Here is a 137,147-nt window from a genome sequence, read left to right on the forward strand (position 1 = left end):
CCATCCCGTTCCCAGGGGAGGTGGAATTGCCCACCATCACAGAGCCAGTGCTGCCATCGCTGTACCCTGCTAGCTGGAGCTGCCGGTTCACAGACTGCCCGATCATCAGGCAACGGACTCTGAAGGATCCAGCGAAGTTGTGGTGTGAAGTAGCCATGGCCACGTAGATGATATTGCAGAAGTTGGTGTAGATTCCGTAGATGGGATCCTAGCTGGCTAGCAGGGAGTACGAGACGGACTGAGGGATGGCAACTATCCTGGCCTCCAGGAGGCCAGATACGACATCCCCAAGTAACTGCGTCCTGACATCGTACCGGGGCAGCCAGTTCAGCACTGGGAACAGCCGACAGAAGAAGGTGAGGATGGTTTGATGATTGCATTTGCAGACCTCTCTGGCTTTCTTCAGGATGAAATCCTTGGTGCTGAAGTCTGTGGGCTCATTCTCCTCCAACCTGACGCGTATAAAATTGACAGGAGGCTCTTCTGGGGTTAGGGAGCTCAGTACATCTTTGCTCTGTCCTGACATCTGGCTCAGCATGCCTTCCATTGCACCAGGATAGCTATGGCAGGAGAGCAGGCGTGCCGTGAGGAGTTGCATTCATGTGCATAAAGTGCTTTACTTAGCTCCAGGGCTTGTGCAGATTGCATGGATAAACAAATAAAGGAAAATAACCTCAGACAAATCAAACAGAAAAGCACCTTCCTGTGGTGCCAGTTGATTTGTTTGCTATCAGTTACGGACCTAATTAAGCACAGCCCCGAGACCACAGTTCACATGGCATTCCCACTGGCACAGATGGCCACATCAGACAAAGCTACGGCAAGTGCTGTGCTCTATGCTAACAGGACAGCAGAGTGGCTTAAGATCAGACAATGTTATTTCACTGAACTAAAACTTCTTCAGCAACCCTGCCTTTCCTGACGACGCTTCCACTTAAACAAAACCTATTTTGAAAATGTTAAGGCATTCCAAGTGATGTTTTAGGAATGCAACATGTGGGTAAGGGAAGTTATTTGCAAAATATTTTTTCCTTTTAACATTTTGACATTTTATATTACATTGCTGGCTTGCATCAAATAAGCCCATTACAGAGGCTGATATCTGCGGAATGAAAGCATTCAACTTCTTCCATATTTTTAAATAAGATATTTGCCAGAGCTACTCCAAGTTTTTCAGTCAAAATACAGTTGCAATAAAACACACCTTTTTGTCGAAACTGATCAACACACAAAGAGAAAAATTCACCTGAGTGTGGACCTAGGCTCTGGAAATTGAACTGGGATAACGAATTGAGGCCATGCCCATTCCCCTACCCTAAGGGTTCATTTCACATCCCTGGGCCTGACTGGAGTCTCTTACCTCTGGCTGCAGGAGCCAAGGGACTGGGGGTGTTTTCCTCGGGTCCCCCCTGCTGGCAGACCTCTCTCCTCACCTCACAGCACCCACCGAGCAGGGAAAGCACAAGCCAAACAACAGCAAACCTGCTTCCTTTGCCTTCCTTCTGGACCATGTGTTGCTTCTCTTGAGAAAACGGAATTATTCAGCCAAGCAGCTGGCCCTTCTATCTTGCTGCAGCTGATGAAGGCAGTGCAGCCGGCCAAACAGAGCTGTGTTTTGAAAACAAAGATCGTTCCGGGGGGGGGTTATTTTTGATGAAAACTTGTCCTGCCCATCAAGAACAATTGAAGGGGTTTTGGAGAAGTGCTCCTGCCAGATAACAGCATTGCTGGTATCTGGGGATGTGTTGGCTAAACAAGGGCAACACTACACAGAAATCTTCCTCTGTGTGCTGTGACACTGCCCCTCCCTGGGGCTCAAGTCCTGCTGGGCTTCTCTACGCAGATCTTCATCTATTCTGGGCATCCTTTTGCTCCGTAAAAACAATCACACAACAACATTGTTCTTTGCTGGTAGCTTTTCTACCAACGTGCTCCACCACCGCATTCTCACCCCAGGCTCTGCCCACGCACGCTGCAGCCACGTGCCGGGCTGCTCCCTGAGTGCTCCCACCGCTGCTCTGCCACGCTGCACACACAGTTTGTGCATGCCTTCACAAAGGCTTCCTGCACTGCAAGCAGGGGTGTGATAGCATCATTATTTCTGGGCAGAGAGAGAACGTGGCATGTGGCAAATCTGTGTAGCCCGCATTCTGCATGTGCCTTTTAAAGAGCGTGGCAAAGGAACAAGGGATTTTGTGGCAAAGGAACAAGGGATTTTGCTTTGCAGAAGTGCAGGGCTGCACTGCCTTCAGAGGTAAAGGTGGGCAATTGCGTTAGTGGCCAGGAAAAAGGCAATGTCTCATCACCCTGAACTAAACCAGCAGCCTTATAAACACAGTTCTTCCCTTGCGATTCGTGCCAACAACCTACATGAGAGCTCTCAGCACATATTTCTGCTTGCCAGTCTCATCTCAGTCTCCGCTGACTCTTTTCCATCTTGTTTCCATCGACCTAGCCTCAGACCTTGCTGGATGTGCCGCTGCCCCTGGAGCAGGACAGCAGCGCTGCCTGGCAGGGAGCAGCCTGGTCCCCACCTCTGCTCCCGGCACTGGCTTTGTTCTGGGCTTGGGGGGGGGACTGGGGCCCACGGGCTTTGGAGAGATGGTGGGGGGCATGGAGAGATGGCACTTTCACAGGTCTGTGATTAGATGTTAGGGAGACACCCTGAGGGAAGAGGAGGGGAAGATCAGCATCCTGAGTTACGTTTATCTCATTAGTGCAAGGCTGTATCTCAGTAATTAGGAGTAAATAAATGAGAAACATCAGTGCTCTCTGGCAGCAGGAAAAAAATGAGAGCATATGGCAGGGGAGACAGCTGCTCAATGTATTTAGCTACTTATACTAATTCTTTTTCTCTGCTATTGCTCCACAGCTCATTTCCCTCTCCCTTCTTTCAGGAGTGGACTATTTCTTTCCTTGGCCTCTTCATTCCCCTTGTCCTTAGAAGATGATCCCTTCATATGCTTTATAATCCTTCCTAGTTACAGCTCATTTCGTATCTTGGCCACTCTGATATCATCTCCATTTCTTTTTTTTTTCGATCTCCTTCCTTAGCAAAGGACCCAGATCTCCACCTTTTGTATGATTCCTTCATCTTCAAATCCAGTCACTGAGGAACTGGCCAGTCTTTTAAGATGGCTTATTTGCTGGGATGAAACACATCTGAGCACAATCTATCCTTTGAATTTCGATCTTATTTAGGAAGCGTTCCTTTCTAATTCTGGATCTCTGATCTTGTCTGTGTCTTCAGCATTACCGTCCTCCAAAGAAATGGGACAAAGCACATTTTCCAACTGTGACAGTATCTAGGCTACCTTTAACATCAACCCTGCCCTCACTGCATGGCAATTCTTCTCGAAGTTCCATCTTGTTCCATGTATTGGATCTCTTTGGTGTGTTATCATTTCCTTTACCACTTGGCATAAGTTGGTAAGCCTCGATTTACCCATTCTCTTTTGCTTCTCACAGGTATAACTCTCGGTGTGCAGTTCTTTTTCCATCCTTCTGTCTCTGTGCTTCCTCTGCCATCTTTTGTGAATGTGATTTTTTAATTGTCTGAAGCCTACCCTACATTTTTTCTCTTCCTTGTGTGCAAATTCTCAGTTGATTTTTCATACTCGATTTTAAAATATTCCATACTTTCCCTGCTATTACATTCTTGAGCTCCTCGTCCCAGCTGGCTTCCCTGTGGGCTTCGGTTCTCTGCACTGATCTCTTTGAAGTGGAAGCTCTTTGTGCGAGGGCAGCTTCTGCTTGGCCCCTCCAGCTGGGGGCACTGAGGAGAGGCCGTTCTCTGTCCTCCCTCCTGGCAGAGAGGATGCAGGAGCATCCTTGCTCACACTGAACACTGCATACACCTCTGAAATCACTTTTGCTGCATGAGGTAAGGGTAGGAGCTGGAAATATTTCACATTTACTCTAGAAAATATGTAACAGACAAGCTTAAAAAAGAAACCCACAGCACTTCATGTGACCTTGAGCTGACTGAGGCTGCAAAGTCTTCCAAATGCAAGGTCACTATAGCTAAACTTCTGAAATAGTTTGTTTTTAAATGCATATTCCAGGGTTGATCTTTATTGCCACCATAAACTCACCTAACTGTTTAACTCCATTATGGGAAAGGTTGGGTTGAACGGACGGTGAGTATTAACTTGAACCATGCAAGTGTAGGCAGGACTTTGCCTGCCAGCAACACGGTACGCTGTTTTTAAGACAAGCAGGAAGGACGAAATTCAGAATTGTCATTCATAGCATGGCATGTGAGCAATGTGACATCCATCTACGCAACTCCACTGCAAGCAGCTAGAACCAGAGCAGTGGAAACCCACGCTCCAGGTACAGTAGAGACCGACTTCATTCTTACAGGGGGTGGTGATGTGTTTCTGTCCTGCAGTGAAAAAAATAACATAAAATTGTCCGGGTCCGTGATTGTTACCCAGATATCTAGCAATGGGCAAATGTAGCGAGTTCACTTATCTGCTGCTACATCAGTGCAACCTTTATGGTTAGCAGGACGAGCTGACATCTTGGTCAATACAGCAGTTTTCTTTGGAGCAGAGCTAACAGCACTGCACAAGGATTTATTTGCTTTAAGGCTCGTGAATGCACTTAGGACTGTTTGGCTCCTGGAAGCCCTTCAAGCAGCGTCCACAGAGTCTTGGCCCCAGAACTGGACCAGCCTGCCTTAGCACGGGGAGGCACCCCCCTGCTCTGCAGGGCCTGGGACCACAGCCCACTTCAGCAAAACACAGCAAGGGCCAAGAAATGGTGCCAGGTAGCTAAGAGAGGTGCTTTTCTTTCCCTTCAGGTTTGGGACCTAACTGTCTTTTCAAATGGCTGCTGGTTCAGTTCCACATGGAAATGAATTTTCCAGATGTAGTCATTTGCAAAAACATCTTTTTTTTTTAAAGGAAAAAGGAGACAAACCCTGAACTGGTCGCACTGCTGAGACATGGCGAGTTGCGACAAAAGCAGGGGACAAAAAAGATGAACAGAACCTCTCCTATGGTTTCCTAGAAATAAATTACTCACTTTTTTTTTTTGCAAGAGATAACGCCAGAGAATGTGGAAGCAGTACACTAGGTCATCCCAGAAAATAAAACACTTTTTGTAGCCTCCTGTTGTTTTGCAGGGCAGTTTATAATAACGTGCATGGGTCACAGCAGAGCATGCAAGACAAAGAGAAAAGTTCTCTTCAGACAATGTGAGGCCAGGAGTGTCACTGACCCGCTGACTGCATTTCTTAATGCAGTCACTCTGCTCTAAAGCTTGAGAAGGTCCAAGGAGCCTACAAATAAACAATGATAAAGAGGACTGCTAACGATAATTTGGACTACTGCTCTCTCCCAGCAATGAGCTGTGAAGACAGACAGGCAAGGAATGCTTTTTTCAGTGTATTTTGGAAGATGCAAGATGGAGCATACGTCCTTGGAAAGGGATTCGGTGTAGGGATAGCAGAGCTAAATGGATGCAGAAGAGCATCTTTGGCCACAGAGGTCAAACACCGCCCGGCAGCCTATCAAGGACCCCACAGATTGGGTCCCCCCTGACATGCCCTGCCCCAGGTCCTTTCCCCAACACGGATGCCCACTCGTAGGACACAGAAAGAAACCAGCACTTCACAGTACATCAGCTAGATTTGGGGAGCGATCCCAGCCTACGTAAGGAGGATGAAAACAATGCCTTGCTAACTTCACAGCAGGTTGTTGCTGTTTTCCTGCTTTTTCCTGCGTGATAAATGCCCAGTGCTTATGACCCTTTTCCAAATTATCCAGCTAATAATTGAAAATTCTATAATGGCTCTGTAAGCTGATTAAATTGATTAGAGATGTATGCAATGAAATAAAAGCAGGGAGACACATTACTATTTCATACCGCATTGGCACTTGGCCCAGGTTGCTTGGCATCATTTCAGGCTGGGCCCGTTCGTTTTACCTGCGAGCCCTCCGCGCTCCCGAGGCCGTGCTGGCTGCCACCGGCCCCTTTAGCTGCCGGCTGGCCTGCGGGGTCACCCTATTTGAGATGAACCCAACTTTCCCAGCACCGCAGCTGTGCCCCACAGCTCCACAGCAGCCCCAGCGCGGTTCCCGAGCTCCCTGCACCACGGCTGCGGGGAGGGACCCTGCAGAGGTCACATCTCAGTGCCCCAGGAATCAAAGATGCCCCAGCAGGGGTTAAGAAGCATGGAAACTGGAGCACATCTCTAACCACCCACCGTACGATGAGACTGGATCTGCTAGCAGATTTTTAACGGAAGGAGATGTGGCTGGGGAGTCTCCTCTGGCACGGGAGCACGTATGGAGACAATTACGGTTGTCTGCAGGGAAGGCAGAGCCTCACGTGGCACCAGCAAAGGGTGCTCCTGATGGAAGCCCATCGTCTGGGCTCTGCATCAGCAGGCATCAGCAGTGCTCTGCTAAAGGCAACGGCTGTCCTGTGCTTTTCAGGAGAGCACAGAGCTCCTGCCGGCATTACCTGAAACTGAACGCTCCTACCACTCTTGGCACCGACGCAGGAACTACAGCAGTGCTCTGAGGTTTCCTAAGGTAAAAGGTGCCCTCAGGTAAAAGCTGGATCAAGAAAATCCTTTGTGTAACACAAGGGCACGCATGCTTACAGTAACTGCCCAGAACTGCTCCCAGAGCTGGTCTATTTTTGCTCTGACTCTTACTGGCCATGACCTGACCAGGGCACATAACTGCTATGTCAAATAACCCCGAAACACATTGCAGCGATTTATTACAGCCACAAAGGTGGATACCATGCGCTGCAAGCACACATATCTTACAGCACAGCACCGAACCTGAGCAAAGCTGTTGTTTCCTGCAGTTTAGGAATTTGCACCTGGCCCACAGGAGGGTGCTGCTCACCCTGACACAGCACGGGGTTGGCATCGCTTTTCTTCCTGCTGGCCATGTCCCTTCAGGACACAAACAGCAGCCCACCTGCTCAGAGCACCAAAAATAGGACAGGGATTAGGAGTTCACTGTTCAGATGTGTGGTTTTTCCTCTTAAAATTCATAGCTGTGACATCTTCTAAGGCATCAAGCATGTGTCTGACAGCAGGAAAAAAAAAATATATCTTTTAATGATGGTAAAGAAATCACAAAGATTTTATCACATTTGATAGAAAACTGCTGTGCTAACATCTTCTACAATGACAATAAGGCACATTAGCATTTTAAAATGACAATTGATAAAGAACTAGCAGATGGAGACAGTGTAAAGGAAAGGCAACAATAAGCAGAGGATATAACCCATCGTTACGTTTTGTTGGTACGACATAACAACTGACAAAATACAACTCTCGTGGCAAATTTTGGTCAGCAAGTACAGCCCTCAACGAGGAGCTGATGGCATCGCATCTCTTCTCAGGCTGTGCCCAAGGCGAAGTGAAGTCTGTGTTGGCAAATACACACCCAGCACGGAGCAAAGCCACGCAGCAGACAGCTTCCCCAGCACCACGGATCCCAGCCCCAGACTGGGGGAAATGTTATACCTCATTTGTACCGCACAGATAAATCAGTAAAAAGGCAATCTCTTATACGTGCTATGCAACTTCTGCAAACTATTTTGAAATAAACTACTTCTGTAAACTGCTCAGGTCAGCCAACCAACATGGCCTGTTCCATTCATGAAGTCACGTTTGTTTAAATGGATTCCCAAATGTGAAAAAGCTGCTCCAGGCAGTTTTTGCCATATTATTTATTGTGCACAACATTATGTCACGAATAATATCTAAAATCACTCTGAATTTAAAATAATTCAGAAATCATATCCCAGAGCATACCATGGTACCAGAAATGATTGTCAGCAACCAGAGGTGATGAAATCAAATCACCATGTGCTTACCAGAAAAAGGGGAGCTTCACCCCTCTAAGCATGTTTCAGCTGCACTTCAAATATACACAAAATTTTATTCCTAAAGACAAAGATTAGACATTAAAAACTTGGACCCAAGTCCAGCAAAATGTTTGGTTGCCTATTGTCCTGTGGAGTCTTGAGATCACTTGGGAGCTCGACTAAGAACAAAGTGCTTTCAGAGCTGCAGAGATCGGCAATCCAAATATTTTAGGCAATACATTTCCACAATAGGGATTTGATTCTCCATCAAATGTTGTAATATTCTGTGTATTTGCACATTAGAGAAATAGCAATGTGCCTATTTATCAGATACAATAGAAAGGTACTAATTATATTATGCACTAAATACATATGTATATGTATTAAATATTCATCATTTTACTTAGCCAGAGGCCTCACTTTTAGCATTGCGGTCATCTCAAAAGAGAAAGCAAGACCCAAAATGATTTCCACCTCAGGTGGAATTTGATTGAAATAATAAAGATAGGTAGCTTCTCACATGTGCAGCTGCTCCGCCAAAGGCTTATAAACATGACAACCAAGTGCAAGTAATTCTTGGGACGTAAAAAAATCATTCAAAGTGCAAAGGCACAGTGCCTCATCTGCACTGAAGAGATCGACCCTTCTAGCTATGCCAGCATAGCAGACGTGTAAAACCCTCTAGTGCGGACACGTACATCAATATTGGCATCCTAGACTGCGACTCAGCAAAGCACAACAAGCTCTACAGATACAAAGCACCTTGTATGGCATTAGCAGTAGATGACTGCTATCTCCATGGCAGCTTCATTAGCTCAGCTAATGCTATTAAAATAAAGTTTAAATCACCTCAATCACTTAATCACCTTTCCAAAGCATGTGAAAGAAAACCCAGAAGATAATGCCCTGAAACAAACTATCTGCCTGAAGAGTTTCACCCTCAACTAACAGGGTTTCCTCTTGTTCCAGTTTCTGTTCTATGATCTTGTAGACCAGCAGTCTCCGACAGTCCAGTCGTGTGGGTGATGACTTTGACCTCCTTAAAAACTCCTAGCATCAACACCAGGGCGCTGGCAGCAGGCGGCTAGGCACAGTGAGGTTGCACAGCCCTTGGGTGGAAGACTCAAAGAACCGGATCCAGGGAGATGTGCAGCATTGCTGGTCTTCTCAAGTAAGGTTTGAGATGTAGATTTAGGATCCAGCACAGAGTGGCAGCCAGGATGCTCTTCTGCCTGCAGAACCTCCCCTCTGCATGCCAGGCCTCTCGGTACAAGCCAGCAGAAGTGAGCAGAGATGAAGGAACTGCTGTGTTTTTTTCTCAAGAGAGAGGATCCCTCCGTTCGTCACTGCAGCCCGATGGGGAGGGAGTGCGGAAGTCATGGCAGCTCAGCTGCCCTGGCTGGGGGAGCCCAGTACAGAATTAGATTAAAATTACACAAAAATAAATAAGCACAAAACCAGAAATCCCTAATAACACCCAGTACAGGACACTGACTCATGCAGCAGCACTGAGCAGGAACTCGGTCCCTGCATTATTATTACACTCATTATGGAAAAAGGCACACCGGCTGCCCGCAGCTCCCCTCCTCCCAGGCTCAGAGCCCAGAGGACTGGGAGATTTTGGGACTGTTTTACAGTTTTTTGCTTTAGCCTTGGTGCAAAAACTAGGTAGCAGTTCACAGACAATAGCAAAATATACAACGATTCTTCTACTTGCAGTCAAACACATACAATGCCTTAAAGCAAATCACAGAAAGAGGCGTGGAAGAGGGTGATGAGGTGGATCTGGGAACGAATTAGGGAGCAGCAGCTGGAGCTGCAATGACTTACTAGGAAATCAGGATCATTAAATTGTGCAAGACTGAGGTTGACCATGTCATCATAAGTCCAAAAATAAGCACCATGTGCATCGTGGCAGCACCTTTCCACTTTACGAAGTAGACTGAAAACTGTTTCTGCGTCAAAACATTTACACAAGTTAAATGTTTATTACTGCAATTGGCACATTAGGAGGAGTTGAATCTGCTACATATGGCAGCAATAAATGCAGAAAGTCTGACATTTTGCAGGAGAGTACTAAAGACATTTCCAAGAGCATTTAGCATGGCTGAGACTGTGAGTATTCATTTCCATAATACTGTGTTGTTATCATTAATGAATATGCTAATGATCTCTTAATTCCTCATTTAGACTGGTAATTGCTGGATTAATGCCTTTGGGAGCAGAGTCGCTGGAGATCAGTGGTTTACACAACCTTCCAGGCTGGCCCAGGGCTCTGAAGGCTGCGGCTGGGACAAACGTCACTGCTCTGGGCACAGGAGTGTTCCCAAAACCAATCGTTCTGGGATTCCTTCTTCCCATAGACTACACATTAAGCTGTGAGGCAGGGATGAGAGAAGGGCTAGATGGCAGTGGGTATGGCAGACTTTCCCTTTTAAAATCCAGTATGTGCATTCCACCGTTTATTTTAGACAGCAGACGGCAGAAGAGCCCCTTCCAGGACAGAAAACAGACACATCACAAAAACACAACTGGTGAAATACAGCTGCTGCATTCATCAAACAGCTGCAAAAGGCATGTATACATGCCTGAAATTCCTTTATAAATCACATTCTTTAGGGAAACACTTTTCAGTTATGGTCCCTGATTCCTAAATATGAAGTTGGATTACTTCTAAAGGGTCCATAAACACACTGAAGCATACTCCTCTTATGAAGGAAGGTTGATTTTGCTTAGACTCACGCCTCTGTTAAAAAGAAAATATTGGCCTAAAAGGAAAATGGCTGAAATCGCAGTTTAAAGAAATCCCTGCTGTGATAAGCTCTAATCTTCAGTTAACGTCCAATGACTCTCTATTACACTAAACTCTCTGACAACTGGTATTTATTTCTGTTCCCTTTTAACCAGGGCTGTGTGAGTCTATACAGAGGATAAACTGCGGCCTCCGGCTATTATCTTAAATAAGAACATCAAAAATTGTTCTTTTGTTTGGCTGGCTGCTTTTACCATTGCATTTTAATATGCTTTTTTAATGTTTTGTTTGAAATGGAATTTGGAGGCTACACTGCCAGTTGTGGCTGCACAAACAGCACTGCGGCCAAGCATGATGTGCTCTAGCTGAACATAAATCACTTTAGCGTATCTTTTAGCTGTAATCTAAATTAATTCTTTGAAAATCAATTTATGGCTGTTTTATTGTGCTTTAATGCAAGCAAATACCCAGGTGCTACAAATATGCATCCTGACAGCTGTGGAACTACTGCTTCTTGGAAGTAACACTTATTCCTCCCTTCCTGGCACAAGTGGAAATGAATTTGAAAGAAATGTTGTTTAATATTTGTTGTTTTCCTCTTCTGTTACCCTGCTGCATAGTTACAGGTCAAAAAACTCTTCACCTGGGCAGCACGGAATGGGTAGAAGTCATCATGAGAGTGCAGAGAGGAAAGACTCACCCAAAACAACTTCTACTTTACTTTATCCCTGCTCCAGAGGATGTCTCCTGGTGGGCCAGAGCAGCTTCTCGGTCCTCCTCTCCCTCTCAGCTACATGCCCGAGGGGCAAGGGAGTGAGAAAGAGTGGCTGGGGGTAAGCATGAAAATTTGCCTCAACAGGGTACACCGTTTATTGTTTGTTGTGATTTAATTTTTCATCACAACTTTGAGGAGTGGGCGCTGCTTCTAGCACTATTCTGCTGTCTTGAAAAGTAGTAGCTAAAATCAGTGTTTAAAAATGGCATGGAGGATTTTGCTTAAAGTGAAAAGCCCTCCTGAAGCAGGAGCCCGGCTGCTGGAGCTGCTGAGGACATGGCTGCTCCCTCCTGACGCTGGCCCCCACTTTGGTAACATAAGCTTGCTAATTATAATTATCCAAACTGCAGGAAAAAAATGAAAAAAAAAAAAAACAGCAGTAGCTGTTTGGGATTCATCTCCTTGTATAAACACGCCCTAAGGCTATGAAAGAAAAATATTTGTGCTTTTTGAACACTGCAGAAGCATTAGAATTTTATCTCTGGTATTTGAAGACCTGCTTTTGCCTTAATAATGCCAGTTCTAGAACACATAATTCAAGGATCTCAGTTATATGCTACAGTGTGTCCCTCTGCCCATCTCCTAAATATTTCTACATGCTTCTACAATGTCCTAAAAATGTAGGACATAACATATAAATGTTGCCAGGTCCTGGGACTCATCTGCTATCTATTCCTTCTCTTGAGGTCTCAGCTCCTAGAGTGAAGTGACATGTGACATTTCAGCTTTCACTGAAAGAAGTTACTAGTTACTAGTTGCTCAGAAAAAAAAGAAGAAAATAATCCTAAAAAGAAAATAGATTTCTATTTAGAAGATGTTTCATGACTTACATTGCATTTTATTACCTTTTTGATTCTTGATTCATTATTTTTGAATGATTAAGACTAAGCATATTGTCTGTATAAAAGATCTTTTCCCTTGTAAAAGCTGCCAAGAAACTACAGCTCAGACTATAAACTCCCCTGGGAGAAAACACCCTCTTCCAAGTGTGTATGGTGTGCTAGGTATAGCTGGCACTCAGTTAAAAAAAAAAAAAAAAGTTAATCTTTCAATTATGCTTTCATAACTGTATTCTATTGCTGTAAGAACAGAGAACAGCCTTCCTACTCAGTGCTTCTATTTTAGGATGAACAATAGACACTCTTCACGGTTCTGAATAATTTAAAAGCAAAGTACAAAGTTTTATTTACACTAACATGGTGAACAGCTTCCAGCAGACCTCTCTGGCTCTTTTTCTAGTGACTGTACTTCCTGGCCTACCATCCCCATTCCAAAATGTCCATGACTGAACACGTGTAAAGGATTTATGGTCAATAAAACCTGTATTCACACACAAAGTCTGTGTGACACTGACAGATGCTGGCTAGTCTATGAGGCCCTTTTCATTTTGGCTCCTGTGACTCTGCCTGGCTTGTAAAACTGGCCATGAAGAGCTGCAGTGTGTTGAGACCCATGAATTACAGATCTTCATATCTAATGTTCACAATACTGAAGTGCTCCTAGACATTAGGAAAATGAACAATTGACCATAAGCATGAATCAGACTTCTAAACAATCTCCTCCAAATAAAAACCCTTCCAGATTATCCAAAGAGAACCAAGCTAAAGAGACAATCTTTCCTGGCATGTAAAGACCTGTGTAGAAATTAGAAAATCATGTCCCTGTTGATCTGGCTGCATTAGCCTGTCAGAAGATGACGACAAAGCATTTAAAGGTGATAGGTAGTTAAAAGCTACTCGTTAAGACTCTTTTCCTGCATGTCTAGATTTTACTTACCTAGCTGTCTCAAAATCACCAGCTAAGGACTACATGTTATAGACCAGAGCAAACAGTCCCCGTCAGTCATTCCTTAAAAATATAAAGGTGTGATGATATGAAAAAGCAATACCTCAACTAGGGACAAACAACAAGTTGCCTTGTAGCATTTCATTAGACAGGATGCCCATACTCCTTCAGGATCTTGTCCCATCCAGAAAGACTTCAATGCTGATAATCAAAACTCAGGGGGGGGGAACAGAAATGGAAAGTTAATGACAGAAGAGAAATGAGATGAAAATCCACATGAAAACTCTTTGGTTCACAGACTGGTCACAATCAAGTTAAGAATTGCCTTCACTCAGTACCACCTATTGAATCATTATACCTGGCAAAGTAAAGCATTAAAACACACTGCACAGTAACCAATGTGTTACCAACAACCCTGCCTCTTTCCATCTGAGTGCACATATGTTTCATACGCAAACACACAGACCCACACGCATTTTTTTTCCAGGCTTTGTTCCAATTTGCTGCCTTCCTCCAGCTAGTTTTTAGAAGCACAGGTCCCATTGTGCTCCTGCGCACCCAATGCGAAGTCCACAGCCTGGTGCACACTGTGGAACAGAAGGTGGTCCTCGCCCTCTTTGAAGAATTCTCCACGGATCAGGGAACTCCTCACCGAAGGATTGCACTGGGCCAGTAGCACCTGGACATCTATCTCCTTGTAGTCCTTGCAGACCTCTTTGAGCGTGCGTATTCCTGCCGTGTCCAGGAACTGCACTGCACAGCAGTCGATCACTATTGTGTGAAACCCCAAGGGTTCAGAGACAAGCTCCAAGGAGATGCTGGTTTGGTTGCCACCAGAACCCGCCTCTTTGTGTCTAAGCATTCTTTTTGCTGCCTTTTTCTTTGCTGCCTTCACCTGGGCTGGGTTGACTCCAGTTTGCTTGTACAGCGTGGATCTGAAGCACTCTTTGTTGATATAGTAGAGGGGTGCTTCAAAACGGAACACCATGACTCCTGGCTTAGTTTGCAAGTTCTTGTAAGCAGACAGGGATTCGTATGTTTCAGACTCTGCCACCCAGCCAAGCAAGGGTGCCTCTGGTTTCTGAGTTCGGAAAATGACACAGAGCATAGAGAAGCAAACGCCAACCAGAAGACCAATCTCAGTACTGATGAGTGCTGAGGATGCCATAGTAACTATCCAGATTACTGTGTCCACCCTGCTCAAATGCCACATTTTTGGCAGGTCTTTGAACTTTCGCAGGGCTCCTCTGAGGTTTACAATAGTTATGACAGCAAGGACACATTTCTGAAGGGAATAAAACAATGGCGCAATCACAAGGAGGACTATTAGGATTAACAAACTAGTCACTATGCCAGAAATCTGGGTCCTACAGCCTGTTGACTCTTTGACAAGAGTCTTGGCAAGAGCTGCACTTGTTGTGAAGCAATGGAAGAAAGAGGGAATGATGTTGCAGAAGCCAATGGCATACATTTCCTGGTTGGCCTTCACGGTGTAACCATGCTTCTTGGCAAACATCTCAGAGAGGGAGACTGTGATGGCAAAGCCAATGATGGCTATGGAGATTGCATCCAAAGCCACATTCGGAATCAGGTTCCATTCTGGAGGTCTGGGTGGCAGAAACCCAGTTGGGATCTCCCCAGCAATGCTCGAGCCGTATGTTTCTCTCAGCTTCCCTAAGTGAGATGCCAGAGTAGCTGCCACAACCACAGCTAATTCAATTGGTATTGGAGCCTTAAGCCTAGATTTAAAGTGTTCGTTAAGCTCTTTGGTTGGGATAAGAACAAGAAAGCACAAGAAGCTGGTGATGAGATCACAGATGTTGGTCTTGTGTATGTTTCTGAAGATGTTTGTCCATGTGGTTATGACGGAGCCGACGCCACTGCTCCGTGGAATGTCCAGACCCAGGAGATACTTAGCTTGTGAAGTCAGGATGGTAAAGGAGGCACCCGTGACAAATCCGCTGAGCAACGAATCGGAGAGGTACACTGAGACAAAGCCCACTTGAAAGAAACCCATGGCCACCTGCAAGGAATCAACCACACAAAAGAGATTAGGATCCAAACCTTGCAGATGTCATCCCTGTGGGGCTCTGGAGGAAAGCGGGATAAAGAAGCACCATATGTGGCCTTGGAGAACAAGGCATGGTGTCAACATGGAGCAGACAGTCTCCATTATTCAGCTGCTCCTTGTGCACTGCACTTAAACGAAATGCATTTCTAACACAGAGCAGGCTTTTTTAGAGGTCACGGAGGTCTCCATACTCTGAACATGTGCCTACTGTTTGCCCATTGGCTCAACGCACCTCTACTTGCCTTAGTGGGCAAATAAGGAACACAAGGGAAAAAGCATTTGAAATACTAGCTACTTTTGCCATTTCTGTCACAAGTTCTTTTGATTTCTATGAACTTTTCAGGGATCCAAAACCAACGCTTTTGTCCGTCTCCCACTCGAGCTCACAACCTGCAACAGAAATACAGCTTATGGCATAACAGCTGCCCCTTGCACTGCATAAAGCTTGGCCCATTTGGCTCAGAAAGTATATGAGCTGCACACCCTTGTGATGCAGATTATATATGAATAGAGATAAATTTTTGAAGTGCCTTGTCATTCATTTTTTATTAATGTTAGTTGAACGGAAAAATCCTTGGTGCTCTTCCACAGGAATGAGTGGTTTTATGGATACCTACCCTATGTGTCTTCACAGCCGGTAAACTTCCCTTCCTTCCCACCACCCTTCATGCAAAACAGAGCACAGACTTTCTCACGGCAGCAACAGAAACTTTTTGAAATCTCAACAGGTTTTGCTAGAAACCTTTTAACTTCCCAAGATGGTCAACAGGGCTGCCTACACTGTTATCTGAAGGCAGCAGGCCAGAACTTACACGTATTAAACATTAAGCAGTGTCATCTTGATATATTTCATTAGGTAGTTAAGGCTAATCATGGCTGGAAACTTCCTAAGAATCTCAAAACATTACTGAAGAGAAGGCAAGTTTGGGGCCTGGACTGAATAGACATGGGTTCAGCTCCAGACTACACAGTAGGCTTCTCCACAGTCTAGGTAATTCATTTAATTCAAGGTTTTCCTAGCTATAAAACTGAAGTAGTGATAATCATCTTACCTAGCTGTGCTGTAGGCAACTGGTGTGACCAGGTTTGCTTTTTGCAATTTGATTGTAAAGTTATGGATACAAAGAGAATGTGAGTTTGTTTGGAGCTTCCCATTAAAATTAAACTAATAAAAATTGAGTGTGTGAAGATCTATTGGTTGGCAGGCTGAGAGACAGCAAGTAAAATATGCCTAACATTCAGAGTGACTGAAGATAAAATAATCTGACTTTTCAAATAAAGAAACTTAAATGTACCTTCAAAGTTCAGTGCAAATCACAGCTCCAAAACTGCTTACATCCTACAGTGATAAATCCACTGTGCACCAGGCAACACAGAACATTTTTGAAATTATTCAACACTATCTTGCAGTACAAGAAAAAGTCCTAGGTAATGCCTGAAAGCAATGGTTTAGAGTATCAAAGGTATGTCTCCTTTTCGTCTCCTCTACAATTTGATTAGCTACCACCAGGGATGTCATTGCAGGAAGAAATGAATGTGAACTCACGAACTGAAATATCACAGCTCTGCAGTACTGTTAAAACTAAATCCATCCTAGTTAATGCCTGACAGTCTAAAACCAAAGATATCTGCTTTAATTTCAGCAAGCATGCAATTCTATGAAGTAAGCAGAGACAAAATAGTAAAATATTGTCAAATAATGTATTTTGATATGGTAATAACTAAAAGTTTTGTTTCAATACAACACTATTTTATCTCAGTAGCATCCCTTTTATAAAATGCCATCGATTTGGCTTTGAAAGGGCAGACAGCAAAGTTTTATAAGCACATTGACAAATAAAAAGAAACTGGAAATAGCTTTTCTGTTCAGATTATTTTTCGATAAAAGAAAAACCAAATGACCCAAGTCTGGAATTAAAAGCTGACACGCCACATTTTGGCCCAACAAAATGGAGGCCTAAGATATAAGCCAGTTCCAGGGCAAGGCAAGGAAGGTGGTGAGAAGAAAGCTACGGGAAGAGCAGGCGTTGTCTGGCAATGCTCCAATGCAGGTCCTTACAGTCCCCACTAAGGTAACAAAGCAAGCACAAAATGCTGTTTAGAAAAGGCGAGGAAGCACAAAATGCTGTTTAGAAAAGGCAAGGACAAAGACGAGTTTCTTGCACCACAGTAACTGGAGACCTCCAGTCCTCCCTTTGTTCACTCGCCTGAGATGCAGGGAACATGCACAACCCCAGCAGACAGCCCATAGGAACAATCACTTAGAGAATTAAAACTATTTCCACAGAATACCTGTTTGTCCTCCTTCTCTTACCTGATAAACTCCAGCTATGAAGGTCACGGTGGCTCCCACTCTTATTGCATAGCAGGTTTTATCACAGAGCAGGATCTGCGACGTCTGGTTCAGAGGCACAACGGTGGTGTTTACATGCGTGACTGTATCTGTGTGGGCATGAACAGTGGCTGCCTCCAAGTCGTAGCCAGCTCTCTGCACTTCACGATCCACCACTTGGCCCACCATCAGGCAAAGTGCACCAAAGATACCAACGGAGATGTGGCGAGACGTACCAAATATGGAATAAATAATGCCTGCGAAAAAGGACGTATAAAGGCCGTAGATAGGCTCCTGTCCAGCCAAGAGAGAATAGGCAATTGACTGTGGGACTAGTAAGACTCCCACAATCACACCAGACATTAGGTCTCCCAGTAGGCACTCTTTTAGTTTGTATTTAGGAAGCCATTGCAAGATGGGAAAGAAACTGAAAACACAGTCTTTAACTTTGGCTGGAGTGCAGCTGCAAGTTTCCTTTGCTCGCTTAACCATCAGAGCCTTCAAGTTCCTCTTCTCCTCCTGAGGTTCCAAGAACATTCTGTGATGGAAAACATGCTTAGCATCATCTCCCTCTGGCACTTCTGCCACTGACCGGACACTGTTGAATTCTGCCGTGGCCGCCATCTCGAGGACTGCCTAGGAACACAAAGAAGGAACATTTTGACTAAACGAATGCGTTACGTCAGACTTTTTAATGGAGTCAGACCAGTAGATATGAAAAGCAAGGGCTAATAGTCTTGGTTAAGCACAGAGAAAGCAAGTTCCAATCAAACTTGGAAAGAGCCTCCTCGTTACAACCCCTTAAACAAGGAATCATCTTCTCTAGGAAGGAAGCTGATATCCTGTAGAATAAACCTGCTGCTGGTGAAGCTGTGAAATGGAAAAGAATGCATAAGCACTGTCTCTTAGAGAGGCTTCCTTGATAAAAATGCTCTTTGCAGTCTGTTCCACGGTGCAAAGACAGACAAGGAGTTTTATTGTGGTACAACAGTCACTTCAATTCAGTTGCTGAAAATTAACTACAATTAGTGTATTTTTTGTATTGCATAACTTGGTCTAAACCTCATCTATTTATGCATTTATTTATGTATTTAAACAGTGATTACACTTGCCAAATATTGTAAAGATTTGCCACCTGAAAAGATTTAATCCTTACACAATGACTTTATTTCAGCCAATCACATTTTTTAAATGCTAGTTTTCAAGTAAATTACATCTAACCAAAACAATACAAACAAGTGGAAGGCATATTAAGGGGGATAGTGTACGGCAGGCAGCACATTTCTGCCAGAACACGTGCTCTAATACAGACTGTTTATGTACCATAAAACAAGGTGATTATATCAAAGCACATTTAGGAACAGAAACAAATTGCCTGAATGTGAGAGACCAAATTCTTGATGAGACAAGCGCTAATGAAACTTGACGATCCCAACTGCGATTGCCTGCACTGCTGTGTTGTCTTACAGCACTGTCAGTTTCTGGAAAACATCCAGAATGGTCCAGAAAACTCTCTTTCCATCACAATACCTGTTACCACCGATATGCTGAAGTTGTCAAGTTTCAGCCAGAAACACACTCGCCTGGTGCTGCAAGTCAAGGTCAGGCACTGCAGCAGAACTCTGAAAGTCTTTTTGAACGCTGCCTTTGTAGTCACTGAGTGCTAATAACAACGGGCCACTTACGTATTAATTACACCTTCTCTATGCAGTGCAAACATCAACCAAACTAATATTTGACGCAATGTTTACAACTGAATTATCACATCTATCAGAGCTAGCCACACTGAGCATTTTGAGAATACATCTCCAAATTTGTTCACTTAATCAACATCTCACAAGTAGCTATAAAACATTCACTGCTACTATCACTTCAGAATGAACCTCTGAAAAATGTGTGTGGAGAGAAGTGAGAGAATTTAAGTGTGGTGCTTAAACTGCCAGCTTCTCCTACAGCCTGAAACTGATCTTCAGAGCTATGCAGAGAGGAAATTACTTCTCTTAGACTTTGTTCTAATCAACTGAGTGTTCAATTTTTCTTCTTCCGTTCTAGGTTTGCACGCTGTCACACGGAGGTATCCAGATGTGGACCACACATATAATGGTTTACAAACAGCCACACCTCTGACAGTCTGTTTGCTCAGACAGAGATGAACAGCTTTTGGTTCTTCTGGCTAGAAATAGCAACGCAAGTAGTTACTATCTTAAAACACCCAAAGCATACGATACTAACCTTATCAAAGGACCCACAAGACAGTAGGAGCAGCTACAGTACTTAACATTTAGACCCACTTCTCTTTCCAGACAAAAGCATTCAGGGATTTCTACAGTAGCCTCCCAATTAGAAAGCAACTCAACCTGACTGATCCAATTCTTCCACATTACACCACAGCATACTTCTCCTTAGAGTCTCTGTTTTGCAGACTATGCCCCAGTTTCCTGGAAGTTCGAGCCTGAGGTACCTGTTTGGTTGCAACGAAAGCCTGTCAAAACAAAGCTTTACAATTATATTGAACCAGGTCAATCCTCCCCACTGTTCTGAACAGTTATTAGCAGCCCAAATTCCCAAGACTGTGCTACCAGGCTACAGCTTGCAGAGGGCTATCTAAAATCAATACACACTACATAATGCGGATAGATAGCCAACAGGAAATACCAGGGGCTGGTATTTTAACCCCAAAAGGTGCTTTCATTCACTACAAACCCAGAGACAGCGAGCATCTCTCTGGCAGGTAAGCTCCTATATCCTTTCACACAACCAAACCCGCTCCCTTTTTGCTAGCAGCCACTGGACCGCTACTGAAAGTCAGCTGTGTTTTGAACAGAGACCTCCCCGGCCCCAGAACTGTAAGTAACACTGTTGTATCAGGAGGGGTGGATTTGCTGCACAAGGTGGGGACTGTACGCTTTCCTGTTATCATGACCTATGCAACCCATACTCTGTTATATTCTGGGGCAGACAGAACAGCATTGCCTGGTCTCATGCTCTGAGACACTTCACTAACACCTGGCTCCTGCTTTCCCCACCCAGCAGATACTTACAGCAAGGTGTCAATGCTTTTCTCCTGCTCCTGCCCTTTTCTGTACTCCCACACCTTCAACTCTATGCCTACACCATCTGAAAGCCACATGGGGTCTGCAGGGCAGGATCTTCAAACTAGAAAGACTTAGCACAACAACCAAGGAGAACGTGCCTCTTTACGGTTGCAGTTCTGAGAGCAGGCTGACCAGCAGCTTTGGAAAATTCACATTTAAAAAAAAAAAGGATGAAGCCTAATGTACTCCTGTGTTAGGTGAGACCTAAGTGGAAAATTCCACAATCTGAACTCAAGTCCTATTTCTGGCATCTATGTCCTTCTATTGGTCCTGACCCTTATAAGTTAAAGAACTGTGAGTTCTGCATCCGAAGATTAGTCCACCCAGACCTGTAATATATTTACATTTCTAGGGGTAAATTTCCAAATGCACTTATTAGCCTTCTCATCTGCTCTTCTTGGACAAGTGAATCACCTAGTATAATACACAGAAAGAGAAGAAAGCATTAGTTTTGCCTATCTGTGTTCTTAATTATTCCAAAATTCCATCTTAGAGCCGCCTAGCCACGTGGAATTGCTGTACCACATACCTAAATACACCTTATAATGACAAACGTCCTTTGATTAACATCTTACAGTCCACTATCTATAACATGCTTTAGAATAATTATATGGTCAGAACAGCTGTATGAAGGACTCGGATCTTTACAATGAGAACTTTATGGTGCAAGAAGTGACTTACTCAAGCTCACGCAAGGATCACTTCAAGGACAATGCAAACTCCCAGCATACATCCTCACAATCCAGATATCTAATCTGACTCACCCAATAGTTATTGCAAAGTCCACTTAGGAATTTTTTATAGCACATACAAGAAAAGAGAAAAAAGTGAATACAGCATGCAAAAGCAAGTGTCTGCAGCACTCAGCACAAGCACATTCCGTATTTGTATTTGCTCAAGCAGTTTTATTCATTTCACAAGCACAGAGTTACAAATCAAAAAGCCTTCATCCGATTCTCAGCAAATCAATACTGCAAAGCTAGGGGGGAAACTCACCTCCAGGCTACTTTTTATGTGTAGCAAATTAGTTAGATTATTTCATCTTCTGACATTTTAGTAAAAAATTTAGCAACGAAAAGCCTTCTGATTCCTCTTCCCTTACCCAGGACCTCCAGACAGCTTACTGAAATCTGAGAATTTTTCTTAATCCACCAGGAAACTCAAACATGAAACCCAGCTAGTTCAATTTAGCTCTGTGTAGTGTCATAAAATGTCTGCACAGTAGATGGTACCTGGTTTTTTTGGTTGTCTCAACGGTACAAAAATGCTCTAAGTGAAAATCTTCTTGGCTACTAAACTGCGGGCATATACTGGATCTTTGTGTTCACCTGCATAACAGCTTTCTGTACGTGGCATGAAAAGGGCCTTTCATCACACAGTCACAGCCTCTCAGGATGTCAGGACACTAGGAAATGACACAATTTTCAACACTGTTTCACTCGATTCTGTTTGAAAGCATTACTCTGTATTACTTCTGAAACCATTTAGCCCAACCGTGCTGAATAAAAATGGATTTTGTTCTTAAAAAAAGTTCTGTATACTGAATGATATTCTGTATATTTAACCTGGAAAAGAAACTACTGTGTTTTTTTGTTTTGAAAACTGCTATTTTCATACAGGTCATTTGTATGCCTAGAATTCACTTTTATCGGCTCCTTTTGGCCTCAGTAAGATCTTCAGGGGTTGTCTGATTGCCATTAAAGCTTTAAATAAGCAAAGGATATGACACAGAACTGTGGAAATTTCCAGTATCTCCATCGTGTTATCAAGTGACTGCCATAAAATCAAGATATGGGGAGGTACTGTACTCCTGAGATCCAATGACTTTTACAGACTATTTCTGGATCCCATGTGGGCCTCTCTTACTGATCCCTTTATATGTCAGCGGTGAGCTAACGTCTGCCTAATGCCTGTCTTACTGGAAACACTACCTGCAGCACAGGGCTTGGCTGCCTTGGACTTCTGTCTGTGTCCCAGAACACAGTCACCCTGACAGTAAGAGACTAATGGACTGTGAAGCTCACTCGAGGGCTGGAATAACATACTACAAGCTTAAATGTAAGACCTGAGTAATTAAAAGTAGAAAATAAATGAAAATAAAAGTGTCGGTTCTATAACACCGATATTAGTTTTCCGGATTATTTCTCTAAATTTCATTTGCATGTATTGCCACTGTATGCTCTCACTACCCAGCCTCACCCACCTGCTAGACATGAGAAGTTTCAGGCATGCACTTGAAAATTAATGCATAAACACATCATTTGAAGAGGCATGATCGTTTCTGAAGAGATGTAGAAGAGAAATGAGTAAATTAGAAATTCAAGTTCAATATGAACTGAACAGGAGCAGGGATACTACCTCAAGGTCCCTGCAAAATTTCACCCTAAGAATATATAAGAGGAAAGTGTATCACTACGTTTTGATAATGAAGTCTTCACACTTACTCTTTTTGGACAATAGACTCAGCTGTTACCAAATAATCTCCTTATTGTTGTGGAGCAACAAGGAAATTCAATACTGCCACGATAATGCCAAGATAGGCACCGGAACAGCACTGCATAATCCTTAACACTTTCAAACACCTCGTTCAAGATACAAACATTCATTTCAATCGTACTACTGAGATCTTTCTGAGGAGCATAAAAAGACATACTGCCTTTACCATGCTTAACCCACACATCTGGGGACTGAGCTACCTTACTATCCGCAGGATAGTCACCAAACTTGAGCTCACGCACAAGAAAACGCGCTGCCACACATGCAGACGGATAATAAAACACTGCATGCGCGAAATAGGGGATCTCTTCCTACTTCAGCACCAGTTCAGCCGGGTGATGGTGCCCCTAGATGCTGGGCCCGCTCTGTGGAGAGGACAGCCGCCCATCTCTGCCAGGCAGCTGCGTGTCCCGGGCGAAACGCGCGCTGCCTGCCCTGCCCTCGTGCCGCAGATCCCCTCTGTGATAGCAAACGGCTGTCTCCCACATAACCCCAGCAGTCTTCTAGTTTGGCACGGAGCATTTCCAGCAACTCGCTTCTGCCTCGGGACCCTCCGTCTGCCCTTACCGTTAGCCGGCAAGGTTAGAGCACCCAAGGGCTGCGCTCAGGGCCAGGCGTTGCGCTGGGCATGCGGAGGAAGCACTGCCCCGAAGGAATTTCCTCAGCAGCTAACGCCAGCTCATGAGGAACCCGCTCCCTGCGTGGCTCAGCCTGCAGCCCTGCCACCCCAGCACGGCTCGGGGGGTTCACTGGGCCGGGGCGGACGGTGCAAGTAGCAGAGCGTTAAACTGAAAAGCTGTAAGAAAAACTCACTGGGGAAAAAAAAAAAAAAAAAAAAAAAAAGGAAAATCCACGGGCTTGTCACACTCCTGAAATTGCAATTTCTGCTGAGAACGCGTGTACCGGTGTGGAAGCCAAGGAAGGTCTGAGCTTCCAGGATAACGAAGGGGAATTCCGCTGTCGTTTGGGCAGGGTTCAGTGCCACCCCCTCGACCTGAGCGGCGTTTCGCCGTCGTCTGGCCGCCGCTCCCTGCCCACCTCCCGCCGCGCTGCGCCCTCCTCGCAGCTCCGCGGCTTTCGTTTTCGCTTTCCTGCCGCCTCGCATTATTTGAAACCCCGCTCCGAGAGATGCTTCGGGAAGCGAGATTGCGAACACCGAGCCCCCTGGAAGAGCCGGGGCGAGCTCACACCGCCAGTCCCTTGTCCTCAACCCCTTGCCCTCAGCCCCTCCGCCGCGCCGCACTCACCACGGGGCCGCCGGCGGCCGCGGGCAGGACGGGCTCGGCTCGGCTCCCGGCAGCTGCCGGAGGCTCGGCAGCGCCGGCCCGGCCCCACGCCTCGCCCCCAAGCCGCCTCCCCGCCGAGGGGCCGGGGCCGGGAGCCGCCAGCCGGGCAGGGCCGCCCCCGCCGCGCCCCTCAGCGCGCCGCCCGGCCTCCCGGAGCCGCCGGGGGAGCAGCTGCGGAGACCCGAGGGGGCGGCCGGGAGGTTCGGGGCCGGCCCGGGGCCGGGGCCGGGGGAGCGAAGTGCCCCGCTTGGCAGGACGGGGCTCGGTGTGGGACCAGGGCCGCCAAGGCCGAGGAGACCGGACAAAATGGCAGCTGCGGGCCGCGGCCCAGCCCCGCCGGGTGTTACCAGGGCCCAGGCTGGAGCCCCCCCGACCCCGGCTCCCTCCTGTCGCCCTTCGGTCCCACCATGAGGGCCCTGCCCTGGTGGTCCTGCCCGGGCTGTAGGGATAGTGTGTAGAGACACTGTGTAGGGACATTGGTTGATCCGTGTGGGGATTTGTGGGGACTCCTGTGGTAATCAATACCAGGTGCTGTAGCTGCCCCTCACATGCACAAGCGGTGTGGGAAAGCAGAAATCTTGCTCTTGGAGACAACCAGGGCAATGCAGGCTGCAAGGAGATCAGACCAGTCCTGTGGGTTGTCAGCAGTTACATTCTGGGGCCACGCTGTGGGGCTGTGTGGTTCCCAGTCTCCTGGTGGGATGGCCAGAGGGCCTGAGGTGTGGGGAGAGGGCCGGAGGACATGAAGGGGAGAAATTCTGAAGCTGCAAAGGAGCACGCATAGCGCTAATACAAGACTGGAAGTGGGTGAAAACATCATCTTCCAGTGCATTCCACCTGTGGCACAGAGGTAACGGCATTTCATGTGCCGGGTTACGCTTTGAGAGCCAAGTACCTGCCTGCTCTGCCTGTGCCTTCACCATGAGTATAAGGAGTTAAAAATGTGCGCTTTTATTTAATTGGCTTTTTCCATGGCAAAGGCACTAGTAATGCTTCAGTTTTTACTTTCTAATTCTTTCCAAGTATGTTCTGAATTATGAGAGGCCTGAAAAAGTCTAGTGCAGAGAGTGACTCATGGTAATCCTTACCACAAAAAGGAAAAAAACAACCCAGAAACAAAGAAACAAACAAAAACACAAAGAAATTCCAGTGAAGAATCCATGCTTTAGCTAATTAAGTCACACCAACTTTAAAATTGAAAGATTAATAATCTGTTGGTAACTTCAGGTAAACTGACCTAAAACTCGTCATGGCTATAATTGTTAGGGATACCATAACAATTTCTTAAGGAGAAAATGACCTCACTGTGCTTTGGGGTACCACTAATATTCATAAAAAAATAGCCAGTCTTTTGAAGACCTTCATATTACTTACTTCAGTATCCAGATCTATCTGGGAAGTATGTTCAGCTGTGAAGAACACAGGATCTCTGACCATTTCTGTATTTAAAAATACTAGTTTTCCAGTCAAATGTTCCATACTCTTTTTTCCTTCTGAACTAAAGGGTCATGGTCAGACGAGCTGTACCCAGCCCCGCTTACCTTTCCTTCACTGTTTGCACAGAAAATCATACATTATCTGAAATCGAACATTGCCTAATATTTGCATTTCATGTGGAACCTTGAGCCACCAAATAGCGCATCAATGTATGACTGGAGAAAGCGACACTAACGTCAGACCTGTAGATTCCATGTTTTTTGGTGTTACGCAAATGCTAAAAATCTTGTTTTTAAGGGCTGTCGTTCTGTAGAAAACATCATACTTCACATGGTAAACATCTAGTTAAAACAAGGTTTTAACTAGAAACGATGGTAAGTGGAAGATGCAAGTTGAAAAGGAAAAAAAAGAGTTACCTTCCTCTCCACTATCTATCTGCTGTCAAAATCATCAGCAGCTCTAACTTCCCAATCTTTTTAGGGATTAACACAGGAGCTTTAATGGAGTTTGAAGTATATGGTGACTCCAATACCATCAGAGCGAACCATTGTGAGGACTGACATCTATTATAAAAGCATTAAGAGACTGCCTTTGTGTAGGAGCTCTGCAGAAACCTAATACCACAAAACAAAGATATAAGGCTTTATAGCCTTTTCATTGTCTTTAGAGGCGTTGGCTGTGGAACAATTTGGATCATCAAATATATCATGTCATCTTGAGAAAAACAGGGCAATAGTATCTTCGTGGAACACAAAGAAAATGATATTAAAGAAAAAATCCAAAGTACTTTTTTTTCAGGATCATCACTATTGTTATTTTTGTCCTTTTAACTGTATATGGACTATTGTTGGATTGTGTTTTTTCTTTTTTTCTTTTTATTTTACACTGATTTTCTAAAAAGTGGGTAAAAATCCAACTAAATATTTAAGATGAGTAAATCATTTAACTTACAACTGCTTTTCTTTTCCTAAGGTATATTGAGTTTTGTGGTTAATTCATTTCTGTGCTTAGGGAACTTTTGGCCTTGGAGAAATCTGTCTGGGGATTTCTCATGCTCCAGAATCTTGCCAAGAATCTTGACCTGAGGCTTGCTGATGCACAAACGCCAATATGTGCCACCTCCCCATCCGGCCTAGTCTACATGTCCAACCTGCTGTCTCTGTTTCTTCAGCTTGTCCCACCATTTTTGCGATAGCAAATCTCCAGAGAGCAGTTTGTTGGCCTGCTAAATAACCTGAAAAACCTCGGTGGACCACTCCATCTTGTTCCACCATGCACGTAATCCTGCACAGCCCCGCACACAGCACTGGAGCACGGCCCCAGCACTCCTGCTCCCCTTTTGCCCAGCAGCTCTCGTATAGTCCTGCTGCACCCTGGTCTCCTCAGCACACCGCTAGACAGGCTACATGCAAAGGCTTCATCTTCCCTCTCTGCCCTGTCAAAACCAATGCTGTGCAGCAACTCTCCCGATTCTTTTCAGTCCTTGCTCAGCTTCTAGCTCAGCTCTATCCTCCTGCTACCTCCTCACTCCCTGCCCTGTCCCCAGCAAGCTTGCCACGCCTGCAGCTCCAGTGTGGGATAGATAGGCTATGGTGAAAGCTGCTAAAAATGTCTTCTTTTCTCTCTTTATCCTTGCTTCCTTGTCATTCACTGGGGTTCAGGCCTGCTTTTGCAAAATGTTGATGAAATTTGGAGATGAAGAAGATGGGCAGTGCCAAACTTGCTTCCCAGAGACTTAGGTCTGTATCTGCTTATCGCAGCTTGTGCAGACCTGCCTCCCCACATGGGCAGCCTGTCTGGTCTCCCACAAGAGAAAGAGGACAAGTATTGCTTGTGAGAGACCAGCCAGGGAAAAAAGACACAGTTAGCACCCACCCGTGCACCCTCTGCTGTTCTCTTTCAGCGAGGTCTCACTTCCCCTTCACCAGCTTGCTGGTGCAGCAGAGGGTGGGGGATCACAGCGGCAGGGCTCAGCCTCTCCTGCCTCTTTGCTGCTGGGTTGCATAGGCACAAACATCAGCCCTGGAGGTGCTTCCCGGCCTGCAGAGAGGGGAGGAGTTCCTGCAGCAAATGTGCCACATTGCTCTCTGCTCCTCCCAGCAGGATGGGATAGCAGGAGAAGGAGCCGAGGCAGCCAGCTAGGAGCTAGGAGCCAATCTAACTGGGGACGAGGAGCGTGGCCAAGCTACCTGGTTGAGCATCAGGAGCTGAACAGAGGAGGCTAGGCACAGGGGTGCCAGCAGCTGCTCATGGGTCTCCAGGCTCGCCAGCAAGGAAGCCCTGTTCAGCAGGCACCTGCTTTAATTCCTTATTAACTGAACACAACCACGCTGGTGCTACTATAGTAAACGTCAATAGGCAATGGAAAGGGAAATAGGGACAAAACAACAAAAGTAATGTTAAGCTACCCTGAGCTTCTTGAACGTGAGCCTTTTGGGGGAGCAACCAAGGGACTAATAACAATGTTCTGCAGGACAACCTGAATTCTGTGTGCAAAACCCAAGTGGCACCCATGGGGTCTGGTGTCCAACCTGCTGGTCAGAGCAGGCCATAGTGCCAGACATGTGAAGATGTCGATGTGGCACATCTGACTTGTTTAGAAAACCTGTCAGACTAAGTAACAGAAAAATGTGTGTTCTAGCTTTTGAAATGCACTTTATTTATGTATTTGATTATAAGTTCAGCCACATCACACAATGCTTGGCAAAACCAAAAAAAGAGCCATAAAATCAGGTACTTCACTCTCCTCTAAAGATTTCCATCAAAAATGTGACAATGCCAAGTAAACTGATGTGGGTGGGGTGAAGACAGCATAATAAATAATAGAAGTTGTAATTAATCAGAGTCCGTAGATAATCTAAATACTTGAGCCATAAAGATATTGGAAAGAAATTAGCTCTGTCCGTATCTCAGGACTACATATCTCACAGCTGTGTTGCTATCAAGAAAGAGTGTTCTGTACAAATAGCTGTGCAGAACTGCTGCACTCTCAATGTATGCCATAGTCCAATAAGGTCTCCTAGAACCAACAATTAATTAGGTATTAATTTTTTTGCATTGTTGTGGGATAGAAGGCCTAGTTAAATAATTACTGGACTCCATTGTATTTTCTTACACGGCTTTCATCAAGCCTTTCACTTCTCTTTGCTTCCTCAAGGCTAATCCGAGGAATATTAAGAGTATGACTAGTCTGAAATTCAGAGGAGTCCATTTTTGCTAATCCTATAGTAGGTCAAACATATGGGGAAATAAACTGCAGCATCAGCCTTTTATCTAACTCAGAAAAACTGCATCCCTAAATATTAATTTTCATCCCCAAGCTTTGTGAGCGTGTGGCAGTATTGAAAAATGTATTTTTTTCCAAGCTACTTGAAACGAAATCCTTTGCTTTTGCCATATAGCAGCTGTTATAAAGTCCTTATCTCCTGCATCACGTTAATTTAGCCTACAATAGAGCCACCTCCTTCTGTGCCATTTTGGCAAGCATTTACATCAGCCACAGATTCAAGTCCAGCAAGCCCAGCAATGAAGAGCTCCATGGACTTTTCCCTTCAAATTAGATGATAGGCAAGTTCCAGAAAACTGTTGTCTTTGTTTTGGCCAATAAATCCCGTTTTAGTTAATCCAAGTATTTTAATCCTAGTGTGGTACTGTATTATCTGTGATCAGTGCTTCAAAGGCAGCATTAGGACTGCCTAGTGAGGGCTGCAGAGCTCTTCATTGAAGCACAAACAGCTTTTTCCCAGCCCGATTCGGAAGTACTCTTCTTGGCTTCTGCTCCTAGCTGTTCTGAACACCTCTTGTGAATGTGAGTCCGTTTGTGAGAACTGGACAGCTGTGTATGGTAAAGGTTTCTAGGAGAACCCTTCTCTAAACAGGTCACAGAAGTTTCTACCAGGGGCTTGGAGTTTCCGGAAGACAATTGCTGGCATTAGAGGAAAGGCAGAGTCAGTACCTCATCCTTCCTGAGGACAGTAGCATCATTTTTCCTCCAAGACTGTCAGAAATTATGTTAAAAAAAATGAGAGCAGCTTGCGAGCGAGGAGGCAGCTATCTATCCAGAACATGCCGGGAGAGCAGGAGTTTCTCAGCATCCTGCAGCTAGTTGCCTTTCACTCTGCTAGAGAGGGGAAAAGCAGTACCCTGGCTCTCCCGCAGCATCCTGTGGTTGGAGGCATGGGAATATATGTTTGTAACATGGGTTTATGCTGGGGAAATGCTGAAGTGGTATTGCAGATTGGGATACAGAGGTGCTGACATTTCCTAAGTGTAGCCTATGTAAGAGATGCAGAGAGACAAGGATGGGAGGAGTTACTTCAAATACGGTGCCGAGTAAGCCTCTCACTCCGCGCTGATTTGCAGCAGCAGAGCTGGGCTGCGTTGGCTGGTCACGGTTCTTTCACCCAGAGTGAAAGCAATAAGTACCTGGCAGTCAGGGAGAAGCCTAGGTAATGAAAGAGACGAGGAACAGGCTCATTTCTTCTGCTTCATTTGAGTGGTTGAGAGCAGCTGTCCTTCGTGTCCCACTGGCTTGGAGCAGTAGGGAATATTTGCAAAGTCACCTTGAGCTGCTGCTGAGCTCCCAGAATGTGGCTTTGTGCTTACTGTTATGCTGACAGCTGAAGTGTGCGGCAGAGCAAGGGCTGCAGATCCACCACAGTTCGGCAACCCCTTTAAACATTGAACAGATACGTCGCTCTAAATCTGAAGTGGGTTTTGCTGCTTTTATTGTTTTTACTACCTACAATTAGGTATATATTGGCTATTGCAAGTAGTAAGTTGTACCCATCCCTCCAGTGCAGGATGCTTCAAAAATGCAGTGGTGATAAAGCATCTGTCATGCAGGAAGAGCACCAGAATCCGAGCCCATTGGGAACTGTGCCGGGAGCAGCACTGTGTGTGGGATGTTTGCTGCCAGGCGTGCACTGCCCCACACACGGCCCCACTGTGGATGCAGCCCTGTGCCTCCCCGGCCGAGTTCCCCACCTTCCAGTCCTTGGAAGAGGCAAAGGAAAGCAAGGCCATGGAAATAATGAAGGGAGTGGCTCTTTACACAGGCATTATTACTGTTTCTACAACAACTCCTTGAGAAGACCAGGTGCATCTGCTGAGTCCCTTTCCCAAGGCCATTTGTGATGTTAAATGAGTTTCATTCCTTACATGCCGAATTTTATTTTCTTTATCCTAAGTGTTCTTATTTTCAGTGATTTATCTTGTGTGAACTCACCAGGCAAACTGTTCTCATTTTGCTGGGAGTGTTGAGGGCGCCGCATATCATTTGTAAATCCTCTAAGTGGAGACCAGCAGCAATGTGGATCATGGTCTGGAAGCCAGCAGCTGTCGGAGATTTTCTTATATTTGTGTTAATCCTTCCTTACAAAATGTGCATGTGCTATGGAATTGCTTTAGTAGGTATGCAGGGGAAGCCAAGGCACTTGGCAGGTACCCGGAATTAGAGGACATTTTAAACAATGTTTAACTTTTCCTTTCCCCCTCAGTTCTGACTTTTTTTGGCTTTTTTTTTTCCCTGTGGACCATTACGTATATGAACCATTCATTTTGTTCATGCTTGCCATTTCATCCTTTCAGTTGGTTTTATACTGTAGAAGTACATGAGATGGAAAAGATTTACTTAGTGAAACAATAAAGCAATATTTTTTTGCTATGCTAATAACGTATTTGACAAGTTGCCTCCAATTACAGTTTTGCGTTCCCTTAGGAAAAAAAAATTCTTCTCCCTCACCTGTTTTGAGCCTAGTTCTGAATACAACGTAGACATTAATCTGTCAGTAAAAGACTAAGCTCACAAGACAAACAAATGGTGATGTACCATGACTTGAAGATACATCTCTAGATGTGAGGCTGGCTCTCTTAAAGTCAAAGCAACTACCCAAAGTTAAGCTGCACTGTGTAATTCAAACTCCATTTAATAGCTTTTTTTCTTTGCTTTTTTTTTTTGTGGTCTCTTACATGTGTGTGGTAAAACAAATATGTTCGCAGTTAGGGCAAGACGACATTGTCCTCAATTCCCCATTATATAGCTGTTCTCAAACATATCCCTTCCAAAGTAAAAGTAAAGATTTACCATCAATCATACCATAAGAAATATTTGTCAGAATGGACTTTTTTCCTCTCCAAAAATTAAAAAGTGGAGAAGAAAGCACCACATCTTTTCTGAATTTAAAAAAAAAAAAAAGTGAACTGAATTTTAGTTGCAGAAAAACAGCAATTAAATCTTTCAAATAACTTCTAAATAGGTTTTCTTCAGAAAAGCTTACAGAAAAAAAATGTACCACATCCTACCCAGCAGAAATCTGTTTGAGTATTACTGATATCTGAAAAGTAATAGTGCTCACAGATTTAATATCTCCTATAGCATGTGGATTTGTCTGGGAATCCTTTCAGGCACTAGGCTTGCTCAGTGGGAACCCCTCTTTGGTCTTTCCCAGACTCAGGCTTTTACCAAGTACTGAAGCAAAACCAGCCTCTCCCTCAAACTGAAGATAAATGATTTCTCTGGTGAGTTCCCACAGATTTCTGCGGATTTTGTGAACTGTGCCCTGTGCCCAGAGGCTGCACTCCCACTGGTCTCACCTCTGTTGAGGAGAGGAGAAGCATGCAACAAAATGTTGCTGGCATTTTTAGGTGAGAGATTTTCTCTGCAAGATTCACAGTCCCAGTGCCAGAGTCCTGAGGAATAGCTAGTATTTTTGAACACTTCCAGTTTGAAGAGATACCAGCAGCTGAAACCCCACTGTAAACAAACAGCAGTGGATGTTAGTGCCTTGTAAAACATGAATCACATCTTGGGAATAACAAAATAAGAGACATCAATGGATCTGACTCCCCTCTTTTGAGATAAAAGACAACCTTCTAGGATCTGCCTGGCCCTTCCTGAGACCAAAGCACAGGAAGCAGAGCATGTACAGTCCTTAAATGAACAACTGCTGGACAAATATTTCATAAATAAAGAAAAGTTTTAACCTGTCCCACTGAATCTGGTTAGTGAGTTGGCCCAGATAGGATTGAGAAGAACGTTTTACAAAGCTGGCAATGCATTCATGTGTGGGACTTGGTACTGTGCACCTGGGTCTTGTGGGCAGGGATAAATTCGATGGGGAGGGTGGTGGGCAAACAAAGAGGATGTTTCTCAAAACCAGGATTGGGTATCCAGTGCCTGGCAGGCAGGTGGGAGCAGGGAGCTAGGGCAGAGGGAGGAGAAGCTGACCTTGCAAAGGTTTGGAACCCTAGAAATGGTCTTGCTACCCCTTCCCTCTCCCCTCTCCATCACCTCACACTGCACTCAAAAAACCCCCAAATCCCACTTGAACTTTCACTCCAAACCCTTGAGGGAAGGAGCCAGCAGTGGGTGCTGAGGGAAGGGTCTGTGCCAGTGCTCAGCCGCGTGCTGCCATTGGGTCAGGGCAGGGCACTTGCTGTGCCCAGCTTGCAGCGAGTCTAGGCGGGACGTGTAGTCCCACATCAGCAGCTGGTAGCTGTTGATCTTGGCCTGATCCAGCTGCCTCACTGACGTGTCTGTCCTGCGGGTGCTGAAACTCAGACTCAATCCTAGGATGCAAACAGGTATTGCACCATGGAAAGCCATATAGCATTGGAAAGTTAACAAACTCCTTCATTAAGGACTCTGCAAAGAGGAGGGTGCTTTGGCAACATGCAGCATGGCCTCTGTTTAGGTCAAGTGAGTCACAATTGCTGTAGGTAGCAATTTATTTGGCATTACCCATCACTTACTTACCGGACTTGCAAAGGAACTTTGAAATGCTGAAAATGAGAAAGGGGGAGCCATTTAGCCAACATTCTTGTGCGAACAGTGCTTTGACCTATTGCAGGTAGGCTGTTACTGTTCTAGCACAATGACCGTCATGATAGAAAGAAAATGCCAGACATATTAAGAGGTCTCCAGGCTTCTGGAAAATGACTTTGATCCCACAGGCTAGATTTTGACTTGTGGCACAGCTATGAGTAATGGACTGCACTGCTGCCAGCACAGCCCCTAGGTACACGGTGATTCAAAGTTATCCTTACAATCCAAGTTCAAATGCAGCTTTAATTTGTGCAAGGTACAGATGACATCTTAAAATCCAACTAGCTGTTACAGCCAGCCCTTTATAAGACTGAGGAGTTTATTGCTGCAGCAAAATCCCTCATCAACCTGTAACTTATTGTCAGTGTGATTTTGCACCGTCAAACTACAGCTGACACACACACATCAATTAGGAAGTGATAAGCTATAAATTAAATGAATCACTTGCAAGAGAAGACATAATAAATCTGTCAAGCTATTAAGCTTGTCCACAAACAGCACCAAAACTGAGACAGTTTTCTCTGTAGCCAAGGGCTCTTCACTGCAACTTAAGTATGGGAGTGTCACAAATACACAGCTGCTTGTAAACTGAACTCTATGGTCTTCAACTCTGAGAAAACAAGTGAACAAACGTTTTCAGGAGGAAGATACCTGTTCAGTGCCAGTTTAAATTCCTACAAATAGGATTGCCAAAAAAAAAAAAAACACCTTCAGTGTGATTTCCAGAAAGGGCAGCTGGCTGAGAAATAGGCATATGCATGAAGAACAGCTGCTTACTTTGAGGAAGAGGAAAGTGTCTGATTGCTGTCTGATCTTCTGCAAGGACTGAGGATGCTGCACAGTGTCTGTAGTGGGTTTACGTGGCAAGGTTTTGGTAGCAGGGGGCCATAGGGGTGGCTTCTGTGAGAAGGATCTAGAAGCTGCCCCATGTTTGGTAAGGGCCCCACTGCTGACCAGAGTTGAGCCAATAAGTGATGTTGTTTTGCGCCTCTGTGAGAGCATATTTAAGTCAGGGAAAAAAAATGCTGCACTACACAGCAGCTGGGAGAGTGAGAGGAGTGAGGAACAGCCTTGCAGGTGCCAAGGTCAGTGAAGAAGGAGGGGGAGAGGTGCTCCAGGCACCAGAGCAGAAGTCCCCTGCGGCCTGTGGTGAGGACCATGGTGAAGCAGGCTGTCCCCCTGCAGCCCATGGAGTACCGCGGTGGAGCAGGGTTCCACACTGCAGCCCGTGGAGGAGACCACGGTGGAGCAGGTGGACCTGCACTGACGGAGACTGCAACCTGTGGAAGACCCCTGCCAGAGCAGATTCCGGGCCGGACCTGTAGCCTGTGGAGAGGAGACCATGCAGGAGCAGGTGACCTGGCAGGAGCTGCTGCCCGTGGGGGATGCAGGTTGGAGCAGTTTGCTCCTGAGGGATGGACCCCGTGGTACAGACCCATATCTGGAGCAGTTCTTGAAGAGCTGCTGCCTGTGGGCAGCCCACACCAGATCAGTTCAGCAAGGACTGCATCCCATGGGAGGGACCCCACAGCACAGAGGACGAGAGTGACCAAGAAGGAGCGGCGGCAAAGAAGCGCTATAGACTGACCATAACCCCCATTCCCCCGTTCCCCTGCGCCACTCAGGGGGAGAAGGTGGAAGAGGGTGGATGGGGGGGAAGGGAGAAGGTGCTTTTGATTTCTTTCCTTTGTTTCTCGCTTCTCTAGCTTGTTAGTAATAGGCAATAAATCCTACTGTCTCCCTACACTGAGTCTGTTTTGCCCGTCACGATAATTACTGTGCGATCTCCTCATCCTTATCTCAATCCTTGAACACTTTTCATTGTATTTTCTCCCCGTTCCTCTTTGAGGAGGGGGAGTGAGAGAGCAGTTATGGTGGAGCTCGGCCTCCCAACCGAGTAAAACCACCACAGCCTCACCTCTCTTCTGTTCCATTTCCTTCTTCAGTTTGACAATATCTGCCAGTTGTGATTCCTCAATGGATTGAATGTCACTGAGGATCTTCTCTTTCTCATTTATCTGTGTCTTCATCTCTTTGAACAGCTTTTGCAGCTGAGAATTCCCTCTTTTTGTATTGGTCTAAATGAACAGATAACAAAATGGTGCAGTGGCTCAGGAGCTCAACACTTCAGTGCTGAGTCTCTATTAATTAGGCTTGTATCTGACCTTTACACTGGCTTTAGAAAGAAGCATATAATAAGTGTTTGTTTAGACTATTGGATTAAACAGAGAGGTATGAAAATTATCCTGCTATAGTAACAATATCAGACAAAATTCAGCTAGCAATGTGAGAACCATATTGGTAAGCACTGAAAAGCCCACTTTATTTATTTTTGTATACTTTTATTTAAAGGATAGAAAACTGTAAAATATATATAATATTATGTACAAACTGTAAAGTGCAAATGACTGAAGTCAACCACAAAAAATGGTGGTTTCCCAGCTGGTTCTTTCTATGGAGCTATTGGGAAGTCATGAGAAACTTGACTTCTGGTAGTTTATTACATCAGTGTTTTCCCTACTTTGGATGGTACCTCTTCCTATTTATCTGTTTCTCTAATTGTAGTTATAGTCCAAGAAGCTAGGCATCAAGATGACACTTGAATTTTCCTCCTGATTTGATTGCTGTTCTAGCTAGAAATTTCTATGTTCCTTGCTTAACATATTTATTCTACAGGTCTAATAATAATAATAGCCGGTATTTTTCATAAGGAGCATTCCTCCTAATGAATTAATTATTGTGAGTGAGCCATGCTAGATCCTGAGACCTTAATACATGTAAGTGAAAATGCAGTAGAGTTGTGGGCTATTGATTTGACTGTTCTCCAGGGGGTTGAGATGGGATGAGGAAGGCAGCCCACAGCAGTGCAGTCAGTGGAGGTCACCTGCTGCCAGTCAGCCTTGCACAGGCAGTCTTTGTCCCCTCCTAACACAGCCACAGCATCCTTCTACAGCCCTGGCTTGAAACTGCTGTCACAGAGCAGTCCCAAGACCACCATCAGCTGCACAGACCTATACTGGGCTGTGCCTGATAATTTTATCAATTATTGGAGTATCTTTGCAGGTGCAACTCCCAGAACAACTTGCTGAAGGTGACATCCACTGGTTTCTTAGACCATCACTTATCTCTTAGAAAACACGGAGGGAAGATGCTCTGAATTAGCTGTGACCTGGGCTCAAACCTTGAGCTGATTCTCATTTCGCTGAAGCTTCCCAACGGCGATAGCTAGAGCATTTTTATGTTCCCACAGCTGATTCATAGTGCAGGACAGGACATCCTCATAGGAGGAAAAAGGAACACTGAACTTTGTAACATGGAAGCAGCATGAATAGTTTTAAAACAAACTGGCCATTCATGGAGGTGGCAAAATGGCAAGCGTACCTTTTACCTGCCTGCTGTCCTCAGCACCAGTGTCTTTACAGTGAGCCCTACTATAAACTGTGTTTACTTGCCTCCTCATAAAGATAGGACATAAATGCAAAACCAATGTAATTCTTGAAGTCTTTCAAGCCAATGTTTAATTTTTATGTGTGACTTTGTATGTGGTAGGTTAATAGATAAATAACTTTCCCTTTGAATAAGTAAATTTCACTTTAAATGAATAAATCACACTTTATCCATTTAAATTCTGTTCCTGCCAATCTTCGTGTGTGCCTAATGTGATCCAAATCCTTGGTTTTCATATCTGTCAGCATTTGTGGCATCTGAGGGTAAGGTAATAAGCAACCATCTTTTCAGGAGATCAGCAGAATACTGGTACTTACTCACCCAGCTGTTTATTTTAGAAGATATTACAGTAAGTGAGTGCTATTATAACATATGATAGCATAATATCATACTTTGGCCACTTTGGATCAGCTGTCCTGGGTCTGTCCCCTCCCAGCTCCTGCTGCACCCCTAAGCCTGCCCGCTGGCAGGACGGAGCGAGAAGCTGAAAATCCTTGGCTTAGTGTAAGCACTGCTCTACAACAATTAAAACATCAGCATGTTATCAGCACTCTTCTCATCCTAATCCAAAACATAGCACCCTACCAGCTACTAGGAGGAAAATTAACTCTATCCCAACTGAAACCAGGACATATATCCACCCCTTATTCCATATCATTTACGTCATGCTCAGGTTACACTCTTTCCAATACATTCTAATTAATCACCATTTTCATCTATAGTATATAACAATCATGGTAGTGATGACATACAGTATTATATAATAATTAACATAATACAGTTCAACTCATGGGCTATTCTCAGCCAGTATTAAATCCCCTTGAGGTACACACCGGACCTCCCCATTCTTTTGCATTACCCACCAAGTGCATCCAGGTCCCTGAGGAAAAGCAATCCCACGAATGGGTTTGCCTTTTCCTGAGGCAGGAGTAGCCCAGACTGTTTTACCCAGTGTGTTTCTTACGTGCACTATAGGAACGTTATCCCCTTCTACAGTACGTAGTAGGTTTGATTGGGCAGGTCCAGCTCAGTTGGCAGATCCCCTAGTATTGACTAACCAGGTGGCCTTTGCCAAATGTGTGTCCCAATTTTTGAATGTCCCAGCACCCATTGCTGTCAGGGGTGACGTTAGAGCTCTTTCGTCAGGGATGAGACAGTCTGGATATTGCTGCCTAGCTCTGGTGCCTTGGATGCTGGTTACTCCTCACCTGCCTCTAGCAGTGTTTTCACACCTCCAGCACCCATTAATGGCCTCAACAGGCACACATACCAGATTCTTATGCCTCTTGAATAAAAATGGTACCAGAAGGTTCAGGTTTTCCACAAAATATTTGTCATAGCTGGAAAGTTTTAGCTTTTGAAAAATTCAAAGCCAAATAATCAAATCTAACTAAATAATCAAATCTAACTAAATCTAACTCCTTACACCAAAAACCTTTTGCAAACCTCGCCCCGTTTCCCTTTGGTGGCCAGAAACGCCTCCACGCTGCTGCACAGCTGGAAGTCCTCGTGCAGCTCCAGGATGGGCCCAGCTGGACCTTGCGCAGAGGGCAGGGGTACGGGGCCTGGGACTGCTGCTGGGCACTGAGCGCCTCCTGGATGCACTGCTCGCAGAAGCTGTGACCACAGCTGAGTGACACAGGGCTCCTGTGCAGGCAGATGGGACAGCAGAGTTCCTCCTCCAGGCTGCAACACTTTCTACGTTCTTCCTTAGCTTTTGCCGTGGCCACATCAACGTGTTTGTCAGCCCGCCAGAAACGAAACCGAAAGGCCGCCCGTGGCTCGGCGCCAGGTGGAGGCCTAGCCCGGAGGCTGCTGGCCCTGCCTCCTGCTCCGTGAGGGAAGGCCGGCAGCCGCCCTGCTCCCATGCTCCTCCTGGGCCAGGGAAGCTTCTGCAGACGTGGCCTGGGACCGACATTTCACCTGCCACCCTCTGCCCGGGTGAACCTGGGATGGGCCGAGTCTGGGCCTGGCTGGCGTAGGCCTGGAGTTTCCCATTTTGTCATGTTCATAGCAGCTGAAAGCACTCCCCTGGAGGTAAAAAAGGGAGAACCCAGGGTAAAGTTTTATCCTGGGAGTCGTTGAGGCTGCTCTCCTACCTCCATCTGGCTGGCAGAGGTTCTGAAAGGCACCCCAGGGTAGGAACATCCCTGTGCTGTGCTGCCAGCCTTGTTCTCCTTGTAAGGAATGGTCCAGCAATTCGTGCCACTAAGGGGTTTGAAGGGTTAACATTGAGGCCTGGGTTTAGGCGAGAAGAGAACAAAGGGATTTCTTCAGAGAAAAACTGCTGACTTTGCACGGACGTGCAGTAACTTCTGACAGCCGGCCAAGAGACCACTAGATAAGGAGGAAGAATATGAGCCTCCCTGTCTGAGCGGCCCCCGAAAGACTAACAGAGACTGATAAGCAGGTGCACCTGGGAGGACTTCGGATTCGGGAAACCAATTGTAATAACCTTGCCTCTTTTAGAAGTAGTAATAAATATGTATTAGCCTAGGAGTATAAAAAATTAGCTGCCTTACGTAACGGGTGTGCGTCCTGGTGGAGCAGAGACTCCCAGCACACCCAGCGCTGTTTGCTTGCCTCTATTCATTTAATAAATTGTAAACTTTGATTGTAACCCTATTTGGGACTCAGTCATTTATAACATCCTCACATCGCACTTTTATCTCCCGAAAGTCGGCAGAGCATCATAGAGCTTGACACAGCCAACACAGCTGCATTCAGGATGAAGGGGGCCTCTGAGACACACCTCCACCCACGCGGTTTTCCATATCATTTTGGTGTATACCATGCTTAAGGCAAAAAGGAGTCACTTTCTTCTGAGACTGAACAGGGCTTGGTTTTAGCATGTGCAAAACCCCAGTGTTTCTCAAGGTCCTTCACTTTCCCTGCCAGAGTGGAGGGCTCCTTCCTGGACCTCCTCATGCAAATACCCTGGCTGTCTGAAGTCTGAAGCAGGAGAACTACTTGCAGCGGGCAGGAATATCACCTCATCCTCTCCAAGGTGTCTGGACAGTCCTAAGAACAAGCCAATCCAGACCCCACATGACACAGACTGAAGGCACTGGAGTTTTCCTCTCTATTGCTCCCTTCACTGTGAGACTTTGTGCAGGTGAGGAGAATATTAAAACTGAGGCAAGAAGCAGACAAGTGACACACCAGAGAGCTCACAGGCGCCAGGGGCTGAGAGCATCAGAGTGCACAGGAAGCCGAGGGTCCTTGCTTGGGGTCTCTGCTCGTCTCCCAGGCCGGCCGTGCTCCTGCTGTGCAGGACAGGGCAAGGGGGTGGAGGTGCATTAGGGCAGAGAAAACACTGCTTGTGAGTGCTGCAGCAGTTAATGTTGTGCGATATACTTCTTAATAAACCAGATTACCATTGAGTTTTGCAAACTGTATTACTTTAATAACATCCATCCACCACAGCAATCTATACAGTTGAACTAAAGTACAACTTCACAGTATTTTCATCATGATTATCAGAAGTAAGAAGTAAGATAGGAGTTCCTGCAGCAAGCCACAGTGTGCTGAAAATCTGAGCAGAAACATGTAGAGGTAGGGTCTCATTTTCTCATTCTCTCTCTCAATTCAGCCCATTGCTGCTGAAGACCAGAACCTGATTATAACTTGGGGACAGGCTGCCCACTCACAGGCCCAGACCAAAGCCCAATTTCTGTTTTGCCAAGGTAGCAGAGTCCATACAGCAGCAGCCCTGATATGCAGAGAAATAAAGCTTAAAAGGCAAGACAGACCTGCTCCCACATCTCTACAGGAGTCTCAGGGAGCCGCTAGAAATGCTGAAGGCAGCATGGACAGGATAGCTCGCAGGGACGTTTACTGTCTGTATGAGCTGACATCTCTTAGCAAGGACTGTATCACTGATGTTATAAAATGACACTGTATTTCTTCTGCAGTCCAGCTCTACCCTGACCGTGCTGATAGCTGTAGTAGCAGACTTTTCTGTGATCTTTGTATTATCTAGGAACACTCTGAAATTTCTGCCATCCATTTGCAGGTAGCAATGAAAACACTGATGAGTGATCCCCAGCTTCCAGTGCCTTGTGCAGCTGGTGTCCACCTCCCAGAAGTGCCAGCCCTCCGAGAAGCTCTGGATGCTGTGCACAGGCAGGAGATCTCTCACTCCATACATTGCCATTTGTTGCTGCATAAGGGAGTTTGCAGTGAGTTCATAGTCACCTATATTGAATATACCCGTGCGAGATGGTGCAAAAGTCAGATGTTCATGAACTATAAAAAGAAAAAAAAAAACAACAGTAAAACAGCGAAAACAGTATTTCTGAAATACAGTATTTCTACTGATGAAAAAAAATCTTGAGCCTATCCAAGTTATTGAAAGTATATATAAATTGAAAACACCTTCTGCACCTCTCTTAACTACTCCTACATAATTCCAAATGAAGTGAAAAACACAATTCAAGATATGCTGATATTTCACAATTTTAACACACCTTTTGCGTTTTGTTTCCAACTAGAGTAACTCCTAGATTTTAGTTTTCATCATTATCCTGCACAGTTTCATTACGTATTTTAAAAAACTTCCCGGATTAAATTTCACACACAGGAGTTGTGTAAACAGTAGCACAGCCATTTTATAAATGCTTATTTACTTAGTACCATTTGAATCCACTTTATAGAACTTTCAAAACTTCCTAGCATAAACCTTCAGAAGCAGTCAATTCTGCCCTCAGGAATTTACTAAATGTTCTTATTCAAGCCATCTCTTACAAGTAATACATTTCAATATTGTGACATTTTCTGCCCTGGAAGTTATCCTTTCAGGAAACAGAAACAATGGCAGTGACTTGGGCAATTAACTAAAACTGCTCGAATGGGATAGGCAATTACAAAACCATGGATCCATAGCTTTCTAGCCAGAACAGTTCCGGAAAATGCTTACAGGGACCACAGTGACAGCCTGGGAGTGGTGATGCTGTGATTCTTCATCTGCCAGGGCTGTGCGCATGGTGGGTTGGTTAGGTCTGCACTTCGCCCACTACCACACACACCCTGCAGAAACCTTTCCACCCCAGCTGTTGCTGGGTCCCAACTGCCGGCTCACTGTCAGCAAGGGATAACATGATGGCATGGGAACCAGAATTTTTTTAATTTAGTTGGACAAGCATCTCACTGCGTACAGTACCAAGACTGTACATTGGTCTTTCAACACAGCATAAAAGAGTAGACTGATTTACATAGAAAGAATAGATTGTTTACATTTTAAGACAAACTCCACCTGCTGCTGCGGAGTGCTCACCTTTTCTTGTGCTTTGAATTAAAGTTACACAACCCACTTTGATGCTACTGACAGAAGAGGTGTCGCTATTCTCTTCCCTTCATCCTCCCAGAAAATTCCTGGGACCTCTGCACCTCTTTACCCACAGACCATTTTAACAGGGTGCATTCAAAGCATGTCTCAAAGCACTGAGGCCCAGCACAAGCTCCCTTTTTATGCAGACATATGCAAAAGCCAAATGCAGTGTTACTAATCAGTTCTAGATATTCAGTGTATTGCTGTCTTGTTACAGTCCTTTCTTAAATATGGTTTGTTGACTTCTCCGTCTTCCCTCTCACTTAGTGAACTGGTCACTTACCAGGTAATGATTCACCTGAGAAGTCTATGTCCAAGATGAATTGCTGGAAAAGTGTTAGAATAGCCTCTTTTGTTGTTTCACCTAAAATAATGGGTGGCTTTGGCAGTTGTACAGCAGCTTTTTCAGGAGCCGGCCTCCTTATCCTAGAACATGCAGAAAGGCATCAGAAGAGCAGCAAGTCATGGGAAGACCATCCCCAATCCCATCCCTGAGCCAACAACTGAGCCAAGCAGAGGGCAACGCAATGTGGAGGATGACTCAGAATAGAAGCTCATCTGTCCTTTGCGTGCCCACGCAAGGACCTAAATATTCAAGAATTGCCCTCAGAGTTGGTCTCAAGAGCAGGTGCTGATGGTGAAGAAAGATAACTCTTGCTGTAGGTGGAGGTTCACACACGACTTCAGTTAAAATTCTGGGGCTTCCCCAGATCTCTGATGAAGTCAGGCGTAGTGTGTGCAGTCAGCGCGCTGAAGGGGTGACCAGTACGAGCCCAGGGCCTGCTGTCTGTGCGAAATGGGCCATCAGCCCGGGACTGATGGAGGATCGACCGTCAGCAGCAGAGTGAAATGCAAAAATAGACCACCCAGTGAAGAGCTTACCTGGCTTTTATCTCTGTCAAACCCTGTAAAAGACATTTTGAAAGCAGAATTAGCATAATGCAAGCAAAGGCCAACTGAAGAGCTGCAGTATCACTGGGAAGAGAGAGGCTGTTAGGTACCTTAGTGAAAAGTAGTGGGTCTTTCTGATCTCTCAGAGCCTCCAGCTCCTGTAGATCATGGCTGGTTTCATCTTTCCTCTCTTTGTATGTTTGTATCTGTGCCTGAATTTGAGAAAGCTGTTGCTCCTCACCGTGGCTGAGGGTTTCCAGGAGCTCTCCTTTTCTGCTACCCAGCCGCTTATACATCTCATCAAAGAGATTCTCCAGCCGATTCCTTCGCAAACTCTCCGCAGTCTTTTAAGAAAACATTTTCAAAGCTGTTAGGGACAGAATCTTACATTTTCCATGCGAACTCTGACTCAGAAAAGAGCCTGCTCTTTTCTGTGCTTAAGGAAGTATTCCTACTTTTTCCACATGGCAACACACCAACCCCAGCTCCTCTCTGCTTGGATTTCCAGTGCTGGGAAGTTCACTGCTCTCAGCAGGACCAGAATTGTATAGCAGCTGAAAAAGCAGCAGTTCTTGCAGAAAGCTTGCTCAAGGCTTTCCCCTATACATATCTTTCCTTCTTCTGCACTGGTATTTTTCTACGGATCCATTGCCTTTTGTCCTTTCAAGGAAGGGTGAGGAAAAATGCTTTATCTGCTTACTGCCTCCACCAAGCTGCCGTCAGTGTTGACAAACAGCTACACTGCCACAAACAGGACGCTGCCAATGGGTACAGTTCTGCCTTCAGACTAGAAGGGAACATTTGCCTTTCCTGAGGACAGGACTTCCAATCCCATCACTTCCACTGTTGGAGGAAGTCAAGTACCAGTTCTGCCTAAGCAGAGTGAAGTAGGATTTGGAGACCTGTGTTAAACTCCCTGCTCCCTCAGTTTTTAGCTAGGCATTTGTGTGCTGAGAGCAAAAACCAAACACTTTGGGGCAATCTTTTAACCTCATGACTACCAACTTCTTAGACCCACAGGCTGACCTAATAGGATTTAGATCACTATAAAGTTGTCTTCATCTTTCCCCTAAAGATTTCAAGGTACTAAGGCTGGAAAAAAACAAACTACCACCACCAAACAGAAGGCATGGACTCAACAACAGCTTTCAAGCTCAAAGGTCCTTTGTAAACTGAAAATGTATTTCTCAGACGGATAAGAAAGTTGTTCTCCAGCCCCCCACAAGGAAGAAACCTTGGAAATATCTGAGAAACCACCAGGAACTTAAAAGCTTTGAGATCCATGATCAGGGGAAGGGAGAAAGAAAACCTTAGCTACAGCTACAAGCATAAACCATCCCCTAGGTAATATGGAATCGGGGAACAAACCTTTACGTCCGTCTCTTGTTTCAGCAGATTTTCTAAGCTTCTATTCACTTCAGCTTCGTATTTTTTCACTGATTGCAGAGTTTTAGGAAAATCATTCTGTGAAAATAACCAGATGGAGATAACAGGACAGGACAGACATACATGCACCAGATCAGCAATTTTATGGAAATGGGTTAAGCTAAACCTGAAGAAACTTTGTTCACTGCATGCTCTCAACACAAACCAATGCAGAAATCTTTTACTGGAAGATTGTCCCTGACCAAAAAACATGATTCTGAGTGCGGGAAAGGTATTTTCAAAACAAAAACTGTTCATGTGCAAGAGACACACCGAAACCATTCATGTGCGAGAGACACACCGAAAGCTACTTTTATTGGTGGCTGCTTCCTTTCTCTTACTCCGCCGTTAATTTCTGTTGCACAAATGCAGCGCAGGATGATTTTCCTGTTTGAAAGTGAAACAAGAACCAAAAGCAAAGCCACAAGCTCTCATTCCCACCAGTCTGGCTCCTCAGGATGGGAAGAAAGGGTTTATATCCTCTTGATTTACATCCCAAGAGGCAAGCCCGGAGTCAATCTGTGGCACAACCAGACCTGGGGCTAAAAGCCAGATATCCCAAGAAGGGGGCTTCACCCCAACCTGAGCCTGCGCACCTGAAGCTCAGGATGTTTCATCCCTGTGCTGCAGGCAGCTCTCCATGCCACAGACCCCATGGTTTGAGCACCCCCTGTCCAGGCAGCCTTCCGGCAGCCTCTTACCTGCGCTTGGCCAAAAGCCTCTTCCACACTGATGATCTTGTGGCTGTTGTGGGAGCTGGCGACACAGCACAGCGCACAGACGCAGACCGAGTCTGTCACGCAGTAGCACTCGAGCAGTTTGCCATGCTGGCGGCATCTCCTCTCTGCCAAAACATGGACATCAGAGGGCTCCACCAGGACATGGTCTTTCAGGGAAGCCTTTGTGCTGTGCTTGTCCAGGTGCGCTTGGCACAGGGACGTCTCACAGCTCAGGCAGGTCTTCACCGCTGGCAGGGGCTTCTCAAGGCAGAAATCACACATGACCTCCTCGTTTTGCTGGCCTGAACTTTCTTCCATCTCTTCACGTTGCACTTGATGCTTTTCTTCCTCTCCATGAGTGCTGTCTTGCCCACAGGTATCCACAAACTTCTGTACTACGTTGCGGAGCTGGATGTTGGGCTGCAGCTCCGTAGGGGGAACTGCCTGGGTGTTGCACAGCGGGCAGCTGAAGAGGCTATGTGGGCAACACCGAAGTGCCTCCTGGATGCACTCCTTGCAGAAGCTGTGGCCGCAGGCGAGGGACACAGGGCTCCTATAAAGGCCCAGGCAGATGGGGCAGGTCAGCTCTTCCTGCAGAGCGCTCACTGCATGCGGCTCTGCCATGGCATCTGAAAAAAGTAGGCGTGGAAACCGAGCGAGGGCTGAGTGCCAGAGGGAGGGGACTGGTGGGAAAAGCAACCCTGGGAGGCCAGTTTCCTATAACCGCCCAGAAGCAGGAAGCTGTCACCATCTCCTCCTTGCAAGGACGTCCTCCTGCATCCTAGCAGCTTGCATGTCCCCTTTGAACATGCTGCCCAGCCTGCGCTTGCATCTTGCTTCCCCAAAAAGCTGCCAGGGGTTTCCCATCCCTGCCAGGAAGAATCCTGCGCAGCAGCTTCAGTACGGGGAGCTTGGCTGCTGCAAGCAAAGCACAGCAAATAGTCAACCCCTGCTTAAATCGGGGGAGCAGCAGCTAAGAAATGGAGCTTTCTATCTGTACCTGATGTAACTTTACTTTCTGCTAGTCCTCTTGTAGAAATTCCTTGAGACAACATCTGGAGATCCTCCATCCTTAAAGCCTGGCCCTGCGTCCACTTTTTCCAGCTCCAGCAGGTCCTTACCTTCCCTCTATTTGAGTACAAAGGGACAGGAAGAAAAAAATGTAGGAAATCGTCTCCATCTGCACTTCATCCAGGTGGGTGATCCCAGCCCAGACCCTCTGCAGGTGGTCGTGAGAGGGGCTGCTCCTGTCCTTCCCCGCTCAAGTGGCTACGTCTTAGGTGTTAGTTCCTCCTCGAAACAGAAGGGAAGGACACCCTTCAACTCCCTCACTTCAGGAGCAGGGGAGAGAGGAGGATGGAGGCACCTTATTTTTACTGTTCTGAGAGCTGCTTCTCTCCCTGTGCTCTCTCTGCGGTCTGGTTTCTGCCAGGCAGCAATGCCTGGAGCTGAGCTTCTGCTCCGCTCCTACAGGCGTGCTCAAAGCCCTGAGCAGATGCAAGAAGAGGGAGAACAGAATGTGTACGGAGGGTGGAGAAACAGGGGATTACTCTACTCAGGGGGTTCTCTACTTCAGGATTTCTCTTAAAGTGGAGATGGGTAAGAAATAGATCGCAGAGGACGAAGTGTCACAGGGGTTGAAGCAGCAAATGTGAAGGAACAGCTAGATTCAGTCCCTGCTTGAGAAATCCGTAATGGCCTATGATGCCTTGTCTCGCTGTAACTTTGAGTAAAATTAGGGTTAGGAGAAAATGTGACTGCAACTTAAGTGTGGGAGTGTCACAAACACACAGTTGCTTGTAAACGGAACCCTATGGTCTTCATCTCTGATAAAACATTTTTGTGGTAATAAAAGCCATTTATGTGGTAAATAAAAAAAAAAAAAGTTTTCATCAGAATCCTGCAGTCATGTGCCTGCTAAGGAAAGTGAAACTAAAAGGGCTACTGGGATGGCCAGCAAGCATCTCCTCAATGTTAATTGTGTGGACATGGTTCCCTCTGGCTCAGCTGGAATATGGAACAGCTTTGCAGCAGGGGGTGCCAGAACAGAGGGGCACACGCAGTAGTTCTTGAGCTCAGCAAGCAACACAACAGTTTTTCAAAGAAGAAAACAAGTGAACAAGTGGGCAGGCTGCCCACTCACAGGCCCAGCCCAAAGCCCAATTTCTGTTGTGCCAATGTAGTAGATTCCATACAGCAGCAGCCTTGATATGTAGAGAACCAAAGCCTAAAAGGCAAGACAGACCTGCTGAGAGAGGGAGTTAGGAGAATCTTAGCAATAGAGAGAGAGCGCTGACAGTATCAAACTAGTGGATGCTGCTTAATGTCTTTGCTAACTATTGTGCATTGTGCAAATTAACTAAAGCAAGAAGCCTTGGGCCCCTTACCAAGGTTAGTCTCTTGATAAGAGTGTTACCCTATCCTAAGAAACTGGCCAAAACTGGTCCTGCGGATGGACAAGAGCCAAGGAGCAAGTGAGTCTGCGCAAAGACAAGAGGTCAACTAGCAGTGATGAGGAAGAGTCACCAACCTTCATCCACATGACCCCCGGCGACCACTACCAGGAGACACTGTGCAAGCACGGATGGGAGGAGCTTATGGAAATGACTTCTTGAACTAATTTTAATATGAAGCAGGACAGGTTATGCATATGTATAGGCACATTGTGAAACTTCATGCATATGTAACTCTTTGCTGCATATAACCAAGGCAAGTTGCTGCGTCGCGTGTTCACGACTTTGGTGGGACTACCCCCCGTGCTGCCCAGCACTGAATAAGCATACCTACTTTACAATCTTACTGATTGTGGAGTCTGTTTTCCGCAAGTCACTGCTCCCACATCTCTACAGGAGTCTCAGGTAGCCGCTAGAAATGCTGAAGGCAGCACGGACAGGATAGCTCGCAGGGATGTTTACTGTCTGTATAAGCTGATGTCTCTTAGCAAGGACTCCATCCTTGTTGGACATGTTACAAAATGACACTGTATTTCTTCTGCAGTCCAGCTCTACCCTGACCGTGCTGATAGCTGTAGTAACTGCCTTTTCTGTGATCTTTTTACAATCTAGGAACACACTGAGATTACTGCCATCCATTTGCAGGTAGCAATGAAAAGTCTGATGAGTGATCCCCAGCTTCCAGTGCGTTGTGTGGCTGGTGTCCACCTCCCAGAATTGCCAGCCCTCCGAGAAGCTCTGAGTGCTGTACACAGGCCTGAAGTCCACGTCTGTGTACATTGCCCTTTGTTGATAAAGGCAGGGGATTACAGAGAGTTCCTTGTCATCTACATGAAATACACGTGTGTGACATGGCATAAAAGTCAGATGTACATGAGCTATAAAAAGAAAAAAAAACAAAACAAAACATTACGGTCAACAGATAGTTCTGCAGATTTTCATACATCTCCATTGCTGAAAACAAAACCCTTGAGCCTACCCAAGTTATTAAAAATATATATTAATTGCATTAATTGAAAACTCCTTCTGCACGTCTCTTAACTACTCCTGTGTAGTTCCAAATGAAGAAAACACAGTTCAAGATATGCTGATATATCACAATTTTAACACACCTTTTGCCTTTTGTTTCCAACTAGAGTAACTCCTAGATTTTAGTTTCCATCTTTATGCTGCACAGCTTCATTACGCATTTAAAAAAACTCCCCGGATTAAATTTCACACACAAGTTGTGTGAACAGCCATTTTATAAATGCTTATTATAAATACTTATTTGCTTAGTACCATTTGAATCCACTTTATAGAACTTTCAAAACTTCCTAGCATAAACCTTCAGAAGCAGTCGATTCTGCCCTCAGGAATTTACTAGATATTCTTAATTCAGACCATCTCTTACAGGTAATGCATTTCAATATCGAGGCATTTTCTGCCCTGGAAGTTATCCCTTCAGGAAACAGAAACAGGGGCAGTGACTTGGGAAAATAACTAAAACTGCTTGAATTTTAAGACAAACTCCACCTGCTGCTGCGGAGTGCTCACCTTTTCTTGTGCTTTGAATTAAAGTTACACAACCCACTTTGATGCTACTGACAGAAGAGGTGTCGCTATTCTCTTCCCTTCATCCTCCCAGAAAATTCCTGGGACCTCTGCACCTCTTTACCCACAGACCATTTTAACAGGGTGCATTCAAAGCATGTCTCAAAGCACTGAGGCCCAGCACAAGCTCCCTTTTTATGCAGACATATGCAAAAGCCAAATGCAGTGTTACTAATCAGTTCTAGATATTCAGTGTATTGCTGTCTTGTTACAGTCCTTTCTTAAATATGGTTTGTTGACTTCTCCGTCTTCCCTCTCACTTAGTGAACTGGTCACTTACCAGGTAATGATTCACCTGAGAAGTCTATGTCCAAGATGAATTGCTGGAAAAGTGTTAGAATAGCCTCTTTTGTTGTTTCACCTAAAATAATGGGTGGCTTTGGCAGTTGTACAGCAGCTTTTTCAGGAGCCGGCCTCCTTATCCTAGAACATGCAGAAAGGCATCAGAAGAGCAGCAAGTCATGGGAAGACCATCCCCAATCCCATCCCTGAGCCAACAACTGAGCCAAGCAGAGGGCAACGCAATGTGGAGGATGACTCAGAATAGAAGCTCATCTGTCCTTTGCGTGCCCACGCAAGGACCTAAATATTCAAGAATTGCCCTCAGAGTTGGTCTCAAGAGCAGGTGCTGATGGTGAAGAAAGATAACTCTTGCTGTAGGTGGAGGTTCACACACGACTTCAGTTAAAATTCTGGGGCTTCCCCAGATCTCTGATGAAGTCAGGCGTAGTGTGTGCAGTCAGCGCGCTGAAGGGGTGACCAGTACGAGCCCAGGGCCTGCTGTCTGTGCGAAATGGGCCATCAGCCCGGGACTGATGGAGGATCGACCGTCAGCAGCAGAGTGAAATGCAAAAATAGACCACCCAGTGAAGAGCTTACCTGGCTTTTATCTCTGTCAAACCCTGTAAAAGACATTTTGAAAGCAGAATTAGCATAATGCAAGCAAAGGCCAACTGAAGAGCTGCAGTATCACTGGGAAGAGAGAGGCTGTTAGGTACCTTAGTGAAAAGTAGTGGGTCTTTCTGATCTCTCAGAGCCTCCAGTTCCTGTAGATCATGGCTGGTTTCATCTTTCCTCTCTTTGTATGTTTGTATCTGTGCCTGAATTTGAGAAAGCTGTTGCTCCTCACCGTGGCTGAGGGTTTCCAGGAGCTCTCCTTTTCTGCTACCCAGCCGCTTATACATCTCATCAAAGAGATTCTCCAGCCGATTCCTTCGCAAACTCTCCGCAGCCTTTTAAGAAAACATTTTCAAAGCTGTTAGGGACAGAATCTTACATTTTCCATGCGAACTCTGACTCAGAAAAGAGCCTGCTCTTTTCTGTGCTTAAGGAAGTATTCCTACTTTTTCCACATGGCAACACACCAACCCCAGCTCCTCTCTGCTTGGATTTCCAGTGCTGGGAAGTTCACTGCTCTCAGCAGGACCAGAATTGTATAGCAGCTGAAAAAGCAGCAGTTCTTGCAGAAAGCTTGCTCAAGGCTTTCCCCTATACATATCTTTCCTTCTTCTGCACTGGTATTTTTCTACGGATCCATTGCCTTTTGTCCTTTCAAGGAAGGGTGAGGAAAAATGCTTTATCTGCTTACTGCCTCCACCAAGCTGCCGTCAGTGTTGACAAACAGCTACACTGCCACAAACAGGACGCTGCCAATGGGTACAGTTCTGCCTTCAGACTAGAAGGGAACATTTGCCTTTCCTGAGGACAGGACTTCCAATCCCATCACTTCCACTGTTGGAGGAAGTCAAGTACCAGTTCTGCCTAAGCAGAGTGAAGTAGGATTTGGAGACCTGTGTTAAACTCCCTGCTCCCTCAGTTTTTAGCTAGGCATTTGTGTGCTGAGAGCAAAAACCAAACACTTTGGGGCAATCTTTTAACCTCATGACTACCAACTTCTTAGACCCACAGGCTGACCTAATAGGATTTAGATCACTATAAAGTTGTCTTCATCTTTCCCCTAAAGATTTCAAGGTACTAAGGCTGGAAAAAAACAAACTACCACCACCAAACAGAAGGCATGGACTCAACAACAGCTTTCAAGCTCAAAGGTCCTTTGTAAACTGAAAATGTATTTCTCAGACGGATAAGAAAGTTGTTCTCCAGCCCCCCACAAGGAAGAAACCTTGGAAATATCTGAGAAACCACCAGGAACTTAAAAGCTTTGAGATCCATGATCAGGGGAAGGGAGAAAGAAAACCTTAGCTACAGCTACAAGCATAAACCATCCCCTAGGTAATATGGAATCGGGGAACAAACCTTTACGTCCGTCTCTTGTTTCAGCAGATTTTCTAAGCTTCTATTCACTTCAGCTTCGTATTTTTTCACTGATTGCAGAGTTTTAGGAAAATCATTCTGTGAAAATAACCAGATGGAGATAACAGGACAGGACAGACATACATGCACCAGATCAGCAATTTTATGGAAATGGGTTAAGCTAAACCTGAAGAAACTTTGTTCACTGCATGCTCTCAACACAAACCAATGCAGAAATCTTTTACTGGAAGATTGTCCCTGACCAAAAAACATGATTCTGAGTGCGGGAAAGGTATTTTCAAAACAAAAACTGTTCATGTGCAAGAGACACACCGAAACCATTCATGTGCGAGAGACACACCGAAAGCTACTTTTATTGGTGGCTGCTTCCTTTCTCTTACTCCGCCGTTAATTTCTGTTGCACAAATGCAGCGCAGGATGATTTTCCTGTTTGAAAGTGAAACAAGAACCAAAAGCAAAGCCACAAGCTCTCATTCCCACCAGTCTGGCTCCTCAGGATGGGAAGAAAGGGTTTATATCCTCTTGATTTACATCCCAAGAGGCAAGCCCGGAGTCAATCTGTGGCACAACCAGACCTGGGGCTAAAAGCCAGATATCCCAAGAAGGGGGCTTCACCCCAACCCGAGCCTGCGCACCTGAAGCTCAGGATGTTTCATCCCTGTGCTGCAGGCAGCTCTCCATGCCACAGACCCCATGGTTTGAGCACCCCCTGTCCAGGCAGCCTTCCGGCAGCCTCTTACCTGCGCTTGGCCAAAAGCCTCTTCCACACTGATGATCTTGTGGCTGTTGTGGGAGCTGGCGACACAGCACAGCGCACAGACGCAGACCGAGTCTGTCACGCAGTAGCACTCGAGCAGTTTGCCATGCTGGCGGCATCTCCTCTCTGCCAAAACATGGACATCAGAGGGCTCCACCAGGACATGGTCTTTCAGGGAAGCCTTTGTGCTGTGCTTGTCCAGGTGCGCTTGGCACAGGGACGTCTCACAGCTCAGGCAGGTCTTCACCGCTGGCAGGGGCTTCTCAAGGCAGAAATCACACATGACCTCCTCGTTTTGCTGGCCTGAACTTTCTTCCATCTCTTCACGTTGCACTTGATGCTTTTCTTCCTCTCCATGAGTGCTGTCTTGCCCACAGGTATCCACAAACTTCTGTACTACGTTGCGGAGCTGGATGTTGGGCTGCAGCTCCGTAGGGGGAACTGCCTGGGTGTTGCACAGCGGGCAGCTGAAGAGGCTATGTGGGCAACACCGAAGTGCCTCCTGGATGCACTCCTTGCAGAAGCTGTGGCCGCAGGCGAGGGACACAGGGCTCCTATAAAGGCCCAGGCAGATGGGGCAGGTCAGCTCTTCCTGCAGAGCGCTCACTGCATGCGGCTCTGCCATGGCATCTGAAAAAAGTAGGCGTGGAAACCGAGCGAGGGCTGAGTGCCAGAGGGAGGGGACTGGTGGGAAAAGCAACCCTGGGAGGCCAGTTTCCTATAACCGCCCAGAAGCAGGAAGCTGTCACCATCTCCTCCTTGCAAGGACGTCCTCCTGCATCCTAGCAGCTTGCATGTCCCCTTTGAACATGCTGCCCAGCCTGCGCTTGCATCTTGCTTCCCCAAAAAGCTGCCAGGGGTTTCCCATCCCTGCCAGGAAGAATCCTGCGCAGCAGCTTCAGTACGGGGAGCTTGGCTGCTGCAAGCAAAGCACAGCAAATAGTCAACCCCTGCTTAAATCGGGGGAGCAGCAGCTAAGAAATGGAGCTTTCTATCTGTACCTGATGTAACTTTACTTTCTGCTAGTCCTCTTGTAGAAATTCCTTGAGACAACATCTGGAGATCCTCCATCCTTAAAGCCTGGCCCTGCGTCCACTTTTTCCAGCTCCAGCAGGTCCTTACCTTCCCTCTATTTGAGTACAAAGGGACAGGAAGAAAAAAATGTAGGAAATCGTCTCCATCTGCACTTCATCCAGGTGGGTGATCCCAGCCCAGACCCTCTGCAGGTGGTCGTGAGAGGGGCTGCTCCTGTCCTTCCCCGCTCAAGTGGCTACGTCTTAGGTGTTAGTTCCTCCTCGAAACAGAAGGGAAGGACACCCTTCAACTCCCTCACTTCAGGAGCAGGGGAGAGAGGAGGATGGAGGCACCTTATTTTTACTGTTCTGAGAGCTGCTTCTCTCCCTGTGCTCTCTCTGCGGTCTGGTTTCTGCCAGGCAGCAATGCCTGGAGCTGAGCTTCTGCTCCGCTCCTACAGGCGTGCTCAAAGCCCTGAGCAGATGCAAGAAGAGGGAGAACAGAATGTGTACGGAGGGTGGAGAAACAGGGGATTACTCTACTCAGGGGGTTCTCTACTTCAGGATTTCTCTTAAAGTGGAGATGGGTAAGAAATAGATCGCAGAGGACGAAGTGTCACAGGGGTTGAAGCAGCAAATGTGAAGGAACAGCTAGATTCAGTCCCTGCTTGAGAAATCCGTAATGGCCTATGATGCCTTGTCTCGCTGTAACTTTGAGTAAAATTAGGGTTAGGAGAAAATGTGACTGCAACTTAAGTGTGGGAGTGTCACAAACACACAGTTGCTTGTAAACGGAACCCTATGGTCTTCATCTCTGATAAAACATTTTTGTGGTAATAAAAGCCATTTATGTGGTAAATAAAAAAAAAAAAAGTTTTCATCAGAATCCTGCAGTCATGTGCCTGCTAAGGAAAGTGAAACTAAAAGGGCTACTGGGATGGCCAGCAAGCATCTCCTCAATGTTAATTGTGTGGACATGGTTCCCTCTGGCTCAGCTGGAATATGGAACAGCTTTGCAGCAGGGGGTGCCAGAACAGAGGGGCACACGCAGTAGTTCTTGAGCTCAGCAAGCAACACAACAGTTTTTCAAAGAAGAAAACAAGTGAACAAGTGGGCAGGCTGCCCACTCACAGGCCCAGCCCAAAGCCCAATTTCTGTTGTGCCAATGTAGTAGATTCCATACAGCAGCAGCCTTGATATGTAGAGAACCAAAGCCTAAAAGGCAAGACAGACCTGCTGAGAGAGGGAGTTAGGAGAATCTTAGCAATAGAGAGAGAACGCTGACAGTATCAAACTAGTGGATGCTGCTTAATGTCTTTGCTAACTATTGTGCATTGTGCAAATTAACTAAAGCAAGAAGCCTTGGGCCCCTTACCAAGGTTAGTCTCTTGATAAGAGTGTTACCCTATCCTAAGAAACTGGCCAAAACTGGTCCTGCGGATGGACAAGAGCCAAGGAGCAAGTGAGTCTGCGCAAAGACAAGAGGTCAACTAGCAGTGATGAGGAAGAGTCACCAACCTTCATCCACATGACCCCCGGCGACCACTACCAGGAGACACTGTGCAAGCACGGATGGGAGGAGCTTATGGAAATGACTTCTTGAACTAATTTTAATATGAAGCAGGACAGGTTATGCATATGTATAGGCACATTGTGAAACTTCATGCATATGTAACTCTTTGCTGCATATAACCAAGGCAAGTTGCTGCGTCGCGTGTTCACGACTTTGGTGGGACTACCCCCCGTGCTGCCCAGCACTGAATAAGCATACCTACTTTACAATCTTACTGATTGTGGAGTCCGTTTTCCGCAAGTCACTGCTCCCACATCTCTACAGGAGTCTCAGGTAGCCGCTAGAAATGCTGAAGGCAGCACGGACAGGATAGCTCGCAGGGATGTTTACTGTCTGTATAAGCTGATGTCTCTTAGCAAGGACTCCATCCTTGTTGGACATGTTACAAAATGACACTGTATTTCTTCTGCAGTCCAGCTCTACCCTGACCGTGCTGATAGCTGTAGTAACTGCCTTTTCTGTGATCTTTTTACAATCTAGGAACACACTGAGATTACTGCCATCCATTTGCAGGTAGCAATGAAAAGTCTGATGAGTGATCCCCAGCTTCCAGTGCGTTGTGTGGCTGGTGTCCACCTCCCAGAATTGCCAGCCCTCCGAGAAGCTCTGAGTGCTGTACACAGGCCTGAAGTCCACGTCTGTGTACATTGCCCTTTGTTGATAAAGGCAGGGGATTACAGAGAGTTCCTTGTCATCTACATGAAATACACGTGTGTGACATGGCATAAAAGTCAGATGTACATGAGCTATAAAAAGAAAAAAAAACAAAACAAAACATTACGGTCAACAGATAGTTCTGCAGATTTTCATACATCTCCATTGCTGAAAACAAAACCCTTGAGCCTACCCAAGTTATTAAAAATATATATTAATTGCATTAATTGAAAACTCCTTCTGCACGTCTCTTAACTACTCCTGTGTAGTTCCAAATGAAGAAAACACAGTTCAAGATATGCTGATATATCACAATTTTAACACACCTTTTGCCTTTTGTTTCCAACTAGAGTAACTCCTAGATTTTAGTTTCCATCTTTATGCTGCACAGCTTCATTACGCATTTAAAAAAACTCCCCGGATTAAATTTCACACACAAGTTGTGTGAACAGCCATTTTATAAATGCTTATTATAAATACTTATTTGCTTAGTACCATTTGAATCCACTTTATAGAACTTTCAAAACTTCCTAGCATAAACCTTCAGAAGCAGTCGATTCTGCCCTCAGGAATTTACTAGATATTCTTAATTCAGACCATCTCTTACAGGTAATGCATTTCAATATCGAGGCATTTTCTGCCCTGGAAGTTATCCCTTCAGGAAACAGAAACAGGGGCAGTGACTTGGGAAAATAACTAAAACTGCTTGAATTTTAAGACAAACTCCACCTGCTGCTGCGGAGTGCTCACCTTTTCTTGTGCTTTGAATTAAAGTTACACAACCCACTTTGATGCTACTGACAGAAGAGGTGTCGCTATTCTCTTCCCTTCATCCTCCCAGAAAATTCCTGGGACCTCTGCACCTCTTTACCCACAGACCATTTTAACAGGGTGCATTCAAAGCATGTCTCAAAGCACTGAGGCCCAGCACAAGCTCCCTTTTTATGCAGACATATGCAAAAGCCAAATGCAGTGTTACTAATCAGTTCTAGATATTCAGTGTATTGCTGTCTTGTTACAGTCCTTTCTTAAATATGGTTTGTTGACTTCTCCGTCTTCCCTCTCACTTAGTGAACTGGTCACTTACCAGGTAATGATTCACCTGAGAAGTCTATGTCCAAGATGAATTGCTGGAAAAGTGTTAGAATAGCCTCTTTTGTTGTTTCACCTAAAATAATGGGTGGCTTTGGCAGTTGTACAGCAGCTTTTTCAGGAGCCGGCCTCCTTATCCTAGAACATGCAGAAAGGCATCAGAAGAGCAGCAAGTCATGGGAAGACCATCCCCAATCCCATCCCTGAGCCAACAACTGAGCCAAGCAGAGGGCAACGCAATGTGGAGGATGACTCAGAATAGAAGCTCATCTGTCCTTTGCGTGCCCACGCAAGGACCTAAATATTCAAGAATTGCCCTCAGAGTTGGTCTCAAGAGCAGGTGCTGATGGTGAAGAAAGATAACTCTTGCTGTAGGTGGAGGTTCACACACGACTTCAGTTAAAATTCTGGGGCTTCCCCAGATCTCTGATGAAGTCAGGCGTAGTGTGTGCAGTCAGCGCGCTGAAGGGGTGACCAGTACGAGCCCAGGGCCTGCTGTCTGTGCGAAATGGGCCATCAGCCCGGGACTGATGGAGGATCGACCGTCAGCAGCAGAGTGAAATGCAAAAATAGACCACCCAGTGAAGAGCTTACCTGGCTTTTATCTCTGTCAAACCCTGTAAAAGACATTTTGAAAGCAGAATTAGCATAATGCAAGCAAAGGCCAACTGAAGAGCTGCAGTATCACTGGGAAGAGAGAGGCTGTTAGGTACCTTAGTGAAAAGTAGTGGGTCTTTCTGATCTCTCAGAGCCTCCAGTTCCTGTAGATCATGGCTGGTTTCATCTTTCCTCTCTTTGTATGTTTGTATCTGTGCCTGAATTTGAGAAAGCTGTTGCTCCTCACCGTGGCTGAGGGTTTCCAGGAGCTCTCCTTTTCTGCTACCCAGCCGCTTATACATCTCATCAAAGAGATTCTCCAGCCGATTCCTTCGCAAACTCTCCGCAGCCTTTTAAGAAAACATTTTCAAAGCTGTTAGGGACAGAATCTTACATTTTCCATGCGAACTCTGACTCAGAAAAGAGCCTGCTCTTTTCTGTGCTTAAGGAAGTATTCCTACTTTTTCCACATGGCAACACACCAACCCCAGCTCCTCTCTGCTTGGATTTCCAGTGCTGGGAAGTTCACTGCTCTCAGCAGGACCAGAATTGTATAGCAGCTGAAAAAGCAGCAGTTCTTGCAGAAAGCTTGCTCAAGGCTTTCCCCTATACATATCTTTCCTTCTTCTGCACTGGTATTTTTCTACGGATCCATTGCCTTTTGTCCTTTCAAGGAAGGGTGAGGAAAAATGCTTTATCTGCTTACTGCCTCCACCAAGCTGCCGTCAGTGTTGACAAACAGCTACACTGCCACAAACAGGACGCTGCCAATGGGTACAGTTCTGCCTTCAGACTAGAAGGGAACATTTGCCTTTCCTGAGGACAGGACTTCCAATCCCATCACTTCCACTGTTGGAGGAAGTCAAGTACCAGTTCTGCCTAAGCAGAGTGAAGTAGGATTTGGAGACCTGTGTTAAACTCCCTGCTCCCTCAGTTTTTAGCTAGGCATTTGTGTGCTGAGAGCAAAAACCAAACACTTTGGGGCAATCTTTTAACCTCATGACTACCAACTTCTTAGACCCACAGGCTGACCTAATAGGATTTAGATCACTATAAAGTTGTCTTCATCTTTCCCCTAAAGATTTCAAGGTACTAAGGCTGGAAAAAAACAAACTACCACCACCAAACAGAAGGCATGGACTCAACAACAGCTTTCAAGCTCAAAGGTCCTTTGTAAACTGAAAATGTATTTCTCAGACGGATAAGAAAGTTGTTCTCCAGCCCCCCACAAGGAAGAAACCTTGGAAATATCTGAGAAACCACCAGGAACTTAAAAGCTTTGAGATCCATGATCAGGGGAAGGGAGAAAGAAAACCTTAGCTACAGCTACAAGCATAAACCATCCCCTAGGTAATATGGAATCGGGGAACAAACCTTTACGTCCGTCTCTTGTTTCAGCAGATTTTCTAAGCTTCTATTCACTTCAGCTTCGTATTTTTTCACTGATTGCAGAGTTTTAGGAAAATCATTCTGTGAAAATAACCAGATGGAGATAACAGGACAGGACAGACATACATGCACCAGATCAGCAATTTTATGGAAATGGGTTAAGCTAAACCTGAAGAAACTTTGTTCACTGCATGCTCTCAACACAAACCAATGCAGAAATCTTTTACTGGAAGATTGTCCCTGACCAAAAAACATGATTCTGAGTGCGGGAAAGGTATTTTCAAAACAAAAACTGTTCATGTGCAAGAGACACACCGAAACCATTCATGTGCGAGAGACACACCGAAAGCTACTTTTATTGGTGGCTGCTTCCTTTCTCTTACTCCGCCGTTAATTTCTGTTGCACAAATGCAGCGCAGGATGATTTTCCTGTTTGAAAGTGAAACAAGAACCAAAAGCAAAGCCACAAGCTCTCATTCCCACCAGTCTGGCTCCTCAGGATGGGAAGAAAGGGTTTATATCCTCTTGATTTACATCCCAAGAGGCAAGCCCGGAGTCAATCTGTGGCACAACCAGACCTGGGGCTAAAAGCCAGATATCCCAAGAAGGGGGCTTCACCCCAACCCGAGCCTGCGCACCTGAAGCTCAGGATGTTTCATCCCTGTGCTGCAGGCAGCTCTCCATGCCACAGACCCCATGGTTTGAGCACCCCCTGTCCAGGCAGCCTTCCGGCAGCCTCTTACCTGCGCTTGGCCAAAAGCCTCTTCCACACTGATGATCTTGTGGCTGTTGTGGGAGCTGGCGACACAGCACAGCGCACAGACGCAGACCGAGTCTGTCACGCAGTAGCACTCGAGCAGTTTGCCATGCTGGCGGCATCTCCTCTCTGCCAAAACATGGACATCAGAGGGCTCCACCAGGACATGGTCTTTCAGGGAAGCCTTTGTGCTGTGCTTGTCCAGGTGCGCTTGGCACAGGGACGTCTCACAGCTCAGGCAGGTCTTCACCGCTGGCAGGGGCTTCTCAAGGCAGAAATCACACATGACCTCCTCGTTTTGCTGGCCTGAACTTTCTTCCATCTCTTCACGTTGCACTTGATGCTTTTCTTCCTCTCCATGAGTGCTGTCTTGCCCACAGGTATCCACAAACTTCTGTACTACGTTGCGGAGCTGGATGTTGGGCTGCAGCTCCGTAGGGGGAACTGCCTGGGTGTTGCACAGCGGGCAGCTGAAGAGGCTATGTGGGCAACACCGAAGTGCCTCCTGGATGCACTCCTTGCAGAAGCTGTGGCCGCAGGCGAGGGACACAGGGCTCCTATAAAGGCCCAGGCAGATGGGGCAGGTCAGCTCTTCCTGCAGAGCGCTCACTGCATGCGGCTCTGCCATGGCATCTGAAAAAAGTAGGCGTGGAAACCGAGCGAGGGCTGAGTGCCAGAGGGAGGGGACTGGTGGGAAAAGCAACCCTGGGAGGCCAGTTTCCTATAACCGCCCAGAAGCAGGAAGCTGTCACCATCTCCTCCTTGCAAGGACGTCCTCCTGCATCCTAGCAGCTTGCATGTCCCCTTTGAACATGCTGCCCAGCCTGCGCTTGCATCTTGCTTCCCCAAAAAGCTGCCAGGGGTTTCCCATCCCTGCCAGGAAGAATCCTGCGCAGCAGCTTCAGTACGGGGAGCTTGGCTGCTGCAAGCAAAGCACAGCAAATAGTCAACCCCTGCTTAAATCGGGGGAGCAGCAGCTAAGAAATGGAGCTTTCTATCTGTACCTGATGTAACTTTACTTTCTGCTAGTCCTCTTGTAGAAATTCCTTGAGACAACATCTGGAGATCCTCCATCCTTAAAGCCTGGCCCTGCGTCCACTTTTTCCAGCTCCAGCAGGTCCTTACCTTCCCTCTATTTGAGTACAAAGGGACAGGAAGAAAAAAATGTAGGAAATCGTCTCCATCTGCACTTCATCCAGGTGGGTGATCCCAGCCCAGACCCTCTGCAGGTGGTCGTGAGAGGGGCTGCTCCTGTCCTTCCCCGCTCAAGTGGCTACGTCTTAGGTGTTAGTTCCTCCTCGAAACAGAAGGGAAGGACACCCTTCAACTCCCTCACTTCAGGAGCAGGGGAGAGAGGAGGATGGAGGCACCTTATTTTTACTGTTCTGAGAGCTGCTTCTCTCCCTGTGCTCTCTCTGCGGTCTGGTTTCTGCCAGGCGGCAATGCCTGGAGCTGAGCTTCTGCTCCGCTCCTACAGGCGTGCTCAAAGCCCTGAGCAGATGCAAGAAGAGGGAGAACAGAATGTGTACGGAGGGTGGAGAAACAGGGGATTACTCTACTCAGGGGGTTCTCTACTTCAGGATTTCTCTTAAAGTGGAGATGGGTAAGAAATAGATCGCAGAGGACGAAGTGTCACAGGGGTTGAAGCAGCAAATGTGAAGGAACAGCTAGATTCAGTCCCTGCTTGAGAAATCCGTAATGGCCTATGATGCCTTGTCTCGCTGTAACTTTGAGTAAAATTAGGGTTAGGAGAAAATGTGACTGCAACTTAAGTGTGGGAGTGTCACAAACACACAGTTGCTTGTAAACGGAACCCTATGGTCTTCATCTCTGATAAAACATTTTTGTGGTAATAAAAGCCATTTATGTGGTAAATAAAAAAAAAAAAAGTTTTCATCAGAATCCTGCAGTCATGTGCCTGCTAAGGAAAGTGAAACTAAAAGGGCTACTGGGATGGCCAGCAAGCATCTCCTCAATGTTAATTGTGTGGACATGGTTCCCTCTGGCTCAGCTGGAATATGGAACAGCTTTGCAGCAGGGGGTGCCAGAACAGAGGGGCACACGCAGTAGTTCTTGAGCTCAGCAAGCAACACAACAGTTTTTCAAAGAAGAAAACAAGTGAACAAGTGGGCAGGCTGCCCACTCACAGGCCCAGCCCAAAGCCCAATTTCTGTTGTGCCAATGTAGTAGATTCCATACAGCAGCAGCCTTGATATGTAGAGAACCAAAGCCTAAAAGGCAAGACAGACCTGCTGAGAGAGGGAGTTAGGAGAATCTTAGCAATAGAGAGAGAACGCTGACAGTATCAAACTAGTGGATGCTGCTTAATGTCTTTGCTAACTATTGTGCATTGTGCAAATTAACTAAAGCAAGAAGCCTTGGGCCCCTTACCAAGGTTAGTCTCTTGATAAGAGTGTTACCCTATCCTAAGAAACTGGCCAAAACTGGTCCTGCGGATGGACAAGAGCCAAGGAGCAAGTGAGTCTGCGCAAAGACAAGAGGTCAACTAGCAGTGATGAGGAAGAGTCACCAACCTTCATCCACATGACCCCCGGCGACCACTACCAGGAGACACTGTGCAAGCACGGATGGGAGGAGCTTATGGAAATGACTTCTTGAACTAATTTTAATATGAAGCAGGACAGGTTATGCATATGTATAGGCACATTGTGAAACTTCATGCATATGTAACTCTTTGCTGCATATAACCAAGGCAAGTTGCTGCGTCGCGTGTTCACGACTTTGGTGGGACTACCCCCCGTGCTGCCCAGCACTGAATAAGCATACCTACTTTACAATCTTACTGATTGTGGAGTCCGTTTTCCGCAAGTCACTGCTCCCACATCTCTACAGGAGTCTCAGGTAGCCGCTAGAAATGCTGAAGGCAGCACGGACAGGATAGCTCGCAGGGATGTTTACTGTCTGTATAAGCTGATGTCTCTTAGCAAGGACTCCATCCTTGTTGGACATGTTACAAAATGACACTGTATTTCTTCTGCAGTCCAGCTCTACCCTGACCGTGCTGATAGCTGTAGTAACTGCCTTTTCTGTGATCTTTTTACAATCTAGGAACACACTGAGATTACTGCCATCCATTTGCAGGTAGCAATGAAAAGTCTGATGAGTGATCCCCAGCTTCCAGTGCGTTGTGTGGCTGGTGTCCACCTCCCAGAATTGCCAGCCCTCCGAGAAGCTCTGAGTGCTGTACACAGGCCTGAAGTCCACGTCTGTGTACATTGCCCTTTGTTGATAAAGGCAGGGGATTACAGAGAGTTCCTTGTCATCTACATGAAATACACGTGTGTGACATGGCATAAAAGTCAGATGTACATGAGCTATAAAAAGAAAAAAAAACAAAACAAAACATTACGGTCAACAGATAGTTCTGCAGATTTTCATACATCTCCATTGCTGAAAACAAAACCCTTGAGCCTACCCAAGTTATTAAAAATATATATTAATTGCATTAATTGAAAACTCCTTCTGCACGTCTCTTAACTACTCCTGTGTAGTTCCAAATGAAGAAAACACAGTTCAAGATATGCTGATATATCACAATTTTAACACACCTTTTGCCTTTTGTTTCCAACTAGAGTAACTCCTAGATTTTAGTTTCCATCTTTATGCTGCACAGCTTCATTACGCATTTAAAAAAACTCCCCGGATTAAATTTCACACACAAGTTGTGTGAACAGCCATTTTATAAATGCTTATTATAAATACTTATCTGCTTAGTACCATTTGAATCCACTTTATAGAACTTTCAAAACTTCCTAGCATAAACCTTCAGAAGCAGTCGATTCTGCCCTCAGGAATTTACTAGATATTCTTAATTCAGACCATCTCTTACAGGTAATGCATTTCAATATCGAGGCATTTTCTGCCCTGGAAGTTATCCCTTCAGGAAACAGAAACAGGGGCAGTGACTTGGGAAAATAACTAAAACTGCTTGAATTTTAAGACAAACTCCACCTGCTGCTGCTGAGTGCTCACCTTTTCTTGTGCTTTGAATTAAAGTTACACAACCCACTTTGATGCTACTGACAGAAGAGGTGTCGCTATTCTCTTCCCTTCATCCTCCCAGAAAATTCCTGGGACCTCTGCACCTCTTTACCCACAGACCATTTTAACAGGGTGCATTCAAAGCATGTCTCAAAGCACTGAGGCCCAGCACAAGCTCCCTTTTTATGCAGACATATGCAAAAGCCAAATGCAGTGTTACTAATCAGTTCTAGATATTCAGTGTATTGCTGTCTTGTTACAGTCCTTTCTTAAATATGGTTTGTTGACTTCTCCGTCTTCCCTCTCACTTAGTGAACTGGTCACTTACCAGGTAATGATTCACCTGAGAAGTCTATGTCCAAGATGAATTGCTGGAAAAGTGTTAGAATAGCCTCTTTTGTTGTTTCACCTAAAATAATGGGTGGCTTTGGCAGTTGTACAGCAGCTTTTTCAGGAGCCGGCCTCCTTATCCTAGAACATGCAGAAAGGCATCAGAAGAGCAGCAAGTCATGGGAAGACCATCCCCAATCCCATCCCTGAGCCAACAACTGAGCCAAGCAGAGGGCAACGCAATGTGGAGGATGACTCAGAATAGAAGCTCATCTGTCCTTTGCGTGCCCACGCAAGGACCTAAATATTCAAGAATTGCCCTCAGAGTTGGTCTCAAGAGCAGGTGCTGATGGTGAAGAAAGATAACTCTTGCTGTAGGTGGAGGTTCACACACGACTTCAGTTAAAATTCTGGGGCTTCCCCAGATCTCTGATGAAGTCAGGCGTAGTGTGTGCAGTCAGCGCGCTGAAGGGGTGACCAGTACGAGCCCAGGGCCTGCTGTCTGTGCGAAATGGGCCATCAGCCCGGGACTGATGGAGGATCGACCGTCAGCAGCAGAGTGAAATGCAAAAATAGACCACCCAGTGAAGAGCTTACCTGGCTTTTATCTCTGTCAAACCCTGTAAAAGACATTTTGAAAGCAGAATTAGCATAATGCAAGCAAAGGCCAACTGAAGAGCTGCAGTATCACTGGGAAGAGAGAGGCTGTTAGGTACCTTAGTGAAAAGTAGTGGGTCTTTCTGATCTCTCAGAGCCTCCAGCTCCTGTAGATCATGGCTGGTTTCATCTTTCCTCTCTTTGTATGTTTGTATCTGTGCCTGAATTTGAGAAAGCTGTTGCTCCTCACCGTGGCTGAGGGTTTCCAGGAGCTCTCCTTTTCTGCTACCCAGCCGCTTATACATCTCATCAAAGAGATTCTCCAGCCGATTCCTTCGCAAACTCTCCGCAGCCTTTTAAGAAAACATTTTCAAAGCTGTTAGGGACAGAATCTTACATTTTCCATGCGAACTCTGACTCAGAAAAGAGCCTGCTCTTTTCTGTGCTTAAGGAAGTATTCCTACTTTTTCCACATGGCAACACACCAACCCCAGCTCCTCTCTGCTTGGATTTCCAGTGCTGGGAAGTTCACTGCTCTCAGCAGGACCAGAATTGTATAGCAGCTGAAAAAGCAGCAGTTCTTGCAGAAAGCTTGCTCAAGGCTTTCCCCTATACATATCTTTCCTTCTTCTGCACTGGTATTTTTCTACGGATCCATTGCCTTTTGTCCTTTCAAGGAAGGGTGAGGAAAAATGCTTTATCTGCTTACTGCCTCCACCAAGCTGCCGTCAGTGTTGACAAACAGCTACACTGCCACAAACAGGACGCTGCCAATGGGTACAGTTCTGCCTTCAGACTAGAAGGGAACATTTGCCTTTCCTGAGGACAGGACTTCCAATCCCATCACTTCCACTGTTGGAGGAAGTCAAGTACCAGTTCTGCCTAAGCAGAGTGAAGTAGGATTTGGAGACCTGTGTTAAACTCCCTGCTCCCTCAGTTTTTAGCTAGGCATTTGTGTGCTGAGAGCAAAAACCAAACACTTTGGGGCAATCTTTTAACCTCATGACTACCAACTTCTTAGACCCACAGGCTGACCTAATAGGATTTAGATCACTATAAAGTTGTCTTCATCTTTCCCCTAAAGATTTCAAGGTACTAAGGCTGGAAAAAAACAAACTACCACCACCAAACAGAAGGCATGGACTCAACAACAGCTTTCAAGCTCAAAGGTCCTTTGTAAACTGAAAATGTATTTCTCAGACGGATAAGAAAGTTGTTCTCCAGCCCCCCACAAGGAAGAAACCTTGGAAATATCTGAGAAACCACCAGGAACTTAAAAGCTTTGAGATCCATGATCAGGGGAAGGGAGAAAGAAAACCTTAGCTACAGCTACAAGCATAAACCATCCCCTAGGTAATATGGAATCGGGGAACAAACCTTTACGTCCGTCTCTTGTTTCAGCAGATTTTCTAAGCTTCTATTCACTTCAGCTTCGTATTTTTTCACTGATTGCAGAGTTTTAGGAAAATCATTCTGTGAAAATAACCAGATGGAGATAACAGGACAGGACAGACATACATGCACCAGATCAGCAATTTTATGGAAATGGGTTAAGCTAAACCTGAAGAAACTTTGTTCACTGCATGCTCTCAACACAAACCAATGCAGAAATCTTTTACTGGAAGATTGTCCCTGACCAAAAAACATGATTCTGAGTGCGGGAAAGGTATTTTCAAAACAAAAACTGTTCATGTGCAAGAGACACACCGAAACCATTCATGTGCGAGAGACACACCGAAAGCTACTTTTATTGGTGGCTGCTTCCTTTCTCTTACTCCGCCGTTAATTTCTGTTGCACAAATGCAGCGCAGGATGATTTTCCTGTTTGAAAGTGAAACAAGAACCAAAAGCAAAGCCACAAGCTCTCATTCCCACCAGTCTGGCTCCTCAGGATGGGAAGAAAGGGTTTATATCCTCTTGATTTACATCCCAAGAGGCAAGCCCGGAGTCAATCTGTGGCACAACCAGACCTGGGGCTAAAAGCCAGATATCCCAAGAAGGGGGCTTCACCCCAACCCGAGCCTGCGCACCTGAAGCTCAGGATGTTTCATCCCTGTGCTGCAGGCAGCTCTCCATGCCACAGACCCCATGGTTTGAGCACCCCCTGTCCAGGCAGCCTTCCGGCAGCCTCTTACCTGCGCTTGGCCAAAAGCCTCTTCCACACTGATGATCTTGTGGCTGTTGTGGGAGCTGGCGACACAGCACAGCGCACAGACGCAGACCGAGTCTGTCACGCAGTAGCACTCGAGCAGTTTGCCATGCTGGCGGCATCTCCTCTCTGCCAAAACATGGACATCAGAGGGCTCCACCAGGACATGGTCTTTCAGGGAAGCCTTTGTGCTGTGCTTGTCCAGGTGCGCTTGGCACAGGGACGTCTCACAGCTCAGGCAGGTCTTCACCGCTGGCAGGGGCTTCTCAAGGCAGAAATCACACATGACCTCCTCGTTTTGCTGGCCTGAACTTTCTTCCATCTCTTCACGTTGCACTTGATGCTTTTCTTCCTCTCCATGAGTGCTGTCTTGCCCACAGGTATCCACAAACTTCTGTACTACGTTGCGGAGCTGGATGTTGGGCTGCAGCTCCGTAGGGGGAACTGCCTGGGTGTTGCACAGCGGGCAGCTGAAGAGGCTATGTGGGCAACACCGAAGTGCCTCCTGGATGCACTCCTTGCAGAAGCTGTGGCCGCAGGCGAGGGACACAGGGCTCCTATAAAGGCCCAGGCAGATGGGGCAGGTCAGCTCTTCCTGCAGAGCGCTCACTGCATGCGGCTCTGCCATGGCATCTGAAAAAAGTAGGCGTGGAAACCGAGCGAGGGCTGAGTGCCAGAGGGAGGGGACTGGTGGGAAAAGCAACCCTGGGAGGCCAGTTTCCTATAACCGCCCAGAAGCAGGAAGCTGTCACCATCTCCTCCTTGCAAGGACGTCCTCCTGCATCCTAGCAGCTTGCATGTCCCCTTTGAACATGCTGCCCAGCCTGCGCTTGCATCTTGCTTCCCCAAAAAGCTGCCAGGGGTTTCCCATCCCTGCCAGGAAGAATCCTGCGCAGCAGCTTCAGTACGGGGAGCTTGGCTGCTGCAAGCAAAGCACAGCAAATAGTCAACCCCTGCTTAAATCGGGGGAGCAGCAGCTAAGAAATGGAGCTTTCTATCTGTACCTGATGTAACTTTACTTTCTGCTAGTCCTCTTGTAGAAATTCCTTGAGACAACATCTGGAGATCCTCCATCCTTAAAGCCTGGCCCTGCGTCCACTTTTTCCAGCTCCAGCAGGTCCTTACCTTCCCTCTATTTGAGTACAAAGGGACAGGAAGAAAAAAATGTAGGAAATCGTCTCCATCTGCACTTCATCCAGGTGGGTGATCCCAGCCCAGACCCTCTGCAGGTGGTCGTGAGAGGGGCTGCTCCTGTCCTTCCCCGCTCAAGTGGCTACGTCTTAGGTGTTAGTTCCTCCTCGAAACAGAAGGGAAGGACACCCTTCAACTCCCTCACTTCAGGAGCAGGGGAGAGAGGAGGATGGAGGCACCTTATTTTTACTGTTCTGAGAGCTGCTTCTCTCCCTGTGCTCTCTCTGCGGTCTGGTTTCTGCCAGGCGGCAATGCCTGGAGCTGAGCTTCTGCTCCGCTCCTACAGGCGTGCTCAAAGCCCTGAGCAGATGCAAGAAGAGGGAGAACAGAATGTGTACGGAGGGTGGAGAAACAGGGGATTACTCTACTCAGGGGGTTCTCTACTTCAGGATTTCTCTTAAAGTGGAGATGGGTAAGAAATAGATCGCAGAGGACGAAGTGTCACAGGGGTTGAAGCAGCAAATGTGAAGGAACAGCTAGATTCAGTCCCTGCTTGAGAAATCCGTAATGGCCTATGATGCCTTGTCTCGCTGTAACTTTGAGTAAAATTAGGGTTAGGAGAAAATGTGACTGCAACTTAAGTGTGGGAGTGTCACAAACACACAGTTGCTTGTAAACGGAACCCTATGGTCTTCATCTCTGATAAAACATTTTTGTGGTAATAAAAGCCATTTATGTGGTAAATAAAAAAAAAAAAAGTTTTCATCAGAATCCTGCAGTCATGTGCCTGCTAAGGAAAGTGAAACTAAAAGGGCTACTGGGATGGCCAGCAAGCATCTCCTCAATGTTAATTGTGTGGACATGGTTCCCTCTGGCTCAGCTGGAATATGGAACAGCTTTGCAGCAGGGGGTGCCAGAACAGAGGGGCACACACAGTAGTTCCTGAGCTCAGCTAGCAACACAACAGTTTTGAACAGGAGAAAATGTGACTTTCCAATCAGCTCTACTATGAAGCTGAAAATGATGTTAGCACTTTGTTCCATCTGCTTTTATTTGTTTTAATTTATACATCTGCAGAAATGTCCTATCTGTCACATGTTTTGCCTTCCTCTTTCCCTAGTCCTGTTTCTCCATGTAGCTGATAAGCTGGGCTGAAAAGTTCAAGACTTTCCTCTTCCTTTCTTCTGAGAAGCTTTAGCACAAATCCTACTGTCAGTAAGTGTCCTAGCAAAAGCTGTCCCTGTGAGACCCTTGTGGCAGAGCCCTTAGTGTCCGAGGTGCCTGCAAAGGCTGGTGGTAGTGGGCTGCTCTCAGCTGCTCCTGGATTCCTGAGGTCTTGCTAAAGATGTATTGCTCTATCCAAGATTTCTGAGCCAGTGCCCAGGCAATGTTTTTGTGTTTGATTAAATGCCCTGAGGAGAAAGTTATTTGAGTTATTTTTCAAGAATTTATCTTATAAACCTCTTCCTGATGATATTCACTTCTTGGTCCTGTCTGACTCACTGCACCTGCAGGGGAGGGGTACAGCTATTCCCTCCAGATCATAGAGGGCAAGCTCCTTATTAGCTTGCTGCCCATTGCCTGCTCCCTAATGCTTTCTTATGACCTTGGCCCACTGACTGCTTCAGAGATTTTTCTGTTCTCTCCAAGCGATGTTTCTTCTCATTGCCAAGCACTGTGTGTCCTTTATTATTTTTCTCTTCTCCATGGAGTCTGTGGTTTCACTTTGCAGTACTGCTGATCGCTTTTCCCCAGCTGTGTCAGACACGACAAACACTGCATTCAGTGCTCACCTGGCCTTGCTGTCCGCTTCCCCCAAAATGCAGAAAACTGCTGCCTTCTGTTGCCTTTCCTCACCTCCAGCGTGGCAGAACTTGCGTTTGCAAATGCTGCGCTTTGTACCTATGGCACCGGCTGACTGCCACATTGCTGCATGCATCCCAAACCAAAAGACCTGGTCCTTCTCTGCGTGGAGCCCAGGAGGGCTGCATTAGGGCTTGCCCCCTGCAGGAGCCCGTGGGTGTTTTGTGGCCGCTGAGGGTTTCTCACTGCGCCCTGCAGTCTGAGACAAGCTGGGGCTGCCCCACGGCACGCTGCTGTGTGCGCTGCTGGGCGTGCTGCCTTCAGTCGGACTGGCCTGAAGTCTTGCTTCTTTACCCTTGATTAATTAAAGTTATTAATCCTTTCATTTAAGAAAGAATTAATCTCCTTAATTTCCTTCAGGAGTTTGGATAGCCAGAAGGTGCTGGAAGCTGCAGATAGTGACCACTGTAAATAATCTGCTGCTATCTCCTGAGCCATTTGCAGGCAGCCTGCGTGGCATAATGGTGTGCTGCCTCAGCCAAACAGGCTTTTTAGTTCTTCCCTTTGGACTCTGTTCCCTTTGGCCATGGCAATGACAGTCCAGGCCCTTGTTTCTTGCCTGTGTTCCAGATCAGCCATGTGTGGAAACCTGAGTCAGGCTGGCTGCAGGAGAAATGCTTTTGTACAGGGCGCTTTGGTGCCGCGATGCCTTATCCCACCATTTTGTAGGAAGCCTCCTCCTGTACCTGCAGCCCACACCTTTGTGGGGAGTTTGCTGCTGACAGGGGAAGGCCTGATGTTAGTTTCCCAGATTAGTTTTTTAATGTCCCAGCTTGAAATGCTGCAACCCAGCAGCTCTTCACAAAGTCCCTCGTTTTCTCAAGGCTGGGTCCCTGGGTTTGTACCAGCTCACAGTGTGCAGTGAGGTGACCAGCTCTGCCTAACTGTGACAAGAGGCAGCTTCAGTGTCTCCCTTTTTCCTGGAGGGAGGGCTAAACTCAGCAGCGGGGCAGAGCTAACATCACAAGCGAGCAACAGCTTAGTTGCCAGCTGGGTTCATTTTTCCACATAATTTTGAAATAAAAATTCAGAGATGGTTGGATTTGACTGATTGCAGAAACCCAGTAGAAGAAAACTGGACTTGTCTTTCCCAGACGTGAGTGTGAAGGACTGAGGATGCTTCCTGAGCCACGTCCCTTCCTCCCCTGCCATAGTGTCCAGTGGAGAGCCCCCAGCACATGGGGACCACATGAGTTCGCTGTTCTCTTTGGACAGCTGAGTTACTGCCCGGACCTGAAACAAATGGCTCGCGGTGATGAATTGAGATGGTGCTGATGACAAAAGGGCTTTCACCGAAGAGTTTTTCCATTTAGCAGTAGTGAACTAAATCCTTTCCCTGCCTCTCTCCAGGCAGATGCTGATATTTTGCAAACCCACTGACATGAAGACTCCTTGTGATAGAAGACCAGCGTGAGCAGATATGGAGTGTGCCAAGCTGCAGGTAAATCTAATCCCTCTCTGTGCCCTTCTCCAGCAGGCTCTGCACGGGCAGTGAATCCTCAGTGCTTCAGGGTACTACCAAGAGCCTGGGGCATTGTATGTTCCCTTTTTGGCAGGATCAGGTCCTGAGCATGTATGCAGTGCCACAATTTCCCTCTAAAATCATAGGATCATAAAATCACAGAATCCTTTAGGTGTTGGCGGTGGGGAGGTCTCTCCTCTCTGCCCTGCAGGCTGGTGCCCGATGAAGGGCAGCTCCCTGCACATCTGAGCTCTCTGCCTGGCTGCAATTCCTTCAGTGCTCAGCACATGTGGAGTCCTTGTGGCTGTCAACCTGAAAGGGAAGCAGAGATGCTCAGACACGCAGAGAGCCCCAGAAGGTCTGCAGGAGCGCTCTGCCCACACCTCACCCACTGCAGCCGCTGCACAGCCATTGTGGCTTGCCTGGGGCAGGTCTGCTCCTGCTGCAAAGCTTGCCAAGGGCTGCTCAGCCCATGCCAAGTGCAGCCTCCTGTGCAACGCAGGCAGCCAGAGCCTGCAGATGAAGGGAGCAAGACACCCTCGCTCTGACTCGGCAGCGGAGTGGGGATTTGGGGAGGGGGATCTGTTGGGGAATGGTGTCTTCTTACCTGCTGGAGGCTGCTGAGAGACACAAGAGATCCAAGTCTGAAGAGGTACTTGGAGGTACAGACCATGTATGGAAAAATAAAATGTATCCAGCCAAGGACTGATGAGGAGAGAAAGAGGGAACAGAGATTGTAGGACCCAAAACTGGCAACACCTAAAGTAAGCTCTGCACCAGCCCCTAAAGATGTACAGTGAGCACAGAAGGCAGGAGCTGGGTGGAGAGAGCAAAGCTGGGCAGGGAGAGCAACAGCAAGCTGGGAGGAAGTGCCTGCAGGTGAGCCAGGCAGCTGCTGCAGGCAGAGAGGTCGGTGCCACTGGGCAAGCGGGCAGACGTCCCTGAACTGGCAGGAGGCAGACACCAAACCTTTCCCCACTCCTCCCTGCAAAGGCACCTTCCAGACCTGGCCAGCGAGCTGGGATGGAGAAATGCTGGGATTGGGCAAATGCACGTGTTACTTTACATGAAGCCTCCAGAGCTCCTGTGCAGGACCTCAGGCGGTGCTAGCGCTGAATTCCCCGCCGGAGAGCGGGGAGCTCTGAGCCGGTGGCAGCCCCGTGCTGGGCTCCATGGCAGGGACAGCCCCGTCCCTGCACAGCCAGCCCCACAGAGCCCAGGGCACGTCAGGCACCAGATGCTGCTGCCTGAGGCACAGATGGATGCCGACACTAAAAGGGCAGCCCAGGACAGCTGGTCAGACAGTGAAATGAATCCCAGGCAGCAGCGGTGGTGTTTCCCAGCACCCCAGGCCCAGTGCTTTGAGACCAGGGGGCAGTTGTACCTGCACAGCTCGGCCCGAGGCAGAGGCTGCTGGCACAGGGCAGCAGGGCGGAGCTGCCCTGCTTACCCAGCAGCGTGGCAGCACTGTGAAGCCTCCAGCGATGTTTGTTCCCTCCCCACCTTCATCCTGGGCAGCTGAAGGGGCTGCTCTCTGCTCTTCTCACTGAGCTGCTGCTTTCCCGCTAACGGCAATCCCCGCACTCCTCCACTTCGGGTGTGAGCACCTGGCTCCCAGTCCCTGCATTCGTGTGTCCCTTGCCCTTGGCACTTCCGAGACCAACCAGCTTCAAACCACGCGTTTGCTCCGTCACACGGGTATCCTCCAGGTGCTGGCATGGAGCCAACAGACCCCCGTGAGGGGGATGCTGTTGAAGGTCAGGCATTTAGAAGATGCTGAAGATGCTCCCTCTCGGACCAAGGGGCAGCCGTCATCTCACCCAGCCCAGCTCTGCCTGCAGGTGGGGGCATGGCCACGCTGCCCTCGTTGCCCACACTGCCGGCCAGCCAAGGGCAGCAGCAGCAGTTGTCCCTACGCCCAAAAGCCAGCTCTTGACTTATTTTCTCCTCCCACAAGGCATGCTGAGCCTGGTTCAGGAGATAAGGCTGCTTCTGTTTATCCAGGGTGAGCAGGCATGCAAGCTACAACCAGAGCAGCGCCCAGGCTTGTGAAAAGAAGTTGTTTTATCAGAAAGTTATGCCCAAAGGATGAACTGCCCTGGTATTGTGGCTTTTGGTTTCTTTTTTTCAAAGGGATGAAACTAATTGTTGGACTAACAGAGCTGCAGCATGGATTTAGCTATGTATTCACGACCAGCTCCCCACAACCCTTAGGTCTGCTTGCAATATAATACAGAACAAACAGCACCAGTCCTTGGTCCCCAGGAGCGCTGGGGTCAGGACAAGTGCTGACCATGGGTGGGTCCTTCCCGCGCCCCCTCCTCCCCCACCCCCGGCCTCCTCCAGCCCCAACCCGGCCACCCAGCCGCAGCTTTCCATCAGCTCCTTTGCTTTGCATCTGTCCAGGCACTGGCCCAGCCTTAGCAAAATGCTCGCGCAGGGACTGCGACCCTGTGGCCGGTGCACCGTGCGCCGCGCTGCACCCCAACATCCTGCTGCCAGCCGGCCACGAGCGTTTTGTGCAGTGCGAAACGCCTCCTCCAGAGCGGATTTGCACCAGTATCCGAAGCACCAGCAGCACAGACTTGTTGCTCTTTTTTTTTTTTTTCTCCCAGTTTATAGTATATATGTTATTGTTTATTTATAGGCAGATCACTTCACTATTTACAGTACATGAGCGTAGAGATTCTACAGTCTTTGTGATGTAAACAAGTAACTCCACGGCAGGGGAGTCTGGAAAAAGAAGCCAGTTCTGAAGTATTTACACAATTTAAAATAGAACTTTTATACCCACCGGCTAGATATAGATAATACATTGAGCGATTTGGTTAAATTATCTATGAAACTATAGAATCTGACAATGTAAAAATACAAGAAAACGTTCTCTCGTTTTAGAAGGTAGACAGTTAAATCACACTAGAAATAAATCTCTTTTTAAAAATAATAACAATAATAATAAAGGAAAGGCATAAGAATTCATGCCATCTTTTAAGATTAAAGTATATTACATAAATAAGGACACAATGGAACGGAACCGGGGAAAAAATTAAGTGAAATATAAAAAACCGCTACCAATTAAAAAAAAAAAAAAACATACTAAAAATTAGATTCTTAATCTCAGAGGGAACAATTCTGCCACTTTTGCTAACCCTGCAAGTAGAAAATCACAGAGTTTAGTAGTACTTACTCAGCGTGAGGAAGGAGGCAGAACTGGCCCCTAGTAATTATTAGCAGTGTCCTTTTATTCAAAAAAAAAAAAAAAAGAAAAAAAAAGAGAGTTTAGCTTTTATTATAAATAACATAGCAGATGTGCCCCTTTTTAGGTGAAATTCTTGCACCTTTCTCAAGAAATGCATCAGTTTAACCTTTCTCTCTCTCACATGCATACACACACTCCCTGCCCCGTCAGTGTGCGCTGGGTTTGGCTCTGCTCAGTAATGCCCTAACCGTGCCAGCCGGCGCTGCCCGTGCTGTCCCTGGCTGCGGCTTGAGGAGGGACGAGGAATGAGGCCCAAAGGCTGCATTTGATTCTCTATTGCTTCAGATTGTCGGGGATGGGCTAAGATAGAACAGAAAGGGTTTCAGGGCTTGCTATGAACAATGACGTAGCTCGGTATTCAGCGTAACTCCAAAAAGAAAGAAAAATACAATAAAAAAAAAAAAAAGAAAAAAAAGTGCTGGTCAGTAATGCTCCTTCGCATGGACCAGTGCTGAAACCAGACACTTGGACTGTAACATGGTGGCTGAGCTGCTGTTTCCATAGGGAAGACGTGCAGCCCAGCAAGCTGCGCTGGGTACAAATTGGGATAAACCTTTCCTTTGGGGCAACATCGAACCTAACACCCGGGATTGTCCTCTGCGTTCAGCCCAGACATTCAGAAACATTTGCTCCTTTCCTACGGAGCCCCAGGAGTCTGCTGGATTCCAGCCAGGAAACCTGGTATCCCACTGTGAACAATGAGATTTTTTGGGGCAACTCTGTGCAAAAAAAACGAACGGGCATTTTATCACCAGACTCTTCACATTTAGCGTTTCCCCGCAGTACTTACAGGCAACTATCGGGGGACATTCTATAGTTATACACTTTTTTTAAAAAAATAAATCTAAATCTCCTTCGTACTTATTGCCTACCATAATATACCCTTTTGCTCCCAGTTTCTCTTGGATTGGGGCCCCTACCCGTGTGCAGGGCTGGGCCCCAGCGGCGAGGGGCACCGGGTTCCTTTCCCTGTATCCAGCCCCCCCCTGGGCAGGGGGGTCTCTCACCCACCCCTGCCCAGTCCCTCCTTGCCCCTAGAGCACTGCGAGCTAACAAAAGCTTTCTACTAAAAAAATAAAAATAAAAATCAAGTGGGAACTTACTTTTCACCACTAACCCTGCATGAGCGATTCTGGACCCAGCAGGCAGTCACACCTGTGCTTCTTTAAGCCAAAATATGCCCTGCACACTCGCCGGGTCCTTAAAGGTGGGGGGAGCCATGGGGGCGGGCAGCATGCCCCCCCCCGGGCTCTGCTGCTGCTGCTGCAGCGAGGGGCGGGCGGCCACGGGGAGGGTGCCTGGGCCCCGTATGGTGCATCCTGAGCACCTCTGTGCGTATTGCATCAGTGCAGGAGAAATTTCTCAAGGGAGGAGGGAAAAAGAGCCGTCGAAATTTAAAGGAGGGGGAAAAAAAAAGGGAAAACCCCAAACAACAACAAAAATCCGTTTATAGGCTTCAGGCAACACGAAGACCACTTATTGCATCTCTTCCTATCCTAAGACTGCAGTACTGATTGGCTCTGTGCATTATGAGACCTCCCTGCTTGGGAGTGCTGTACCCGCTGCGCAGGAGCTCCGCGATGGTGGTGGGCTGCTGGCTGGCACAGGAAGCCACAGGAAAGCAACGTCCAATTTCGGATTGGGTACACAGAAACCAACGCTGGCAAAGTGCCTGAGGGCTGCCCCGGGAGAGGGCTCCTCGCGGCCTGGGCAGCCCCCGCTGCGCTTGCCCCTTCCCCTCCACCACGCTTGATGCATCCTCCAGCTGGGAGCGGCCCAGGGCTCAGTCCCACCGCGGCTGAGCAAGGAGATGGAAGAATTCCACTTGGCTTTTTTTTTTTCCTTTTTTTTTGATTGATCGTTTTCTGAAAAACATCAGCACAGCACAGGACAGTACTACCCACCCTAAATGTGTCGCTATATACATTCTACATAAGCTCTATAGCAATCACATGTAAACATCATCGTTGTGAGGAAATACTAGGACAGAAAAAGGCAAAGCTACAATGAGGCAATTGCCAATAGCAAATGCTCGGTCTCGGCCAGGGTTACTCGTGTATGCTAAGTCAGGGAGGAGGTGGGGAGAGCCTGTGGCAGGAGAGACAGCGACCCTTGCTGCTGCTCTGGGCTGAGACGGAAGTGGTGCAAGGACAGCGACTGGCACGAGCAGCAGATTTGGGAACCGCCATTCAACCCACCGGGGCTGTCCCACTGCCTCGCTGGTTGCTGTCGGAACCGCGGGTTCCACAAGAGCAGTGTGAAATATCTGGGTAATGGTGCTGGTACTGCTGCTGGCACCCCTTCTCCTGCCAGGGATCAGCGTGGGCTGTCAGGGGTGCAAACGCGCCCATGGAGCCAAGGGCCGTGTCGGCAGGGTGTGGGTTCCTGGAATTGAACCTCAAGCAATTTCGGAGGCTTTGGTCATACTCCCTGCAGGATGAAGTGGTGTCTGCACGGAGGAAATGAGAATAAAAACCCTAAGTCATGTACAGGGGAGACCCCAGAAGACTCTATCTATTGGCAGAGTTAAGGCTATAATATTCTATCTACATAGGATGGCTGAATCCCTAGTGGTCTCTGTGTCTGGGAAGTAAATGGAGACAATGGAGATGGCTTGAGGAGCCGGCAAGATTTCCTTTCCCTCTGGGAAATGGTGCCTCTGGCCTGCTCTCGGTTGGGGTTCCTCCAACCAGGGGCAGGGGCTCTCCCCCTCCCACCTCTCCCAGAGGCGGGGGGCAAGCTTGCAAGCAAATTTGGCGGGGATGCTGCTTGAGCATGCCTTACATCCAGCGCTGCCGGGAGGCCTGAGGGCCCTGGTGAGAGGTGGGGGGGACGACACGAGCAGCAGCAGGCCAGCTGGGAGCCGCAAACACACAGCAAAGCCATGACGCTTCCTTCACACTGCTGGGCATGAGCCGGGCCGAGGGGGCAGAGGTGACAGCAGAGAGTGTGCCGTGCCGGCAGGGGTGCACGGGTCTGGGTTGCCAACGGGGTGCTGGGTGAGCGTATGGCTTGTAAGACACCGACCAGAGGACAGGCAGAGACGAGAAGGATCCTCACGGCCCGCTCCCTCCGCGGGCGCCCCAGGCCTGCCTGCGCAGGGCTGCAGCAACGACGGCCGGCAGGCAGCAGGGCTGCAGGCTGCCCGGCAGTGGTTCAACGCTGCCTCCTTCCACCACCCCCTTCCCTCGCGCCTGCAGGCTGCCACGGCAGGAGCGGCCCACGGGCCTCTGACCGGGCCTGCTCGGCAGCTGGGTGCCGGGGGCTCGCCCCCCAGTGAGGAAAATGGCTTTGGCAGCAGTGGGGGAGCCCTGCGCGCAGAGGGCCCTGGCGCACTGCCGGGGAGGCCGGTGCTTCTGCGGCCCAACGCTGGCTCTGTGACTCTGCTCTGACCCCCCATTTGCTCAGTGGCAAGTGCCTCATTACAGTGCATAGTTAAAAATCAAGGAAGCGGTACAATAAATCTGAATTACAGTACATCTGAGCCATAAATACATTTTTTTAAGCATATACTTTTTTTTTCTTCCTCTTCTATTAAAAATTAGTCTATAATCCTGATTCTATTCACAATTAACAATTTCATCATCACACACTACGGACAAAAAATGTTATGGTGAACACAGCTGCAACTCCACGGTGGGAGCACGGGGTCGGGGCCAGGGTGGGGAGGGGGCCGGGGGCTCCTAGGCTCACCCTAAAACAACCAGTCAGAAGCGGGGAGACTAATGTGTGGCAGTGAGACATCAACACCATGGGGACTCACAGACAGAAGCAGCTTTGTTCAATGTAAACATCGATTGAAAGGGACAGCAGTCTCTCTCTCGCGCGTGCGTGCTCTCGCTCTCTCGCTCTCTCTCGCTTGTCATAGACTGAATAATTTCTTTGAAAACGTAAACATATTGGAAGTGCCTTGACTGAGGTATTGAGGTATTCCTCCAGGGTTAAGGCTGTTACCGATGCAGGCTGAGCTGGGCCTCCTGCAGCAAGCTGTCAAAATCCATGGTCTCGTACTTGCTTTTCACCGGTGCCGGGGAGGACTCCTCTGCGCTGCAATCTGGGGACAGCAGGGACACAGGACAGCGGGGTGAGGGACGGCAGGAGGCGGGCAGGGGCGCCGAGGGGCACCATGTGCTCCCCGTGCCTGCGCACGGCGTCACGAAGCCCCGGCCGCCCCGGCAGTGCTTGGAGGTGATGGCTTTGCCGAGCATTCCCCGAGCTGGGTGCCTGCCCTGGCCTCCTCCTGGGAAGGCACCAATGTTGTCCCGTGTCCAAGAACAATATAAAATGGGAAAACGTGCTGTTTCTCCCCATTGAAAAGGAGCAAACTGCTGTTTGGCAGAGGGGCTCTCACTGCTCAGGTCAGAGGGCAGAGACGCCCGCTCCCACATTCACAAAAATTGCCGGCCCCGGGTGAATTCTGAGCCGCTGAAACACGGCACTTCCCACGTGAGCAGCCAGGTCGCGGCAAGCGTGGGCGTCTGCCTGTAGAGCTCCCCAGCTCTTGCATCTGAAGCTGAACAAAGAGTGCCATCACAAAGCCTGTGAAATCTAGCAAATGCCAGAAATAAGACCGCCTAATTGAACAGCAGCTTAACCCCTTTGTGTGTATATTTTTGATAGAGCTGTTAATGGCATGGCTGCATTTTACTTCTTCCTATGGGCTCTCTGTCTCAACCTGTGCACAGGGCGAGCAGGATTTAGGAACGAACCATGCCATGTAGTCAGGGGCAACTGCTTTCTCACAGAAACCAGGGGGTGAGGAGCTGGGAGCGGTGCTGGGGGTTCCCCTGCAGCTCTGCCCTCCCCACAGCGCTGCACAACTGACATTTTTGTCACGGGATGCTTGCTGGTTCTTACCTCAGAGCCCAGAATGGCAGATCCTAGCTTATTACATGGATAATGAGCATTTGCACCTACAGCCAAAGTCAGAGGGAACGCTGCTCTGTGCACATGAAATATTGTCAGGTGCTAAGAGACCAGGCAGTACTTGTGTCAGACTGAGCACCTAGAGGTAAATCAAGACTTAGGGCTTTATTTTCTGGGCGTGAAGTGGACTGCCTTATCTTATGCATGAAGTGGGAAAACAGAACCACTTCGCTGCCTGCAGAGGGTGCAAAACTGAAAGCATGGTGTTCATGAAACACCTGAGGATCACAGTGATGAGGGCCAAGTGACGCCCCGATCACATTTCTCTTTCAAAACCAGCATAGGGTTTCACTCCTGTCCATTATCGAAGGCTGAGAGACAAGGTTGAGTGAGCCCTGGCTGAGTTAGCGAGGCAGACCTGTGGAGAGCAGTGTGTGTGCTAGCAGAAATCCATGTGGCACCAACAGAGTTAATGTAACTGCAGCACATCTCAATGTCTTCGTTTTGGATGAAAAGTACATATGCAATGCTGGGGAATCTGTCCTGTGGAGCAGTAAACAACCCAGATCACCTCTTGGGCTAATGAGCTGTTGTTGACCGCTTTCTCTAACGATGGGGAAGGGAGTTCTCAGCTGGAAAGCATCCAGCACCGTGCAGAAATGCAGCTGGGAAACGATGGGCTGTGCCTCCACTGAAACCCAGCAGCTCTGGGGTGGGATGCTACGCTTCGCAGCCAACACGCTCCGGGTCTTCACACAAGCTGCTTCCTTCTCTCCCTCCAGTGCCCAAAGCCATCCAGCTGGGCTGGGAGCAGCTGTGTGAGCCATACAGAGCAGGTGGGCTTTTGCTGCAGGCTGCAAAGAGCTTTTGGATCCTCACATGACGAGGGTTCAGAAATGCAAGGTGCCGTTACTGTGCCGTGCTGATAAACAGGACGCTTCCAAGGAAGCCTTCTTACCCAAGTCAGCGTATCTGGTCCAGAAGAAGTGCCCAAGGCCACCAGAGCTGAGCTGGAAGGAAGGCTCGTTCCTCTTCCTTAGCGAGGTGCCATTCTTCAGAGATAAGGCAGCATGCTCTGAATACCGGTAGGTGATGAAGCCGTATTTATCCCCCCTGCACAACCAAAGAAAGAAGCAGAGATGCACCGGGCTCCACAACCCTGCCCACACAGCTCTGCCCTGTGCCCTGCCACCATCCTGCCGCCCACCCCTGCACCCATGGGGTGGGCTGGGGTGGCGCAGGCTTCACCCCCCCGGCACTGCCCTGTCACTGTCACTCCTAGAGCTGAGGCAGAGGTGACCGCGCGCCCCATGAGCCCAGCACCTCGCCACCCACCTGTTAGTCCTGGACAGGACCTGGCACTCCACGATCTCACCAAACACCTCAAAGCGTTTCTTCAGCTCGCTGGAGCTCATGTTGCTGGAGAGGTTCCTGACGTACACCACCCGGCCTTCCCCCTGCCAGCACCAAGCGAGAGGTCTCAGGCTCCCGACCCGCGCCTCCAGCACTGCCCATGGGTGCTGGACACGCAGGGTGCCCAGGAGCCCTCCGCCCTGGCTGCGCAGCGCTGCCTGGCCCCCAGCCCGCTGCTGTCATAGCCAAGCTAAAGCAGCCACACGCCCCTTCCTCCCTTGTCAATGCCTCCTGCGTCTCTGCAGCCTTTGTACCTTATCCCGGTGAAGTCACCAGGAAACATTCCTGAGAACTTATGGAGGAAAAATTCGACTGTGCTGCAGGAGAAAAATGCCAGACGGGCAGACGTGAGCATGCACGTGTGCGCACAGCAGCGGAGAAGAGCTATTTCCCTGCACATGCAGCCCCACACCACTGCACACGCCGCACCCGTGCTGCCCCTGCAGCAGTGCTGGTGGCTGCGCAGCTCCAGGGATTCCGCGGTGGAGACCGACGTGGGATGCGCCGGGAGTTTCTGTGCCAAGGACTCTGTGTATTGCCAATTGCCGATCGCTTCCGCTTTGCTTTAGCTTTGCTTTCTCCCCCAGTCATGTCCCTGTTTAACACTGGCCTCACACCAAGGGATGCTGAAGCCAGGGCTAATGCTCCACCGCTGCTTTTCTGGAGCAGGGCACTACTGAGGGCTGCGGGTTGCTTTGTCCCAGCACGCACGCGGGTGCCGGCGGGAGGGAGCGGCCGCTGCCCCCGGGGTAGGCGCTACTCCCTGCTCACTTACGATGGCCTTTTCCCGTTTCTTCTCCAGCTGGCCCCGGCTCCCACTGCCACCTTGACACTGCTCGCCGTTCTCACACCTGCGGAGCACGAGAGACGAGGTCAGCCCCAAAAGGGGAGCCTGCAGGGAACGCTTCAGCCATCAAAAGGGAGGTGAGGCAGCGGGTTTCTGAAGAGGCAGGCAGGTGCCTGGCAAATATTGGCAGCAAAGGGGAGATGGGGTCATGCAAAGAGCTTCGAGCTTCTCTGGGCCACGCCACCTCTCTTGAACCTGCTATGACACTGGAAAGCCCATTCCTTGATGCCAGAAGCAGTCCCTAACCAGTGTGTGCCCTTCCCACAAATGGCTCCAGCCCCTGCCAGTTGCTCCCAGCATGATGGAAACCCACAGGTACTTCCCCAGATGCTGCTTTCTCTGGCCGTGGCTGATGTTTTTGGCAGCTGCTGCTGTAGTACCAATTACTTCAATGGATTTTCTTTAACTAATTAGCATCTTTATACTCAGACCAGAGAGAGCCAGTGCTGTCATGCAGTGCCTTTGGACAGAGCTGGGAGCGGGGTCCACCCTGGCTCGCACACCACCTCCCTGCAGCAGCGAGGGAGGGGACAGCCACCATGCCAGGCCTGGCCAAGGGCCCATCTAGCCCAGGACCGACCCCAGCAGTGGCCAAAAGCAGGTTTCTACAAGACTGTGTGCCCCTAGAGCTGCTGCGAGCTGCCAGCCTCTCTGCTGCCCACCCATACCTGAAGGTGCGTCTGCTGGTGGGGGATCGGGACCGGCAGCACGAAGACCCCGAGCTGGACCTGCTCCGGGAACAGTAATGCAAACTGGTCCTGGAAAAGGGGTTTCTCCGCAGGCACAGCTTGGCGTCCAATGGGCTGTCGCAGTGCTCTTCCTCCTCCTCGTCTTCCTCCTCCTCCTCCTCTGCCGGGGAGCCGCTCTCGCTGCAGCTGTCGTCAAAGACCGTGTCGTACTCAGGGGTCTTGCAGAAGGCCATGTCCTCATTATCGAGAGCACTGTCCAGGAAGCCAAAGTGCTTCGTTAAGCTGGCTCTGATCTCCTGGTCTCGCAGCTGCTTGACGCCGTCCTTCCACACCATCTTGCTGCCCGCCTCCTTGCCGCCGAAGTCCAGCCCCTGGTAGTGCGCGTCCGGGACCCTCCTCTTGTGCTCCATCTCTGTCTGGCCTGGGGGCTCCCAGGACTTGAGCACCTTCCTCTGCAGGGTGGCCTCCGGCTTCAGCACCTGGCAGTAGTCGTGGTCCCCGAATGAGCACGAGAAGGGCCGCTTGAGCACGCCCGGCTGCTCGGCAGCACGGCTCAGATGGGCCAAGAGCTCTGTCCTCTCGGGGTGCTTCTTAGGGGCTTTCTGGGAGGCTCCTGTGTCCCCTATGCTCCCAGCCCCAGGGCTGGGAGCCGTGCTGTCCTCCTTGCCTGCCTCCTGGGGGATGTCTGGCTTGTACAGGTCCTCCTCGGCGGGCTTGTATGGCGGAGTGGTGGGCGGCGTGAGACCTGAAACCCGAGTGAACAAACGACGGGAGTCAGCTCTGCCCTCCATCACACTTCATCCGATCCCAATGCCTGAGCTGCATCGACACTGCAAGGCAGGGAGGCTGCTCAGCCTCCGCCACCCTATCCACCCACTGACACTTTGGGGAAAAAGAAGGATGCCTCATCCCCAAGGGGACCCGTCGATTCTCCCTTCCCTCCTGGCCTCCCTCCAAGCAGCAGCCCCTCCAAACAGCCTCCCCACTTCCAAACGCTTTCCCCAGTGCCCATGTCGCAGCCCACGAGCTGCTGCTGATGCTCCAGCACAGAACCAGTGCACAGAGAATGTGCTCCTGCACCACGGGATGAAGCAGTGGCTTCAGGATTTCCCATCCCAGAGAGAAGTGAGAACACTAAGAGCCCGTCCTACCTGCTGTCCCACACAGCTCCACGGTCAGCATTGGCTCAAAGTTTCTCTTCCCAAAGGTCGGGTCACTGAACAGCACAAAATAAGGAGAGGGAAGGTGTGTAGGTGAACACAGAAAATAAAAAAAAGGAGGCTGATAAAAATGCTGCCTACGAATGAACCCTCCCAGCATGCCTAATGCCTGACGGAGATGGGGGCGAGCAGCATGCCCTCGCCACCACCGCAGCGGGGGCGAGCCACAGTCAGGTCCCCAGGGCACGTCCACCCTGGCACCAAACCTCGCCGAGAGCCTGGAGCTCTCCCAGCGCCTTGCACCTGTGAGCAAGGTGCAGGTGGCGGCTTTCCAGCCCCAGTGTGATTTATGTAGCCCACACAAATCCCCTGTGCACTTACGTTTGCGCCAAGGACAGCGTGAGACACCGTGGTGTTTCTGAAAGGCAGGGAGAAGCAGGGTTACAGCAGAGCTGGGCTCCCTCCAGCACCCATGGGGCAGGCAGGGGACAGGAGGAGCTGGGGCTGGGGACACTGCCGGTGAGGTGGCAGCAGCCACACGAGTGGAGGGATGGCAGGTTGGAGCTGCTCGCACGCACAAAGTGCTGGCCAGGGACAGGCTGATGGCAGCTGCGCTTCTGGGGCACCAGTACGGCTGAACCCCAGTGTGCAGGCACAGGGCGAGCCCTGAGGGAGGGGGCAGCCCAGTCCCTGCCGGGTTACACTGTCTGCCTCCTCATGCTATAAGGATGGGGAAACTGAGGCAGGAGGCACGGGGGTCGCGGATTGGAACAGCACCCCAAGACCAGAACAGCTGCCAGTTCCCCATGCGTGGGACCCCTCAGCCAGGTGGCACCCAGGGGACACCTCCCGCCCCCTCACCTGCTTGCTGCCGGGGGGCACAGTGCTGGCTCTCAGCACCTTCGCCCACCTCGCTGCCCCCTGGGGATGCCAGGACGAGGGGCTGAGGCTCTGCTGGCGGTGCCACGCTCCCGCCGTCTCCCTCCTCCGTGCCGCCCACCTCCACTTCGGCCGCGGGCTCCTCAGCGGAGAAGGCCTCCAGCAACGGGCACAGCGTGGGCTCCCTGGAGGCGGGGGCCTCCTGGGGCACAGAGGGCTCGAGGGGCGGCTCGTCAAGTAAGGAGAGCCAGTGGCCCAGCTCGGGATTGAGTCTCTTGGACCGGCGGACAGTGTAAACGGTACTCTCCGGCCGCCGGGCTGCCTTCCCTGTGGACACAGCTGGGGCACCCACGCACTTCCCAGCCTCCTCCTCCAAACTGCCAGGTTCCCGTGGAGCCTCCGCCTCGGCCCCGAGGCTCTGCCTTGGCTCTGTTTTCTCTGGCACCACTTTGGCTCTGGATTTGCAGGTCCCACCAGTGTCTGCCCCATCCTGGACCAGCATGGCAGGGCAGCCGGCAGCGGGCGGCCGGGCAAGGGAGGCATACACGGGCTTGCCCAGGCGGTAGGGCTTGCTCACATCACACAGCAGGTCCCGTGCCAGCAGCTCCTTCAGGATGGAAAAGGATGCTGCGGGCTTCTTGCAGCCCCCAGCCGCCTGCCAGGCGCAGCCCGGCCGGCTCTCGGCACCACCAGGGTGTCCCGGCTGCGGGGGACAGTCCGGTTTGGCTCTCTTGAAGGGGCTGCTGCAGGGCTGGGGCTTGGCGTCAGTGGCGTCACGGGCGGGCAGCTTCCGCGGTGGCAGGCAGTAGGTGTGCATATAGCGGATGAGCTCCACCACTGTGTGCATCTCCCCGTCGCAGGAGAACCGGCTGCCGGTGCTGTCCTCCGCCAAGGAAGGGGAGGTCACCGCGTCACCGGAGCTCAGCGAGTCCTCGCTGGAGTCGCTGCTGTCCTCGTGGTGGGCACAGTCGCCCGCGGCAGGGTGGTGGTGGCCGCTGGGGCACTCCTCCGGTGCGCGGGAGGCTGAGGTCTGGGCGCAGGGCGCCGCTGAGGTGAGGTGCCGGTGCAGCTCAGTGCAGCTGCGGCTCTGCGCCTGCGGGACGCTTACCCTCCGGTCCCGGAGAGGTCCCTCCACCTTGGGAGAGCAGAGGGGAGACGGTGAGCCCTGCGCCTCGCCCTCACACACAGCCCCAGTGCTGAGGGGAAAGAGCAGCCCGGGGTAAGGAGCCAGCTGGGATAATGGCTGGATATCCAGGATAATGGAGCCGCCAGGGCTAGCGGGTTTCCCTCAGGCATGCCAGGAGGCAGCTCCTCCTCCCCATGAAGGATTTGCAGCTGTTCCCAGGCAATCTAATTTGCCCGGCCTAATGCACTGCACAATTACCATTATCCAAGTAGAAAAATCTTTGATGGCAACTTCTACTGGGATGCAGGAGATTAGCTTAAGATCAGGCTCTGCGGCGTGACAGGCAGCTCTCCCCAGGCCGAGTGATCCCACATTTGGGTGTAAACCTTCGTGGTAAAGGGGGGCGAGGGGGCGGCTTTCATAAACTAGCGCCTGGTGAAACGGAGAGGTCTGAAAATACCTTTGTGCAGGGCCTCGAGGGTCGGGACTTAGGGGTCCCCGGGCGCCGGGTGCTCCCGTCTCTCTGAGCCTCGCAGCTGGGAGGCGCGTGCGATGGAGAGAGGAGCAACTTCTTCAGCTGCAACGAGAAGCGGCGAGAAAGCGCGTCGGCACTGCGGCGACAGCACCGCACCTCTGCTGGCGGCCGCCCGCGCCCCAGGGGCTGCAGGCTGCGCCCAGTGCTAAGCGTCCGATTCAAAGACGGGGGGGGCAATAAAAGGGCACCGAGGGGCTTCACGCTGTGGCTGTGAGCAGGCACCTGTCAGCGCTCGGCAGCGCTCAGCCCCCTTGCCCAAGACCCTGCAGAGGGCAGGGGTGGTGGGGACAGGGGCAGAAGCAGGGGAATTTGCTCCCCAGGGCCATCCCCACTCCGACCAGACACGTGGGAGCTGTTGTGGCGTCCAAACGTCCATCAGCTCTGTCCCTAGGTGCCAGGCTTCACGTTTCTAAGCGTGACTGATTTGGGCAGCTCACTTGGGTCGCCCTGCAAGGCTTGTTCAGCTGCAACACCCAGAAAGGGGCCTCCCTTCGTTAATTAGCTCGCAAAGCATTTTGCAGATGTAAGTCCCGGCGGGACATGCCGAGGGCTGGCTGAGGATCTTCCCCAGCCCACTCCATTCAAAGACTCCCCTGCAGTCCCTCGGGGTGGTCGGAGTGGGGTTTTCCTTAGGTTACACATAGCGCAATCGGTTCTGACAGCGAGGTTAGCAAAACTCTTTCCTTCTACTCAAACACTTTTTTGGTCAGGAAAATAAAAAATATATATATATCCCCCAGCCAGCAAGGATGTTTTGTGTCCCACCCGTCGCGCTATCAACCGGAGGCAACAACAGCTCAACAGCAAGGCGACTGCGCAGGGGCTGCATGGAGGAGATAGATCGGGGGCTAGGCCCCCCCGTGCTGGCCCGTGGGTTTGTAGACCCCTGGGTCGGGCTGTGGGGTTTTTAAGGGGTGATAGGAACGGGGGTTTCCTGGGTCAGAGGCTGCCAGGAGACATCAGCCGGAGTGCCTGAGGCTTTGGGCGTGCAGCTCCTGTCGGTGGAAGCAACCAGCACCTTCCCCCCCCCCCCCCCCCGCAACGTATACATCCTATATATACACATCCGTATCGTGTGTGATATATACACCCACCTGCGCGCAGGGCTGGGGGCTGTGGAAATGCACGCTCTCACCACTGGATGTCACTCCTCCCCGCCACAGCACGGCTTTGGGGGAGACCCCGGGCAAGACTAGGGGGGCGCTGGGGGGAACCATGAGCCCCCGGAGGGAGTGGGCTGGGTGCCCCCACCCCAGGGGACCTCCCGGGAACAGTGGAGGGTTGCAGCAAATGCTGCCGGTTAGCACGGGCCGGGACCAGGAGTGGGGCTGGAGCCCAGATACCTCAGGGGACCAAGAGGGATGCTCTGGTCTCCAAGGCTATAGGGACTGGAGGCCACACGTGGGGGCTTGGGGGGGGTCAAACCTCCTGCAAGAGCAGCGGGGAGCTTGGTCCTGGGGACCTGAGGCAGAGCCAGGCAGGAGCAGCCACCTGCCCTGGGGTTTGGGGCTGGGGTTGGGATGTGCTACAGAGAGCCCCGGGCAGCCCCACAGCCTCGCCTCGCAAGAAAAGGAGGTGTGTGGGTCCTGCCAAAGCCGCCCCCAGCACCGTGACACCCCCTGCAGGCAGCGCCCGCCCCCTGGGTATATATATTTATATACACACAGCAACAAGCAACTCGTTCCCGTGAGGATGGCGATGGAGGTGACAGCAATGATGCAGAACATGTATACGTATACAATACAAGTATATGCTTTGGTATTGACGGTTAGAGAGAGTTTTAAGCCTAGAATGAAAAAATTCAGACCTTTGCTTCCTATCATACCCATGCAGCCGGCTTATCAGGGGCTCATCCAAATCCACCTTAAACAGTAGGAAGTGGGTTCTTACTAGAGACAGCTCATCAACCTCGGGGGCCGGGGGCGGCCCCCCCGAGACCGGGACGGCGGGTTTGGGGGAAGGGGCAGGCGAGGTGTAGGCATGGTTGAGCGTGTCCCCCTCTTCCAGAGCTCGGAAGGCAGCCAGGCCCACGTCAGCTCCCTGAATATCATCCAAAGTCTCGGTGAGGGCCGCCAGCAGCGCTTCATTCTCACTGTCTATTATCTGAAAGGAGCAGAGAGAGGGAATCAGGCCGAGCGAGGCACCCGCGGTCGCTCCCTCCGGGGGGGCATGTCAGGCTGGCAGGGGGCCGAGGGGGGATTTACCTCCCTGGGGCACAGAGATGGGAGCAGGGGAGAATGACCCGCGCAGGGATGTCATCCGTCCACCCACAACCCTGGCAACCCCCAGGGGAAAAATAATAGAGAGCATCTTCTGTCCCTAGAAGCAAAGCGCAGCGGGAATGGGGGTGGCGATTAAAAGGCTCCTTGACCAAATGATCCCGGCTTTGGGCTGTGAGCCTCCCGGTGCCAGCTGGAGGGGATGCTGGGGGGAAGGAAACGTGGAGAGCCCAGCCCAGGGCTGCCCGGGGGAAAAGAGAGTGCAGCCCCCTGCGAGGGCAAGGGCAACAGCCCCCATGGCACGGGGAGCATGACCCTGGGCAGGCTCCGTGCATGAGGCCCCTTCCTGTTGGTGGTACGGTGCAAACGCCCTAGACAGGGTGCAGAAGCAGAGGAATGGCCCAAGCGAGCCAGGAGTTGGCTTGTTTTGGTCCTCCTCCTCAATAGGCTCAATGTAAACCATATCCAACAAGAAGCAGGCTACTCTCAGGTATAAAATTAGCACGGGACAAGTTCAAGCTCTCGGTGAGGACTGCGGACTGCACACAGCCTCCCTTATTACTCTCTTCTTGTTTAAAAATTAAATATCTTGAGTTCCGTGCCCTAACCTTGCTTGCAGTTACTAGAGCAGGCTCCAGGGAAAGGCAGCAGGATACACCATTTTTGGCTCCGTTTCTTTTCCTCCTGTTATTGGCACGAGACTGCTGTGCACACAAGTTCAGTGGGATACATTTCATTATACGCTGCTGCTCCTAACGGGCCTGCCTTTTGCATTTCTTTTCTGTTTATCTTTTCCCCAGGAAGTTCAGCGGAAAATATGCATCTCGTGATGAAGGTCCGTCAGCTGGACTGGACCATTTTCAAGCACAGCATCAGCACAGCACAAAAGCCAGAGGGCTATTATTATGGCCAGGTCAGAAAATATCAGGGCTTTTTCTTTTTTTTTTCTCCTTTCTTTAAGAACAAATCCTCTGCCTTCCCAAAAAGCAACCCACTGCTGGTGACCAGCAAGCCCCGGTGTGCCACAACCAAGCTGGCCTCCTTGTTCCAGCGGGAAGCGCCTGGAGATGCTCAGCAGGGCATGGCAGCCCCATCCCCGGAGGATGGGGCACATTGAGGCCATGGCACAAGAGGAGGGAGGATTCTGGAAAGGCAGCCCCACTGCTCCTAGCTCTCCTCCTCCCGCACCCGAGGGCTGCCCCGTGCCCTGGAGAGCAGGGAGTGTTTGCTCTCCTTAGGCACAGCTGTAAGTGTCAGCATCGGAGATCAGACATCGTGCAGCTTGCTTTTTTATACCAGCGCTCAGCAGCTTGGTCTCCCCTGCCCCACTGGGGCTCCAGTAGCCCCTGCCTGCCCGCAGCTGCAGCAGTGCATGCCCTGCTCCAGGGTGCATCCACCCCAGGGAGGCAGAGGTGGGTGCTGGGGACACCCCCACCCACGGGTGCCCCCCGGCGTGCACAGAGGTGATGCTGAAGCTGGAGAGCACAGCACAGGTGGGCTGGTACAGCAGCCCCGCTCCGCTCGGCACCTCCTCATTAGCCTTGCTCTGCTTGCTCCATTTAGACCCAGCGCGCAAATTAATGGGAGCACTAATCAGCTGGGGAGGCGATATTAATAGCTGTCCCCCCACACCTCCCCTCCCTCCTCTACCCTCCCCTGCGCTCCCCATGCCTCGGCCCTCGGCAGTCGCCCATGGGAAGGTGCAAGTGAGCGGCCCAGGACCAGCAGCTGGAGGGATGTCTCCCCACATCCCCGTGTCCCCTGGGTACCTGGAAGAGCTCGGAGTCGTCGGTGCTGTACTGGCTGGACTCGGTCTCAGAGTGCTCCGCACACCACTGCAGCTCGCTGAAGCAGCCGGCCGAGTCCAGGTCGCTGGTGTCCAGCTGGGACAAATCGATCTCAGGGAAGTCGGAGTAGAGGTGCTCCTCGCCGGACACCTCATACTGCGGAGAGAGGAGAAAGGAGGTGAGCTCACGGCCACACCACAGCACTTGGGGCTTTGCAGGGGACACCCAGGCTGGCAGCGACGGGCTGCAACCAGCAGCAACAACAGCGGGGACGGCCGGGACCTGAGGGAGCTGCGTCCCCACGTGCCATCGCCTCTGCTCGACCGCGTTACTCAGAGCCCAGATGCAGCTTTTTGGAATAAAACTGGCAAATGGCTCAAGGGAGAGCAATTACACAGCAGCTGAGGGAGCACGGAGCACCTCCTCACCGTGGTTTTTGCAAACCGGTTTGCGCAGCCCGGCACCGCCGTCGGTGGGCACCGAAAGCTGCCCTGCTGCCACCAGCGAGCCCTCGCGGCAGCACCAGGCACATGTGGAGCCTGCACGGGAAGGGCCTCATTGCTCCAGCAAGCAAACAGCTGCCAGTGCCCTCAGACAAACCTCAGCAGCCCTTCCTGCCTTCGGTGGTGCAAGGCTGACCTCCAGGCTCATCCAGCTGCCCCGGCAATCAGCAGCAACGGAGGGAGGCGAGAGGCTTGGGGCGCGCACAGGATGCAGTGCATGGGGCAAGGCTCTGCGGGGTGGCTTCACGCCGGTCAGCCTGGCTGTTCACATCCCCATCCCCATCCCGGCTACGTGGCAGTGAAACGCTCGGTGACAATCCTTGGGAAGGTGCACATCCCACGGCACCGTGAAGGCACTGCAGCCCCCCATACTTCTCGCACATGCAAGAGAAAATGGCATGGAAAAACATTGACATCCAGGAGCACATGGGGCAACCTGAGCTCTAGGAACTGAGCTAAAAATACCCATTTAATCACCAAAAGCAGCTGAGACCTGCCCTGCTTCCACCTCACTCCTTCATTGCCTCCACAGGTCTCCGCATGGCCAGCCCCTGCCCACCCCGCGCCCAGCCCTCAGCTCCCTACTGGATGCATCCTCAGCAAAAAACAGGGCTCAGACGCAGAGGTGAAAGGTCTGGTGCAGATCCACCTGGTATTGGCTGCCCGGGGGGAGTTTTCTGGGGATGAGGGAAACAAGTTTATTTACACAGCAAAGGGATTTTGGAGCAGGCAAACATCTGAGCACGTGAGAGGCTGTGGAGGCAGAAAAACATGGCCTCCACTTCTGCCGTGCTGACAGGCTCTCCTCTGACACGCAGCAGGGGGAAAGGGATCTCAAACCGAGCTCCAGGAAGGGCAAAGATAGGGTTTCTCTCTTCATTGTCTTTTTTTTTTTTTCCTTGGGATAATTGAGGATCATAGATGATCAACTCGGTGTCCCCCCAAAGGATGGTCCTGTGCACACCAAGGCTGGGGTCTTCAACCCCTCCCAGCAAAATCTTTGCTTTCCGGGTGCTCAGAGCACGTGCAGTGGGATGAAAGGTCCCCGTTCTCATTGCTGCCAAGTCTGGGGATGCAGATCTCCCTTCAGCCCAGCTCAGCCAGCCCTGCTACTGCGCGTTCGGTGCCCTCTGCCCTCCCAGGCACGTGCGTTACCTGCCGTGCCTCCTCCCTGCCTTCCCTCCCCAGCTCCTGCGCCCGCCCCAGAAAACATCCTGCAACAACTTTGGCTCCCCCTTCTCCCCAAATCTTCCCATGGGAACACAGGCAAAGGGTTCTATTTTTAGAAAAGCCATACACATATATATACGTGTGTGTGTGTGTTCAATTAAAAATAGCAAAGCAGTCAAATCCTCCTGCTCCTTTTGATATGCCACAAGGGAAAAGATCTCGGTGCTGAGATCACAAGGAGCAGCTGACACCAGTACTTGGGACGTCTTTTGATCAACTCTGCAGATGTGACACGTCCCCGTTGGCAACAGGGCTGGGTAAAAATAAACTCCTGCAATCCAATGCTGCTGGGCTGCCCTGGCTGGGCATCCCGGAGGCAGGCGCTGGGGTCGGTGTCCTCACGGTGCCCTGCCGCTCGCGGCATCCCCAGGCAGTGCCCGGCCATGGATGCTCCTGGATTCCTGGCTCACATAGGTCAGGAGCACCCCCAAACTCCACCTTCCCGGCATGGCATCCCCACGTCACTTGTTTGGCAGGGAGGATTCATTTCAGGCCAGCAGCACAGGGAGCGCATGCCGACACTGCCAGTGCGGTACCGGTGTGGGGCTGCTGTGGGCACGAGAGCTCATCTGCTCCAGTTCTCCCTTTTCCCACCCTTTCCACTTCCTGCTGCCTTGGGAGAGGAGTGAACTTTTGTTCTAATTTTATTCGGGAGTTTGTAGGAAGATCAGCCCTGGGTTCTTGGTGTGCAGCCAGCAAATACCCATGGCGACATGCTCGAAAATTCGGAGGCATCCTCCAGCCCAGACACCTGGCCTGTGCGCGCTGCAGCGTGGCCGTGGCCGGAGCTGCCGGGGGCTCTGCGGCTTCTCCGACCAACCCTGCTGCCGGGGAGGGCTGCGAGGGGGCCACGTGCCCCCCACCTGTGCCCTCTGGGGACACGGGAGCAGAAGGCTCAATTGTGGGTTGCTCCGGGAGGCAGGCAGGCACCCTCACTCACACTGAGGCTTTGTGCTGTTTTGTGGATTTGTGCTCGTTTCATGTCCCCGTGGTGCTGGCCATACCCAGGAGCACCCCTATCGCACCTCCAAGGGGACCCGGTTGAGCTCAGCCATGAATTCCTGCTGCTGTGGGGCCAGCAGGTGGGATATCGCCCCAGAAAGGTGATTTTCAGCTCCTTCTGCTCTGGAGCCGTGCTAACCCCAAGTGTGGGCGTGTGTAGGTCTTATCTCTGCACAGAAGTGAGCCCAGCTCTAATTCAAATATTGGATTAACGAGACAGGAAATGTTTTCCTCTTTTTCAATGTGAACTTGGGCTCCGGGGGCTAAACCAGCTGCTGGTGAGCGTGGCTGGGGCTGGGCCAGGGTCCCCCCAGGACAGCCCTACACAGCTGCCGCCCAGCGAGGTGGCTCAGTCTGATGGTGCCTGCAGTGCTCAGCGTAGGTGCTGGCGGGTGATGAGCATGAGGACGAGTTCATCTCAGCCTGCTCTTCAGTTCAGTTCCCCTCAATGCGCAGCGGTAAGCCCTGCCGGTTCCCCACCTGCTGTGCATGGCACCAGTGAGCTGTGCCTGCAGCTGGCCTGTGGCAGAGTTTGGCTGCCCAGCGGGGTAAAACCACCACACTTTCCTCAACCCCGGGACAGAGCGGGTAGGAACTGCCCTTGTCTACAAGGCTCCTGCCTCCAGCCCCTTGAAGTGGCAGCCAAGAGCTCTGCAGCCCAGCTCCAGGCACAGGGGCAGGCGGGCAGCCCGTGCCTGTGCTCAGCGAGGCTGCACGAGGGGCAGCCTCTGAAGGCTGCCGGTGCAGAGACGCGGCTGGATGGGGCACAGCAGCCTCTCAGTAACTTAATCCCGGGTAAGCCTGGAAGGCCAGATTTGTGTCACCGCTTGCATCCGTGTCCCCAGGACGCTGTGAGATTGGCCTGCCGCTCACCCACCACTTTGCTGCTCCCTGCGCCCAGCGAACAAAAAGGGAAGGAAAACGGGGGCTGTCTGGGGAGGCCGAGGGACGGGGGCAGAGGCCGTGTCCTCGCAGAAGAGCGAGGCCGTGACTCACCCCGCACACAGCCTCCTTCCTCCACACCACTAAGTGCCTGCTCAAGGCATTAAGGGATAAATGTACATCCACGCACAGGAGGCAGAGCCCCAGATTAGCCCGTAGCATCCCAGCTGCGACTCAGATTGGTGAGAAAATGTGGAGAGCTCAGGGAGTGCTGGCCCCGCGGCCTGCCAGGTGCAGGTGGGGAGCCTCCCGCTCCGTGCTCTTGTCCCGAGCCTGTCTCTCAAAAAGAACGAAAATCCTCGGGCAGGGGTTTTGAAGGCAGCCGTCCGGGCTTATCAGGGAAATCCGTAATTACAGACTGCTTGAAATGGGGATTACAGACAAGCGGGGAGGCAGACACTGCGCGATTGTTTCACTGGGGTGAACTGGGCAGGCAGCGAGGGGGTGGCTGCAGCACCAGGGGCAAGGCCACCTGTCCCTGGTGCCGTGGCCCTTGTAGGACAGATGTCTGATGCCCCGGTGTGCGGCCCTAGGCCTCAGCATGGGAGCGGGGAGGTGAGGGGGGCTCTGGCCGTGCTCCGGCATGCACCCTGCAGCCCGCGCCGAACCCAGCTTCTCCCTGTCCCCAAGCTGCCACCAGCCCCTTGTCACCCGCGGGGACGTGCCGGCTCCCTCGCTGTCCCCCGATAAGAGGTGCCAGCACGGGGTGGGCAGCTCCCCGTCGGTGCCAGGAGGGGGGCAGAGGTGGGGATGCATGGAGGAGGGAGCTATAAATAAGCACAAATACAGCAAGGAGGCACCTGGCCAGAGCTGTGAAGGTCACCGGAGCGTGTGCCTGCAGATAGCAGCCCCCCTCCCCATGGCATTTGACAAAATGTCACTCTGAAGGAGGAGGCACAGTGTCGGGTTGTGCCTGCTGCCCGGCCGCCCCTCGGCACCCCGAGATATTTATAGGCAGCATGCTGGGGTCCCCATGGGACCTCTCCCTGCAGAGCCCTGGCCCTGGGATGGGGACGAAAGGAGAGCTGCAGGGTGGCGAGGTCGGGGACTTTGCACAACAGCACCTTTGGGGGGACAAGGAGTGCAGAACCCAGCTTCCCAGTTCTGCACAGTGCTTGCGACATCTTGCTGCCCTGATAGGGTCAGGGGATTTTGCCCTCTGCACTCTTTTTTTTTTTAATTGGTATTGATCTGTTTTATTGATCCAGCCCAGTCGGAAGAAAAACCATGCTGCTGCATGGGGGAGCCCTGGTGCCCTGCACAGCACCCTGCCCCAACACCTTGCACAGCACGGTGCACCAGCACCCCGCACAGCACCCCCCTCCCCAGACGAGGTGCCCAGAAGCTGTGCAGGCAGCACAAGGCACCCACTGGGCCGCTCAGCCCAGGGCCTGGGGCATGGCCGTAGCCGAAAGCACAACGAAAGCGTTCTCATTCACTGACTTTTGTCTTACATTAGAGGGGTATAATTAAGATCAACCACGAGATGCGAGTAGTAGGAAATATTAAACTTTAACTACAAACAATAAACATGAACTTGCCAAGGAGTCTTTGATATGGAGCAAAGATGGAAGAAATTGCAGTAAACTATCCTTGAGTCACAACATGGATCCAGAAGAAAGGAGTCTGAGATAGTGGTGATAATGCCCTGAGTAAACAAAGGTGTACTGGAACATTTCAAACAAAGGTGTGTCGAGTTTAGGAAGAAGGGCAGCAGCAGAGTTCTTACATCGCAGCTTGCAGAGCTGCATGCTAATACCGTACCCATGGCTGTTTATTTGGACTCAGGGTGCAGATCCCACTTCATTTCTGTGTGGGATACCCGCAGACCTCGAGCCCCTGCCGTGCTTGGCCGCGCTGCAGGCACTGCAGAGCCCGAAGCCCCACACCGCTGCCGTCACCCCCTGTGCCACCACCCCGCCACCAGGCACGGTTAGCAAACCAGGCCGGGAGGTTATTTTGTCCCATGCGATGAAAAGGGGCAGCAGGCAGATGCAGTGGAGGACGGGACGTTCCCCAAGAGGGCCTCTCATCTCTCAGCACCAACTAATGGAGGCGCGGCTGCTGCCAAGCGCGCAGGATGTGCTTTGCAGGGCAGGGGCTGCCAGCTGTGCCGGTGCAGGCACACATAGCAGGGTGACAGCAGTGCTCAGCACCCAGCTGGGGCGCAGAAGTCATGCCCAGGGCAGTGCACTACCAGGCAGCTTTGGCCCCCGTCACGACTTTATCCCGCACCCACAGAGCAAACCAGCAGAGCGCAGACCCAGTCCTGAACCCTGGCAGTGTTTTAATGAGCTCTACGCTATCTGCCCCAAAACCACAACCAGGAACAGCAGATGGCACTTGCCCAACTGGGTGGCCCAGGTGGCGTGGGTCCTGCCCCCAAGGATGGCCATGGGGGCAGGGGGCAGTGGGGCCAGCGGGGCAGGCGGGGAGCCCCAGGAGCGGCCAGCAGCACAGGGGTCAGGCTGTGCCGCGGGACGGGGCACGCGTCTGACTCAGTGGGGAGCTGCCCCTTAGCCAGGCTGCTTGTCACCAAAATTCCCCACCACGGCAACTGCCGCCTTTTGAAAGGATAATATGAGCAGGCGATTATTTTCAGCCCTTCCTCTTGCGATGCTCTGGCTGCCAGGAGCCACATGACGGCTGTGGGCAGAGGGAGGGCCCTGCCGGGTCGGCTCGGGGTGGCCGCGGGGCCGGGAGGAGGAGCGGCCCTGCCTGTCCCCTGGCCACCAGCCACCACTTCGCTCCTCCAGCCTGCTCTGTCCCCGGGAGAGCTGTAGACCCCTCCCCTCGTGTAGCCCCCTGTGGCTATCACCAGCTCGGCTCCATGGCCACTGCTCTTTATGGGAACCACACGCTCGCCTGAGCCCCTCACAGCTGGCCCGGTTGGGGAAGAGCAAAACCATGCCAGGAGGCAGCAAGCAACTGTCCTGCGGCTCCCTGCACTGCGAATGCCAGAGAGGTTGAACCAGTAATAGCACGGGGAGGAAATCAGAGATGCTTCCCACAGGGAACATGGTACAAATCCCCGTCCCATGCCACGCTGGGTTCCCAAGCTGCCCCTGGATCTGCCCACACTACAGGCACAAGCAGAGCCACGTGCCTGTGTTGTTGCTCTTGTGGAGCTCCCCTGGTCATGCCAGCTCCTGTGGTCCTGGAAACCCATGAACCATGCTCAAAGGGCTTGCAAAGGCGGTGTAGAAAAGCCAGGAGGCTTTTGGGGTTTTCTGGGAAATGGCAAGGGACCCAGCCATCCATCTCTCCATCCAGTGGCGCAGCTCTCCATCCAGTGGTACACCGCAGTGCCTGCTGTCTAGAGGCTGGGAATTGGCAGGAGAAGTGAGGACAGCAGGGGATGAGCTATAATTATTGAAATACCCTTCTCTCCTGGCCTAGGACACAACTCACAGCTCTTGAGGAGTGGAAGTGAGCGGGGGGCCCTGCCTCTGCGCGCAGCCCTGCTCTGCCGCGGGTGGAGGGCTCGGATTTTTGGCACTTTCTGATCTCTGTGTCAGCAGATCCGCAGCCATGAAATGGAATCTGAGGTTAAAGCCAGCCCAAATCCTGGCCCTTCACACACAGAGCTGAGGAACGGGTGGAGATAATCTGGTGGCTGCTGCACAGCCCGGCCCTGTGCTATCACTTTATTAGGTCTGTGCCCAGCGGTGTGGGATGCTCCTTGGCTCGCCCCATGCAGAGCAGGAATGCTGGGGCAGCCTGTCCCCAGCCCATCCTGCCATGGGGGTGGCAGGCAGGGGACAGAGGGACACATCCTTCCCACCTGCCAGAGGGTTTGGCACAGGAGCACGGCCACTGTTTGATGTCGTTGGCACCACGAGGAAGCAAAGCACCGACTTAGCACTAATCAGCACGAGGTGGGAGACGGGGAAGGTTCAAGCCCAGGTTAAGAAAGCGCAGGGAAGATCTTCCCGCATTAGCCTGAGCTCTGAGCAGCTCCGGCCCCAACACATCGCTGCCATGGGCACGCTCAGTGCCATGGTCAGGATACCCAGCACCGAAACCGAGCCTCCATGGACCCTTTCTCTTGCTGGTCACCAGAGCCCCCTCTAAGGAAAGCAACAAGGAGGGGCAACATTGTTTCTTGCCCTACTCCCACTGCCTGCAGGCTCCAACACCCCAGCATCCTCCCAGCATGATTGCCAGTACGCACTCCGAGCCTTTATACCTGTGGCCAGGACACCCCCTTCCTCCCTCCCCATGCCCAGCCACCCTCAGGGATGGAAAGCGCTGGCTCCCCATGGCATGGCACGGCACGGCACAGCACATCCCAGTTTTTAAGAGCAGGTTTTGGGGGCTGAGCAGCGCCTGGCATGCCCCTGGGAGCACATTGTGCCTCTGAGCCTCACTGTGCCCAGCTCCCACACGGAAAATGAAGCTCTTGCAAGGCATCTAAGGATGAAAACCGCTGTGGAGAGAGCAAAACCACTCTGATCTCTGTGCACCCTCCCACCAGACCTGTTCATTCATGCCCAGGCCTGTATCCCAGCAGGGGTGGCAGCGCCCGCATTGCCCAGCCCTCCTTACCTGGCCCCCTGCACCCCTCACAGCATCCCCCGGCTGCAGGGAGCGGGCAGCGCTGCCCGTGCTGGCTCCTGCCCCTGCTCTGCGGGATGCCTGCTGCCCTGCCTGCACCGCCAGGCCCCCCGCAAGACAAGGAGCAGGGTCCCCACCTGCCCCATCTCCCGAATCGGGGGTGCCCTCCTTACTCTTGTTCATCCCCTCAGCCCTCCACTCTCCCTGTTTCAGTTGCTGTCCATTTTCTGCAAAGTGCCCAGCCGGAGCAGATGTGTCACCATCTGGCGGGGTCACCGCTTGGTCCTGCTGTGGTACAACCCTGCTGGTGCTCCAGGAAAGTCGTGGGGGGAGCCTGGGCACAGCGTGGGCACCAACACCTCTGGGCTCTGCTGTACCCTAAACTGCAGAGAGCTGGCACCACCGCGTGTGGCTCATACCAACAACAACAGTGGTGGGAAAGGCGCTGGAGAGTGGCTGGTGCTCTCCAGGTGGGCATAAATCCTGCTGGGCAATCAGCTCTGCTAACTGATAGATGGCATCGATACCGCGCCAGCTGGTGCCGGGGGAAAGCAAGGCCTGGGAAGGTGAAATGGACCAGGTTGTAACAGGACTCGTGTCCCATGACTGGAGCACGGCTCTGCGAGGCGATGGCGAAGGTGTGATCCCTGACCAGCACTGCGGGGCTGGCTGCGGGTACGCCGGCACCACCCAGCCGCACTTTCACTGGCATAACCTGTTTGGCCCGGGGATTTCCCAGAGCTACACCAACAAACACAACGCGTCGCCTCTCCTGTGTCCGCACTGTGCTGGTACCCCGGGAGCAGGCAGAATCCCACCTGGGCAAGCATCTGCCCCATGTTTGGGCTCTGCAGGGAGCAATGCTGGCAGCTGCAGCGGGCACAGGGCACTGGGGCCGGTGCCGCCAGCCCGGCTGCTCTTGCAGAGCTCCCGTGGGGAGTGGGCGCTCCCCGCTCTGCCCCCCAGAAAAGTGACTCACCCCGGAAAGAAAGCGCTCTGAGATCTGCAGATAGAAAAACCCCTCCGAGGGCAAAATGCTTGTTTGGGAGTGCATGCAAACGAGGCCGATCGCACACAAACACAAAGCTCCGCGCTCCTCAAAATTACCCCCTGCGAGGGACCACACCTTTCCCCTCCCCAAAACCCCAGCCCAAGAGGCACCGGCGGGCACGCAGGGAGCTGCAAACCCTGGGTGGGGCCCGGCCGCTCCCCGCTGCGGCTGCTGGGGGCTGCTGGGGGCTGCTCCCGTCCCCTCCTCCCTGCCTGGTGCAGACACAGCCCAGAAGCATCACCACCGGCGCCCAACCAGACCTGTCCCTGCCCCTTCTGCTCCGCGTCCTGTGCCACCTCCCTCACCACTGTGTCCGTTCTCAAGCCGTGTCCCCTCCATTTTTGATGTTCCCCACATCCAGTGAATTTGGGGATCAGCCTAAAGCCGGGTCCCCGAGGCAGGCTGGCCCTGCGACCCAGCCCTGAAATCCAGGTCCAGCAGCCCGGTGCCCAGGGACCGGTGTCAGCCCAGAGCCACCACCAGGCTGGTATAGTCCTAAGCTCCCTATGGATAACACTGGGAGCACGAGAGCCGAGGGGCCCCTCGTGCAGGCAGCTTGCCCTGCTCGCAGCAGCATGTCCCCACAGAAGGGCTCGCAGGGGTTAAGGTGACTGCTCTGGGTGCCACCTTCATAAAGGCGGAATGGTCCCCGCGCCCGGCAGAGCTCCCCAGCCATGTGAGCAGCTCCAGTTACCCGGCCCCTTTTATCCGATCCACCTCCCGCTCAGAGGAGGCCAGCCATCTCTCCCCGCTGCCTCCACTCTGTGTCGGGGCCGTGGGGCAGGAGCAGGGCCGGGTGTCCTTGGGCAGAGCTGTCTTCGCCTCCAATGTCATCCCGGAGAGCAGTGCTGTGGCTCCAGCCAGCGGGCTGGGCACCCTGCATGGACCCTGCCTGTGCCATGGGTAAAACCAGCCTCAAAACCCCAACAATGCTGGGGGCAAACGTGCCACCCCCGCAGCAAGCAGCCCCCTCAGCCCCAGCACCCATTGCTCTGGCACAAACGGGGCTCCTGGCCGTGGGCGCCCGGGTGGAGCCGCTCGTCCCCAGCCCCGGCCGCGCCGTGCCTGCTTGTGCAAACAGCAGCAGGAGCCGTTTCAACTAGTTGGACGGCTGCCTCGCGGTCAGGTGCCTTCCTCCTCCTCCCCAAACAGCCGCTGGTGCCTCAGTCCCCCCCAGCTCCACACGCTGCGCCCTGCCACTGAGGTGTCTCCCTCCCTTGGGTGCCGGGGCAGACCCGGGGGGTCGCCAGCCCCCAGCACGGTGCGCTCTTATCTCCCCGCCTGCTGCACGGAGGCACCAAAAGGCAGCTGTGAAGCAGCCCTGTCAGCGGGTTTCGCAGTCCTTGAGGTGTCCTCAGACGTCCCCGTGCTGCCGATGCAGAGTGCACCACGGGGGAGTGGAGGAAAGGTTGTCCATGCGCAGCTGGCACCGGCATAGCACCAGCAGCAAGGAGCTCGAGCTGCGCAAGCCCCAGGGCGCAGCAGAGGTAGAAAGGGGCTGCTTGCCCCATCGCTGGTGAGTGCTGCCCATCGCTGCAGCCATGCTCGGGTCTCCCACCCTGTCTGCATCCTCGGTGGGGTACAGGAACCTGAGCAAACCGCTCCCTGTGACCTGCTGCAGTCGCAGTTTGGAGGGGTGCCGGGAAAAAGAGATGCCACAAGCCACAAAGGAGGCGCTGTCGCATCTGTCACCAGGTTTCTCAGCCACGCTCACACCCCGAGGCAGTGCTTTGGCATTTGCTCTGCCCGTACTACCTCCCCAGCCTGGGAGCAGAGAGGACCATCTGCTCCAAACAAAGTCCGCCGCATTGCAAAACGGGGGCAACACCCAGGATCCGAGCACCACTGCGCAAATCTCGTCCCACCCATCCCAGCACCGATCTCACGCTCCCTTGGGAGGGCAGGAAACCTGGAGCAGCCTGGCTCTGTGCAGAGATCTTCCTGCTTTGCACAACACTGCTGCCTCTCCTTACTTTTCAGGATTGCGGGAACTTCATGTGCTGCTGTTTGAGTCAGTGGGGGCCTGGCAGCCCTGGCAGCAGCAGGGAAATTTTCCCTAATCCCCTGGCTGCTCGCACCAGCCCCGGGGCAGAGGCTGCTGGTGCTGCAAGCACCACGTGGCCCAGCACCGCACGGTGTTAGCGGCACGGTGCTGGCACGCCAAGGTGCATGGCTGCACCTGGGCCCTGGGCTCCTCCTGCCACGGATGTCCAATTTGGGGAGCCTCAAGGGGATGTGGGGAGGGAGAAGTGCTGCGAAGCCTGCCTCTGCAGCGCTCCTCACAAAACAGAGCGGGCCCAGCAGCCCAGCTGATGGAAAGGAGACGTGGCTGCAGCAGCGGTGGTGCAGGGAGAGGAGCTGACACCGGGCTGGGGTGGCACCAGAGGTGGGCTCTACCCCTGCAACACGTTTCTTTACCACCAACTTCCGTGAAAAAAAAATAAGGCTTGTGCCAAAACCAAACAGGCCCCAAGGCAGCTCCCGTGCCAGGCTCCCTGGGAAGCTCAGCTCCACACATACCCCCTCCCAGGTGCCGAGCTCCAGAGGCGGGGGGTGCTTTGTTTGGGGTGCTTTTCCAGCCAGTGCTGGGTGTCCTTGATGAGCTTTTCTGCAAAAGTGGCATCAAACAGGAGGAGCGGGGAAACCTGCCTGCGCTGAATAGTAAAATCCGCTGGCAACACCGTGACGCTTCTCCAGACTGCATCTAAATATAGACTCCTCATTTGTTAGCATGCCTGCTGCTGGATTTGGTGCAAGGAGCCAGGGTGCTGCGCTGATGGTCCCCCATGGCCGCTGCCAGAGCCCAGCCAGGGCAGGGCTGCAGAGGGATGGAGGTGACAATGTGGCACCGCCACACCGCTGGGCACCCCAGCAGCCCCACCAAGCTCAGGCTTCTGCAGCAGAGCCACGAAGGACCGGAGGAAGCTGGGAAATTTGTGTCCCGGGCCATGCAGACGGCGGGATGGAAAAGCTCTTCCTTCTTGGGAGGGATGCCCTCTGCAGCACAGGTTGGTCATATGCCCACGATCCCTCCCAGCTGTGCAGGACACAGCCTCCAGCAGGTGCAGCAGCTGCAGAAGGAGCAGCGAGGTCAGACAAACAGGGTGCAAAGCACCACACGTACCACGAGGCTTCTCCCTGCTGTCTCCTGGGATTGGTTTGCTGGCAAAATGCCGTGGGTCCAAATCCCCCATTCTGACTCCTGGAGGTTTGGAGGCGCACGAGCACCTCTTTTAGAGGGCATGGCCTCGGTGGGAAGGGCTCCTGCTGCGAGCAGCGGCAGGATGCGGGGCACCCAGCGCAGGACGCTGAGCCAGCCCCCAGGAGCAGGGTTTCTGCAGCTCTCCTGCTGATGCAACACAGGTGTACTCTGCCAGCCAGCACGGCTGAGGATGCCAGCACTCAATCTGGCTGCACTCACCATCTTCCTGGGGCTCCGGGCAAGGAGACATTTATGGCAAACGCTCCAGGAAGCCCCGAGGGAAGGAGATGCCCCCCAGCATTTGCTGGGAACCTGCACCCTCCTTGACTTGACTCCTTGGCGGAGAGCACAAGAGGTGAAGACCTGGAGGCCACCAAATGCTGGCAGTCACCGCGCTATCGGCCCCGCTCCCCTAGCAGCACCCCCAGCCTGCCACGGGGACGCTTCCACATCCCCAGCTGCTGCACAAGGGCAGGGGGCTGCGCTCCAGCCAGCGCCACTAAATGCCACGCCGAGGGCTGCCCACTTGCTGCCATGTCCCAACACCTGGGAAAAATGGGGAAGAGACGGGGTGAGCTGCAAGCCAGCCCCTGCCCCGCTGGGATGAGGCGCTGCTGGCTGCGCGCAGCAGCCTCCTCTGTTCCTGGCGCCGAGTCCCGTTGAGACGGGGCCAAGGAGGACGGGAACTCCGGGCATCCCGCGCCGCCGCCGGGGCACGCGGGGACATCTGCACCCCCAGGCACGCTGCTGCCAGCGTGTCACAGCCACATCTCCTGCCCCGTGACCGCGGTGTGCGGCCAAAGGAGACACCTCCGGGTCCCCAGCCCGCCCGGACACCCCACCAAAACCCCACGGGCTCAGGGTCCCAGACACAAGGACGTCACACCCCAGGCTGTCCCCACATGGGGACAGGCAAGACAAGCCACACAACTCATGCAATGAAGCTGAAAAGCCACCCAGTCAGTGTCCCCTTGGGAACCAGAGTCGGGGGATATGCTTTGGCCCTTTTTCCCCTGGTTTTACCATCTTCCAACCAACATACAACCCAGTTCATTTTTTTGAGCCTGCAGGGAAACTTGAAGCCATTGGGTTCTCCCCGCATCCCCCCTCGGGGTGAGGGGGGAGTTTAAATGCTCCGTTTCTCAGCCAGACCTTGCAGATGGCAGCAGTCCATCTTCTGGGGGAGAGTGGATGCTGGGAAGCAAGCCCGGGCCAGAAGGACAGCTCGCAGGGCCAGAAGCACATCAGGAGACGTCCCTGTGCCTTCACAGGCTGCTCCCCCTGCTTCCCCTGCCCAGAGCCCGTCCTGAGCACGGGCCTGCAACAACCCAAGCAAGCCAGAAACGTGCTCCCCGGGGCACATCCCTCTCTGCGGCAGTGTCTGCAGAGAGAGGGAGAGACAGGCTGGAGCTCCCATCCTTCCCCAGCCCCGGGGCCTTTCCCCCACTTCCCCTGAGCTTGCAGGGCCACAGATCCTCGTGCTGCTGCTGGTATTTGGGTAGCAGGCCACCGAGCGCCGGGGACACAGAGCCAGGAGCAGCTGAGAAACGCAGCCCTAAAATAAGAGTTGGCAGGAGGCAGACGCAGCTTGGCAGCCAGGGGACAGGCTCCAGGCAGCAATGGGGACGCATCCGGTGGCTCCCTTAGAGGAGAGCAGGACAGACAGAAAGCAGCACCCCGGCCCTGCTGCGTGGGGCTCCCACCCTTGTGTTTTCACCCCAATTCTCCATCGGTGCACGGGTTTCCCCACCTGGCCCCACCACCATGCCCCCCCAGGGCAGGTTTGCTGTGAAAGGCTCCCAAAGCTGCCTGCTCCCCCACTCTGTCATCTCCTCCTGCACTTCCAGCAGCTCCCGACCGCGGCTGTGCCTCAGTTTCCCCTCCTGGCCCTTGGGACGGGGACTCAGCCCCCACAGAAGGATGTCGCCAATGCCTGCCAAGGGATTTGCAGCTCGCTGCCATGCCGGCTGGCATCCCCCTTGGCTCCTGGCAGGGACCAAGCGCCGTCCTGGAGAAACCTCTGCAAACCTCGCCTCCCCCGCCTGCTGCCCCAGCCCGGCCCGGCCCCGACACCCCCTCGCCCCTTGCCCCTCGCCTTGCCCACAGCCCCGCGGGGGGAGCGGCACAGGGCAGGCGGCACGGGTACAGCCAAAGAAGGAAAGGAGCGGGACGGGACGGAGGAGCCGGCAGGGCTCCCAGCTGGCACATACTGTAAAAGGGAACGGGACTGCAGGGCTCCAGCTCGGTGGATTTAAGATGGCTGTGAGGCCGGGAGGAGGAGGAGGAGGAGGAGAAGGAGGAGGAGGATGTTAACCCTCCCAGCACCGTGCTCGTGCCAGGGGCACTGCGACGGGGACAAGCAGCAGGCTCTGCTCAACATTTTCCCGAGGCTCTGCTCAACATCAGATGCAGAGGGGTCCCCCTGATCCCCACCCGACAAAATGCAGCTGGCCTAGCCGGCAGGCCCTGGGAGATGCTGCCCTAAAGACGGACCGCTGGGAGGAGGAAGAGGAGGAGGGGGCACATGGCAGGCACCTGCAAGACGAAGCCACGGAGGTGACCCCATCGGGCGCATGATGCTCAGCATCGAAGCCCCCTCGAACCCCGGCTCCCCTGGGAACGCTGCCCCCAGAGCCCACACCAGGGGCACAGCTGGGCGCACGGGGGCTTTGGGGGGCTCAGCAGCACCAGAGGGGCAGGAGAGGGGAACCCATGGGGCCACCCACCCGGCACTGCCACCCCGCAGATGGGCAGAGGGGGTGGCTGCTCAGCTGTCCCCCTCTCCGCCTGTGCACACACCTTACTGACTGCTTTTTCCTGCTTAATTTTTTCCCTTAAAAACATCAGCTTTGGCCCTCCCCGGGTTTTATTGTTGGATTCATCAAGACTTTGAGTAGCCAGGCTTGGTGATTGGAGGAACAAAGGTATCGGCACTTAACTGCAACTTCCTTTCTCTGAAATATTTATTGGTCATTGACGTCAAGTAATTATTGAGAATTATTAATTAAGAAAGCATTTAAGAGCATTGCTTTTGTTGAGGTTTTGTCATTACAATCAGTTTATCGTCCAACAGAAAAAACATCAGCCTTTCCAGTTGCTTGGAGTGAAGCAAAGCTCCTCTAATTAATTTCCTTTTCCGCAGCAAGTGTTTTGCTTTGACCCACCTCGGGGACTTGCCTTTCTCCAGGTATGACAGCCCCGCCAGCTCGGAGCGAGCCAAGGGGACCTCAGGGAGGCCATCGGATGGGAACATGATGTCCCCTCCAGCTTGGCAAGGGCAAGCGTGAGCTGCCGCACTTTTCGGGAAAGCACCCCACGTGCCCCATCTCCCACCGAAGTGCTGCTTCCTTATTTCCCGGTGGGGCTGCCCCCTCTGGGGACCAATCCTGCTGGAGAAGCATCAGCCATCCGCGACCCTCCCCATCCCGCAGGGCGCAGTCCCCACTCAGCAAGTGGGTCAGCTAAATATAAGCAGCACTGGCACCAGGCGCCTTCCTCCTTGCATCATCGCCACCCTAAAAACCATGGCCCCAAGACGGAGGCTGCTCAGCATGTGCTGTGGCAGACGTGAAACACTGTCACGTTGCCAGAGGCACCGCTGAACCCTTTCCTTTGTAGCAACCCCCCCACACCCAGGCTCCCAGGCTGGCTAGGGTGGCCACCATGGAGCTGGGGACCAGAAGGCACCAACATCCCCTGGATGGCCACCCCGAGGAGCCCATTGCCACAAACCACGGGCACTCTGCACAGAGCAGGCCCCCGGGAGGGAGATTTCCATTTCCATTTACTGAAAGCAGCCGCCTAAGCTCCCGAGCACAGCGGCAGTGAGCTCGCACCCCATCACTGAGCTTTGGCAGCGCACCCGCCCAGGCCTGCGGCGCTGAGCATGCCCAGCCCACGGCACATGTGTGGCTTTGGCTGGCAGGCTCGTGCCAGGAGCCGGAGTGTGGGACATCAGCAGGCAAGTATGCTTGCCTGGGAGACTGCAGACCAGCCTGTCTGGGTGGCTGGGCAGTTTGGACCCAGTATACCCAGTCTGGCCACCTGCGGGGCAGATGGCTTTCCCAGTGCAACCTGTGTGCCACCCCCTCTCCTTCCTCCCCACCTGCACCTTGGTGGCTTGGGGCTGGTAAAGCTGGGTGCTTTCGCCGCCAGTTGGGAGCAGCTCCTGGGCTGGAATGCAAGGGGGGCAAAGTTTGGGGTGCTTGGGGATGCTGCCCCTCTTCACGGCCTCACTGCAACGCCAAGAAAAGGCACAGCGCTGCAGGCCTGGCAGGGAGCAGGCACCAGTGGAGAGTGGTGGTGAGCTCCCTGCACCCCAGCAGCACCTGGACAGGCCCTCGGCAGCCTCCAGTTATCCACAAGCAAACATCAGCAGCCTCTCGCCCAGCCCAGAGGGGTGGTTATTAGGGAAAGGCACTCTAATGAGGCAGCTCATTAAACGCAGGAACGGATTAGGCCAGGAACCAAGGCGCTCTGTGACTGCGGAGTTCAAGAGCAGGACAAAGCTGCCCTGCCCTCGCAGGTGCTGCAAGATCCTGCCGCACAGCAGGGGCCGAATGGCACCAACCCTCAAAGCGCCTTCAAAGCCCTCCCAGGGCCTGCAGGAGCTCTGAGGATGGATGGCGGAGGGAACGCAGGACCAGGGCTTGAAAGCGATGAAAACACCCCCTGAGATACAAGCGGAAAACGTCTGCTCCATCCCAGGCAGTCAAGCTCGGGCGCTGCCTCCTCTGCTCGCTGAGCTCGACCCCAGCACCGCTGCGGCTCCCAGCGGGGATGCTCCAGGGAGAAAGCCTTTGGCACGGCCCAGCCGTGCTGCCTGGGAGCTCAGGCAGGGGCGATGTGGGAGGAGAGGCAAACCAGAGTTCACAGCTGCAGTCACCAGGGAAAAACGAGCCCTGAGAGATGTCCCTCTCTGTCACCCACGGCAGTGAGAGCCACCTCCAAGCCACCTGGGCACCCGTGAGAAGCATCAGGCCCGTGCGATCGCTGCTGTGAATGAAGGTGGGAACGGAGCTGCTAAAGATAACTTTGACAAAAGGAACTATTAATAGCAATACTATAGGGCTTTTCACTTTGTTTTTTTTTTTTTTTTTTTTTTTTTTGCGCATCCTTCAAGGCTCTCTCCAGGCTTGACAGGCCCTGATGGATCAGGCCCTGCTGCAACTCCAGGAAAACGACAGCGCAGGCAGGGGCACGGCAGGCACCCAGCAGCGTGCTGCAGCCCACGGGGAACCGGCACGAGCAGCAGGGGGCTGGCAGCCCTGAGCCAGCCCGGCGCAGGCCGGAGGATCCCGCACGGTTTCTGCGGGTGATGGCGCCGCCACCACGCCGGTTTCCATGGTGACTCCAGCACTCGGTGAGATGGAGATGGCGGGATCAACCGGGAAGGGATGGAGCGGAGCTGGCACCCTCCAGCTGCTGCAGCCGCCGGCAGGGCCCCGCTGACCAGCTCACCTGGGGGCATCTGGGTCCCCTCATGCTGGCTGTGGGTTGTCCCAGTGCTGCACGGCCTTCCCTGACAGCCAGCCCTGTCCCGGCCAGGCACACAGCTCACACCACGGCACCAGGCCGGTTCTGTGCCCTGGAGCTGCTCGGCCGCTCCTGGTGGCCCTGGGGACAGCTCCCGGTGGCACCATCTCGGAGCACACGTGTACCACCACAGCCCGGCTTGTGTGACCCGGCACCAGGGCCAGCAGAGTGGCAGCGAGCTCCCCCCAGCCCAAAAAGCCACCAGTGCCTGCCGAGGAGCTCTTCTCCAGGGTCACCTGCCAAGCCACCAAGTGTGGTGGCTGCTTTCCGGGCCCTGGTCCAGGGACAGGGCAGAGTGGGAGCCGGGTCCCCCACCACCGGGTCCCTGCCACCGCCTTCTGCCTGTGTGCGGAACCCTGCCGCGCGCCCTGTTCCTGCAGCGGTGCAATTAGCCCCGCTGACCCCTGAAATCCTCAGCCTCGCTAAGCAGCCATGCATTAAATCCCGGATTCAAGGGTGGAAATAGACTTCGTAAAAGGCTTATGGCCCTATTTATTACATTTTACGCATGAAGGGGTCCGGCAGCGCAGCCACAGCGCTGCGGTCGGTGCTGGCTCTGCCTGCACGCCAAGGCAGGCGGACAGGCGGACGGGCGGGGGCTGGGGCAGGCAGCAGAGCCTTGGCGGGTGTCTCCTCCTGGCTGGGGTTGGGTTGCCAACTGAGTGCTCCAGCAGACGCAGGCAGGCGGGGATATCGATCTAGATGAAAGCTAACACCGCTCTCGGGGATGGGTAACTGTATCTGCCGCACATTTGTATTCCTCAGAGCAGGGCGCAATGGTTTCAGCCATCTGCCGGAGCAGCATCGGCATCCTGGGGCCACTCCAAGCCCTCTGCGCCGCGCCACCACCTCCCGCTGGGGACACGCAGCTCCAACCTGCCCTGTTTCACCCTGCAGGGCCACGTCCATGGAGCGAGCAGCACCCTGTGGAGGAGGGCATCCCCAAAACAGCGAGGGGCCTTCTCCAAACCCACGCCATCTCCCCCTGCCAGGCAGCTCGCACCCTGGTGGTTGGCACAGAGATGAAGGCTCAAAACCCGAGGGACCCGCTGCTGTCCCGCAGGAGGCAGAAGGCAGCCGCGTGTCCCTCTGAGTGCTGATAAATGTGAAGAACCCGGAGCAGCATGGTGTGTGCCTCATGCCCCAGGTTCCTGGGACACTCTGACACAAAGCGCAGCTCCCTGCTCCCTGCGGAGGGACCCCCGGCACCCTCATCACAGGTGCAGGGAAGGCCACCAGCAGGGCCCTGTGAGGACAGCCCTGACAAGGGGAAATGGTGCTTGGGAGGTGTGCTGGGCTTGGCTTTTCAAAGGGGCAGATCCCACGTCTTTCATTAAGCGAGCTCAGAGGACTTTGATGCACACAGTGCCCCGTACACCTGAGGACAGAAGGATCTTTGCTCCTCTTGCCTTCCCTTCCTGCCTGCCCAGCCCCTGTCACGCTCCGGGACCCTGCTCCAGCGGCCCTGAATTTCCACCCCCAGGCGCCTCAGCCCCCGTCGTGGCACAGGACCGGAGGTTTTTCCTGCAGCCGAGCTCCGCTCCACGTGTTTTGCAATCCAGCTCCTTCCTCCAAGGGAAGCTAACAAGCAGCGTGTTGGGGCATAGATAGGCTCCTGCCTCTAAAGGCACGGAGAAGGCGTTTAGAGGAAAGCCTGCGGTTCGGGTGCCAGCAGGCTGCAAGCTCCCCACCGCCCTGTGCTGCCCCGCGATGCTGCGAGCCATGGCAGCCACGGGGAGAGGTCTGCACTGCCCAGCACAGCCCCACGGAGCTCCCAGCCCCTCCGCTGCCCTCTCGGGCTAGTCCTCCCACAGGAGAGGCTACTATGTTTAGGTATCTAAATGAGCTAGAGTGGCTGTTTCCAAAAAGAATTAGTTTGGGTTACGTAAAGACAGAGAGAAACTTCAAAGGTCCTCAAAGTGCTGTAAGTGAGCAGCACAGCCGGGGACGGTTCCCGCTTTTCATTTCTGGTGGACTCGGGGATGTGCTGCCAGAGCTGGGCTGGGTGCCCGGGACAGGCAGGCACGTGGCAGGCAGTGCGGGCTGATGCAGAGGCAGCAAAGCAGGGGCAACAGCTGGGGGCACCCACCCTGCCCCAGCACCCTGCCCCAGCACCCTGTCTGGGACCTGCTCTGCTCACCACGTGCCCAAGTGGCACCTCACAACATCCCCAAGTGGCACCTTGTGGCTCCAGCACGGCTGCCTGGCCCTGCAGAGAGCAGCAGGTCACCAGGACGGGAACCTATCCCTGTGGGCAGCACGACCGAAAGCACAGGGAGGAGCGAACAGGGGCGAGGAGGCACCCCGAGCGCTGCAGCTCCAGCAGCAAACAAACCGAGCGGCTCCAGCCCTCCTTGCCCACGCGTGTCCTAACAGCTCCCCGTGACCTCCCACCCGCTCGGCTGCTGGCTTCCTTCCTCCTGCACTGACTTCCACATCCCGAAGCCTCTGGCCCGGCGAGGAGAGGAGCCGCATGCAGGAGCGTGTCCCACGCACCCACTGCCTCTCATCCCAAAGCCGCAGGGCTGCAGCTGCCTGTGCTCCACCCTGAGCTGAACCCAGGGCCGGCACCAGCTCCTGCGGTTTTGTTTGCTGTAGTCACCTGAAAAGCAGCCTCCATGCCAGCGGGTTTGGTAGCGGGCACAGCGGGAGTTTCTGGGGACACGCACTGAGTGCTTTCATTTTCAATATATATAGAAATAGGCATTTGTATTCCTTCCTAAAAGGACACAACAGCAAGAAAAAAAAAGCACCATCAAACCTCTCAGACTGAGAAAACCACACAGTTTTCATAAGACCCGAGTTCTCTTATCTGTGTAATTGGTTTTAGCACCCAAAAAAAGCCATGTGCCATTCTCCTGGTGGGGCCCACACATACACAGAAACTTCCTTTTTAAGTAAGGCAGTTGCATTTTTTTTTGTCTTCATTATTAGAACGGTTAGGTCGTGACTACCTGCATGCAAGCATGCTCACAAGGAGACACGATGCTGGCTGGCTGAAGTCCTCAGCTTCTGCTGTGTGGAGCTCCGGGGCAGGTTTAAAAACCCCGCTGGCACCGCAGTGCTGAAGCGTGCCTCCAAGCCGCACGCACGTCCCGCGGGCAGGGCTGGGGAAGGCGAGCAGCTAAGCAGCTGTGGCTTCAAAGGAGCCGGCGGCGCTGCAAAGTTTAACTAGCTGAAAGCAAAGGGCCGTGGCAGTTGCAAACATTTGCGCCGAGGCTATGCAAGTCCCAGGAAATCAGGAGACCGGGGCTGGAACAAAGTCCAGCCCCGCAGCGCTGGGTGCTGGGTGTGCAACCTGTGCGTGGCAGCACAGGGCAGTGCTGGCCGTGCCGGTACAAATCTCTGCCACGCTCCCCGTGTCCCACTTTGCCCTCCGGCCCCTGGTGCTGAGGTCAGGCAGAAAATCGCCCCGTGGGTGGGCTGCGCCCAGGCTGCCAGCCTGGAGAGCCTGCGAGGACCAGCAGCGCCGCGGCTGCTTTCCTTCCAGCAACGCCCTGGATGGTGCAGATGGGCAACAGCACCAGTGCTCACAGAGCAGGAAGGAAAGCCAGCTCCTTCCCTGCATGGCCTTCCACAGGAGCCGTGGCAGCGCGACGCTTTACGCCTCCAGCTGCCTGCTGTCAGCCAGCCGTGCGTCCAGCCGCCGCTCCAGCCCCGGCGGAATCCTGTGCGCACAAACGGTCGCTGCAGTGTTTCCTGCAACACCCCACAGCTACACGGGCACTTTCATCATAAAAAAAAAAAAAAACAACGTAACCCACTCCCACCTAGGCACTTTGGTGAAAAGCAAAGTGAGGATGAGCTCAGCAAGCAGGCTGCCGAGGCTGGGGGACGTGGAGCATGCTGCCTGCTCCTGGCGCTGCTCCCCTGCACCCCACCTCTGCCTGCCCAGGGCTGCCCCAGCCTTGGGTCCCCTCGCTGCAGGACAGCCAGGTCCACACCTGTCACTTGCAGGCAACGAAACTCGCAGCTCCCCCATCATCTGGGCAGGAGGGGGGAGAAGAAAGGCGACGAGAGGCAGCAGGGCTCCCTGCTGGACGCAGCACACCGCCAGCCACCCGGCACGCTGCTCCTACCATGCTGCAGCCCCAGCCCAGACCCCCCGCCTGCCTTCTCCCCTCCATCTCCCCCCCTCTCACAGGATTTCCTTGCTCTTGATGTACACGAAAATTAGGAAACGAGGGCTCCTCAGGGACTAGGTGGGGAGAGCAGCTTTTGGCAGGGGTGAAAGGATGACACGTCCCAGCCCCCGCTCCCGCCGCCCCATCTGCCCGGGTCGAACGGGGTCCCACAGCCTCCCTGAACAATGGCCGGGGAAGCAAAGTGACAGCAGTGATGAACTTTCTGCAAACTGAAACAGGAACTGAGGTGTCTGACCAGCAGCGCTGGCTCAGCAGAAGGGACTGCTTCAGGCAACGTGCTCCCTGTCGCTGCAGGCAGCCAATGCTCAGTGCAGAAGCGGCGCAGAGGAAGAATTCAGAAAATGCATCGCAGTGAAGATCCGCTGCCCTGCAATCACATTCGCTGCAAGAGCTAGAGGCAGTCTCTTTATCCTCAGCCACCTCAGCACAAAAACATCCATATAAAGCATGTAACACTGCATCCCAGGGGAGGAGAGAAGTGTCACATCAGCCGTCGCGGCCACCGGGGTCTCTCCCACCCCAGCCCACAGGCCAGGGACTCCCCCTCTGCTCCCTGCTGGAGGGGAAACACGTGCGTGGCCCCTCACCAGAAGGAAAGGGTGCAGGAGGAAAGGGTGGTGCGCATGGAAGGATGTGAACAGCCCCTGTGCTGCTTCAGGGTCTTTGCTGGGCTCCTGCAGCACGTGGTGCCGAGAGGCATCCTTCCCGCAGAGCACTCGTCTCTCCGGGTACAGGCCAGGGAGGTGCCCAGCACCCAGCGCTTTGTCTCAGGACTGCGGGAAGCCAGATAAGCAAAGCGTTTTCCCTAAGCCCCACACATCTGCCCGGGAGCCAAGAGTGATCAAAGGTTAGTCTGGCTACTGGATGGGGCTATCACACAGCCCCTGAGGCTGTGCCCGTCTCTGCACCCCCACCGGCAGACACTCAGGATGCTGACACCGCATCAGGACCCCCCGGGGAGGTTCCAGCTCTTACAGAGCCAAAGGAGATTTCAAGCTTTTATTTTCCCTTGTCTTAATTCCGACATGAACCAGCTTAATGCAACAACTTGCAGCAGCAGCTCGGAGCTGGTCACTGCCTTCTGCCTGGGGAGGCACAGCGAAACAGAGCTGGGCGAGGACAGCGCTGCTGAGACCACGAGCACTGCCAGATCCGTGCAAAGTCCTTGGCATTTCTTGGAAGCTCACACTATTAAAAAAAAAAAGGCGATAAATAAATAATAATTTGCACGGTCCCGTGGCTGGAGCTCAGGAAAAGTGCTGAAGAGCAAAAGAGGTGAGAGATAAGTGGAGGGGAGCGCATTGGCTGAGCCTTTACCTGGGTGCCAACGGCACAGCAGCACGGCTGCCTCTGGAAGTAGGTCAGTGTACCTCACCTCCCCGTCCGTGCCATTAACTTTAACCTTTAGTCTTTGGCTTGTTACAGCTCTGCTCTGCAATGATGGGCACCTGCATCCCCGGCATGTGGCGCAGGCAGCGGGGCGCCCGCTCCCCTGCACCCATACAGCAGGCGCCCACCAGCTCTGGGGGTGCCTTGGTGCTCTCGGGGATGCCCCCACGGCCCTCCCCGTGCAGGCAGCATGCAGGGTTCCCCCTCTGCTCCATTGCTTTCGCTCTGCCAAAGCGTCACGAGAAATATAAGGCTGTGCGGGGTTGCCATGGAGCGGGGCTCAGCTGCGGAGCGGGGGCCTGAAGCGGGTTCCTCTGACAAACGCTGGCTCTTCTTGCCCTGTCTCCTTGGCGGCAGCGTGCTCGGCAGGGCCTTATCTTTGGGGACAGCCCTTCCCTGGGGTGATGGAGAGCCCAGCGGTGTTCTCCTAGGGCACGCAGGCCCAGGAAGTGCCCCTTGTCTCAGTGAAGCCGTGTCCCCAGATTCACAGGCAGGCAGGAGGAGCGGTGGCTGTGGTGGCTTTGGTCCCAGATGCACAAGCAGTCCCCTCGCATCACCTCTGACCTGCCCCGGGGGGTGATGTCCCCAGGCTCCCAAGGGTGCTGGCCTAGGGCGAGCACATCCTTGCCAGCGCGCTGCCTGCTGGCACAGTCACCGTGGGCTCTCCCGTGAGCCAGGTCCCAACCCCACCAACGCAGCACGAGCTGTCAGAGCCCCACAGGTGTCCGTGTCCCCAGCCCTGCTCCAGGGGCCACGGAGCCCCGTTCCTCAAAGCGAAGAAGGTCCCGCAGCCCCAGGACAGTTTTAATTTTCAACCAACAGCACTTAAGTGCCGGAGCAAGCAGAGTTTCTAACTACAAAGAGGCTTTTGACATTGGAAAGGTTAATGTGGGAGAGAAATCTGTCTCTTTCACAAAGCTCCCTTTGCTTGAGGCATGAGGTTAAGACCTTAATTATTCACCTGTTGGAGAGGTGCCTTTCCATTACGGCATGGGACCAGGGAGGGGATGTGCAGGCAGGGCGGAGGCAAGGGGCAGCGTGGGGTCCTGCCAGGGTGGGAAGGACCTGCTCAGATCCAGGGCTGGAAGCAGCAGGTCTGCACCCAGGCTCTGCCGAGGGGCTGAATCTGAGGCCAGCCCTCCTTCCCCTGCTGCTCCGGCTCCCACGGCTCTCAGCAGCACACCACGCTCTCCATCTCCTGTACCCAAAGCTGCAACGTGCATGGCTGCGGGGGTGCTGCTTTGCAAACAAACCAGCACCAGCAGCCTCTCTCTGTGACCACCACCATGCTGCAGCCCACCTGCTGCACCCGGAGAGGGGACAGCATCACCAGCCTCTGTGGCACGGGGCCCCGTGACCCACGCTGCAGCCTTTGTCCAGGCCCTTGGGCTGCCTCCATCGTCCAGATCCCACCGCACGCGACAAAAGCAGAATATCAGTCTGCTTGGTGAGGACTATCGGAAATTAGGGACATGTACCCACTTCATTACTAACAATAGCAGGCCGCCTGATGCACCTCTGCGCAACCGAGGGCTTCGGCATGCTTTCTGCACTCATCGATGGATCAAGCTGTTAGCAGGAGGCTGAGAACTTAGAGAGAGAATATAGTATTTCAGTTCATGTGATCTTCAAGCATCCCTCCCAGAAGCAGCCTGTTGTTATTTTTTTTGCGTGTGTTTTTTTTTTCCTGCTGCACTTCGTTTAGGGGTTTAAAACAAATCGAAGCCATGAGTCTGATGCTGCTGCCTGTTGCAGGACATGGGGCTGGCAGCCCATCCGTGGAGTTGCTGCGGCCCCTTCCAGCACCCGGTGCCACTGGGCAAACCACCCCAAGGCAGCTGTGTGCCTCTGGGCCATGATGTTGCACAAAATGGATTACACGGGCCCAGAAATGACACGTTTCAAGCCACCGCAAACCAAAATCCCTTCCCGTTGCTGTTAAAAAGGAAAAGAGGGTGGCAGGAAAAAGGCAGGCATTGAGTGCAAAACCCTGATTTTCTCTCTGTAGCAATGCAGGCACCACGTGAATCATCGCTGCCCTCGATATGTAAATAGAGGTTAGCAGGCATCCTCAGCACAAGCCCAGATAATTAAGGGCCTGATGCAAATGCCCACGTTAAACCTCCGTGCGTCTCCACGAGAGCCCTCCCGAGGGGAAGGGACCACCGAGCACCCGCACACATTACGCTATGCCTTGCACTAGCCCTGCTGCGAAAGCAGGCAGCAGGGAAGAGCGTGGGGAGCAAGCAGGAGAGGCGCTGGGGGAAGAGGCAGAGTGCCTCAACATTTCCACAGGGGAACCAGGTAATATTGATGATCTCGTGGCCTCCTGACACTGCAGCCTCTCAGGATAATCTGATCCCGTGCTGGAACAGCGGGGACCGTGCAGGAGCAGCTTTGGGGCTTCATTGAGAAGTCAGCAAGGCAGTTGTAAGCAGAGGCTAGTACAGTAGTAATGGGGAGAGACGTCAGAGGGAGCGTGAGACCCGCCTCCCTCCCGTTTATAGTTCTGAAGAAAGCATGTGACAGCACCAGGGCTGGAGCCACCACTGCAGTTTCATCAGAGGTTAAGGTACAAGCACCACGAACACTTACAACTTCAGCCCTTTCCAAAGCAAATGCATGCAAATCACACTTTTTTGTTTTGTTTTGTTTTGTTTCTCCTCTCTTTTCCTCTCTTTTCACACCAGCCTTTAACCCTTGTGTGCACGGGGGGACAGGGAGGAAATGCAATTATCTAAAGCGGCCGCTGCGCCGTACAACAACCCCAGGCTGCATGGCACTTCCGAGGGAACCCGCAGCAGCCTGCCCAGCTCTGTTTGCTGCTCGTAACGTTACACACCAGCAGGCATCAGAGCAGCGCTGACCCTATGCGCATACGGACGGTGCCTCCTCCAACATTGCGCAGGTACGGGAGAGGGAGAGGAACAGAGGCGACAAACACAGCCAGCCTTATCCACGAGGTACCATAAAAATGGTCTTATTTCATCACAAGCCATTTCACAGTCCCAAATTCTGCAGGGTGTTCACAACATGGTGGTTTTGCACCAGAGAAGGATGACACTTCTCAAGGTTTCTTTTTCAGCCTTACCAGCCCCCTTTTGGAATAAGATTCCTAGATTGAAACATCAAATGCTGACAAAAAGCAAAGCAAACCACCCTTCAGATGGGTGCTGCAGTCACACGAGCTTTCCACTTCACGTTACAGACGCAGACAACTGGCAGGTTATTGCTGGGAAGCAGAGCCAGGAACTTTCACCTGCCTAGGGAGTAATTGGGATGGGGGGAGCTCAGCCTTTCTGAAACACTTTGCAGGGATGACACCTCGCAAAACCAGCCTCCTTTCTCCAGCCGGCATTCCCCCCAGCGATAATAAATCCTTCCAAATCAGAAGGCACAAACTGCTTACAAAACCTTCTTGGCCCACTTCTCACCCTTCCTGACCCTTCTTCTGTAATCAGCCTGTCATCAGTTCTTCGTTAGCAGCCCGCGTCCCTCCCCGCTGCTCTGCCCCCAGCAAGCTGCCCGTGTCCTGTGCCAGGCTGGAGCGCTGGCGCACGCCAGGAGCGGCGCCGGGACTCCACCGGTCCAGCTGGTGGCAAGACCTGCCTGGTTCTGGCTGGCACATGCACCAGGGGCAAATCTGATTTACTGAGCCTTGAGATGTTGTTTTGCACCCAAACAGCAGGATTAGTGCCGGCTCTCCCCCCTTGCACACACGCAGCACGCATACCCCTGCTGTGTGCAATCCTGAAGCTGAACTGGTGAGAGAGCAAGGGTTGGGATGAATGTGCTAGCTCCACAATCGGAGCTATTTTGTAATCAGGGGTTATGAAAGTGAAGGGCTGGAGGGATGATATATAACTACACAAAACTCTTCCCGCTTGCACCAACCCCAGCGATCTGCCTGCGAAACACCCGCTGGGGTGCTCGGCACTAGCCACGGCTCCGGCTGCCGCCCGGCTCGTTGTGCGGTGCCTGCCTTCACCCCCCAAAATGGAAAAGCATGCGAGCCCTATAGCCGGCCCGGCTCGCTCTCGTGATGGTGCGGGAGCTGCCAAGGAGCCTTAAGCCGGTTTGAACGCCCGGCTCCGTCCAAAAGGGAGCCGGAGCCCGGCGTGGCCGCGGTGCGGCGCGAAGCCCCCCCGGCCCCCCCAAGCCCGCAGCCCGTGGGCGTGCAAGCGCCGCTGCCCATGACTCAGCCCCCGGCCCGGCTCCTGCCTCCCCCGCAGCCCCCCCAGCACCGGGGGCTGCAGCAGGGCCGGGGGGGGGGGGCTGCTCCTGTGCGTCCCCCCCCTCGACACCCCCATCCCCAGGCTCGGGGCCGTCCCCGTGCGGCCGGGGCTCGCAAGCGGGGCCGGGGCTGTAAGCCGGGTGCAGGGGGGGTCACTCCGTGCGACCCCTCCCCAGCAAACCCGACGGAGCCCCGCTGCGGGACCACCTCAGCGCCCTTCCCCCTTGTCCCCCCTCCCCTCCCCATCCCCGCAGCGCCCCGGCGGAACCCCCGCCCCGCTACGCCCCCCCCCCCCCCTTTCTGTGCCCCCCCCACCTGGCTGTCGGCGAGGTAGTTGAAGACGAAGGAGGAGAGCGCCTCGTCGAGCAGGGCGCCGCAGTCCGGCCCCGGCTCCGCCATCTTCCACCGCCGGCAGGGGCTGAGGCGGCTCCGAGCGTGCGGCAGGAGCCGGGCGGCCGCCGGGGCGGAGCCGTTCGCAGCCCCCGCCCGCAGGAGCCGGGGAGGGAGCCGGGGGGGTCCGGGGATTCGGGGGGGAGACGGGGGAATAGGGGAGGAGGTCGCCGAGCGGCCCCCCAACGGGAGGGTTGAGGGGGGAGCAGCCGCAGCGCTGCCGCCCGCGACGAAGGGGCCCCGACGGCAGGCATCGGGCCCGGGGGGGGGAGACGTGTGGGGGTGGGGACCGCAGGGTGCTGGCTCGGAGAGGTGTCCCGAGGTGCTTGGGGTAGGATGGGGGTAAGCAGGGAGACAGGAGCAGCACGGGGGGGCTTCAGGTCCCCTCTGTTGTCTCAGCCCCCCCCCCCCCCCCCCCCCCGTTCCAGCCAGCATCTCATGTCACGTGCGTCATTTTCTGTCTCAGGTTTGGAGGCGTGCAGACGCTAAAAGCCCTCTCAGAAATAATTGATGGCAGGCCCCAAATCTCGTGGATGCTCTTTGTGCTTACCCGAAGCAATTATGGGGAGAGAGCAGGGCTTGGCAGCGCGGCCTGGGTTAGCTGATGTAAGGCCAGCCAAGTGTACACCTGCAGCTTAATGGGCCCGGACCCTCACATCCCACCAGACGGCTCAGACGGGCCTGCAGGATCCTAATGTGCCCAAACAGCTGAGGAAACAAAGCCAGGAGGAGCGACCTAGGTTGCATTGGGCTCTGATGTCTGAACAGAAGGGGGTTTTCCTCCAGCACAAAAGCCTTGCTGCCCATCAGCTTTCTCGCCTTGTTCTTGTTTCCGAGGCCGTTTCCAAACCCTTCAGCCTCCCTCTGCTTCAGGACCTGCCGTTAGCACTGTGTGATGCAGTAACACTGGGTTTTCCCAATGACTCTGAGCCCTGTGCCAAAAGATGTCAGCAGACCATGCGTGTTGCTGGTGAGAGATGGGGCAGGGGCGGCTCGGCTGCTGGGGGGCGAGAAAGCAAGGGAGAAGCTGCCCACAGCTCTTCCTCGGGCTGCCCGGCCTCATCCCTAATTACTGCCACCAAGCAGTGCAACAGTGCCCCAAGGGGCTCTTCAAGCTGCTCACCAGGGGTAAAACTTCACCTTCCCTGGGGAGCTCTGGGCCCCAAAATGCTGCTTCCAGCGTGGCTCCGGGCAGCTGGCTTGGCACGGAGCAGCCGAAGGGCCCGGGGCAAGAAGCTGCTGTGGGCGCATGCAGTTCCTTGCAGACAAGGACTCGGATTCCCCATTGATGCTGCTGGTGGTGACCTGGGGGGAACAAACCCCAGCCCCTCCTGCAGGTGGTACAAGTGCTGAACGCTGCAGGGGGCTGAAAACGGGGGAATTTGCCCCATCAGGGGAAGCAGGACAGGAAGGCTTTGCAATAAAAGTAGTCTTTCAGGAGGAATTTGGTGAAAAAAAAGTGAGGTTCTTGTTCAAGTATCTCGTGATTTCCTTTAAATGAGCTGTACTCAAATGGGAAGTAACCGTTTGTGGGAATTGCTTGTAAAAGGTTGTTCGAAATCAGGCCGCCGTAGCCTTGTGTTTCAGAAACACCTTTTCTCTCCTGGCTGTGCAGGCAAGCACAGTTCTTCCCACAGCACCGGGGAGCATGAGCAAAGCAAAGCCCAGCCTGTGCTGGGCGATTTCTCCTCTGGCCCGGGCTTCTTTCAGGAAGGCTGATGAAACTGGATAGGGACAGGCTGCCCTTGTGCCAAGAGGGGACCAGAGGACAGCACAGAGGGGGTGAGACGCGGGCACCTTGGGGAGGTGGACCTGCTGCTGGATCTGTCTCGGGCTTTTGATGGGATCCTGGAGGACGAAGTACAGTAGCTCACGTGGCTGCAAGGCAGTGTTAACACGCTCCTGGTTCTGCTCTTGACTGCTCTGGACTTTTGCAGAGTCCAAGCGCTTTCCTGTGCCGGTTGGTATTTTTCACCTACAGAACAGAGATCACAGCACTTCCCTGTGTCCCAGGGCTGCTGGGGTGGTGGCTGAATAAAGTTCATAAAGGGCTTCAAAACCTGCAGGAGAGAGGCAAAGGAGGACAAGATGTTACCGCTGGTATTGTTCCCACCTCCTTAGGTCAGTCATGTGGTGGGTGCAGAAATGCCGTGGTGGTGTCGAGCACGTCCTGTCCATGGTACTTCAGTGCAGTGGGGTGAGTGGGATGTTATATTTGACATAAACGGGCCCATTTCTCTTGCTGCACACAGAGCACCTGTGCAGTTTCACTATTAATTGCTCATGAGTTTCCTTCTCAATCAAAACCTGAGTTTTGCGAGCAGAAGAGCTGACAGAGCTCGGGGTCCTGCTGTGTCTTATAATCAAAGAGGTGTTAGCCACAGATGTGCTGAAATCAGCCCTCTGCCGGAGCAGATAGGCCCTCCACCGACTGCTGCGTCCTGCAGCCCAAGACAGTTCCCCTGACAGAGCTGAGCACCCCTGAGAAATGAGATTTTCCACCCCGTGACATGGTCAGAGGAACACCAGCAGCACCCGGGAAGGGAGAGCCAATGGTGCTCTTAGCTGGGAAAGGCGTCTTTGGTCCTTGCACCTCTGATAATCAAAGGCAGCAGAGATTTCCTGATTTACCCCAAAGAAAGGGGCACAATGTGACGAGCCTCACAACCCTCTGGCAGGGCTGGGCATGCTGACCCTGCCGCTGCACCCCCCTGGCTGTCCCCTTGTGCCGGTGTCAGCCCAGGGCTGTCCCCTGCACTGAGCCCGGGGACAATATTCCTTAGATAAAATATAACAAGGCAAAAATCTGCAAATGCCCTTCCAGAGCAGTGCAGAGGGAGCCATGTCATTGGGCTGGCGGTCAGGAGGGGACGAGGGCTGAGCGTGCCCTGCGCCTGCCAAAGGCCAAGTGTGGGACCCAGAGCGGAGCCAATGAGCAGTGCCTGGGCCGGAGACACCCCGTGCTGCGCCAGCGCCCGCCTGCGGGCTCGGGTTTCAGCCGCCTCTGTTTGTGGATCTGGAAATGTTGTAGGGCCTGGGCTGTGCGGGGTGAGGGGCAGCAGCAAATGGGGTTCCTCCGGGTTAGGGCACGCGGCCCCCAGGGGACCTCGCCAGCCCTCTGCGCGGTGACACGCTCTCCTTGTCACCAAAATTAAATGTGGCCCCAAGTGGACCAGCCTAAGGGCTCCCAGCTGGGTGGGCAGGGCTGGGTGGCTGTCCCGGTGGGCATCGGGGAAGGGGCTCTGCAGTGGGGCAGCGGGGTAAGCTGGGGGCAGCAAGTGGGAGAGTGCTCCCTGGGCTCTGCTGCTGCACTGCCGTGCAGCCAGCTCCATCCACACGGGCTGTGAGGCCGGCACTGCTCCCCACGGGGTGGGCAGTGGCTGGTGATGCCGTGCCCCCATGTTGCACTGGGTTTCTTCACTGGGCTCCTTTCCACGAGCTCTGCTGCTTTTCCTCCTAAGCCCTGCCGGGCTCTCAGCTTAGCGCTGCGCTTCAGCAGGAGGAGCCAAGCTCAGGGACCCAGCATCACTTATCCTCAGAGCTTTCTGTGTCCGATGGCTCCTGTGCAGCCGTGTTCACCTTGCATTTGCACAGCTTCAAGGCCAGCAAGGATTCACTGCTGCAGAAGTGCAGGGGACGGTCCGCATGGCCGCGATGTGGCTCCTTACTGCCTGCAAGCCCCCAGCAGCATCAGCGTGGAGCGCTGTCAAAGCCCTTGCGCAGGCACACAAGGGACTGATGTCCCTCCTGCCCCATGTCTCTGCGTGCTGTAGCTCTTTCCCTGCAGCAGAGAGAGGAATGGAGCTGCTCTGCCTTTGTCAGAGCCTGGCTCCAGTCAGCCTACTTTTGCATCCTGCTCTTCTCCAAACCTGCATCCTTGCACATGGAGCTGAAGTCAGGCTGTTACTGCAGAGGAAACCTACAGAGAGAGAAACGTGGTGGCAGAGGAACAAGAAGGGCTTGAGGATTAGCTGCTGAAACAGATGGGAATTTCCTGGAGCGAGATGCAGAGCCGAGCGGGGCAGTGAAGGCTCCTGTGCGGTGGCTCATGCCGCCTGCCAGCTGCGTGGGCTGCGCGAGGAGACCACGATGCTCATGGCCTCCTCGTGGCAGTGCCGGTGACTCACGGCGCTGTGGGAAGCAGCACACGCAGCTGGGGCTGAGCCCTGCTCTGGAGCCCTCGGCACCGCACACCGGGGATGGGAAGACAGCTAAATAGGGCCCAGGGCATGCCACTCAACCCGCTGCCCCAGGGAGGCTGCCCTCATTGCATCCCGATGCAGGGAGCCAGGCCTTCCCCTTGCCTTTTGGGCTGCAGATCGCCATGTGTGTCCCCTGCAGCAGCTCGTGGAGCAGTGACACCGGGAATGTTTGCTTGCCAGTGCCAACGGGAGCTGTGCCGTCTGGTGTGTGTCCCTCGTGCTTATTGTCTCAATCCAGCTGAACTCCAGCTCTTGCACTGCGCTCACAGTGTCTGTCATGTCCCATTGATGTCACCCCGCTGTCCCTGCCTCATCTCTGCCTGCCGGGCTGCCCGTGGCCCCAGAGGTGCTCTTTGCCCAGCCGCTGCCTGGCAGGTCCCCATCACCGTGCAACCAGCCCTGCTGAGCACCTGTCCCCTGGCCTTCCTCTCCCCACCTTCATCCTCTCTGCCTTCCTCCCCCCTGCCTTCCTCCCTGGGGACCCTTGGAGCGTGGTGAGGCCTGGGCAGGGGCTCAGGAGCCAGGTGTGGAGGCAGCGGGTGCTGATGTGGGCCTGGGGCCCTGCATGGCTGGCCCTCCCGGCACCTCAGCACTAGCTCCAGCCAGCTCTATAAATAAAATCAGGCTCTTCTATCCCACCAAATAAGCTTTCATTGATTTTACCGATTCCTCCTCCTCCTCCCTCCCCTGGTCCCTTTGATATGTGGAGTCAGCTGCGAAGGAGCTCTGGGAGCAGTCAGGCTGGCGGGCAATATGCTACCCCCCCTCCTGGAGATAGCTGCTCTCCCCTGGTTTTCGCTCACGCTGCTGGAGAAGCAGTAGCACAGCTCCCCGGTGGAAGTTTGCCGGCTAATGATTTATTCATCTCCTCCTGCCAGTGCCATCGCCAGCAGCGAGGGAGCCCCAAGCCCTGTGCTGCGGGGAGGAGGATGGGGAGCTTGGGGCTCACCGTGGCCGAGGGAGCTCGGGGCGAGCTGACACACGGCTCCCTTCTCTGGCTGCTTCGCCTGTGGCCGTGCCGGCGGCTGGGATAAGGGGCCAGCCCTGGGGCTCCGCATCCCCACCCCGGCCAGGGTGCGGGCTGGTCCTGGGGCGCTGCCTGCTCCCACGCAGGCGATGCTCAGCCCCCTGGCCGGGCTGCGAGCAGTTCCCGTGCACACAGCAGCTCCCTGCGCAGAGCCTGCTAGCAACAGAAATAATGCAGCAAAATCGCAGCTCGTGCCGTCTCCCTGCCGCTTGGAAGTGCCTGGAGAGCTTCAAAAGCCGCAAGATGCTCTCGTTCCCATCCTTTTCCCTGCTGCCTTTGCCGCTCGCTGTCTGTGCTTTGGACCCCCCCCTTTCCAGAGGGGCACGGTGCTTTCTCAGACAAACGGTGACAAATTCAGAGTGGAGAAGGCTGCCCGCATCCTGCAGCGGGAGGCAGGCGGCCAGCGCGCTGCCGGCCCGAGTGGGGCTGCGGGTGACTCATCGCCATGCAGCATGTGATTACAAAGGCGAGTGCAGGCCCCTACTGTTTTGCACAGGTATCTGTGTCAGCTGGGGCTATTTCGATCTCTCCTGTGTGCTCTCGGCTCATGAGGAAGGTAAGGAATGCAGCCACGTAGCTAATTTGCCTGCCACGGGGACGGGCACGATATTCCCAGGAGCAAAGAGCCGGGGGTTTGGGTATTGCAACCGAATACCCCCAGTTGCACAACTGGGGGAGGAGGGAGCAGCATGCAATTGCCCACACGTTTTATGCAGTGAAGGGCATGCACACAAACTGAATGGAGGCACCAAGATGCGTCGTGACTGCACAGCACCATTTCTGTGAACTAAGCGACAGGCGGGGAGAATTTGGGGCTGTTATTATTAGCCGTGCTGATACATATAAGACAGAAGCATCAGGGCTGGGGTGAAGCTGTGTTTGGGAATGGCCTAGCTGGCAAAGCAGGGGGTGCACCGGAATAAATGGAGCAAGGCAGAGTGCAGCAGTGCAATTTCTCCTCCCTGCCAAAGCAGGGAACTAGGAGCTCCGAGGGGCCACGTCTCTCTCACAACCCGCACGCTGACTGCACGCCACCCCCTGTAAAGCCGCTAAGCTGAGCGGCGCTCAGAGAGTGAGATCTTTTGATTTCCAAAACGTTTGCCCAAGACTTCACTCATTACTCTTCCTTCTCTTCTCTGCAAGCAGGAAGCGGCGGAAGACTCAGACGTTGAGCGGTTCTTGGCTGGGCTCCAGGCGAAGGGCTGCAGCCCTCCAGCTGCAAGCAGCACTCCCTGCTAGGCTTTAAGCAACCAGGGTTGTCCCAGCAGGGCAGCAGCCGCAGCACAGTCCCCCTTGGCCACGAGCGGGGGCAGCTCTGTCATTGCACCACCACTTCGTTCCCCAAAACTTGTCCGTGCCAAGATGTACACGCCGTGCCCACCTAAGAAGCCCACCTGGGCTGCTGCCTCGCACAGCCTTCAGCAGCTTTCCCAGGGTGCTGGAGGTTCGCTCAGCTTCACCTGGAGGCTGCAAATGCCCTGAAAACAAGTGGTGTTCATCTCCCCGCTGAGCTCAGGGAGATGGGGCTGCAGGCGTGGGAGCAGGGGCAGAGCCAGGGAGAGCAGGGCAGGGAGGCTGGGGGCACCTCCTGCAGTGCCCGACCAGCATGGGGCTGGCCTTTAAAAGCAGAACGTACTTTTAATAAAATCCGAGCTAAGCAGCAGCATCGTCAGGGTGATAAAAATAAAAAAGCAGCAGGGGTTACAGCCCTCAGCATTCCCTGGGAATGGGGCCTGGCAGAGGCCAGGTTGGGCGCCCAGTCCAGCCCGGCAGTGGGGAGGGGAAGGAAGGGGGGAAAATGTCCAGTGTTGGGCAAGGCTCCGCATGCCAGAGAAGGCAAAACCTGATTTTTTTTTTCAATGACAGGTGCACTTCTTACATACACTTGTTATTTTCTAAATATTTAGTAACTAATTTCATTTGTTGCACGCATAAATGAGCAAACAGGACATATACAAATGTTGAAAAGTAAACTAGTTTGTTAAACTTCATTAAAATAAATTATGCAAATACCTAGATTGGAATGGGCTGGGATCACATTAGCAACAGTGATAAGAAATGTTGTTTATCCATACATATCTAGCTCTTTGAGGCTTGGCTTTGACAGCGTGCGTGGAGTCAATAAACAAACTGTGGCAACTGGTGGCATCTCTGTTTGCCCAGAGCTGTGGTCGGTCACAGGACAGAGTTTCCCATCCTGGGCTGATGACCAAACTGAGATCTTCACCTCGAGGTTGTCCCTGGAGGTCTCCTCTCTCTGGCTAGCCCCTGCCGGCCATTTGCACAACACCCGCTCCCCAGGCCCAGCCCCATGATGGCAGCACACCGGGGGGTGCAGAGGAGTGGGAGGCTCCTTGGGAGAGCCCAGCCTGGCTCCCACATCCCCATGTCCCCACGTCCCAACATCCCCAAAACATCCCTGCAATGTCCCCACGTCCCCACGTCTCCATGTCCCCACGTCCCAACATCCCCAAAACATCCCTGCAATGTCCCCACGTCCCCACGTCTCCATGTCCCCACGTCCCAACATCCCCAAAACATCCCTGCAATGTTCCCCCGTCCCCACGGCACTGAGCGTGCCCCCCTGAGGACTACTCGCTGCTCCCTGCAGCAGGGCTGTCACCCTTGGCAGGGCCCTGCAGGGGCAGGGTGCCACTCCAGGGCTCCTTTCAAGCTCCATTTCTCCCTGGATTTTCTGGACCAGCTTTATTTGCAGGCAAGAATCCTGTGATCGGCTGCATTTGAATGCTGCTTCTCCTGGGCAGAGCGTGGCCATGTCTGGGACAGAACAAAACCAGCATTCACAGGCGGTCATTGAAATTCCCAGCAGCTGTCCCATTCCCTCACTGCTCACAGCCACACGGGTGGGTTTGTCCCCGGGCAGCAGACGAGCTGCGTCTTCAGGGAAGCTCACCTGTGAGCAGCATCCCCCCTGCTCCCTGCTGCAAACAAGAGATCAGGTCTGGGGCTGCCGGCACATTCCCAGCCTTGTTCCTTCCTTGTCATCTTCCTTCATCCCCCAGGGCTGAGCCGTGCTGCGGGGGCGGCCACGGAGCCAGCCCCCAGCACTGCGCCTCCTGTTCTGACGGCACAGCCCCAGCCCCAAGCCTGATGCCATGGGACTTTGGGCCACCAGCAGCCAGGGGACCTGAGCAGCAGCTGAGTGCTGCATTTTGAGATCCCAACGTGGAGGAGGAATGGCTCGCAGGTGGCGTGGTTTGGGTGGGTTTGTCCCTTTGGTCTCACAAAGGTACCCATCCTCAGCGGGGTGCCAGCAGGCAGGGCTGTCCCAGGCGGGGACAGGTAGCTGTGGCATGGGGCTGGTGGGGACATGCTGCCTGCAAGCCCAGCAGGGCTGCCGCTGCGAATGAGTTTAGTGGCCTCGATTTAATTCCCACTTGTGCATGTTTAAAAAAAAAAAAAAAAAGAGGAGGAGGAGGTGTGAAGGCACAGAAGCACATATCCTCACAGCCTGGCCAGGATGGGCACGCACGAGCCACGCAGAAAGCAGGAGTGGGATGTGCCCAGCCCAGGGGCACCGTGCTGAGGTGGCGGCACACATGGGTGCTGCAGGGGGCCCAGAGGGACACATCCTGCCCACATCCCGGAGCCCCACACACAGGGGCTCCACTGCCTGTATTTGAGGTCCTTCGCCTGTCCTGCACAGTGAGTTAATGGCTTGATTTCTGATCTGATGCTCCTGTCCCTGATGACTCAGGCATGAGAACTGCAAGCAGATAAGAGCGCAGAGGCCTGGCTGGAGGGATGCTGGTGGCTGCTCAGCACCAGGCACCCCCCGGGCCTGGAGCCCTCCCAGGGGATTCCAGAAATGCTGCCAGCTGCGTGAGCGGCCCCGCAGGTACGGAGAGGGCAGCAGCTCAGGGAGGTGCAAACAGAAGCAGCGGGCACTGGTAAGAGCTCGGTTCAGCCCCATTACGGCTATGCCACCACCCCAGGAAGGGCACGGGGTGTTTGTGCTCTGTGTGAGCCACACGGGTGGCACGGCAGCACCTGGCCCTAGGGAGCCCAAACAAGTGGCTGGGCAAGACACACGTTTTATTAGGTATGGGGCATTTTTTTCCTCTCCTCAGTCATTTGCTTCCAAGTTCCTGGGCAGGGCTCTCTGCAGCTGGGGGGCTAACATTGCAGCTAGTTCAAAAAAAAAAAAAAAAAAGACCCATTTTTTTTTCTCCTTTCCCCAAATCCAAGCATATGAGGTGCTAGGTGCAAGCCACGAATAAATCCCATGTACCCTGACCGAGCTGGGAGATAGAAGCAGGGGAAATGGCTCCTGCCTCCACTGCTCCAACCTGGGCATGCAGCTGTCCCTGGGCTTCCCTCTTGTGGGATGAAGCAGCAGGGGAGACGCTGGGTGCTGCCGGGCAGCAGTGCTGAGCCTCTGCTTCCACCCAGGAGCAACTCCATGAGCAGGAACCCTTACCTCCTTTTTTTTTTTTTTTTTTTTTTTCCCTCAAGGCTTTATTTTCACTGCAGGGAATGATGCCCGGGGGGCTCATGTGGTCTCCGCACGCCGGGGACCAGAGGCCGGGTGGGAATCCCTCCCTGGGGCTGCTCCAGGCACTCACTGAGTGGAGTGGCACAACGTGGCCAACCTTGAACTATTCTTATCACGTCCCATCTGGAGACAGAAATCTGCCTGCTGGCTTTACAATTAAAATTGAAATGATTTGATTATGGGGATTCATTAGTAAAAACAAACAGCAGGCAGCCTTCCTCCCCCTCCCCGCCCATCCTTTCCTCCCCAGGGTGTGTTTTAGGTAAATGCTAGCCAGGATGCAGGCTGAGCACACAGAAGGGATTTGTGTCTGCAGCCTGTGCCCGTGGTCAGGAGCAGCTCACGGGGCACAAATCCCACAAATCAACCCCTTCAGGCAGGGGCACCCCCTGCTCCCCCAGCCCCATTGGGCTTCTGGTTTCCACTTTGACTCGATTAGCTCTGTTTCCTGAATCCCTGCAGTCACTTGCTGCTGCGCCCTCGCTCCAGCCTGGATTTCCCTTTGCCTGGATGTATTTTTCTTGGCCACAGCTGGCTCCTGCCTGAGGGTGAGAGCAGGCTCTGCGGAGGCTGCCCAGTGGCACACGGAGGTGATGGAGTCCCCAGAGCTGCGGCAGTGCTGGGGGAAGTAATTCAATTAACAGTCCGGCCTTGGGAACAGACTGTGCAGGCCCCAGGAGGAGGAAAGCTAATGAAGGAGTGCTCACAAGTCCCGGCCATGTTCGGTGCTAAAGGGGAGCCGGGGCTGCTGGCGGTGCTGGGTTTGTCTAGCAGCTGGGATGGCTCGTGGTGATTCGGCAGCGAGGTGGGAATTACTCCACTTTTTTTTTTCCTCGAGGTGCCTGCGGCTAGGAGAAGGCTTTGAAGTGGCTCCTGGCACTGCATTGGGGTGGTTGGAGGAGGTGTGTGCACGCAGCAGGAAGCCCTGGCTGCCCGTGAAGAGCCCAGAGCCTGCAAAAGGCAGGGTGACATGGCTGTCCTCAGGAGGGGCAGGGACATGCCTGGGGACGTTCCCCTCGGTGCTGGGATGAGCTTTTCCATCTCCATCTCCCACCATCAGTGTTTGCTCCAGCAGGAAGCTGCGCAGGGGATTCCCCCAGCACTGGTGGGAGCAGCCAGCTGAGCAGCACTGCCTTTGCACCCTGGGGGCCACCAGCACCCCGAGGACACCCCGAGAGGCATTTAGGATGCTCTTGCAGCCCCACGTACTGCTGTGACAGCCGTGAGCAGCCACCCAAGGGCGCAGGAGTGCCTCAGGCTGTGGGGTCTGCCCTTTAATCAGCCTGGCAGCTGTCACCAGACGCAGCAGGACCGTGCCCTGCTCACCCTATACCCCTCACCACGTGCACCAGCCTCTGCTCTCCGGAAAGTCCCGGGAGCTCGCCCGCCAACAAAGTCACCTTGGGGACGGGAGAGCCTGCAGGGACCTGTCAGTGGCTGCCAGGAGGGTGAAGCGCCCGCACCGAGGGGCAGGGGAAGCCCAGCAGGGGGGGCAGGGTGCATCGCCCCGGGACCCCCGCTCAGGGGCTCTGTGCCCAGGGACGCTGCGGGGGTGCAGCAGGGACAGGGATGCGTGGCGCAGTGCGGGGCCGGAGTGCTCGCCTGGCTACCCACAGTGGGCAGTGCTGCCTGGCCGCTCCAGCTGGCTCACATCACGTCGGGGACAGGCTGGCTTTGTGGTGGCAAGAAGCCTCCCCCCAGCTGATGGCATTTGGCTGAGCTGCAGCAAGGGGAGGCGGCGTGGGTTACAGGGTTACGTGAAGGTGCAGGGGGCATGGTGAGGACAGCGCCCGGGCTGAGACAGGGCTTTGCCTCCTCCACAGCACATCCCAGGACAAGCACGTCCCATCCCAGCTTCCCTTTGGGACGAAATTTTTAACCAGATCAAGGGTTTAACTTTATCAGCGGCTGGAAAACGTGACTTTTTTTTTTTTTTTTTTTTTTTTTTTTTCCCTGGGGCAAAGTATCTTGGCTGCCTGGCATTTCCTGCAGGTTGCTGCACAAATCCCACGCACGGCTCCCTCTGGCTCCCACTCGGCAGCTCCCTGGGCACAGGTAATGGGGGGACGGTCAAGCTGGGAGCCCCCCGCAGCCCTTGCACAGCCCCATCCTCCCTCCAAAATTGCTGGTTGCACAGATCCAGGTGCACAGACATAGAGCAGCTGGCATGTCCTCTCCCACAGGGGACACAGACTGCCCTCCCGGTGGAAGAAAAGCCACCACAAGACCTCTGTGTCCCCTCCAGGGGACATCCACCTGCTGGCACTGCAGCCCCCAGCAGCCCCCCCAGTCCCGGAGGGCCTCGCACAGCAGCCAGGCCTGGAGCAGCAGCACGATGATTGATTATTGCTATTAAGGCCGGCGAATGGTCCCTGCTCACATCCCGGTGGTTCGGCAGCAATCAGTCACTGCGCGGTGGGGGGACAGCCCCGCTCTCCTGCAGTGCCAGAGCAAGGGTCCAGCAGGGCTCCAGGCGCCTGGCACAGGGAGCACCGCCTCCTGGCATCCCCCAGGGCAGGCAGAGGGCAGGCAGGGGGAAAGTCAGGGTCCGCAGCCCCCATCCCAGTGCCGTGGCACGGTTTCACGGCCAGCCAAATGCTGGGCGCAATGTTCTGGGAAGGGGCTGAGCAGGAGGCAAGGCACTGGCTGGAGGGTACCAGCAGGCACAGCACTGCTGTGGGGCTGAGCCGGGCACAGCTCGAGCCGGCGGCTCATCTGGCAGTGCCGTGACAGCAGGGACAGAGGCAGCAGCCAGCTGCTGGCTGGGAAGGGAGGGCCTTAATGATGGTCTGTCTCAGCAAAGGTAGCAGAGCATGAAAGCAATTTCACACTTTATTAGACAATTCAGGTGCTGGCTGTGCAAGGCAGGAGCCAGCAGCGCTGCTCGTACCTCCCTTCCCACCTCCCAGCCCCAGGGCCGCACTCTGCGGAGCTCAGCCCCCTTCTGGCCCTGTGGGCAGCTTTCCCGGCGGGTCCTGGGGGTCCTGCTTCCCCTGGGCCACACGGCTCCTGCATCCAGCCCCTCTCCCTGCACACTGCTGCACGTTTCCTCCCCTCCTTGCACCCTGGGGTGTGGGGATGGGTCAGCGTTTGGGAACCCTAGCTTGGGACTTCCACGGATGCTGCTCTCCTCTTTGTGGTGCTGGCTGGACTGGGCTCACGGCCATCCCTGCCTGCCCCCGGTGTGCCCAGCTGCAGGCACGCTGCGGCTGCTGCCCTGCCAAGCCTCCTGCTGTGTCTCTGGGGCTGTGCACACCTGGGCAGGGAGACAAGGCAGGGGCAGAGCAGAGCCTGAGCAGCCACCTCCTGCCTGCAGGAACATGGCTGTGCTGGCACCCTGCTCCTCGGGGACACCTCTTTTGCCTCTCTCTTCCCACCTGAGCAAGGGAATGGGGGATGCTGTTGTCCTTGGGGACGAAGCAGTGGGCAGAGAGGCAGGGGAGCAGCTCTGCGCCTCCCCGAGCACAGGGCTGGATCCGGCACACCAGGAAGATGGGGCAGGGCACGTCTGCAGCATGCTGCCTGGAGCTGCCATGGGGATGAAGGGAGCTCCTGCTCCGCAAACAATCCGTGCTCATGGAGCTAACGCAATGCTAGGCCAACATATCAGCTCTGCAGACCCTCCCAGGGCTCTGCAGCCCTCTGTGCCAACAAGAAGCCCCGTTTAACCCACACTGGCCTTGCCTTGACCACTGTGCACCCCCCCAGCACACAAACAAGTGGGCCAGGGGCCAGCAGGTCAGATTTGATCCCTGCTGGCACACCCTGCATGTGGACACCATCCAAATGCCTCCACGTCCAGGATGTGAATTAGCCCCAGCGCTGCGCCAGCACCAAACTCCTTGCAGGGCAGCGGGCAGGACGCAGGCAGCAGGAGCCACCCCGCAGAGCCCTGGGCACGGCGAGACCCCGGGCTGGGAGCATCTGCCACGGGCATGGCCCTGCTCCAATGCCTAACCTTGGCCCCGGCGCCTGGCCAGGAGCCGTCCCTGCCCGTCATCCCCCGTCCCTGGTCACAAGCATGTTCCGCCCGCCTGGCCAGAGCATTCCTCCTAGGAGAGTGTGTCCTCGCCGTGCTATTTAAAGGCACTCTTGTGCCCTTTATTTTTCCTTGTGGTTAGGCTGGAAGAGACCTGTGCCCTCCGCTCACCCTGAGGGAGCAGCTCGAGGCTTGGGACAGCAGTGGGTACAAAGGGTTTGGGAAATATTCTGGGAGAAGTGAGGGACGTTGGTGCCTCGCAGCCTCACACCATGTCCAAGGGCACCTCCTGGGGACAGAGCCTGCAGGTGAGGTCCCATGGCCATTGAGGTTCGGCGCAGGAATAGCTGGTACTGCAGAGCCCAGCTCACCCCTTGGGGCTGGGAGAGCAAATGAGCAGCACCAGCTACCTCCCCTCGCCCCCCTGTGGCACTGCAGCCTTGGCAGCTTGGACCTGAACTACCTACGGACAGTTCCATCTCATCATCCCTAGGGACATTTTTCCCACTGACACAAATTTCAACAAACCCCTGCAAACCTGCAGCCACCTGCTGGCACTCCGTCCCGAGCCTTCCCTCTGTGTCTCCCAGCAGTAAGCAAACACACGTGGGACACGCCACCCTCCTGCCTTCCTGCCCTCGTGCCCATCGGCACAAAACACGTCTCCCCACCTCCGTGCCTGTGCCCATGTCCCCTGGGCCATATCCTGCTGCTTCCCCAGCCCGGGGCCGTGCAGCCACCCCCCTTCAGCATCTCTGCGACGAGCTCCTCGGGTGCCAAGCGGATGGCTCTCAGCTGAAAGCAGCACGAAGCCTGTGCCCTGGGGTGGTGGGCTGACAGTGCTCACACGGGCAAGCTCCAGCCCATGGGCTCCTGCACGGGGACTGTCACCAGGTAGCTGGAGGGCACATAGCCCCTCTGGCCATTCACCTCCACCAGGCTCCACTCCGTACTGCCCTTCTTGTCATGTGGCTCCAGCACCACCACGGGCTGCCCCGCCTGCAGGCTGACCTCCTGCGGACTCCTGGCAGCAAAGGAGAAGCCAGCGACCACCTGCGGAAGGTGAAGGAGGTGAGGGAGCCCTTGCTGGGAAGAGGAGACAAGAGGGGAAGGGACAGGCAGGGCAGGATCTATAGGGGACACAGAGGCTATTTCCAAGAGGGCAGCACAGTCCTGCCATCAGTGGAGGGACGGTGGGGACCCCACCAGGCACAACTCGCTTTGCTCTGTCCACAGCAGGTCCCAGCAAGGCAAATCCCAGCTGTGCCACTCCTGCCAGGCACACAGCTACATGTATATGATCCCACGTGCTGGAAAAGCAGGTCCACATCCCCACCCGCATGCAGGGACAAGCACCGAGCTAGCAGGGTCATGAGGAACAGCCCCAGGGGTGTCCTCCACTCTCACCTGGAAAGCCGGGGTGAACGTGGCCACCTGGGGCCTGGGAGCCTCAGGTGATGCGTATGAATGTCGCCTTCTGTCTGGGACACTCTCCAGGGTTGGTGTCTGCATCCCGGGCTGCTGGCTTTGCACCGGGCTATAGGGCTGCAGTTTGGCAGCAGGCACAAACCCTCGGGGACCTGGAGGACACGCACACACACACACCGTTCAATCAGCCCTGCTGCCTGACACATGTAGGGCTGGCTGGAGGAGAGAGGGAGGATAACCTGGCTATTGCCTTTCATGGCACAGGAGCCCTGCTTAAACTGGCCCATTGCTAGGGGACATCCAGCAGCAAAATCCAAAAAAAGGGGTTTCAGGATGTTTCTGCATGCACAGGGTTCTCCTTTCCCAGCCATGACAATTCTCAAGTGCTCCCTTGGGGAACAAATGTGGAAACGCATGGTTTAGAGCTAAAGGCTACAGGTGTAGCTGGCAAAGCAGAGCTGGGTTTGGTCTGAGCCACCTTCACCCAAGCTGAGAAAATGGTTCGGATTTGGTTTCTGACCCTGGTGCCATGGCAGGGAGAGCCTCCCCGCAGCGCTCGCAGTACCTCCAGCATCCACCAGCCATCTGCTCGTGTTGCCCTTGGTGTCGACGCGTTGCAGCAGAGCCACAATCTGTCCCCTTTGCAAGGTCAGGTCCAAGTCTTTGCTGCCGCTGACGTTGCTTGTCACTTGGTAAAGTTTGTCTGGGCCATGTTTGCTCACGAGGGAAAGGACCTTCCGCTCCTCAGCAGGGGTCAGGGGCTGGCAGGGAGCAAGAGACACAGGAGCATTTAATCAGACATGCAGCAGGCTGAGGTGCTCCACGTGCATGCTCCATGTGCACGCTGTGGCTGCAGTGACCTCCTGTGCTGCTGTCTGAGCCAGCCTCCCCCCGGGAGATGTCCTGCACCATGCAGCCTCAGTCCTGCTGGCCCAGGGCACCCCTCCCAGCTCCTACCTGCGTCACGGGGCCTGGTGTGACCGTCTCAAACGCCTGGGTGAACGTACGGAGCTGGGCACCAGCCTGCTGCAGAGTGTCCTCCACCAGCCTCCAGAAAGCAGGCAGAGGCATGTGGCCATGGGGCAGCTGTGAAGACAGACCCTGAGGTCAGAGGGGCCTGTAGGGATGCACAGAGCTGCGGGTAGGGTCAGAAAAAAAGGAGCAAGAAGAAAAGAGGTGACAAAGCAAGAGAACAGAGTGCTAAAGATGCACCTTGCAGTTGAGATCCAACCCCCCTCAGCAACAAGAGCTGCTGCCCTCTGGCTGTGAGCCGTTGGGCTGCACCCAAAGGAGCAGTGCCCAGGTCCTGTCCTGAGCCCCCAGCCTGTAACACCTCACCCTGAGGGACACAGGAGGGTCTAGCTCAGGGCTCTGCACCACAAGCCCCCAGGCCGAGCAAGGGGAACCCAGCCCCACCACTGGGGACATGCCAGCAGTGCCTGAGGTGCGGCTGCACCACGTCCTCGTCTTGGTCACGGCTCAGGCCAGGGCCATGCTCATCCCTGAGCAGAGCCATCGCTTGCCAACAGCAGGCTCACGGTGCCCGTGGGGTGAGGCCTCCCGGGAGGCATCTCCCAGGGTTTGGGGGCCCAAGCAATGCTCCTTCTCCAGGCCAGGAGCTCTCCTCCTCCTCCTTGTCCTCCTCCTCCTTCCCCTTCCCAGCACAGAGCTCTCCAGAGCTCAGAGCGAGCACTGATTCTCCCAGCACCACATCAACAAATTACTAGCGCTACCCTCCAACAGAGAACAGGACAGCTCCTGGCAGCGAGGAAGAGAAAATTTGGCTTTCCCTGGACGACAGGGAGGAGGGATCGCTTACAAGTGCTGGACAGGGAGCTGCGTGCCTGCAGGGCAGGCCAGGGACACAGCGAGCCCTAAGGGCCCTCACGGCCCGAAGGCAGGTCAGGCTCAGCACGTACACCAGCATGTGCCCCCACGCTGAAGAGCCTCCCTCACCTGCTTCAGCTCCTTTTCCGCCTCGTGCAGGACCTCCGCAGCCAGGTCCTGGTGCAGGACGCAGAGGGAGCCCAGCACCTGCCCCAGGAGCTGCACAGCCACCTGGTTGAACCGCGGGAGCTCGGCCACGAGCAGGGCATTGATGGCAAGGTAGGTGTTCATGGCAGCTTCCTCGTCATACGTCACACTGCCCAGCTCGCTCTTGCGCTCCTGGATCTCCTCGTAGTCCAGCAGCTTGTCCAGGCGCTTCTTGACCAGCTGCTGTGGCCCCACCAGCATCTCCGAGAGGCTGCAGAGGGGCTGCCAGACCAGCCTGTCCAGGCGTCGCTTCTGTGGGGCAAGAGGACCCAAATCTCCACGTGAACCCCAGCAGGCCCAGCCGTCTGCACGGGGCGCTGTCTTGTGCATTAGGAAAGGCCTGGGGGACCGGTTGGAGGGCTTGTGTGGAGTAGGGCGCTCCCGAGGTGTCCTTCCCTGCAGGCACATGGGACGCCCACCAAAGCAGCCCCTTGGTAGAGCAGTCACACTGGCCATAACACAAAACCGGGGCTCCACAGGCCCCCCGGGGCTGCGCCTGCTGGTGAGGACGCTGCCTGCACTGGGGCCGCCCTCAGCTCCTGGCTCCCCTGCCCCTGGGGAGCAGCCAGCCCTGGTAATGCTTGCTTGTGACCCTGGAGACCTGTGGGGAAGGAGCACTCACAAACTCGGGGAAAACAGCGCGGTGGAGGTGCTCTGCGAGGCGGTGGTACTGCTGGGCAGGGCCCTCCTCCATCTGCAGCTCTCGCTTGTGTGGGGCAGGCACCAGGAACGCCTGAAAAGGAGGAAGCGATCGGGGCTGGCCTCCAGACGCTGCCCAGCACCAGCCCACCACATTCCCCTACACCCACGTTCCCAAAGGCACACCGCCCTGACACTTGGGTTTGGTGCTCCAGCAGCTTGGGGGCTTCCTTGTGTTTGTGTGCAAAGCATTTATGGAGAGCATGAGGGGTGGGAAGGGAAAGGATACCTCTCCTTTTTGGCCCTCCCTGCCACAGAAGGGACTGGAGATGGAAATACAAAAGGGTTTGACCCTGTGAGCAGGAGGTGGCAGCTCTGATCACTGCTCTGTGTGCTGCTCCCCAGCCCTGCAGAGGTGCTCGTGGCGATGTATGAAGCAAGGTTTGCTTCTGCTTTGTGCTAGGGGCACACATGCACAGAGCCCTGCCAGCCAGCGTGGGGAGAGGCCAGGCCACCCCTGCCCTACGGGAATATCTTCAGTGACTCCCTGGGATGGCTGCAAGAAGCTTTCCAAGGGAAAGAGACATGGCACAGGTGCAGCAGGCACCTTCCCCAACATCCAAGCCCAGCACGACTCCTACCCCAGCTTATTTCCCAGGCTGCCAGGCCTGTCTGCAGACCCCTGATGCCCTGGTTGAAGTCAAGGAGGTGACTTACGGAGATGCAGCTCCCCGAGGGGCAGTGCCAGGCAGGTTTCCAGGCACACACGATATCCTGGGGAACAGTCAGACCCTGCCACATCTCACTGGTGTGCAGATTGCCATCCTCTTGTTTTCCGTCCTTTTTACCCACTCTTTGGGCTCCAGGGAGTTTTCCTGTCCCATTTTCCTCCATCCCAATCCAACCTGGGGAACCTTTCTCAATATTTTCATGACAAGATCTTTCCACCCTTCGAATTTCTGCTCTCTGAACCCTCTGCCATTTCCTGAGATTTTCCTGGTAATAGTGTCTGGGGACTGCAAGCTTTGCCATCACTCATACTTTCATTTCCTTCAGATGCCCTGAGGGATTTCAATGAGAAAATCATAGCAATTACTGACCCAGGGCACCTCCAAAAGGAAGTCTGCTGTTGTGCCTGATTTGGGGACACTTCTGCCTTCTGTCTCTTA

At 52.6% G+C, this 137,147-nt stretch overlaps 7 protein-coding genes, 1 long non-coding RNA gene and 1 pseudogene across 15 annotated transcripts in view; 1 reads left to right on the forward strand and 8 right to left on the reverse strand.

The window, feature by feature from the left end:
• The window catches only part of LOC308177470 (sulfate transporter-like), a 3,104-nt pseudogene extending 2,496 nt beyond the window's left edge, over positions 1–608 (reverse strand). The window contains exon 1 of the transcript in view: positions 1–608. This exon is cut by the window's left edge and continues 71 nt beyond it. The product of the transcript in view is annotated as a sulfate transporter-like (transcript).
• Positions 609–7,052: 6,444 nt separating this feature from the next.
• SLC26A2 (solute carrier family 26 member 2) lies at positions 7,053–25,981 on the reverse strand. Of its 2 annotated transcripts, none has more exons than XM_080554813.1 (3): positions 24,396–25,981; positions 17,540–18,193; positions 7,053–15,177 (listed from the first exon to the last, which is right to left on the reverse strand). In XM_080554813.1, the coding sequence occupies exons 1-3, from the start codon at positions 24,909–24,911 to the stop codon at positions 13,672–13,674; spliced, it is 2,676 nt and encodes an 891-aa protein (XP_080410939.1). In that variant the 5' UTR covers positions 24,912–25,981; the 3' UTR covers positions 7,053–13,671. The 2 variants fall into 2 exon arrangements, with proteins under 2 accessions (XP_080410939.1, XP_080410940.1); XM_080554814.1 differs by lacking the exon at positions 24,396–25,981 and adding an exon at positions 23,716–24,379.
• Positions 25,982–40,524: 14,543 nt separating this feature from the next.
• LOC308177630 (E3 ubiquitin/ISG15 ligase TRIM25-like) lies at positions 40,525–46,871 on the reverse strand. The gene is made up of 6 exons (XM_080555223.1): positions 45,490–46,871; positions 44,732–44,827; positions 43,474–43,707; positions 43,355–43,377; positions 42,756–42,898; positions 40,525–41,391 (listed from the first exon to the last, which is right to left on the reverse strand). Exons 1-6 carry the CDS (start codon positions 46,129–46,131, stop codon positions 40,910–40,912), a joined length of 1,620 nt encoding a protein of 539 aa, XP_080411349.1. The 5' UTR covers positions 46,132–46,871; the 3' UTR covers positions 40,525–40,909.
• Positions 46,872–48,102: 1,231 nt separating this feature from the next.
• Positions 48,103–53,219, reverse strand: LOC308177629 (E3 ubiquitin-protein ligase TRIM62-like). The gene is made up of 6 exons (XM_080555222.1): positions 52,568–53,219; positions 51,810–51,905; positions 50,552–50,785; positions 50,433–50,455; positions 49,834–49,976; positions 48,103–48,838 (listed from the first exon to the last, which is right to left on the reverse strand). Exons 1-6 carry the CDS (start codon positions 53,207–53,209, stop codon positions 48,351–48,353), a joined length of 1,626 nt encoding a protein of 541 aa, XP_080411348.1. The 5' UTR covers positions 53,210–53,219; the 3' UTR covers positions 48,103–48,350.
• Positions 53,220–53,586: 367 nt separating this feature from the next.
• On the reverse strand, positions 53,587–60,297 carry LOC308177628 (E3 ubiquitin-protein ligase TRIM62-like). Of its 2 annotated transcripts, XR_013939279.1 has the most exons (7): positions 59,646–60,297; positions 58,888–58,983; positions 57,630–57,863; positions 57,511–57,533; positions 56,912–57,054; positions 55,373–55,916; positions 53,587–53,713 (listed from the first exon to the last, which is right to left on the reverse strand). XR_013939279.1 is itself a non-coding variant. In XM_080555221.1 (6 exons), the coding sequence occupies exons 1-6, from the start codon at positions 60,285–60,287 to the stop codon at positions 55,429–55,431; spliced, it is 1,626 nt and encodes a 541-aa protein (XP_080411347.1). In that variant the 5' UTR covers positions 60,288–60,297; the 3' UTR covers positions 55,190–55,428. The 2 variants fall into 2 exon arrangements, 1 of the variants encoding a protein (XP_080411347.1); XM_080555221.1 differs by lacking the exon at positions 53,587–53,713 and having other exon boundaries at positions 55,190–55,916.
• A 367-nt stretch (positions 60,298–60,664) lies between these two features.
• Positions 60,665–67,882, reverse strand: LOC308177627 (E3 ubiquitin-protein ligase TRIM62-like). Of its 2 annotated transcripts, none has more exons than XR_013939278.1 (7): positions 66,724–67,503; positions 65,966–66,061; positions 64,708–64,941; positions 64,589–64,611; positions 63,990–64,132; positions 62,451–62,994; positions 60,665–60,791 (listed from the first exon to the last, which is right to left on the reverse strand). XR_013939278.1 is itself a non-coding variant. In XM_080555220.1 (7 exons), the coding sequence occupies exons 2-7, from the start codon at positions 67,363–67,365 to the stop codon at positions 62,507–62,509; spliced, it is 1,626 nt and encodes a 541-aa protein (XP_080411346.1). In that variant the 5' UTR covers positions 67,366–67,659; positions 67,742–67,882; the 3' UTR covers positions 62,268–62,506. The 2 variants fall into 2 exon arrangements, 1 of the variants encoding a protein (XP_080411346.1); XM_080555220.1 differs by lacking the exon at positions 60,665–60,791 and adding an exon at positions 67,742–67,882 and having other exon boundaries at positions 62,268–62,994; positions 66,724–67,659.
• Positions 67,798–82,239, forward strand: LOC308177631. The gene is made up of 3 exons (XR_013939280.1): positions 67,798–67,936; positions 71,082–71,172; positions 81,534–82,239. It is a non-coding gene; the product is annotated as an uncharacterized lncRNA (long non-coding RNA).
• Positions 74,175–118,407, reverse strand: PPARGC1B (PPARG coactivator 1 beta). Of its 3 annotated transcripts, XM_080555215.1 has the most exons (12): positions 118,079–118,407; positions 89,956–90,129; positions 87,858–88,070; positions 85,893–86,009; positions 84,289–85,441; positions 83,809–83,845; positions 83,419–83,483; positions 82,247–83,012; positions 81,507–81,582; positions 80,654–80,775; positions 80,277–80,431; positions 74,175–78,506 (listed from the first exon to the last, which is right to left on the reverse strand). In XM_080555215.1, exons 1-12 carry the CDS (start codon positions 118,160–118,162, stop codon positions 78,403–78,405), a joined length of 3,066 nt encoding a protein of 1,021 aa, XP_080411341.1. In that variant the 5' UTR covers positions 118,163–118,407; the 3' UTR covers positions 74,175–78,402. The 3 variants fall into 3 exon arrangements, with proteins under 3 accessions (XP_080411341.1, XP_080411342.1, XP_080411343.1); XM_080555216.1 differs by lacking the exon at positions 87,858–88,070; XM_080555217.1 differs by lacking the exons at positions 74,175–78,506; positions 80,654–80,775 and having other exon boundaries at positions 80,289–80,431.
• Positions 118,408–130,702: 12,295 nt separating this feature from the next.
• The window catches only part of ARHGEF37 (Rho guanine nucleotide exchange factor 37), a 14,436-nt gene continuing 7,991 nt past the window's right edge, over positions 130,703–137,147 (reverse strand). For both annotated transcript variants that reach the window (XM_080555218.1, XM_080555219.1), the window contains exons 8-13: positions 135,962–136,072; positions 135,262–135,591; positions 134,263–134,391; positions 133,871–134,066; positions 133,285–133,457; positions 130,703–132,930 (exon numbers count right to left, since the gene is read on the reverse strand). In XM_080555218.1, coding sequence (XP_080411344.1) covers positions 132,721–132,930; positions 133,285–133,457; positions 133,871–134,066; positions 134,263–134,391; positions 135,262–135,591; positions 135,962–136,072 — 1,149 coding nt within the window. In that variant the 3' untranslated portion in view covers positions 130,703–132,720. The remainder of the gene's footprint in view (positions 132,931–133,284; positions 133,458–133,870; positions 134,067–134,262; positions 134,392–135,261; positions 135,592–135,961; positions 136,073–137,147) is intronic.

The sequence above is a fragment of the Anser brachyrhynchus genome (assembly GCF_964034855.1).
Source record: "Anser brachyrhynchus genome assembly, chromosome: 14".
In the NCBI taxonomy this organism is placed as follows: domain Eukaryota; kingdom Metazoa; phylum Chordata; class Aves; order Anseriformes; family Anatidae; genus Anser; species Anser brachyrhynchus.

What these genes read in the sequence shown, in the direction of transcription:
- SLC26A2 (XM_080554813.1), bottom strand. Translation starts at nt 24,911, where the DNA reads ATGTCCCTACACAGTGTCTCTACACACTATCCCTACAGCCCGGGCAGG. An exon ending in CGGCCGCCGGCGGCCCCGTG is followed by an intron (nt 18,194 to 24,395) that starts GTGAGTGCGGCG and finishes TTGTGTTCCTAG; the next exon opens with GCAGTCCTCGAGATGGCGGC. An exon ending in TCATAGCTGGAGTTTATCAG is followed by an intron (nt 15,178 to 17,539) that starts GTAAGAGAAGGA and finishes GATTCCTTGCAG; the next exon opens with GTGGCCATGGGTTTCTTTCA.
- LOC308177630 (XM_080555223.1), bottom strand. Translation starts at nt 46,131, where the DNA reads ATGGCAGAGCCGCATGCAGTGAGCGCTCTGCAGGAAGAGCTGACCTGC. An exon ending in ACCCACTACTTTTCACTAAG is followed by an intron (nt 43,378 to 43,473) that starts GTACCTAACAGC and finishes TGTCTTTTACAG; the next exon opens with GGTTTGACAGAGATAAAAGC. An exon ending in TTGACAGAGATAAAAGCCAG is followed by an intron (nt 42,899 to 43,354) that starts GTAAGCTCTTCA and finishes TGCATGTTCTAG; the next exon opens with GATAAGGAGGCCGGCTCCTG.
- LOC308177629 (XM_080555222.1), bottom strand. Translation starts at nt 53,209, where the DNA reads ATGGCAGAGCCGCATGCAGTGAGCGCTCTGCAGGAAGAGCTGACCTGC. An exon ending in TTGACAGAGATAAAAGCCAG is followed by an intron (nt 49,977 to 50,432) that starts GTAAGCTCTTCA and finishes TGCATGTTCTAG; the next exon opens with GATAAGGAGGCCGGCTCCTG. An exon ending in CTCAGGTGAATCATTACCTG is followed by an intron (nt 48,839 to 49,833) that starts GTAAGTGACCAG and finishes TTCTTTTTATAG; the next exon opens with CTCATGTACATCTGACTTTT.
- LOC308177628 (XM_080555221.1), bottom strand. Translation starts at nt 60,287, where the DNA reads ATGGCAGAGCCGCATGCAGTGAGCGCTCTGCAGGAAGAGCTGACCTGC. An exon ending in AGGCTTTTGGCCAAGCGCAG is followed by an intron (nt 58,984 to 59,645) that starts GTAAGAGGCTGC and finishes TTATTTTCACAG; the next exon opens with AATGATTTTCCTAAAACTCT. An exon ending in CTCAGGTGAATCATTACCTG is followed by an intron (nt 55,917 to 56,911) that starts GTAAGTGACCAG and finishes TTCTTTTTATAG; the next exon opens with CTCATGTACATCTGACTTTT.
- LOC308177627 (XM_080555220.1), bottom strand. Translation starts at nt 67,365, where the DNA reads ATGGCAGAGCCGCATGCAGTGAGCGCTCTGCAGGAAGAGCTGACCTGC. An exon ending in AGGCTTTTGGCCAAGCGCAG is followed by an intron (nt 66,062 to 66,723) that starts GTAAGAGGCTGC and finishes TTATTTTCACAG; the next exon opens with AATGATTTTCCTAAAACTCT. An exon ending in CTCAGGTGAATCATTACCTG is followed by an intron (nt 62,995 to 63,989) that starts GTAAGTGACCAG and finishes TTCTTTTTATAG; the next exon opens with CTCATGTACATCTGACTTTT.
- PPARGC1B (XM_080555215.1), bottom strand. Translation starts at nt 118,162, where the DNA reads ATGGCGGAGCCGGGGCCGGACTGCGGCGCCCTGCTCGACGAGGCGCTC. An exon ending in AGGTTGATGAGCTGTCTCTA is followed by an intron (nt 86,010 to 87,857) that starts GTAAGAACCCAC and finishes TTCTCGTTGCAG; the next exon opens with CTGAAGAAGTTGCTCCTCTC. An exon ending in ACGCTGTCCTTGGCGCAAAC is followed by an intron (nt 83,484 to 83,808) that starts GTAAGTGCACAG and finishes TGTGCTGTTCAG; the next exon opens with TGACCCGACCTTTGGGAAGA.